The sequence below is a fragment of the Aedes albopictus genome, chromosome 1, assembly GCF_035046485.1.
Source record: "Aedes albopictus strain Foshan chromosome 1, AalbF5, whole genome shotgun sequence".
Taxonomy (NCBI): Eukaryota; Metazoa; Arthropoda; class Insecta; order Diptera; family Culicidae; genus Aedes; species Aedes albopictus.
This window is the reverse complement of record NC_085136.1, coordinates 166,601,254-166,725,831: the sequence shown is the minus strand read 5'-3', so window position 1 is coordinate 166,725,831 and position 124,578 is coordinate 166,601,254. Positions and strand designations below refer to the sequence as shown.

General features: G+C 40.8%; 2 protein-coding genes across 2 annotated transcripts; both read left to right on the top strand.

The window, feature by feature from the left end:
• Positions 1-16,878: 16,878 nt before the first annotated feature.
• On the top strand, positions 16,879-93,403 carry LOC115262604 (uncharacterized). The gene is made up of 3 exons (XM_062856229.1): positions 16,879-17,397; positions 17,457-19,986; positions 93,389-93,403. The coding sequence occupies exons 2-3, from the start codon at positions 18,916-18,918 to the stop codon at positions 93,401-93,403; spliced, it is 1,086 nt and encodes a 361-aa protein (XP_062712213.1). The 5' UTR covers positions 16,879-17,397; positions 17,457-18,915.
• A 751-nt stretch (positions 93,404-94,154) lies between these two features.
• LOC134289768 (uncharacterized) lies at positions 94,155-100,403 on the top strand. The gene has a single exon (XM_062856224.1). The coding sequence runs from the start codon at positions 94,155-94,157 to the stop codon at positions 100,401-100,403; it is 6,249 nt and encodes a 2,082-aa protein (XP_062712208.1).
• The last annotated feature ends 24,175 nt before the right edge of the window (positions 100,404-124,578 follow it).

Sequence of the window (124,578 nt, the reverse complement as noted above, 5' to 3'; positions counted from 1 at the left end):
GGCTTTCTTGAAGGCCGGGCACCTTGGACCACCCATCGGATGTCTGTTGTTCGTGGATTTCCCGGTACAGATCATGCAGATGGGCGGACTCCTGCAGCTTTAGGCCTTATGACCTTCAGCGCCGCATCGCCTGCACAGTTTGCGCCTGTCGGGGCCTTTGCAGTCCCACGACTTGTGTCCTGGTTCCAGACACCTGAAGCAAACCTCTGGTGGCTCGTGGAATGTCAGGTGACATAGTCGAACCCTTAGGGTACACCGTCAGTCGTGGGCCACTGCGACCAATCCGATCCCCTTCGGCGCAGTTCCCAGGAGTCAACAGTAGCAGATTCTCTTGGCTCCCGCCTCGCTTTTCAACGAAATCCGTGAAGCGCTCTGTGGTTCAGAACTCACCATGCGCTCGCCGTTCCCGAAGGAATCCGAGGCCGAAGGAACCTAAGGAACCACGTGATTCCACCGAACACCATAAGTGTTACAGCCCTCCGTCGTCTTAGCTACCGATAGCGGTCTCGAGCAGCTCTCCGTGATTTCCGCAGTTCACCGCTAACCATGCCGCAGTTTCCTGCCAGTAATCCAGCGATCCCCATCCACGCCGGCCGGTTTTCACACACCCACACACGCTCATAGCTGTGTGTACTTAATTTGCACTAAATATACCGTTAAAGAGGACCCCACGACTTTTGCATTCCCGATCAGAATCCGTGCCGGCCATGTAAGAGTATCTCGATGGTCGCAGCTAAGTTAGAGCTCATTGTTAGTTTAGTTAGAGCTCCAGAAATACAATTGAAATGCTCTGGAACGCCCCTGATACTTCCATAGTCCCATTAAAACGCCCTTGAAATCTCCGTAATCTATTTCAATAAAGGAAATAATTACTGATCATTAAACTGACCAGTGACGTATGAAAAACTTGTGCGGCTACAACAGTTCTACAAAAAAGTCACGGAAAACCCGATCTTTTTCGAATATTTAAAATAAATGTCAAGGTCTACCTTCGGAAAATGCCAATGATATTCAAAAAAGATCGATTTTTCCGTGATTTTCTGGAAGAACTGGTCTAGCCGTACAAGTTTTTCATATACCATATACCATATTCAGTGGATGCAGTCGAAATGAAATTTTCAGCACTGGTTAGGAGTGAGTATGTTTTTGAAATAGAATGAACTTGATGGCATAGGCTGAAGAAAAGTGCTTATGTCCTAAACGGTCAAAATTTCATTGCATTCGCTTCATTGAATCCAAAGATAAAACAGCTCAAAGTTGGCTATAGGATAATTATACCTTTTTCTAGAATCTTTTTAACTTCGTTCTTCGGACCATTCTACGCCCATTCTTTTCCAAATTTGGACCACTGATACACAACTAGTTGATCAACTCACAGTGAAAATTTAAAAAAAAAATTTGATGCACTTTTCGAAATGTTACAGTTAGTTGAACATTTTTTGAAAGTGAAAATTTGGCGATGGCACAAATGTCCCAAATATCCGATTTTGATGACAATTCGAAAGAACAACCAGAAATTATTACCATTTCATAAAATGCACCAGTTGGTCGAGTTGGATGACCGGTTCCGGATTTATACGGCAGGGTGGCCACCGAACCGGGAAAAACGGGAAAACCGGGAAAAAGACGGGAATTCGGAACGACCGGGAAAAAAACGGGAAAAAGCCGGGAATACGGAATGATTTACCGGGAAAATTGTTGTTAAGAGTAACGTGATGTGTATATTTGAATGTTTACACCTCATCGAAAATCTGCAAAATCAAAGCCAAACCAAAATACTCCAGGGATACTTCTACGAAATCCCAAGGAATTCGCCTGTGCAATCACTTGGAATTTCCTTAAAACAGAACTTGGGATTCTTCAAGAAGTTCCTTTTAGAATTCCTCTAGGTTTTTGTATCGCTTGATTATCTCTTGGAATTCGATGAGATTTTTTCGAGGAAAGAGTTTCTTACATCTGAGATTTTTTCAAAAGTTTCTTTTTGGATTAACCCGTGTCCATTCTTAAATTTATTCTAGTTTTTTTCAGGGAATCTCTCCGAAATTTATCAGGAATCATAATAGATAAGAAAATTGTAACCACTAAACTGGGTTTGAATCAAGACAACCTATTGCAATTTATTCAAGAGTTTTCAAGAGTTTTTTTTTAAGATTCATCAAGATTTTCCTTCCGAAATTGTAACAGGAATTGCTCCAATCTTCAAAATTTCCTACGGGGATTCTTCCCAGATTTCTTTTTTGAAATCCCTCGAGAAAATTTTTGCTTTTCTTCCTGGCGCTTCCTCAGGGGTTTCCCTAGAATTTTCTTATGGAATTCCTCCGAAAGCTTTTTTAGAAATCAATCGGGAGTTCTTTCTGGTATTCTTTCCAGAGTTTCTTCTGGTATTTCTCCAGGATATCATTCTGTTACTCATCCACAGACAAACAGACGTAACACCTTGAACGATTTTCATGGTAATCCATCGCCCAGTTCACACTACCATCACCTGGTGGAAAAGTTTCACGAATCACTATGTTGTGCCATATCGTCAATAGAAGGCGCTAATGTGAAAAGTCAAACGCATAGTAAAATGATGCGCACGCCTCTGGTTGTGAAAGCCACAACTATGAAAATTTAAAATAATCGTTAAAAGCGTGGTCGATAGAAATTTCGCAAGTGTTACGTCTGTTTGTCTGTGACTCATCCATCTGCACGAGTTCTTTGCACGATTTCTGCAGGAGTGCCTTCTGAAACTTTGAATTGAAAAACTTCCAAGAGATTTTGCTGAATTTTATCATTATTTAATATTTGCTTTTTGAATTTCTCCAGTGTTTCTTACTGCGTTTCCTTCAACAGTTCTCTTTGTGCACCCTCCAGGAGTTCGTTCAAAGAAACCTCCAGGCAGGCTTGATAATCCTCCTCGAAATCAAAAGAGTTTTGCAATTTGCACTAGAGCGGTGTTTTGCTTTTGCCTCGTTGCGAGGGAGCGAACGAACCCCAAACAGAGAGGCAATAAAAACTGAGCGAGGAAGAGGGGAACCAAAAAAGAGCCGATGATTATTTCGGGTTTTTGAGTGCGATTTTCGCCTCGAGAGTCTGTCTTTGTATGGGAGTGGAACTCGCGAGAGCTTTTTGAGTGTGAGTGGACGTGAGAAACACAACAAGAAATTATGAGTGTTGGACGAACTCCTCGCTGCGCAGCAAGCTCGCGCTCGCTGCTGTTGAGGATTTGCGTTGTGATTTCTGAGTTTTATTTTCACTCCTCAGAAAATCGCCGAAATCGCTTCCTCATTTTCTCGCGAGGGAGTTTCTGTCAAGCCTGCCTCCAGGAGTTGCTTATGAAAGTTGGTTTTGGAGTTGCTCCAGGAGTTGCTTTTGGGCATCCTTCAGAAGCTCCCTCTGCAAATCACCCAGGAGTTCCTTCTGGATGATCTCCCAAAATTTCTTGCGGGAGTTTTGTAATCGAGAACTCTTCCAAGAGTTCCTTGGGAAACCTCTAGACATGTGGGAGATTCTTTTGAAAATCCTTCAGGAGTACCAGGAGAAATCCCTAGATCGAATTCATGATCCCAGACTAAAAGTTCTATTCCCTAATTGCCAACAGACTGACTTAAATCCTAATTTCCCTAAAGGAACCTTTTCCAGAATAAATCCATTAACCCTCGAGCGATCGTGCTGTTGTGTTTTGTACAACACGTTGAAAAAATCTCGCTTTTTGTGTTCATTATTAGCGTGGTGCTGGCGGTGGTGGTCAACCGCGCTAGTTATGGACGGTTAAGGAATCTAGAGGAATCCACAAAAAGATATACAAGGTGAATCGCTAACAGAAGTTACTGAAGAAATCCAAGGTAGTATTTTTGGAGTAATCGAAAGATGAAATCTTGGACAAAACTTTGTAAGAATCTCCAGATGTAAGTTTTTGGGGGAATACTCAGTTGGATATTCTGGAAACAACACCAATGAAGTTGCGTTAGGGCACCTACGCTAAAGAATAAAATTTAAAAAAATGGTTCGTAGTACAAAGTATTCACAGGATTGCAAGTGCATTTTTACATGGTACATATTATCCATATGATACGAAAATTGGGCGTTACCTACTATAAAAAAGTGCATTTTAAAAACCGGGAAAATTTCAGAAATCGTACCGGGAAAACCGAGAATAAGACGGGAATTTCAAAACTGATGTTTAGTGGCCACCCTGTATACGGAAACCCAGTAGGGTACGTGGGGTACTGGGTTTCCGGAACCGGACATCCATCTTGACCAACCGGTGCATTCTATGAAACGATAGTAGTTTCCGGTTCTCTGTTAAATTTTCATCAAAACCGGATAAAAATTGAAGAAAAAAAAAGACCTAAATGAACATCAAAATTGGAGCACGCTAAATAAAGGTTAAATAAAATAAAACTACTGCCCAGAAAGCACAACAAATAAAATTATTGTGCAGTCATTTAATTCTATATGAGTTATGCAGATAAATTGATTGATACCTCATTGCGGCCTTATCGTTTGTTAATTAAAAACTACTCTAATTATAGCTCACTAGTGTATGTCCTAGTGCACGAATCATTAGAGACGCTTTTTAATCCAATCGGAATTTGTGACGACGCATTCAATCAAAGTAGATAGGATAAATGGATGCATCCCGACTAACGAAGTTCATCTTTGCTGATGAAATATGCACAGCAGCATAGAGGTGCTCGTCGACAGCACATACCTAGAGGAAAAAATCACTCCTCCAGCTTGCGACGGATTGGACGAGTGCAGGCAGGAATAGAATTACCAGCGAAAAAATGCCTATCTATTAGTGAAGCCCTCTGCGACAAGTTAGAGCGAATGCATTTTCTCGATACATCACCGGAAATTGTTGGTGGTTTGCGTTCACAGACTGAGGTGTTTGAAGCATGTGTGAATTTTCAATGTTGGTGAGTTCTCAAAATTTCGTAGACGATCTATGGAATTCCACAAATCAGTTGCTAGAACGTGATGGGAAACATACGCTGGGCAGGGTTTGTTGCGAGAATGCCGGCTAACAAACCTACACAAAATAACACAATGAAGCATTTTGTTGATGCATGGTTTGGATGAAAGAAAAAAGTGAGGAAAAAGTATTTTTTTATGTGATATTTATAAAAAAATACTTATTTTATGAATCCTATCATCATTTCAATACTTATTTGTTATTAGGAAAAAGTAATCACAGGTAGTTTATAGGAGCTGCATAGTCGGATCCATTTTTTTTTCTCGAAAAGCGGAGCCTACCATAAAATATGCGGAGATTCCGCAATGCGTTTTTTTCTCTTATCAATGATTCCTTCGCTTATGGATGCAATGATTTTTTTTCTGGAACTGGCGACTTTTGCATGTACACGGTAGGTACGTGCATGCACATTCGGATGTGTACGCTCTGTTCACCAAATCACTTTTCGGTCATCTCTGAGAACGGAGCAAGATAGTTAGTGCTTATGGTTCATTTTGTAGAAAAGTGATGAAATCAGTTACAAACCTCTGAAAACAAAATAGCCCGATTTTGGTCCTCCTCTCTCCTCATCTTGGCGTAATGTCCTCACGGGGACAAAGCCTGTTTTTCAGCGTGTTCTAAGAAGACTTCTACAGTTATTAACTGAGAGCTTCCTCTATCAATCACCATTTGGCATGAGTGTATCTCGTGGCAGGCACACTCTTTGCCTAATAAAGTCATGGATACTTCCATTAGGGAAAGTTTCTGGCCGACCGGGAATCGAACCTGTCACCCTCTGTACGGTCTTGCTGCAATCGTGGACAGACAAACACTAGATGCTCCGGTGTCTCCTCATTGTCTGTGCAAAAAGGAGAGTCTCCGTAACCGTACTCCCTGTAACACGTGTACTCCCTGTAACACGTGTGTCCTGACAGAAAGGTTTCATGGATGATTGATTTTGGTGGGACTTCTAATGGTTTCGGCTTGCAGTCACAGGAATGAGCATTGGTTCTTTTATTTCATCGCCGACGTTTCGATCCTCGGATTTGGATCTTCTTCATCAGGGCTCGAAGATCCAGATCCGAAGATCGAAACGTCGGCGATGAAATAAAAGAGCCAATGCTTATTTCTGTGACTGCAAGCCGAAACCATTAGAAGTCCTGACAGGAAGTTCACACATCAGGGATATGCCGATGGGTCCGCTCTGATTATCTTCCTCAAGTTTGCAGCACCTCTTCTCGTGTAACTTTCCATATCATTTGCTATAGGGTGAGGTGCATTGGAACCACTCCGGCGATAGATAATGTAGGCTGCTTCCGATGATATCGTCCTGTACGCGCTCGCCACACAAATAGCCATGAACCGGGAGTTGCTCATTAGCTTCTTTCGATTTCTTCCCCAGAAGACGCATTTTGCTACTACTCCTCGTACCTTCGGTGTATGGCATAATTCTCGATAAAGCGTTAGCAAATTTTGCTGCCTTCTCGCAGTTGAAATTGGCGTTACTGTTGAAATTCAGCCGATCGTCTACCATCACGACTAGGTGTTTTAGCGAATGTTTTGACCGTTACGGTATCGATCGTCTCCGCCGGCAAGATCTATACTTCTCCCAGGGTCTCACCGGTTATCCTAAGGACAACGTTATCTGCGAGATCGACGATCACGACTAATGATGGTAGGTAATTGAGTCTTAACATTCCATTGTACCGTGAAGGCACCATTCACCGTGGATTTAAGAGGATTCGGGGCAAATAAGGGCTGTCATTTGACACCAGTCTTATAAACATTGTTGGTGCCGCTTTTAATTGCCTTCATTATAGGTTAAAATTGAAGCAATATCCACAGAAGTAAAAAATTTTTCACAAAATTTGGTGATATAGTATAATTAGTAAAGGGTAGTAGGGTCGCCTAATTCCGTGGTAGGTCACCATTCACCGTGGTAGTAGGGACCCATTCACCGTGTATGAGAAATTTTATTCTACTTTGTTTAAAAATGATCAAAACAACCCAGCCAAGGGAATTTTCTTCGTTTAAATTCATTTCAAGTAATAACCTGCAAGATTTTATTAGAAAAACAAATTTTCAAATTTTCGATTTTTTCTAGATATATGGGACAATATGGGGCACGGTGAATGGAGACCATTGATTTTTAGGGTACCCATTTACCGTGCCTTTTTGGTTTCAATCAAAAAGTACGAGTAATCGTACTTTCTTGTTAAACTTATTTCGGTAATGCAAAATACATACCTGATATGAGAATTTAATTGCTTCTTGGTGGAATAAAAACGTTACTACATTTAGTTTATCGCTTAAATCACCTTAGCGCAGTTTTCGTTTTTTCACCATGAATGCAGTGAACGAACAGAAACCCGCTTCATGTAAACACACTTTAGTGTCAAGATTATACTTTTGAATGTTTTTAATGAGCGTTTTGACATGGTAACAATACATTAGTGTTGTATTGGTGAAATTGAAGGGAAATTGTCATATCATTCAATCATAATATGAAAATAATGAAAAAATATTTGAAGGCACACGGTGAATGGCGCCTTGACGGTACATCATTTTCCCAAGCGTTTGATCGAGTATGGAGCCCTGGGGTACGCCCGCAATAACTCTAACTGACCTCTGACCTTGGTTGGTCCCGTAGAATAGGACTCGCCTCTACAAGTTGCTTTTCAGAGTTTTGCACAGACAATCATTGTGCAAATGTGCACTTAAACATAGACGATGTTCTGGCGATCCGCCTCGCGTTACTTATGCCACATCGCTCGAAGCACTCATCGTCCTTTACCACTACAAGCACATCCACCCTAAGGCACATCAACCTGTGGGTACGCGAGTCGCTTCACGTTTCGATTGACCACTAGCGACTGTTCGACCATTTTGCCGTGTTATATTGTAGTATGGAGACCGCTACTGCCGCGAGCAGCTTACGCTTACTCGAGACTATTGCCGGGCTATTTGACATTATCTTTGACAATGCCATTATCGCCATGCTTACCCTTTTTGCAGGCCTCCTCCAGTCCTCTACTATATCAATTGCGTGCGTCGCTGTCAGTTCCATTCCCACTATCGACTCACCGTATACCACGAAGGTGATATTATCGGTAAAGCCGACCAGCTTCACGCTTGGTGGAAGCTTGAGCCTCAAAACGCCATCATACGCCGTGTTCCATAGTACTGAGCCTAGGATGGAGCCCTGAGGTACCCCCGCGGTGATGTTGTAGCTCCTCTCGCCTTCCTCGGTGTCATAGATTAGCACACTATTCTGGAAGTAGCTCTCCAGTATCCAGTCTAGGCTAATCGGATCTCCTAGGTGATGTATGGCGCACTCGATGGCAGCCCAACTGACGCTGTTGAACGCATCCTTTACGTCCAGCGTGACGACCGCACAATGGCGGATTTCTGTTCGCTTCTTTTGGAGTGCTATCTCGGCCGTTTTGGTTACAGCCCTAATAGCGTCCACCGTTGATCGACCTTTCCGAACTGTTTATCCCAGAGGCCAGAGTCATAGGTTTCTCGGTATAGACCATGAGCCTCGACAGAATGATCCGTTTCAACAGTTTTCCGGCGGTGTCCAGAAGGCAGATAAGTCTGTATGCCGACGGGTCACCAGGTGGCTTTCCGGGTTTGACCATGTAACCGTTGGTCCCATATTTGTTCCTTGTTGGCTTCTCCACAAGTTTCCCACCATTAAACCCACCTGCCAGTGAGCCCCTAACGCCTAGATCCGACCCTGGAAAAATATCTAACTGACAGCCTCACTGGTGGCTGCATCCTTAGTTGTCAATGTTGAAGTCCACAGTTTATTGGATTATCACTCGTTCCAGTGCTCGCACTCACACTCATTAACAGAGGTGTGAGTAAAGATCCCAACCAGGCTGAGAGAGTTGACCTAACTCTCTCTTTGAGGGGAAGTGTGGCCATCTCTTTTAGCCGAACGGTTGAATAATTCGTTAAACTTCGGTTTTTAAAAATAATCTACCTATGCTTAACAAAACCAATCCGAACCGATGGAAATTTTTTCACTCCGTCGAAGACTACCAAGATAGTGAGTGCGCGTCGAATAAAATTAAAATTAAGGTTATGTTTCGAAGCTAAAAGTATATAATGTGTTCTTGTGTTTTTTTTAGATAAAAGTTAAATAAAGTAAAGGACGTTACAAACGATATTAGTACGCATAGATTAAGCAAAAATTGTGTTAATGTGCTAATCGAGAGAATTTTTGTATCAGTTCGAACAATAGGGAAGACAAAAGCCTGCCATCTACTATAGAAGAAGAACTAAAACAAAGAAAAGGTAATATAATCCACCCAGGGTTCTTAAGTGGTGTACTTGTGGGGGTGTAAGTGGGGAACTGACCGTTTTAGTGCTGTGCTAATCATTCCGGATTAGGTCCATAACTGGACCTTTTCTTTTTTCTTTTTCTGTGCCCGGAACCGCCTTCCGAAGCCTTTTCGGATTCTCGGCAGAACGACTCGAAACCACCACGTGTCGGGGCTCGGTGTCGTTTAGGACAGCGATTGACGCCATTTTGAAGCCTATCGTCCGATCTTCGAGGGCCCACTCGACGACGCCATCTTGAAAAGTGGCCACGGCCACCACGTGATTGGCAATCCCGGCCATTACCCTCGCGTCGATCGCAGAAACCACCGACATCCAGCCATACCACCCCACCGTTGCTTTAAGCTGGCCAATCCGTCGGAATAGCACCACATCGGCCAGCCGCCGGAGTCGAAGCCGCCACGTCCGAGTCCGTCCTAGGCCACGGCCGGCCGCAGGGCTCGATACAGCTCACTATCCAAGCCATCAACCTCCCACCAATCCGGACAACCCTTTTTTCCGCCGGCCAACCGCCGGGTCTCGAGGTCCTGGTTGGAATCCGCCGTCGAACCGACCGGCCGTCGGTACAGAAGCACCCAATCCGTTGGCCACGGGTGCACCGTTCCCTTCACCGGCAGTCCGCCTGGTCCCGAGGTCTCAGCTACCATCATCTTCCGCCAAGCCGATCGATCTTCGGTACAGAAGACCCTCATCCGCGAGCCACGAGGGCTCCGACGTTTCACCGGCCAACCGCCTGGTCCAGAGCCTCGCTGAGTACATCACCTGCTACACCTGCTGTTGGAGGGCCCTCCAATGCTAGCACCCCAGGAAAAACCGCAAGTACACCCATAAAAGCATGTTAAATCCACTAAAAATTCCCATGCCCCTGTGTGGGCCAATAAAAATTATAAATATGTAAGATGAAATTTTGGTAGTTGGCTTTTCTTTAAGAACGCAAGCCCTACATTATATACGTTTTGATTACCGGGATTTTACCGTGCCCCGATAAGGGTTCTCACCCTCGATCTTATTAGTCCGCTGTAAACAAATTTCCACCTTGGTTCGGATTGCTTTGTCGTTTGAACTTCAGGATCCGACTCCCGCCTAGGTGAGTGGCGAAGGAGTGTTGTAAGTACTTGTGACGGTGCTAATCATAATAAGCGACCTGTGCTCAACATAATTTCCCACCCACAATTATCCCTCTGAGCAGCCGAGGGGCTTACAACCAGTAGAACCAACTTTTGCCTTTTACACTTCTCCGGAAATTCGCCTCTGTCTAGGCACACTTGCATAGCCATTCTAGCCTTGCGATGAGTTCTTCATTCGTCTCTGGGGCAACCTCGCTATGGCCGGTTTGGCCATAGCCATTACGTGACTTAATCTCTTTACTCAATGCCAGTTTAACCGCCCCGTTGACCTCACTTTGTTCCATTTTACCCTCATCGGTGCGAGCTCTTTGCATCGTCCATCTAGCTCTTAGACAGGATGCGCGGAGTTCTGTGATTGCTAGACACCACCAGTATACCAAAAAAGAAAATCGTGTTTAGTACTGTTCCTTTGAATTTCACTAAGAATTTGCATCCTTTGACAGATACGTATTTCGACCTCAACTGTAAGGTCGTCTTCAGTGTCTCGACTTGACAAGACACTGTAGACGACCTTACAGTTGAGGTCGAAATACGTATCTGCCAAAGGATGCAAATTCTTAGTGGAATTCAAAGGAACAGTACTTAACACGATTTTCTTTTTTATTTACAGATATTCCCCAAACAAGCCCAGGTTCATAATCACCAGTATACCGGTTTGCGTCCATTTCTGGTTGAGGATCGCCTTGGCTTTTCTGCGTCACATGCACGGCTTAGGGTTTTGACTAGATCATTGCTGGATAGATCGTCGGTATCACCCTCCATATGCAATCACTCCACAAATGCCGGCTTATAAAAGCGCAAGGTCAGCTATCCCCGATGATGGTCGACGACCTTCGGCTGTAGCCGTCTTCCTCCGTGTTACACCCTGCATCGAATCGCCAGGTGGTCACTGTGCGTGTATCCATCGTCGACCCTCCAGTCCGAGCTAGGGTTTAGACCCGGGCTTAAGAAGGTCACATCAATGATGGACTCTGCATCGTTCCTACTGTAGGTTTATTTTTGTCGCTTACGTTCGCGACATCCACGTTCAGTCTAGCTACAGCTTCGAGTACAGCCAGCCTCTCGCATTAGTCAAGCGGCTACCCCATTCAATCGCCCAGGCGTTGAAGTCTCCACCGATCCCACTACTGCGCTTGATATCGAATCCAGTATAGACGAGAACTGGTCTATTGGCTATCTAGGAGGAATATAACAACTGCAGTAGTACATCCAGTTAATCTTCGATACTGCACTGCGACGCGATATTGTGACGTGGAAATTATTTCCTGGACCGGAAAACGAACGGTTGTACAGATCGCCGCTAGCTTGGCCTTATCCGCTACCCAGCTCCCGTTATCGAGAGGGATGTGGTATAGGTCCGATAGTAGAGACAGACATCGATCTGTATTTGACTCCGAAATTGACTGGCACAGCAACTGTTGTGCGGTTTCACAGTGGGTCAGGTTTTGCTGTGCAACCTGCATTATCGTCGGTTGTTTGGACCTCCTTGCGTGCCTGGACATTTAGGCCCACCCGTCGTGTGACCCTTGTTTGCCGTGCAAATCAGACATTTTGGTGCCACACTTCCTTGGCGATGTGGCCTTCCTCTCCGCACTTCCTGCAGAGTTTGCTGCTGTCGGGGCCTTTACACGCCCACGACTTATGTCCTTACTCGAAGCACTTGAAACGCGTACATGCTGAGCGGGTACACTGACCAGCCTACTTTGATCTTGCCGACTGCAGTCGCCTTCTTCACCTCTCTTACAGGGAACTTGATCGTGGCGATCTGCGTGCCTGCCGGACCCTTTCGTAGGTGGATCGATGCCCTTGGTGCATCTACCCCGCACTGCTGTTGTGCGGATGCGAGCTCCTCTGCGTCGGTGATCTCGTCCAGGTTTTTACATTGGAGTCACCTCCGCCGTTAAGTGGCTTTTCGTCCAGTACCTTCTGAGCTAGTGCCTTGTAGGAGGTGCCTTTCTTGGCCGCCTTCTTCTTAATCACTAGCATCGTTACGTTGCCAGCAAAGAGGAAGCTGTCCGGTTGGGTAGACCTCTCCTCCCTGCTCGCATCAGCCGCACTCCACTCATCAACCAGAAGATAATACTCCTTCTTGGCCAGAGCCAGTGATTTGCGGAGCTTCAGCAGGCCCTGTTTCAGGTCCTTGCTGATAGTAGTCCACCCGCTCGTGTAGCCGATCAGCTCGTCCAGCTGTTCGGCAACTACCAACCCAAGTAACTTTTTTAGTCCAATGGACTTAAAGCCTCAATAAAAGTAAAATAAAAGGTATAAGGTTTTATCACGGTTTTCAAAACCTCTTCAAGACTAATTTGTCCTCAGAATGTTACTTGGGAATATCTTTGGTATACCGCTCCTGTTGCGGTTCAGCGCCCACATAAGATCCGCGCCTGTCATTTACGCTTCCTTGGCCGGTGCTGCGCCGCCTCGTGCTCCTTTCGTTGAACCTACTGTTGTTGCTCGCTGGTGGGTACACCAGCTCCTCATAGTGGCGATCTCGCCAGTCCTCGCGCGAACGGGTGTAACTCCGTTCCCTCTGCCTCTCCACTCTCGATGTTGTACATGCATTCAGAAGTCGTCATGGATTCAGTAGTTTGTCATTTCCCCCTTAGAGCCGCTATCCCTCACTGCAAATGAAGTCGTCGCCAATGATCCTGGTGGTTATCTATGCAAGCTGGGAGGCCATCCGAGGGTTAGCCCAGGCCCTTATGGGGACTGAGCTCTGAACCGGATCAGCATCAATCAGGAGTGTTCGTCTGAACCTACTTCACTCAGTTAGTTGCCTAAGCGTGGCACAGGTCAGGAACGTACTTTAAGGTCATGCCACGGTTTTATGGAACGGAAGACGGTGCCGACATTAGCCCATCCGTCGTTTCAAGTCAGTGTCACCATACCTTACAAAGAGGATAGAATGCCGTCGCTACCAGCTCACTTGCGCGTTGTTACCTAAGTGTGTGTTGCCCCACTTACCAATTGCAAAGCAAGACCAATATGCCGTAATCAGGAACTTACTGGCGTCGTTTCTGATGTGTTCGAGCTCTCCTAGCGGGCTGTGACACTTTGGAAGCGGTGTCGTATCGCTTGTACAGAGTTGCTTAAAGATGTGTAGAATTTCTTAAGTGGCCCAGGGAGCCCGGAAGCTTTCTTCATTTTGAGTCCTTGGGCTATTTTAAGAAATTAGACACCCGTTTTTTTCCTTTCATCTACTTCTACTCCATCGACGTAAATATTGTGTGCAGGTGGCCATGGAATGGAGTGTATTGCGGAAATAGACCATCCACAGCGTAACCAAATCCAATCCAAATATAGATCCAATCCTAACCCAGATTTCATAAATTTTCAGTACTTAAATGTTGATCGCGTGAAACCCTTTTACATGAATCAATCTAGTTTTTTCTCCATTCCTGTTCGACCTATTAGACGAAGGAGTCCAATTTTGAAAATTAAACATTTTTATGCACACGTCCACACTGTCGATGCATGACTTCTGGCCTGAGCTCGTTATTTAGTTAACATTCCAGGTACTGTCGTTCCAGAGTTGCAGCAGCGCGCGTGTAGGCCAGGCAAGGGCACATGGCGCTATGCATCATGCATACGTTTGGTTGGTAGATACGTTCCGTACACACCACGGAGATGATGGACAAACATCTCCGGATGCTGCGTTGATGTTGATTATTTTTTGTGAGCCCCGCCAATGCCATCGTGGCCAGGCCATCCAATATGCCGCAGATGCATAAGCCATCCAGGTTCCGGGTCCATCCGTAGGTACATCGCGCGGCGTGTGCTGTGGACTTAGTTCGGTCGGAACCCGTGGTAAAAGTAACTGCCACAGATAATAGAGATGGATTTCGAAGGATCCGTTGGAACTCATTTTTCACGGGTGCTTTTTTGTGTCGCTGAGTCATAACAAAAAGGAGATTTATTAGCGAAAAGTTGTTCCGGAGAGCGAGGCAGAACTGCTTGTTTGAGGGTGATGGGAAAGATAAAAAATGTACTACAGATCTATCATGCAATATCATTGCGCGAATGTGTGATGTTGTTCGGTATTCAGATGGACATTGTGAGTCTTTTCATTTATGATACGATCATGTGACAGACGGTACTGCTTTCTATCACATAAAATTTTACGATATCATGATGTAGTAAAGGCTACCTGTGCCATCATTCTTTTATCAGCAAAAAATAATTCAATTAATATTATATAGGACCGATATAAACTTCTTTTTTTCTTTTATGTTCTAAACTTTTAAGCAAAACAATCATCGGTTGAATACCTTACAGACTTTTTAACAAATTAGAAAACAAAATCGAAAATTACATTAACAATCATATATTTGCCGCTGATAACACCGTTCAACACCAAATTTTTTTTTGGGATGAGAAAAAAAACAGGGGTTTAGGACCCTAGAAGTGTCATAGTGGAAGAAGTTTTGAAAAATATTGAACCGGGCATTCACAGTTTATGATCGAAGTTTGTATGGAGAACTTGGGGTGTTCAATTGATATGTGCATTAGACCGCGCTGTGCATATATTTAGGCGCTAGACAATAAGGGGCTGTCCATTAATTACGTAAGGGAATTTTAGCGATTTTCTGACACCCCCTCCCCCCCTTGTAAGATTTTTTGTATGAAATCCCAAAATTTTTTGTATGGCGCGTAAGATTTCTCAAACCCCCCCTCCCCCCATAAACCCTTACGTAATTAAGTGACAGCCCCTAACGAAACAAACCTAAATACCGAAAACGCCTAAATATATGCTCGGCACGTTCGAATGCGCATATCAATTGAACACCCCAAGTTCTCCATACAAACTTCGCACATTGGAGTAAATCATATCAAAACCTGATCATAAGTGGAAAAACTCAAAATGCAGTAATTGGGTTTTCCGTTGTGTTTTTGCCAAGTGTAGTTATCGTGTAATCGTTTGACAGCTAAGCAGTGTCCAAATGTTTTGTTTACGCTTATCAGAAGAGGTTTAGTGAAGCTGAATGTTAGCCGTTTTCTTTGATATAACTCACAGCGCGTGCAAGTTTTGACCGTACAAAGTGAATAAAAATGTTAGTCAATCGTTGAATTGATGCAGTTTGTTAAAGAAGGTTAATGTTGTTATTCTGATAATTTGAACCCCAAATAAATTGACGTTAAGTTTACATACAATATATGAAAATATTAAGAAAAAATATTTGATGAAATCTTTTACCGTACATTCAAAATAAATTAAGTTGATTTTCCGGTTGTTTCCGGGAAATCTGCTTTAAGGACAAGGTATTTGAAGTACATTGCTCAAAAATTCCAGAGCACCGTTTTTTAGAACCGTTGAACGGATTTGGATTAAAATGCATCACGCTATTGACAACCACTGAACAATGAGCGTGATGTATTTTCATCCAAATCCGTTCAACGGTTCTAAAAAACGGTGCTCTAGAAATTTCTAGCTATGTACTCCAAATACCTTGTCCTTAAGTGTATGATAAAACTATTGTTCCTCTTTCAAATGCAGTAAGAAAACCTTCCGGATGTTTCCGATTTGAAAAGTTGCAACACTTTGAAAAAATCGTGATAATTATATTATTATATGATATTATTTGCCTAAAAACACTATTTCGCCCTCTGAACGTATTTTTGCTGAAAACTAGGGCAGCCTATTTAATGCACGCATAGATAAACGAAAATGCCCCATAGAAAAATCAAAATGCACCATAAACAATTAAGCAATGTACCGTTAAAATGCACAGCATTCTCCATAAATAAATAGAAATGTTCCATAATAAATTAAAAATGTAGCGGTAAACCAAAAAAATTTCTTGTTAAAAATGAAACATTGTATCAATAAAAAAATAAATAAAACACCATAAACAAATAAGTTTGCTCCATAAAAAATAGTAAAAATATCCATAAATAATGAATATTTGCTCCATAGTTATAGCATATTTGCTCCATAAAAAACTTAAATTGCACCATAAATATCATCAATTTGCACCATAAACAAATTGTAAATTTTACCACAAAGAATGTAAAAGCTACATAAATTTAATCTAATTGTACCATTGATGCAGTGTCTAACGACATATCGTACTTTAGGATGTGGATTGGAATATGTTAATATGAAAAGTAAAAAGAGAATATACAGAAATCATATACCGAAGCACACATCTATGATAGAACGACTTAAAAGATGGAAAAACTATGGATGCAATTTACCCTATAATCGCTTGCTGTTCGAACTCGCTAACGCTTGTCGGACTTAAAAAAGGGATAACATCACTGTTTGCATTATACCGGGCAAATTCTTGGATCTGTGGATTTCCTGGAACCGAATCGACACAGTTACGACGCATCCACAGGCTACGCCGCATGGATTAAAAGAACCCGCATTTTGAAAAAGGGTTAACCATATTCTTGTAGTTTACATACATTTATTGATGATTCCAATTTGATCGGAAAAAATATCAAAAAGGGTCAACTCTTTGTAACAGTTGTTTGGCAATAACCTGTGCGCCTAGCGAAGCGAAAATGAAAAACGCTTAATAATCGCGATCGGCTATAAGCGTTACACCTAGTAACGCTCCCATAGTAGGTGCTATCCAGCGTGGACAGAAACCAAACTGCCATTTGCCCGGCTTATCAAAACAATCATGTCATCACTTAGATGCCATGAAATGAAGTGATGAGCCTCATCAGTAAATTTTATATCATTTCCACCGTTCCATGAAATTACTTTATGACTAAAATCAAGAGATCAGACCTCTTTAATTCTGGTGATCGCCGAAGAAGGTCGTTTAAGAAGTTTCGCGAGTTAAAACTGTTAATAGATCCGAATATTAAACAAAGTGAAGTGACGAGAATTAGTTACAAATCGTAAGATTTCACAAAAATAAGAGGTGAATACCAATGCTAATTTAGAAATTGTAATTCAGAATTAGGTCGTCAGAGTGAGGTGCAGAAAACTGCGTATGTGAGCGATTGATTCGCAAACCTAATCGACTACAGGTAAACATTATAATACGAATAGTGTGGCTCATTATCTAAGTGTGGCATATCGTTTGAAGGTGAAACCTTCAAACGAAGGTTTTTTTGTTGGCTCTACAGGTCCGGTTTTAAGTGGTGGCCTGCAGTGTCGGATAGTTGTAGGCATCCGCATCCACGGTGCGTGGTGGCGCTGCCCATATTAACAGCAGGTAGTCAAGGCATGACGGAACCCAACCGGCGGCCGCACAACCACTAACCGACCGGAGAATCCTTCTTCCGTTCGAGCCCAACGCCAACGGCCCAGGGTCAGGGGACGAACCCGTCGTAACCAAGCAATCGCATTCATTGACGCACGCCACGACGATCCAGCGAATACCGCACGTGGCGGTGGGAGCCACTGTCCGTAGCATACGATAGCGAGGAAACTGAAGTTCATCTCCTCGGCCACGAACCGGAAGCAAGCGCTTTGCGCCGCTGGTAGATCTGCGTCCAGTGCCCAGCGACCGGCCTCGATCACCCGGACATACCATTCCGTCAAGCCGCTAGTACCATCTGACGGTGGGCAACATCGTGGAAGGTGTGGGCCCTTCCGCTGGCGCAGCGAGTAGAACCATTCCCAGCGCCCAACCGGTGCCGGCCTATTCGTCCGGACCAGCCACTTCACCAAGCAGCCAGCGTCGCTTGGCAGGGTGAGCCACTCCGCTTGCCAAAACGCCACCGGGACCAACGACACGCCAGGACCGAGCCAAGTAGCAAAGCTACAATCAGGTTAGAATAGAATAAGTAGAGTTGTAGAAAACGTTTGCGCAAACCTAGGGATTTTATGATAATACAGTAATGTCGAATCAACCCGATGTATATAGTAGTTAACCCAATTTTTGTTACTGCGTTACTGAAAGCGAAATCCATAAGCTTGGAGGTTTGATCCTTAGATCGTTTATTTTGGTTAGTTTTTCGAATTGTGCTTTGAAGTGTTGGTGGACTTTCGGTTTTGATTACCCGCCTTGAGATTTCCGGCCGGGCAGGCATACATACGCAGTTCCACATCACTCCGCTTTTGGGGTGTTGGCGCTAAAGTGGAACTTGTTTAAGTATTTACAAGGCTTAATTAGGACTTGTCGCAACGGATAGCGGTTACGTTTTGGATCCGATTCCGTTTTTCGTTCGGGTGGAGCAAAAGCGTGCTATAAAAGTTGTCCGACCCTGTGACACGAACCCTTAGTCGCAGCACATAAGGTTTGTATCGTATCGTTCGGCTTTGCTAGGGGTTCGCCTGTTACAAATTGGCGCCCAACGTTTCAAAGTGGCAAATAGTTTCGTTTAAGTTATTTTGGATTTAGTTGAAATTTGTACAAGTAAAGTTAATTCGATTTTGTAGAATAAGTTTTTCTTTGATTCCTTTTTTTTAGAATAATTTTTGGTTTAAGTTCAAAGTGAATTTACACTTTCTCTAGATTACTTTCTTTTCCTTTTAAAACATACTTTTAGCATTATACTCTGAATTCTCGATTGCATATAATATCCAATTTGAATTGAAAAATGGCACTGAACTTATACGACTATCGCGCCGATGAGTTAGATGAAGATGAAGTTAACTACGAACTTCAGATTCGCGGTTACCCGTACGACAACGCGTTTGACAGAAAACGTCGCGATTTACGCACTTTGTTAAATGAAGATCGGAAAAATCCCAGGCTCTACACGGTTACGATTCCTTTGGAACAAGATTTGTTGTTGTTTACATCAAAAATTACCAACATACATCAAGAACTTCAACAACGCGTAACATCACGTTCTAGGTCGAGACTAATAAGTCTTCGAAATCGAATTTTAAGAGCACCATCGGCAAATGCTAATTTAAAACAAAAGCTTATTACTGACATTGACTCTCTACTAAATAACTATTTCGACATGGAAAATAACCAAGCTACCATGCCTTCGCATCAGCGATTGGCCCAAAATACTTCGGTGGAAAGGGAGACAGCTCAAAGGGAATTGAATCCTCAAGCAACTTCCTATTTTCCACCAACTTCTGTGACAGCAAGTATTCAGAGAACAAGCTTGACTCCAAACGCGTCATTTTCAGTTCCAATTGTAACTTCTTCGCCAAGTTTTCAAGGCCTAAGGCCGCTAGGCGACATCAATCTTCAAGATCAAGCTGCAGCTTTGCCGAATCCGACAAATGCAACACCGCAAAATAGTCTTCCAACAAACGCTCCTCCACCACAGAGACAGGGACAATCCGTTAACCCCTTTACTGAAGAGCTCAAACAGTTCATTAAGGACTCGATCAAAGAAGCGGTAAGAGTTTATGTAGATGAATGGGCACAATTCTCAACCCCATTGGGACATAATAATGTCGATAATCCCGCTACGCACAGTATCGGAATTAACACTTCCAGGCAGAATACAGCTACGCCACTTCAAGACAACCAACCTGACTTCGCGAATTTAAATAATTCACAGAATCAGAGCGCGTGTCCTAACCCAAACCCAGGATATTACAATCACTTAAGAACAAAGATTGAAAAATGGCAAATTTATTTTAGCGGCGAACCAGGACCAAAATCACTATCGGTTTCCGAGTTTATTCGCCAAGTAACCATTCTGGCGAGGGCCACTTTTACTTTACATCTGCATCGATTAATAATAAATCCATGTTTTAAAATAAATATAAAATAAACTAAGTATCCTGATAACAACTGACGTTATTTCTATTAGATTCTTTTTAGATTATCATGGCAGAAGGAGCAGAATATTGCCTTTTAACTTCCACATATTAACATATATTTATATATTTACATTGAAACTAGTCATTGCAATACTACTAATGGTGCAGAATTTGATTAATTTTTGTAGATTTTGCATTGTTTGAGGTAAAATTTACAATTTGTTTATGGTGCAATTTGATGATATTTATGGTGCAATTTCAATTTTTTATGGAGCAAATATGGTATAACTATGGAGCAAATGTTCATTATTTATGGATGTTTTTATTATTTTTTATGGAGCAATCTTGTTTGTTTATGGTGTTTTATTTATTTTTTTATTGATACAATGTTTCATTTTTAACTAGAAAATTTTTTGGTTTACCGCTACATTTTTAATTTTTTATGGAACATTTCTATTTATTTATGGAGAAAGCTATGCATTTTATCGGTACATTGCTTAATTATTTATGGTGCATTTTTATTTTCCTATGGTGCATTTTATAATTATTATGGCCGCAATAACCTTTTACCGAAAACTAGAATTCAACAGCTTTCAAGCAAAAAAAAGAAGTTTAAAATCGGTCAACTGGTTCAAAACCTGTGATTTTTTAAAAAAATATTAGTTTCGAACAATCTTGATTTTTACAATCAAAAAATTGGTCACCCTGATGATGAAATAAAATAAATACGGTTCTAATTATTTTCGATAAACTACAAAACCACCAAGTATCACGATGTTCGGAGACAGACTATATCAATTTTCTTTGGAATGGTGGTATTATTATTAAAAAAAATCTTGTTGAAGTCGGCTAGATTGGTTGTTTCTTACTGCTCACTTAGGCTGGAACAAATCTCATTTTCTTCTTTTGTCACAATACTCGTTGGCTCGCTAAGGGGGAGGACAATAAATAATAAATGTATTTGACGAAGAAATACCCAAACAATTTGGCAAAATCTATAAACTCATCGGATTTGTTAAGAAATTTTCTGTGCAACTCTAATTTCACCTTGAAATTTTAAAATTTCTTGAATAATTTATTGTTGTCCCCCCTCAAAATGTTGAATTTTGACCAAAATTTTCCGAGGGGGCGGGGACATAAGAGAAAATCGAAATTTGTGTCAGCCTTATTGTTATAAAATTCATTGAAAACTATGAAATACGCCCGGTCCAATATTTTTCGAAAATTCTTTCACTATGACACTTCTAGGGTCCCAAACTCCCGTTCTTTTTTTTTTCTCATCCCATAACACCAAATTTTGTAAAATTTTGTCGAGTAGTGTAATTGACGGCGCATTATTTTTTTTCCAAAAAAATGGTTACAAACATTTATCAGCAATTTTTGTTTACCCAAAATTCCTATCCATACCTTCTACTGAAACCCGGAATTGGTGTACGAGCAGCCTTAAGGAAGATCGAATAACCAACCCTGGTGGGAATCTTGGGCGTTCGATAATAGGGATTAAGGGTGATATTGCTCCTTTAACCCTTAAAGGAACTTGACACCTTTTTTGCACATTATCACTGATATTTTTTGAATCAGCTGGTACATATTTAATAATAGACGATAGAACGTTTTGGAGATAACAGTAAATGTACTGAGCACCTCTTGGACCTGGGATTGAATTCCACTCCCAACATACTCATTACTTTCAAAATCACTTTATTGAATTCGAGGATATATTTTGAAACGTCAAATATTTGTACCCATGACCTGCTCATGTTCTAGACAACATAAAACGCTCTGGAATTCTGATTGTAAGGCCTATGTCTGTAACAGGATACTAAACTAATGTATGCATGTCAGAACTGATTTTATTAGATCCATTTTTACTTAAGTTTGACCTTCTGAACATGAATAACGCGTCAAAAATCTTTCAACTTGTGAATTCGGGTGTTAAAAAGCTAAATTAACTTTCGAAATTAACACTTATACGCCTGAAGGTAGGCAATTTGTTATTAAACAAGCAAGTTCAGTCACATAACATTAAATGTTGGTGTCGATTTGTTCCCGAAGGGAAACCGCAATTTTTGAAGCAGCCGATTGGTTTTCAGCAACGCTTAAAACTGAAATTTATTGAACGAATTATTACACAATTTCTAATCTAACTTAAATAATTACTCACAAGAAGTGGTTTCCTTTCCCACTACTTCTTCTCCAATTTCTCTCGAGACGATATTTGGCACCTTCACCCTAACCTGACAAAGGGAGGAAGATGTTCACATGAAATATTCAGGTAAATATCTTTTTGATATTCTCTATCTGCGTCTACTCACAGTGTACCACTGTTGATCTTTCTCCCCTATTCTTCACAGGCTGCTGGTATGTACACAGATCGAAAAAAGAGTGTAAAATTCTGTGACATATGATGCACATGATTGGAGCGTGGGATATCAAAGAAGTTTACATGACATATCATGTAAAAGTCATAAAATATCATGTAAACTTCCATTATATGTCATGTAATTCAGCACGACTCTGAGTATTTACATGACATATAACACAAATTTACATGATATATCATGTAAACCGTCATAACACTAAGTTTACATGACTAAAATTAAGTTTACATCACGTGTGAATATCATTATTTTTATCTGTGTACCCGAGCAGAAGGGAATAACAACAGCATAAGGAGCTGCGTTTTTCGGGCAAAATAACTGAATAATTAAATCGATTATTTTCAAGTTATTACCATAACATATTGTGTTATAAACTTGTCTGTCATAAGCGGCAAAATAAAAAATTCCATAACAAAAAAATGTTCCTGGAAAACCAATTCAATAACTTGTTTTGTTAGTTTCAATAACAACTTAATAACAATGAATTCGGAAAATACTTCAATAACAAATTTTGATATTAATATGTTATTGATAATAATCGGAGAGCAGAGTTTGCTATGATATCAAACTAGTTACTAAATAAGTTATAATACTTATTATATAAAATTATTCGCATTGTCTCACAAACCCGCCAATAACATGAGGTTCATCACTCTGACGTTAGAAATATTTTCAAATGATCGAAAAATACTATATTCAACATTTTAAGACATTTTATATTCAATATTCAACATTTTAAGAGATTTGAAGTTGCAAGATAATCGAACTTTAGTAATTTCTATAGTATCAAATACCACGAGTTTCGATTTCCACCTGTATTTTATAAACTGTTATACTTTTTCGGAGCACTGTGACCTTTGTTTTTTTTTTCAGCATGGAAACTGAAGAATTTTTAGAATATTCAACAGTTTTGCAGAAAATTTTTGGGATATTGGAAATATTGTACAGATTATTACAATTTTCCTGGAAAGATTGTTTTAATTCCTCCGATTTTTCCCTGGATTCAAGAATTATGTTGAATATTTTTCCTGGATTCTACAAGAATTCCTCCAAAATTTTTGTTATAACTTCTCCTGAACTTCCTCTGATGATTCCTACAGGACTTTTACCAGCATTTTTTTTCAAAAATTCCTCTATTTATTTATCTAAGGATTCCGTCAAAAACTCCTTTTATGTTTATCAAATATTCTTCCAAAAATTTGTCGACAGATTTGGTCATAAACTTTTCCATAAATGACTCCAAAAATCTTCAGAAATTTCTCCGAGAGCTCTTTGACGGAATCTTTCATGGATTTTCAAAGACTCCTCTAGAAATTCCACCAGAATCCTGCACAGAATCCCTTCAAGGTTTTTTTTCAGAATTTCCTGTGATAATTAGTCCTAAAGTTCATCTTAAGATTTCTCTGAAAATTTCTTTAAGGATTTCACCATGAGTTTTTCCGATGGGTTCTCCAGAAGTTTTTCGAAATATTCTGCCAAGAATCCTAATAATTGCTCAGAAGAATTAACTTAGGAATTTCTAAGAAAATTGCGTCAGTAGTTCTCTGGAAGACTTCTCCAGGGATTTATCGAAAGGTTTCCAAGTGCTTATCCGAAAATTACTTAAGGAATTCTTAAAAGGAATTCCTCAGGAATTTCCTTTTTAACTGATTTTAAAAGTGGAACAACACAAAGGGGCAGGTCATAAACAACAATACCTAAACTTATACTTCAACAAAACATATTATTTAAATGTAATTTCTGGAGCTCGATTTGAATAGGTCATATGTGCTTTTGTCGATTAAAAATTCGATCAGTTGGATTCGCTTATTATAGCGAAAACCGTTGACATTAAGCAAAGTTGATACATACACCAGAATCCTCACAAAACAGGCTTTCTGTCACATCATTAAAAGTTTGCAAAATATCTGCCATATTGCTACAATGACTAAAATAAACTGATCGAATTTTGTATCGACAAAAGCACATACGACCTATTCAAATCGAGCTCCAGTTAATGTATATCAATAGCTTGATTAAAACAAAATGAGATTGTCCAACAAAATTTGTAATGGAAATGCTATGCTTTGATAATTTAATAATAACAAAACAATATATAAAAACAGGTTATGTGATTTCGTAGTTATTAACTTGCTATTCTCCTCTGCTCGGGTATCGGTAGCAAATTTACTGCGGCTGGCAAAGTGTTTTGGGAAACATTACTTTTCTTCGCTACCTTTCACTCAACTTTAAATGCTTACCCAACACACTATTGCACCTGCTAGTTCACTATGACTCCCGACTATTAATGTAAATAAACCGGCGCAACTATGTCACACTATTTATTGTCGCGCTTATCTTTTATTAGAGTCCTGCGGCGGTCGTACGCTCTCAAGGCATACCGCCGCATGACAGTCGCAAGGCAAAACAAAAGAAAAAGTGATCCCGCCAAAAACAAAAGCACGTGGGTTTCGCGAAGTGACAGATGTTTTTGAATGTATTTGTGACGAACGGCAAAAGTAGCTCAGTGGAATGAGTGTTCTTGCTGTCAAACCCCATGTAGTGGAATTATATACTTTTAAATCTGGTGACGCTCTTATGATTAGTGACTGTCGCGCTAATATCAGAAGCCAGGGGCAGATAATCGCCATATTCTGATTTTTCTTGAGAGGCATAATAACTGATTTTCAGTTAAATTTATCGCGAAGACGCTACTCTTTACTCACTCTCAATCCTGATCATCTGATTTCTGTTTACTTTTTATTATTGTTCTACTCTACGTCTACAACTACTACTGTGTGCAAGCTGTCATGCTGCTTATGCAGCGAGTAGCGATGATTATTACTAGGCCTGTTCAATGTCGTTCTCAAACTTATCACGCGTCGCAACAACTTTCCTTTTTTAACAAAATCTAACAGTTTAATAACTGATTCTTGTCTGAAATAGTTACATTACAACATAATAAAAGTTCCATAAAAATATTACCTCAGAAACTTCACAGGTAATACTAATGACAAACGATTGTTTAGTACCAACGGTTTCATCTAAGTAAGAAACATATTGAAAAACCTTAAAAAAAAGTAACGTAAGACTAACTTACTATAAATCCTGAAAAGTCCTCATTCATCTCTAGGCATCCATAAGCTGAATGAGGTAAGAAATTTATGATCATAACGACTTCTAGAAGTTGCTAGAATGGGATTATAACCTAGTCCCTAATTGGTCAATTTCACCCCGCTGATCAATTTGACCCCGTTTTACGGTACGTAGAGAAAATTGCTCAGGAATTCCTGGGGAGAGTTCCTGAAATAATCCTTGAAGAAGTTGCCAATGGAGGCATACCTAAAGTAAACTTCGGAGAAATTCCAGGAAGAAAACATGGGAAATTACTAGATAGAATCCTTGGTGGAGTTTCTAAAGTTTCCTTAGAGCAGTACCCAAAGAAATCGGTTGCAATAATTTCTAAGAAAATTGGCATACCGTTCCAGCTTGGTGTTTCATTTTCAATTCTTCAGTTATTAATCACGAGCTTTCTCTTCCAATGACCATTTTGTATTTGTTTATCGTCAGACACAAAGATGTACAAGAAAGCCATTTTTCTTAAAAAAAGTATTAATGTAATAGTTGAAAATTTACAAGAAATAATCCTTGCAGGAATTCCTTAGGAATTTGTAAAGAGTTCCATAAAGAAATCCTTTTTGAAACCTGTGTATATATAAGAAATAATTTTTCAACAAATCCTTGGGAATTGGATTTCATTTGTTAAGGCATGTCAACAATTGTGTATTGTTAGGAAAAAACACAATGGCGCCATGCAGCGATTAACTTACGCGCCAAACCCAAAAATATTATTAGTTATACAAAAATATGATTGGTTATACACTACCTTTCTACGCATAATTGTCCCATGTTATATGGGATTCCCATATAACATGGGACAATTGGGCATAGAATGGCAGTTCATAGCCTTTGGAAACTATAAACAAAGGGTGGTACGGTCAAATTTTGGTCATACATTTTTTTATAACTTTAGACTGCGTACACCAAAATAGCTCATTTTTGGAGTACAAATTTTCATCAAAATCGGTTAAGTATTTGCGGAGATATTGTTGAATCCTGAGATCTGCAATTTTAAAGTTTTGTACAAAGAGGATTCAAAAATAAGAACACATTTTTACTGTTTTATTTGCATAACCTGAAAAAGTTGACCTTTTTCTAAGAAAAATTTTCTGTTTGTGAAGTATGCATGTTGTGTAAAAATTTCGTTCAATTTTATCTAGCCGTTACAAAGTTATATTTTCTTGTGACATCCGGTCATTTTTTTCATATTCAAACTGATACAACTTTGAAGGTATTTATACAAAATGGCTTAAAATTTAACTATGAACAGATTTTTATAATAGTACTATACTGTAGTAAAATTTTCATAAGAATCGGAGTAGTATTGGTAGTTCTGTAATCAAAATTGTCCTTAAATTGCCGAAAATTTACTATGGAACGCTTTGTACAAAATTTTAAAAAGGCAGATCGTTGGTTTTACAGTCGAACCTCCATGAGTCGATGTCCCTTGACTCGATATCGACTCATGGAGGTAAATTTTTCCATACTGAAAAAAATATTTCTGGGTTACTATGATGGTCCCTCCAAAATGCCTCCCAAAGGATTTTTGTTCCACTACTCGATATTTCCATGAGTCGATGGTCCCTTCAATATCGACTCATGGAGGTTTTACTGTATCTATATATCAACCAAAACTTAATGGAATTTGATGAAAATTTTACGGTATAAGCTACATATAAAGTACCATCACTGGTCCAAAAATAAACTGTTTTTGTGTACGCAGTCTAAAGTGAAAAGAATGGTGTGACCAAATTTTGACCGTACCACCCTTTAAGTTTGTTATAATGTTGGTATAAAGATGATCAAATCACATTTTAATTTGTTGTAACTGACTTTGTTATAACTATGATATAATACTAACATGTTTTCAGACCGATTCCAACAAATACATCTAAATATAACAAAAAATGTTATAAATATCAACCGTTGGTATAATTATGTTATGGTTTTGTTATGCTTTCTGATCGGGATTGCTTCGTTTAATACCAATAAGTACAACGATTTATTTTTTTAAATATAATTTTCAAAAGTAATGAACCGATTTTCTTTTAATATTCTCAAGTCTATTAGTTCCTCGTTCTCAATACCAATGCTCAATGCTCAATGTTCAATACCAATCCATTTTCAGTCAAAACAGATTAGTTTGTTTTGGCGCCAGCTGAGCTAATCCCATCTACGGAGAAACCGATTCAAATTTAACAGTTTCGCACAATGCTTGGACGCGCCAAGTGGATCCAATCGGAGCTGTTGCCGGCATAGGAGAGTACCTCAAAGAAGAGCTAGAACAAAACGATTGCGAATATCGGTGCAAGGTGCAACAAACACAGCCGAATCCTTTTTTCGTAGGTATATCCACCATGCCGAATGCGAATGAGTTCGCCAATGCGAAAGGTCATAATTCCGAATAATTATAATTTTAATCCTGTTAAACGCATTGTTCGGTGCGTGGGATTAGGGATTTCACGAAGATCGGGTGAAAAGGAGCAAATTGGCGGAATCAGCTCAATACACACTGGTGGATCTGAAACTTCAGCAACATTTTTGATAATTATGTACGAAAAGTTTGACTGAGAGATGTTAATTTAGATAAAAGATTTAAGTTTCATGGATGGTTAGAAATGATCCATTTGCATGCTATCGGGAAAATGAATCATTGTGAATGTCTCTATTCTGACTCATAAACTAGTGTAGAAAGCATATAATTTCAGTTTTTCCTGAACGACATCGCTGATAATAGTGGAGAAGTTCTACGGGACGATCCGGATACCAACAAAACACTAATCAAGTTTCTCCATGATTGTAACTTGTACGAATTCATTTAACAGCTCTCTCCTTCGTCTTCAATTGTTAATTAGTAAAGTGTGTTGAACTAACGTTAAAAGTTAAAAAAAAACACACAATAATAAAGAATAAAAAAATCTGTTTTTTGTTCAGCTCAACATCTTTATAAAGAGAAATAATAAGTCAAAATCGTTACGTCAAAATACACAGTTCTCGGTAGCTTTCTCACAATCTCGGCATTGCCATACACTCGTAATATTGCATCCACATCATCGTGTATCATCCGGATTTATTGCGAATACACTGAAGTTTTTTTACGCGGTTTTTTTTACGCGGTCCGTCCTAAAAAAAACCGCGTTATTTCAAGACCCGTCGTAAAAAAAACCGCGTTTTTTCAAAAACCGGCGTAAAAAAATCCGCGTTTTTTTTTTCAAAAATACGCGTAAAATAGTCAGCACCACATCTAACGTGACTTGACTTTTTTTACGACGTTTTTTGAAATAACGCGGTTTTATTTACGACGGGTCTTGAAATAACGCGGTTTTTTTTACGACGGGTCTTGAAATAACGCGTTTTTTTTACGCGGTTTTTTTTTACGCGGGACCATTACCGTCGTAAAAAAAACTTCAGTGTACAGTCTTCACATGGTTGATATCAGGAAGCTGGATGCTAAGTCGAGAAATCCCATTTCTTCCTCGGCTAACTTGTCAAATGAGGTAATGGATGGGGCGTGGTTGATGAGGGCCATCAACAACAATAGAGATAGGCTCTCTGCGATGGAGGTGCGTCTTCGAAGTTCAACATTAGAAAGGACCTCAAGCAGGCCCTGTTGATACTTCGAAAGTCAATGTCGACAGCCAAGCAAGTTCATGAGAAACTCATAGAAACTGCGGCAGCGGCAGAGCCCGTGAAATCGAAGGTTCCGAAGTCTACCCAGCCAGAGGCGCTTACGACAAGCAATTGCAGAAGCATGTAAGGCAGTTGTTTCATTGATAATAAATGTCCCATGTAGATAAATAATAAAAATCCCAATTATAAAAATTGAGAAGTGTAGCACTTAGGCCCTGTTAATCTTGTATGGGAAGATTCAAAAATTACGTCCATCGTTTTTCGGGATTTCTAGACCCCCCCTCCCCCCTCTGTCACGCAATTTCCCTATACCCAATACACGTACTGTCACACTTTTCTCGACACCCACCCCCTCCCCCAAATGTTGGACGTAATTTTTGAACGTTCCCTATGTATAAAAATGCAGTGGCATACGTGGGACCTCGCATAACTTGCGAACGGAAGGTACGATTTGGGTCGTCTTGTTCTGTTAGTTTTCACCCAAGGAAGGTGTATGAGGCAAAAACATAGACAAAATTAGAGTTATTAAAATTCGATTATTCATACATTTTAACTACAGACTCAACGGGGACCTAAACTTGGGACGTCAAAAAACGCAGTAGGCAAAACAAAGTTTGCCGGGGACAGTTAGTATTGTTTAAAAAACCATGTGTTCCGGAGAGCCGCAAACGCTAACCCCGACAAACGAAGTTTTTCCCCAAACCGCAAAAATCATAATAATCGGGTGGCGCCTTCCGGCCGAGGATCGACGATGAGGCCACCGAGAGAGTCAATAGAGCGGAGAACGGCGAGAAAAGGCCTTTTCTGTGTGAGTCGTCAAGCCGTGCGATCAGTCGCAAAACCATAGAAACAGGTCGATATAAACGGTGGATCCGCTCCGCGTATGAATAGCCCAAGTGTTCCTAGGTGTCCAGTAGGGAACCTGACCAACATTAGGTGCCCAGTGTGCGGCGTGAATAAGGCCGAAGTGACCTCGAGAACAAAAATCGGGAACTCGTGTGACTGACGAGAAGAAATTCCACTCTAGACCGGTTCGAGGAGGTGTCCCAGTCAGTGTCGCGCATGGGATTATAAAATCTTGTGGTCTAAGTGTCCTGGCGGAATAGAACGGCCAGCTCTGAGAAAAGCTGAACCGAAAACCTCTGGTGAAGAGTCTCGATTGGTGAAGATTCCGGGGCAAGTGTTACCAAGGGATATAGGCCGAAGAAGGGATGGCCAGTTAAGTGCGCGACGTGTGTGACCGCCACGTGTCAATCACTTCTAGGCCAGCGGGGCGAACTTACTCCACAATACGGCGCCGCCCATTTTGTGAAATTGTGAAATCACACGGAACCCCCTTTTTCCACCCTCTGCGCCGAAGAACATTCGCGAGCGTGACGAGGTTAATAGGGGAAAGTGAGCGTGAGTGGCACGGTGTGAACATCCAGCGGCGGTCTGGAGAGACCCCTCTCCCACCCTAATTACATCTCTCGGCTAGGGAAGCTAGGCGCCCCTGAGTTGAGTCCAAGGTAAGTCGTATGCTCGTTTGCTATCAGCCCTGTGCTTAAGTGAATGTTGTTTTTTATCGCTCGTATTTTGGTCTTTTTGCACTGTTTTTCCCCGCTTTAAAAATATAGGGTCTGGGACCATTTGGGCAGGAGCACCTATTTTGGGCACTTGCTGCTATAACTCAGTCAATTTTGAACCGATTGACTTAATTTTTGAGACACGATCAGATAGGCACAGTATCTAGTCGTGTTCAAAAATTCAAATCAATTGATTTGAAATTGACTGAGTTATAGCAGCAAGTGCCCAAAATAGGTGCTCCTGCCCAAATGGTCCCAGACCCTACGTTTGTTTTTTTTTGGTTTTTATTTTTGTGTATTTTAACTAGTTGCTAATTCTACACTCAATATACGTTTGTGTTGGACTACGTTGCTAAAGTGTTGTACTGTGTCATCAGCATAAATACTCAATCACAGAAATAGTGTTCATCGTGAAAATCATTAATTTTGTGTCTTCAGCTGCTCGGTGATAAAGATCAAATAAATCACCATCTTCATCAGTGCTATACTGCGGTTCACTGCGAATTCCATCTCTCACCCGTGCTATAATGCGTTTTATTTGAGCTTCATCTTTCATATCCGATATACTGCATTTCACTGTGAATTGCATTCTGCGAGATTAGAGTATCCCTACCGGTGTTCTATACATGCGCGTAACTACAGCGCTTTTGGCTCCTCAGCTCAAATGTCAAGCACGCTGGCAGTAGTGCATAATAAGCGAGCACGACATTGGAGCTGAGGGGCCAAATGCGCTGCAGTTACGTGGATGGTTCTATAGTTATACTAAGTTCGGTTGGATTGCGCAATCATGGCGAAACAACTTTGTGGCGAATGCAATCTGGAGATAAATGATATCGAGCCTATTCGTTGCGGTTTCGGTGAAGCATTGTTCCACATCAACCAACAGTGCTGTGGATTAAACTCTCGCACCTTCAAAAAAGCGTTTTCATCAGGGAAGGTGATTTTTATTTGTCCTCCTTGTAGAAATGAACTAAACGGTCGTTCAATACAAGCTTATCTTGCCGACAATCGCAACAGTCAACAATATGGGACGCCTAATTGCCAATTTGCTGATGTACCAAAACAAGTGCAGGAACTGCACGGTTGTTGAAAAACTGAGCCAGAAAATAGACAATTTTACTGGTCAGCCAGCTCAGCCGTTTCAATCTGTCGCTGTTTCCTCGCCGTCTGCATGGCCAAGACTTGGTGTTAAACGGCGTCGAGAAGACCGTAGACCGGATGTGTCCGTTCCGGCTGTAAATGGTACGAAGACGGTCGATCTTAGCGAGATCCAACTCTCTATGCCATCTATCAGGCAAGCCACAGCACCCGACAAGTTTTGGCTGTACATGGCTGGATTGAATCCGCTAATACAGAGGTTCCCAAACTTTTTGCTAGCGCGGCGCCCTTTGTAATTTCCAAAAATTTCGCGGTGCACCAAAAATTTTTAAAAGTTTTTTTTTTTCAATTATAAACAGCTTTCACTTTAAAATGTCAAAGGCAATAATCGTGGAACACTTCTTATAGCATGTTTTCTTAGAACTCAGAGCAAAAATTTGGGTTTTTTTAAACAAATTTCTCAAAGATAATTTTAATATGTTTGTAGGATTTCAAAAATCATGTTGATTTCATCATGGAAGGTTTTAAAAAAAAAAAAAAAAACTCAGATGTACAGGTAAAACAAACTGTTGATTTTTAATAATTCAGCCAAAGATTCTAAAGCGTTTGCAATAATTAAAGAATTCCAATTGAAATAAGATAACTTCACAGAACTTGACCAAAGTTTCATTTTTTTCGGAAATTGCAAAGCAACACTTTTATTTATTTTGGAAAATTTCGGCACACAAAGAAATTGTAGAGAACCTGTCAGGTGGGCTTTGATTAAACTTTTTTATTTTCATAAATTTTGACTTAAAGGGCCTCAAAGGGCCACATATAACCTCAGTGATGAAACCGAGCATGGCAAACTTATTCAAAGTTCAGTTAGGTTCAGAAAGGTTAAAGAGCGGTTCAAAAAGGTTAAAACTAGCTCTTCACAATGTCACAACGGCAAACCTGCACGCTGCTAGCTGTCCCGAAGGCCTTGTAATTATTCTGAAAAGAACGCAAATAAGATTCTTGAAATAAAAACTATGGACAAGTTATACTTAAATCAAAAGCTAAGCTAAAGCTTATAAGATCCAAAAACAATTTTATTAACTTAAAATTTAAACATTTAAAAATTGTGTGTCAATTGATATGTTTAAGAAGCATACCAGAAATCCAATGGAACAATCAAAGACTCAGAGGAAGATTAAAAAAAAATATGAAGCTTCACTAGTTTTACTAAACAAAACGAAGTTAAAGATGTTCCGCAATACAAATTAAGAGTTTGTTTTTGTTTGTTTTGTCATAACTCAAAAGCCTGCGGCGCACCTGGGAAAGGTTCGCGGCGCACCAGGGCGCCGCGGTGCACAGTTTGGGAAGCACTGCGCTAATAAGCGACAACGATTTGCAAAAAGTAGTTTCACGGTGTTCAAATTTACCTGATGCTCCACAGGTTGTGCGCCTTGTTCCGAAAGGGAAAGATGTAACCACTTTGACATTTGTCTCTTACAAAATCGGATTAGATCCTGATCTCAAGGAAACGGCTCTGGAGCCATCATCCTGGCCTGTCGGAATTCGTTGATTTCCCAAAAAACTAATCATGACTTCAACCACTACTCAACGTTCCGTTCACGGAGAACAAAGCCGCTTCAATACTCGACCACTGGGAAGCATTCCTTCGACATCGGCACTTGATTCACCAGGACGCACGAGCCACGGCATTATGGAAGTCCCCGACCCGTCTAACTCAGTCGAGCCCTGCCGCCAGCGTCAACTCAGCCATCCTGGTCCTGTAGTTGAGACTGAGGAACGAGGCCTACCCAAGTAACCACAAGCATTATATCATTGCACGAATTAGACTGAATATCAACCTTTGCAATGCGAAATGCAGTAATTCCACAGTTGTCATGCAATAATCCTTTAGATTGGCATTATCAATGTAATGATGCATTACATTTTTCTTTACATTAGGGTGTATTAAATGCTGATATACGTTAATTCAATAATTCAACACTGCAAACACTGAATAAATGCAATGTACAAACTAGCAAAGGTTGCTCTAACAATACAATTATAAAAGCTTGACTCTAATGGTAAACAAATGTAATCAAGAAGAGTGAACAACTTTACTCTAGCGGTCATCAACACGTCTGGTTCGACTCCCGACCCACTTAATCACCGTTTGAACCACCGATCGACGACTTTTTTCAGAAAAACCTTTTAAGAGATTACCTTTTCTCTTTTCTGTTGGCTGCTATCACATGCCAATAATGATGGAAACCACAATTAGCATGTGAGCAGTATGCGAAGGGTGTTTTAATTTTCTTATATTGATTAAATATATTCTAAAATGCATCATGTATTTATCAGTGATTATCAGAATATGATTACAGGGACTCTATTACATATGACATAGTCGTTTTGCCCTCTACTGCAATGATTGAGACAGAAGAACAGTCTCCTTTTAGTTCATGAAATATCTGTTGTTATCACTGCAGCAGAAACGGTCCAAGGAGCCAGCGCGTATGGAGCTCATCTAGCGGTCTTCAACAATTCTGGTTCGACTCCCGACCCGGCGACAAAAAAATAATGGTTAAAACATTCATGTATGGGGGCATTAGTACCGCCGATAATGAAGCGGTGCTAAAAATAGATTTTTGTTTTGGTTTTTCGTGTTGCACGTATTTAGCATGTGTAAATGCAAATGTACAGCACATGCATTTATGTTACTTTAGCAATGGCTGTCAACGCGCTGCAATATGTTGCATTAATTTGATTTTAGTGGGGCCCTTTTCGACTTTAATATTGCTTCAATGAGGCGATTAAAGTAATGCAGCATTATATGCACAATTTTAAATATAAATATATAGCAAAATTGATGCACTTATATACAGCTTCGTGGTTACTTGGGTACACCGTGCCTTGCTTGGCAAGTACCCTTACAATAACATCTCTTCACGATTTGAATCGTGCCGCTGCAAAACACGTAATGCACTGGAACGCACTCTTTCGACATCAGCCTGTGACTCACCAGGACGCACGAGCCACGGCATTATGGAAGCCCCCGATCCGTCTAACTCAGTCGAGCCCTGCTGCCAGCGTCAACTCAACCGTCCTGGTCCTGTAGTTGAGACTGAGGAACGGGGCTTCCACCGTGCCTCGCTAGGCAAGTATCCTTACACTAGCATTTCTTCGCGATTTGGTACGTCCACCGCTCCTAGTACCACTGAATCCTTGCTTCCGGCCTCGAGATAGGCCTGTCGCGAGCCCGCGGTAGCGCCATGCCGCTGCAAAATACGAAACGCATTGGAACGCAGCCACGAACGCAACCCTTCGACGTCAGCCTGCGACTCGCCTGGACGCACGAGCCACGGCATTATGGAATCCCCCGACCCGTCTAGCTCAGTCGAGCGCTGCTGCCAGCGTCAAGACAGCCGTCCTGGTCCAGTAGTTGAGAACGTTTAGCCAAGTTCCATGCAACAGGTAATGCCGGGTTCTTCTCCTCCAAAATCGGTCTACTCTCGTCGAACCATTCGTTGCGTCCACTTCTTTCCACGTACGCGATGGTTCTCTCGACTGCGTCGCTGATGGCTGCTCTTATTGTATTTAGCAGTTCTCTATCGGGTGCACATCCGGCAACACTGCCTCGAGATTCTGTACATCTGCTGAGAGGACAACCGGCTCCATCAGAAGCTCTAGGTCGTATGTATCGAGGCAGCCGTCAGTACCGTATATTGTTGATGGGATGCTGTTTGGAGGAAAGCGCTATGAACACACTCAGCTTCTGATGTTTAGGATCAGTATTTTTTCACTGAGTTCAATATTTTTCCATCTTTTTGCTGGAGTTGTAAATAGAAGATAAATCTATACACTCATTATTCAATATCTAACCTTTTACCGTACCAATTTAGGCCGTTACGAATATTTATTACACTTTTTGTCACCCCACTTTTTGGCTGGTCGAGGCAAGGATAAAAATAATAAAGCATTTAATCAGTAAGATATTAAAAACTCATCGGATTTGCTAATGAAATTTTAACAAGACCCGGTATTTTGAAAAATACTTTCTATCTGTCCCCACAAAATGCAGAATCCAAACAAAAATGTTTGAAGGAGGAAATCAAAATCTGTGTAACCACCTTGCGCATTGTACATTGATTTGAGTTGCTATTCCTATCAATTTGTTATGACATTTACATGACTCTATAGTGAAATTTTATGTTTTGTGATGATTGTCAACAGTTATACTTCGCTTTAATATTGTTTTAGTTACATGATAAAATGCTACTTAAGATGCATCAACCAAATAACCGTTCATTTGGTTTAGTTTTCGTTTATTTCGTTCCGTACAAGTTTGGAGAAGTTTTGTTACCCATCAATAGAACAGATTTATATTCACAAAGAGAAATACATACACCCCACCCAAATAACAACAGAGAAACATTCGAGCCTTTCCGTTAATTGTGTGCCGAACAATTGAACAGCGAAACGCCGCATTGCGAAAAAGGCTCAGCATCAAAAGCCATGAAAATATTTCTCTTTCGGTACATTCATTGGCGCTAAGCGTGACTGCAAAGCATTCATCTGCTGGAAAGAAAGGAGCCGACCCTTCTCAAAATGAAAGTTATCATCGTCGTCGGTTTGTTTCTTGCGGATCTCTGGAGGAGGTCCATTGGTTGAAGCTGGAGGTAGAAGGATTTTAATTATATTCGTAAAGTTTCAGCGTAAAAGGAAGATTTCCCAGTTAGATCATACCCAAAATAAAATGGCACTTTTCCATATCTATGATTAGAATCGTTTTGATATGCTGAAGCACGACTTACCGTACCATTGGTACCAACCCATCTTTTCATTAGGCAAGCCACACACACACATACTCTCCAGTCAAGGCGGTTCGCCAAGATAAAACGTAAAATTGAAGAAAGTTTTCTTTTTACGATTTCCATAAAATCTTAATTTGTATACTTAAGAAGCAAAGGTTCGTGTATCCTTTAAGGGTGCCCCTTGGCTACCTGTGCTAAATTAGTCAGAAAATGAATGTTTGCTTTCATCTCTTCATTACAGTACTCTGACTGGTAACGACTTGCTCGGCAGAAAGTTGCAAGAAGACTCCAAAGTTATAAGCACGTAGCACAAATTGGGATGTGACAGAAAGTGTGACGTGTAGCTTCGAGAGGTAATTAGATATAACCTTTGTCAGTTTGTTGCCACAAAATAAACTGGTAGTCTTTGGAAAATAGTTTGGCAAAATGCAATTTCGTTACTACAAAACTTATTTATTATAATTTGGAGGAGGTATACGACTGGGAGAAAATATTGAACTGTTGTGGTTTTCTCAGTCTATTATTCACCCACCATTATTTCTCTGTTTCTTTCGACTATACTTACCTTAACATTCAGACTAAGGCATGAGGGTCCTCTGCTGCACATTGGAATCGTTTCCATTCTACTCGGTCCATGGCTGTGTGTCTCCAGTACCACATTCTGCGTAGGGTCCGCAGATCGTCCTCCACTTGGTCGACCCACCTAGCTCGCTGCGCTCCACGTCTTCCTGTACCGGTCGGATGACTCTCGAGAACCATTTTAGTTGGGTTGCTATCCGACATCCTGATGACGTGACCCGCCCACCGTAGCCTCCCGAATTTCGCGGTATGGACGATGTATGGTTCTCTCAGCAGCTGATGCAGCTCTGGTTCATTCGCCTTTTCAAGTCCCGTCTTCCATCTGCACTGCGCCGTAGATGGTACGCAACACCTTCCGTTCACCTCTGCACGTAGGGTCCATGTTTCGTGCCCATATAAGAGGACGACCGGTCTAATCAGCGTTTTGTGGATAGTTAACTTCGTGTTATGGCGAACTTTATTCGATCGTAGAGTTCTGCGGAGTCCAAAGTAAGCACGATGTCCTGCCACAATGTGCCTCTGAGTTTCTCTGCTGGTGTCGTTGTCGGCGGTCACCAGTGAGCCCACGAATTCTTCAACTGCCTCGATTTCATCACCGTCGATAGAAATTCAGGGTGGCGGGCGTGGTGATTTCTCCCTGGAGCCTTTTGCCATCATGCACTTTGTCTTCGACACATTAATGACTAATCCGATTCGCCTGGCTTCACTCTTTAGTCGGATGTACGTTCCCGCCATCGTCTCAAATTTACGAGCAATAATATCAATATCCCATATAGCCGAGGCGGTAAACGCACGGGTATTCAGCATGACCATGCTGAGGGTGACGGGTTCGATTCCCGGTCGGTCCAGGATCTTTTCGTAAAGGAAATTTCCTTGACTTCCTTGGGCATAGAGTATCTTCGTGCCTGCCACACGATATACACATGCAAAATGGTCATTGGCAGAGGAAGCTCTCAGTTAAAAACTGTGGAAGTGCTCATTGAACACTAAGCTGAGAAGCAGGCTTTGTCCCAGTGAGGACGTTACGCCAAGAAGAAGAAGAAGAAGAAGATATCAATATCATCAGCGAAACCAAGCAGCTGACCGGACTTCGTGAAAATCGTTCCACTCGTGTTTATCCCTGCTCTCCTTATTAGACCCTCTAACGCAATTGCGTTAACATTTATGTTGAACAGCAAGCACGGAAGACCATCACCTTGCCGTAACCCTCTGCGAGATTCGAAGGGACTCGAGAGTGTCCCTGATACTTGAACTACGCACATCATTCGATCCATCGTCGTCTTGATCAATCGTATCAGTTTATCCGGGAATCCGTATTCGTGCATAATCTGCCATAGCTGTTCTCGATCGATTGTATCATACGCCGATTTGAAATCGATGAACAAGTGATGTGTAGGTACCTACCGTAAAATGGGATAACTTTGATAGTTTTTCAGCGAATTTTCTTAATATTTTTACATGTAACAGTATTTCCCCGAGTTTTATATTTTTAAAACAAGTACTGGGGTATCAGTTATCAATTGCAATTAAAAGATTAGATAATCTGAAAAATTTGGATAACTTTTAGTTTTTCATATAACCGAAAATCAGATTTTCATTTTGGGGTAACTTTGATAATGCCCTAAAAACATATCAAATCTCAAAAAATAATCACAGATTGAAATCTTAGGAGTATGAACATGATGAGAGAAGGCTTGTGGAATATATTAGATAGAATTTTTATATCAAAACATTGATTTTTTACTAAATTCTACATATAAAAATGAGTTTTTGGAGTATTGAGTGCAAAACACAATAAATTTGACTATCAAAACTCATTATCTTTGTAATAATAAATGCTTAACGGTACATCAACATATGATTACATGCTATTCATGGTTAGTTTTCTTTTTATGAGTAGTTTTTTAATGTTTTATTAACAATTTTTGAACAACACATATTTATCTACATGAAATTACAAGGGTATTGCATACTTTTAGGCGTTTATCAATGTATGGAGATTAATGTAGGTTCCACTTCCGGAAGCAACTCTCGCAACGGCAAACTCCAGCTCTCCAGTCCAGAAGCTTTCTCCGGTCGTTCGGATTCACCAGACTTCCCACAGGTTCGCTTCGCTGTCCGTCGTCCGCCGACGCTCCACTTTATCGCAACTGTCACTCTACACGCTCATTCGTAAATGCTCAATTTGCACCATCTACACGCTCAATGTAAACATAGAGAGTGCATGCCAGTACAAACCCTACACCCCCATCTTTCTTTAAAAAAATGATATGAACCTGACATCTAAAAAATCTCTTTATGTGTAACACTAAAACTACAGACTCCCTTGAATACAGCAAATTTAACCCATGCTCTGAAATGCAATACCAGCCTTATTATCACTCAGCATCCATCATTTACGCTATACAACTCAATACTTGAAAACAACAATCCACAATGCCTCCGCTGGACTTTGGTCTGCCCAGTCGCAATATTCCATAAGCTATCTAACATCAAGGACCTTTCCCACCTGCTATTGGACGAACTTGCACATCGTGGAAAACTCATTGATATATCACATCCAGGAAGTCTCGAATACCTTACGATCGAGACAGGAATCCAACTCAGCTTCTCTGAGTTAGAAATTGCAAGCTCTATCTATTAGACCAGTGTTGCTCAAACTGCGGCCCACGGCTTAGACGCTAAATCTCAATTTAGCCCGAGGTATGCTTCAGCTCAAGCACCACTGCATTGGACTAACTGGAGATCCAACATCTGTAAAACACGAAAATACATCCAAACAATTATCCATAACCTTCCCCTCCTTAATTATCAAACCCCGTCACACAAATTATCAGAACAATCCACAAAACAAGACTCTGTGTTCAGCAGCTACCATTAACCTCCTTGCATCTTTGCATGCCGGCCCACATGCTCCCCAAAATCAACGTGATGTGACGTGGCTCAACTATTTTCGAATTACATCCCCTTGGCTTTTCAAACCTTTTCCAATTCTAATTCCAACCTTTTATCAATGAACAACTGTTAATAGAATTCTAAGCCGCACTGCACCAATGCGCCAAGCAAGTGAATGAATGAATATACATAATGTATATGAGAGAAACTAGACAAAGTAAGACAAAATGCCTAAATTCATAGGGCAATGCCTGTTTTAACACTCAAAATGTTTTAACTCTTCAAACAGCTGACTTTTTCCATTGGTGCAGAGGTTTCTGGGTCGATGTGAGTTCCCACACTTATTGCTTTTTTTGCACCGTATTCGACCCCCTGCAGAAATTTTTTTTTGTCACACCACAATATGTTCCCACCAGTTTCAGCATACATTGGTTCGTTTCGCTGCTAGACATTTTAAGCGTCGGATACACTTTTTGGGTGGTGCATGGAATAATCGGTTTGTTTACTTGCTACTTTCTTTGGTGTTTGACGTGTGAACAAATATTTTAGACGATTGAACATTTGCACGATAATCTATACAGCAAAGCAAGATGCAATAACAAATCCAAACAAAAACATACCTTAAGGCAGGGGTTTTCAGCCCTTTTGACTCGCGGTGCACTTTTGGGAAATGCATTGCCTCGCGGTGCACCTGCTCATTATAGTCAAAAAATCCGATTTGAGGGTTTCGCTGTCATATTTTCCAAAGTGTCTTCCCGGTGCAACGATATATGTTGAAATACTTTTTCCATTACGGGATAAATGACCCATAAAAGGTTAAAATCCCTGCTAATAAACAAACAAACAACTTTTTCCATTGATATAATAATCGTCAACCCCCGTTGAACGACTCCTCATGCAAACCAACCAGTTTTTAATTTGAACTTCTAGTAATCCTAAGGGCGGTATGCTGTTTTGTTTTAATCCTGCGTTCTGTTTCACTCCATTTTATATTCTGCTCATGAAATTTGAATCATTTTCAGCTTGAACGATGTGCAGTTTAGCGCGGGTCAAATTAAAAAGTGTTCAGATTAGATGCGGTCAAACTAACGGGGATAGACGGTATAACATAGCGCACTGCATTGTTTTGATTTTGCATGAACATTTGACTTTTCTTGGTCTTGTGGTTTACGAAATTTCTGTAAGAGCGAAAGAGAGGGTGAGAACTTCGTTGAATACCCTATTGGTTAGCTTTTTTGTAACTTGTCGAAGGTTACTACGAGTTAAACTGTTGATGAACCTATAAGACATTTTTTTTTCTGTTGTTGACGGTATTCTTGAAAATTTTCGGAAAACAATAATCTCCGGTGGATTCCTAACAAATTAACAAGAACCTCGACGAATTCCTGCGTTTACCCTTGAATCACTTTAAGAATTTTCAACTATAACTAGATTCTCGGAAGATTCCTGGCAAATTTGCAATAATTGACACAATTTTCGGTAAATTACATTCTTGTTTTCTGGCCGGTTCATTAGGAAACCTAAGGGAAACAAAAACAATTGAAATTCAAAAATATCAAATACGAAAAGCAATGGAAAATTGAGAGAAATTCTTGAAAGCTGCTTGCGAGAATCTTTCGAGGTTACACGAGAATTTGTAGCAATACAGGTTGAATTTCTTTTGAGATTTTCAGCCAAGTTATTGAAGTTGCACTACAGATTTCTTGTAAAATAATTGATGGCCAGATTTATTAAAAAATCATTCTTACATTTCTCACAAGATTTTTGGTAAATCAAGGGTAATCAAAGCTCTTCCTCAGCAAGAACTTTGGAAATTTATATAGCGATCGCTCAGAACTTCGTTTTGCATTGGACCACAAGGTATTTTCGATTGTTCGGTAAAGTGATGGCAGGACTTCTGATATGTCTTGCGGTGCACTTGTCGAGACTTTGCGGTGCACCAAGTGCACCGCGGTGCACGATCTGAAAACCGCTGCCTTAAGGATTTCTTTACCTCTCAAAAATTTCAGTTTTCATGGCACACGCACAACACATTTTGGCCATCCACAATGAACCCAAACGATGAAGTCACAGTTTTCTCTTCTTAGTCACGTTTTCTGTCTGTGCATTATACTCATTTGGTTTGATACGAGCCACGTGTGTCACTCTCCGAACTTATGCTTCATTCGAACTACACACTGCTTTTCATAATATTGCTGACCTCTTCGGTGAACGGTGTAAGATTTATTAATCATAGACGTCAATTTCTTTCAACACTAGATACTTTATTTTTCAGCCAACTCCTCAAGTGCGCAATTCAATGACGCACAAAGTCCAGCTAAGTTTTCTTATTTCAATCCCAACAATCCGCGTACAGATAGCTAGCCAATCTTCAACAACCAAGTTTCAGCAACCCTTGGTATAATCAACAATCCATTCTTGAATCTATCATCCGGGTCAGTAAACAAAACATGTCTCGCTTTCCCTTCTACTTCATGCACAAACCATCAAACATCACACGTTCGCTTGGTGTAATTGTGACAACTGTTGCATCAAATCCATAGTACTAGGAAAACCCTGTTCTCCTCTTCCAAGCCAGAATCAATGGATCAATGAAGCAAACTTTTCTAGTGTTCACCGCATGTAAACAAAGGCGCCAGCGTATATGGGCATTAGCATTGTGACAGTTACGTCAAACACACAAGGCTACAGTGGCGCTTTCTGTTCGCTTCATAGCGGCCGTTTTAGTTATTTTAGTGATCCATTATATACATGTACTAGAATGATTTATTAACGCATTCCGAAGCTACAGAATTTTAAATTTTCTTGTTGAAAAACTGAAATTCAGACCATTTTTTTCATACAAAATCGATCAGTGATTTTTTTGAAAATAAAATCGTTTTTGTTCATCAAATCACATGTGCTTTATATTCCAACTACCTGTACCAGGCAAACTTTGTCTTGCCTACTGCGTTTTTGACGTTTCTAGTTTCTATCCAAAACCAAGTCCCCGGTCACAAAATGTATGGGATATCGTTTTTCAAAAACTCTCAATTTTCCCGTGTCTTTTGCCTCATAAACCTTCCTTGGATGAAAACCAACAGAGAAAAGCAAAGACGACCCAAATCCGACGTTCCGTTCGTGAGTTATGCGCAGTCCCACGTATGCCACTGCATTTTTATATAAATAGATTACCCATTACAAGTACTTTCAAACCATGGAATACAATGATTCACGCCCGCACGTCTCTCGCAAGAACTATCAGGCGATAATACGATTTACTTCTAGTGCTCTCAAAGTCTCAAGTGCAACTTGGAATCTCTAAGTCAGACCAATCTTCCTAGAGGCATTATCAAACCATGGAAACACTACACTGCCTTCAAACACAACATGCAAGGCATCGCCTCTCCATCTTCCAGCCAATCATCACACTGTTCCCAATCAATGGATCCACTAATATACCCTGGTTTTCTTCAAGATCTAATGGAACCACTTCCCAATTCCCAAGCACCCTACCTGAAGGAAGGAGCTTCTAAAGCAAATTACTTTATTTCCATGTGCCCCCAGCTATGGAAATGTTACCATGTTGTGGTTACAGGAACTGCCAAAACCACTACCAACTACTATTGTGTATTCAACGCACCCTTAAGTCATGACAATACAACACCTCGATGTCACCTGATTGCAGGAATTTATGAATCCTTTTCCAGGCGCCCCCAAGCCATGGAATCACTACCTTGCTCCCAAGCACCCTTGCAGGGACTTTCAAGCTTAATCATTCTCTTTGATCGGCAACCCGCAACGATCAAATGTTTCTTTCGACCGGCAACCCGCCACGGCCTCGATTATAACCGGCACCCGCAACGGTTAAATTCCTTTTGACCGGCACCCGCCACGGTCTCAATTGTCCTTTCAACCGGCACCCGCAACGGTTGAATCTCCTTCGACCGGCACCCGCCACGGTCTTTTTGTTCGTTTTAACTGGCACCCGCAACAGTTAAATTTGCTTCGACCGGCACCCGCAACGGTCTTATGTGTTCTTTTAACCGGCACCCGCCACGGTTAAAATTTTCTTCAACCGGCAACCCGCCACGGTTGAAAAAAAAAATGTTCAGATAAATACAGATTGTACCACGCGCATTCACACTTCTCCACTGAAACATCATACAAGCACGCTCTCTCAATGAGCTGTCCAAAATTATCCATCAACACCTGCATTTACAAAACACTGCACTGTGTCATCAATCCGTGCAAATAATTACATTTCTTCTTTTAACTTCAGCTGCCGAATTGTTGCACCGTTTCTCCCATCATCACAACACCAACCAACCTGCCAGCAATCCATCTGAAAACAAACACGTTCAAGGGGCCAGAAAACATTCACCGTATACGAGGCCTTCCATCCCATCCTCGTCGCCAATTGTAGGTTCCACTTCCGGAAGCAACTCTCGCAACGGCAAACTCCAGCTCTCCAGTCCAGAAGCTTTCTCCGGTCGTTCGGATTCACCAGACTTCCCACAGGTTCGCTTCGCTGTCCGTCGTCCGCCGACGCTCCACTTTATCGCAACTGTCACTCTACACGCTCATTCGTAAATGCTCAATTTGCACCATCTACACGCTCAATGTAAACATAGAGAGTGCATGCCAGTACAAACCCTACAATTAATATCCCAATTTACAAAATTGCTTCCATTTCATAAAAATACACTTCGTTAAGAGATTCAAGCCCAGATTTGGAATCTACTATGATGAATCTATCGAGACTAAGAATCCATTCATTGAAAAAATAGCTTTAACGAAGTCGTATAGCAGATTGTTTGAAGGGGTTGATAAATGACAAAATATCAACAATTTTTATTTTTTGTCCAAAAAGTTGTATATAAACTAGATTTTAATGAAAATTCGTCTAAGATGAACTTTTTTTTTTTTTTGATGACCCACCACTCACCCTCACACCAAAAAGCTCTACATTGAGCCCCCTGGTAGTGAACTCATCTTATTCTTTAACATTAATAATTAAGCGAAATTATTGGTGTGTGAACGGAAGTGATGACAATCAACAAGCTACAAAAAGGGGATCCCAGTGGAACTTTGTTCCTTTGAAGGGACTTTCATATGTATAGAATTGATTTACGTTTACCTTTTTCTTAACTGGTTGAAGGAATCATAGTTATAAGATAAATTACACAATGCCTGCCGCACTATCAAAGTTACCCGCATTATCAAAGATACCCCGTTTTACGGTACGTTGTATTCGCGGCATTTCTGCAACACCTGGCGGATGGCGAACATCTGGTCCGTTGTAGCGCGTTCACCCATAAATCCAGCCTGATATTGCCCCACGAATTCTCTTGCAATCGGTGATAGACGGCGGCATAAAATTTGAGAGAGTATCTTGTAGGCAGCGCTCAGTAGTGTGATCGCGCGATAGTTCCCGCAATCCAACTTGTCGCCCTTTTTGTAGATTGGACACACGATACCTTCCATCCATTCCTCCGGTAATACTTCCTCCTCCCAAATCTTGGTAATGACCCAGTGTGGTGCTCTCACCAGTGCTTCTCCACCGTATTTTAGAAGCTCGCTTGGCAGTTGATCGGCTCCAGCGGCTTTGTTGTTTTTCAACCGGCCAACCTCCTCCTCAATCTCTTGGAAGTTTTTCGTCCTGTGCACATACTCCTAAATCTGTTACCAAGCCACCTTCGATACCTGCAACGTCGCCATTGAGGTGCTCATCGTAATGCTGCCGCCACCTGTCGACCACCTCACGCTCGCTCGTGAGAATATTCCCGTAATTATCTCGGCACATGTCGGCTTGTGGCACGAAGCCTCTGCACGAGCGGTTCAGCTTCTCGTATTTAGAACTTTCGTGTGTCCTTAGCGCGGTAGAGTTCTTCCATCGCTTCGTGATCTCGTTCTTCCTGCTGGCGCTACTTCATCCGGAAGACTGAGTTCTGCCTGTTCCGCGCCTGTCTGTAACGTGACTCGTTCGTTCTCGTACGGTGTTGCAGCATTCTCGCCCATGCTGCGTTCTTCTCGTTTTTCAACTGTTCACATTCGCCGTCGAACCAGTCGTTTCTGTGATTCGGAGTCGCGAAGCCTAGTGCTGTAGCCGAGGTACTACCTATAGCAGATCGGATGTCCCTCCAGCCATCTTCAAGTGTAACTGCGCCAAGCTGCTCTTCCGTTGGTAGGGCCACTGCTAACTGCTGCGCGTAGTCTTGAGCCACTTCCACGTTACGCAGCTGCTCGATGTTGAGCCGCGGCGTTCGACTTCGACGCGTGTTGATAACTGTCGAAAGTTTTGAGCGCATGCATACAGCAACTAAGTAGTGATCCGAATCTATATTCGCACTGTGGTATGTGCGGACATTGGTTATATCCGAGAAGAATTTACCGTTAATTAGAACGTGGTCGATTTGGTTTTCGGTTTGATGGTCGGATGATCTCCAGGTGGCTTTGTGGATATCTTTGTGGGGGAAGCAGGTGCTTCGGACGGGAGCAGGCCGTTAGGCCGAATGCCGTTAGGACGAAGACCATTAGACCGAATGCCGTTAGGCCGAAAGGGTACCTATTCGGCCTAACGACCCTTTCGGCCTAACGACCCTTGTCATTATATGTGTCTACTGATTTTATCGTTTTATATTGCACAAAACGAAATAAACATGAGAAAAGTCGACGTCATAGAGGAAATCAATTTAGGAGGCGAAGTAGAAAAGATTTATAATACAGCATCCTGAAAAAGCTTATTTTTAGTCAGAAACAAAGAGTTATGATGAACGGGCACAGCCAAAGCTATCGACAGGATAAAGATATTCAATAGAGTAACATTGTCAATATAATTATACTACTTGCAGATGAATGTAATACAAGTCAAAAGGCTATTATACCTAACCTAAAAGCATCAACATCATCGTGCTTATCATTCTACCATGAGAATACATTTATTCGCTGTACAAAGTGTAAGTTCAGTTGCCAATTGGAATCGCTTACGTAGTGCCCTAGTGGACAAAAAAGCTGTAAGTAGAAGTGGTTCAGAATAAATATAGCATTTCATGTATTAAATTTACCATCGGGGATTGGTCCTTCTATTTAATATAGGCTGCTCTTTGTAGTTTTAATGTTCTACTCACTATGAGAATTACAGCAATTAAATTTTTCATCGGAGATTTTTCCTTCTTTTGAAAATAGGCCGTCCTTTCTAGTTAAACTTTTTTACTCATTATAAGTATTGCAGCTATAAACTTTTTCATAAGAGTATTTCCTTCTTCTGTACATAGACTTTTCTTCTAGTCTAACGGTTGCACTCACTATAAGCATTACAGCTTTTAAATCTTTCATCGGAGATTTTATTTTCTTCTAAACATGGGCTGTTCTCTCAAGTTTTAATGTTCTACTCACTATGAGCATTACAGCAATTAGTTTTTGCACAAGAGTTTTCCTTCTTCTGTACATAGGCTTTTCTTCTAGCCTAACAGTTATACTCACTATGAACATAACAGCTATTAAATTTTTCATCGGAAAGTTTTCCTTCTTTTGAAAATAGGCTGTTCTTTTTTCATTATAAAGATTACAGCCATTATCCTTTCATCAGAGTTCCTTCTTCTTCTGTACATAGGCTGTTTTACTCATATACGTATTATAGCTATTAACTTTTTCATCTGAAATTTTACTTCTTCTAAACTCTTTCTAGTTTAACTGTTCTGTTTCAAGGCGGTAGTCTACTCCTGCTCTTTCTTGTTTTAATGTTTTACTAATTATGAGGATAACAGCCCTCAACAGAGTTTTCCCTTCTTCTGAACATAGGGTGTAATATTACTTTTATACTCACTATGAGCTTTTTTTCATCGAAGATGTTTACTTCTTTTAAACATAGGCTGTTCTTTCTAAGTTTTAGAGAACTCGATTCAGTTGCACTTAATCTTGTTAATCATGTTCGTACTGTAACATAGAAATTTGTTCTCGGTGTAACTATAATTTAGATTTTAAAACGCGAAAAACTATTAGTGTGTTTCTATTCAATTAACCATTCAAGACCAACCAAAATTTCAAGGTCAAAGACCGTTTCCCTCAAACATTAAACTGTTTCTTACCATCCAGTTGCCTAAGCAAACCGTTTAACCTTACAACCCATTTGGCCTAGTGAACAGTTCGGCCTAACGACCCTTTCGGCCTAACGGCAATAGGCCTAACGACATTCGGCCTAACGGGGTAGAACCGTTCGAAGCGGAAAGTAAAGAAAATTTTATGCACATTCGGTAGCCAACGGTCTATTGTCTTCGGTGCAGATAATTATTGATGGAGTCAAAGCGGGGGTGAGATCATTCTGATTTTTTTCTTCTATAGAAGGAGTCGAGGTAATTTTGCCATCTGTTTCATGAAACTCCTTTAAAACCTCTTAAAGTGCAGTAATATCTACAAATTTATCCTGCAAATCTGATATTGACTTTATATTGATGCAATAAAAATGTTAGAAGAAAGTTATTCAAGCTCACAATAATACAGAATAGGCCAAATTACCTCAACACCTGATCACAATCACCACACTAGACTACTTTCGTTCGAACACATAATACGTAAAGAACTCACTACGACGCATGTCAAGTTTAAGTTTTGCTTCAAGTTGTATGAATGTCTGATTTTAAATAGGGTGCTCATTTCTCCCCAATACTTTAAAATCGACGTAAAAAACATATGTTTTTTTTCTCAAAAAACATTTTTCGTAGTATAAACGCTATTTAACTACAGTAATCGTAAGTATGGCTCGGTAGTGAACGTGATTTACGTGAAAAAACAAGTTACAAGTATGTAGGGTTAGTTTCGAAAGCTTATTTTGTCACAACCGCGTTGTTCTGCGCGGGTAAACTGAGTCGTTTGCACGGATGGTTTTAAAGAATTCTTTGTCACGTCGCAGGTGCATTGCTATGGGAGTGAGTGAAAATAAATCGTGTTAGTTGTGATTATCGCGACGCGTATTTCCAGAGGTGTGAATCATATTACCTACCATAGGTGACTCCCAGATTCATACCCTACTAACAAATACTCCTTTCCGGGACAACTGTGGGGATGTTGTGGATACCACGGTTTGTAGTAACAAAGGTTGTCGAACTATTATTCCTTACCTCTCCCGTAAGGACCGTAAGGACGTGGGCGGTGCTGTTATTGACTTTTGAAAAATATTGAACTCTCGAATTGTGCACATTGAGAGTCAGTCGCTAGTTCCAAGCAGCGTTCAATGGTTCTCTGTGCAACTGCGCTGATCAGACACGGAGTAGCAACTACGATGTGTACGGTTTGCTTTGCTATTCTCAACTTTCTTTTGGAGAATCACGTGTATTTCTTATGGGACTAGCCAAATTTGAAGCACCCAAGCCAAAATAGACAAATAGGAGCTGATTTTTTTCAAGGAAAGTTTTTTTTCTTGCCTTTTTAAATCAAATTCTACAGTTTTCACAGCTTTAAGTATCATACAGGGTGTTAGGTTCGTGAGTGCAAACTTTTTAAAGGGCGCTAGAGGGCCATAAATGGTGAAAAAAATTGTTCAACGCATATGGTCAAATCTCAACCGTTACGTTGTTATTGAACTTTCCATGTTTTTGATTATTATTGCCTCAACTGGCTGTAAATTTAAAACTGTCAAACTTATCGCAGTTATTTTTACACTTATTCGAAAGATTATTGAATATTGTATCAAATGATATCTATGAATCGATTGGTTTAGTTAAGGACAGACTTGTTAGAATCCTAAAATGGCCGCCACAATGGCCGACTTTGACACCTACTCACGATTTCGAGTGCACAAATCACTTCGTTAACAAAACCAGCGCACCTGATCTTTTTATTTTAAGCTTATTACAAGTGAGCAAGAACAGAATAATCAAATGCACTGTTGTTTGAAGCTTGCTTGATGAGGTTTGTGCGTTTGAAGTTCTGATGCACTTTTAAAGCGGGATTTCAAGACGTTTGTCCTTAAATAACTAAGTTTTCTAGAGCAAATAGCTCAAAAGTAGTGTATTTTAATTTGTTCTTGTCAGTTATCTTTGAAAAATGCAAATAAATTAAAAAAAAAATCTTAGGCCAAGTTGTGTCTCCTGTTGCATAATACAATTCGTTCTTTGACACCAAATTTCTAGCTCTTATCGTTTTCTTGCAATTTCGATTTAAATGTGCGGCACAGTGCGCAAAACAATGCTAACCTTAACAGTTGCAAATTTATGATCTAAAATGCGATGTTTAAATCAAAATTGCAAGAAAACGATAAGAGATAGAAGTTTGGTGTCAAAGAACGAATTGTAGAGTAAAACAGGGGCCACAACTTTGCCTAAGAAATAATTTTAATTTATTACGCATTTTTCAAAGATAATTGACAAAAATTAATTAAAACACACTTCTTTTGAGCTATTTACTATAGAAAACATAGTTATTTAACTAAACCAATCGATTCAAAGATGCCATTTGATAGAAAATTCAATTATTTTTCGAATAAGGGTAACAAAACTGCGAAAAGTTTGACAGTTTTAAAGTTATAGCCAGTTAAGGCAATAATATTAAAAAACATGTAAAGTTCAATAACTGCGCAACGGTAGAGATTTGACCATATACGTAAAACAATTTTTTTCACAATTTGTGGTCCTTTATCACCCTTTAAAAAGTTTGCACTCAGGAACCTAACACCCTGTATAATATCTAGTAGTAAAAAATATTTTTTTTGCTAATAGATTGTAACAGACTGAATAACGCACTATGGCCAAAACTGATGTTTCTACCCTATGTAATTTGGATACGTGATTCGCTTTAGGTGCCGGCCAGAGTGGACGCGTCACGCGGCGCGACGCGGTGCAATGCGGCATTTGACAGGTCGCGCGTCGACGCGCGGCAGAACTCCGTTCATTGGAATACAGGGAAAACAATCATAACATGCCAGAGCGCGCGCGGAACGATGCGAAGCGGAAAGCGTTTAGCCGCGCGACGCACGACAAAACAGTGCATGCACTGTTTTTGATGCGGAAGTCACGCGGTTCGCGCGGAGAATTTTGTATTTTTGTGTGCACTGAAAATAATCGACCCGCCTCATCCATGTTCTTTTACACGTTAATGTATCGTTCAAGACAGCACGCTATATTAACGTGTAATTCCTTTGAATCAGATGTTGAATAGTTGAGGTTTTAAACCACTGTCTTTTACACATGATTTTACCGTGTTTGAAAGTATGTTTATGTATCGATAATGGAAATGGTTCGCCTATAACGTAATGTACATCACCGAGCTCGCCCGCGTTAAGTATGTCTTAGCATACTTCATTTTTTGGTGAACAGGGACCCGCAGCTGGGTGCCTGGTACTGATATTCTAAGAAATTTGACATTTATGAAGCCAAACTAACGTGTTTTACACATGATTTCGAAAAGTAGATTTATGACTGGTTTGACACGTTAAATTCAGATGTTTCCCAAGTGGTGAAAATTCATGTTTGAAACATGTGGCTCGAACGTGTAGAATATTTTCAGTGTGGGTTTCGTCCGTTTTTACCAAATCATGGCGGTTATTTTACGAAATTGTTTTTCAAATGCATTTTAATGTGAATGTAAAAAATATTAACATGAATAATACCACATGTTTATTATCCGGTGGCGTCTCGTAACCTCACTTATCACCTATTCTGTGAATCAAAATCAGTAATTCCTTTGAATTTATGACTAAAGACTTAACGGAAATAATCGAAATCTCTGTCATTCTACACCCATTACAAGCAGAGCTTTCACATTAGCCCTACCATGTTTCATGCACAAAAAGGCGTTTGCACCCTCTCGTTTATTTTACTATCTCAAAGTATTCTACTAGGGCTGTAAGCTTAAAAAATAGTTTCAAAATAAAAATATACTATTTTGAGTTAACAAACTTGTTCCATTGCCTTGCTGTTTAAAAATAAACGAAGGGCGCCATTTTTTAACGTATACAACCCTGTGGTAGCTCTTGTTGTATACGTTAAATCTTGTTGTTCATAAAATTTCAAAATTTGTACCTAAAGGACGGGTAGATTTGAGGTCAGGGAACCATCATTGTCCCAAATGTACACCTCTTTTGAATCATCAGAAGTAAATAGCATTTGAAGGTAAATTCAGATAAATGGTTCATTTTTAATTTTAGGTTGAGCACAATAATCACATATTTCTTGGAAATTTTTCATCAAAAACCTCTAGAAAACTGTTGAAATGTTATGACTCTTAAACCGATAGAGAGGAGACAGCTCACTTTGATTGTGTGCTACTGGTTGTCAAGGCAAACCTGTCACAATCTGTCTCTGCAACCCGAGTTGGAAATTATACATTGATGGTGTGAAGTGATCCAATATCCAAAAAATCTTATCAAAACTTCTCACCGTTTGTTGTATTTTGAAAGATGACATAATTATGGTCAGTTTAATAAAATCTATATAAATAAAAATGGAATGGTGTTTGTATGTCACGAATAGGCTCGGAAACGGGCCAACGAATCTGCACCATTCTTTCAGTGTTTTATTCGTGCAGGGCTCCGACGTGTTCGTGCGAAAAAAGAATTAGAAAAATCGACCGGGAAAGCACCGAAAACGAGAAAGTTTGAAATTTCATTGTGCGGGGCATAACTATTTTATTTATTAACTACTAGCTGTCCCGGCAAACGTCGTACTGCCTGCCTACTGCGTTTTTTGTCATGCAGCTCCGTAGAAAAATGCCCCGCACAATGAAATTTCAAACTTTCTCGTTTTCGGTGCTTTCCCGGTCGATTTTTCTAATTCTTTTTTCGCACGAACACGTCGGAGCCCTGCACGAATAAAACACTGAAAGAATGGTGCAGATTCGTTGGCCCGTTTCCGAGCCTATTCGTGACATACAAACACCATTCCATTTTTATTTATATAGATTTTATTAAACTGACCATAATTATGTCATCTTTCAAAATACAACAAACGGTGAGAAGTTTTGATAAGATTTTTTGGATATTGGATCACTTCACACCATCAATGTATAATTTCCAACTCGGGTTGCAGAGACAGATTGTGACAGGTTTGCCTTGACAACCAGTAGCACACAATCAAAGTGAGCTGTCTCCTCTCTATCGGTTTAAGAGTCATAACATTTCAACAGTTTTCTAGAGGTTTTTGAAGAAAAATTTCCAAGAAATATGTGATTATTGTGCTCAACCTAAAATTAAAAATGAACCATTTATCTAAATTTACCTTCAAATGCTATTTACTTCTGATGATTCAAAAGAGGTGTACATTTGGGACAATGATGGTTCCCTGACCTCAAATCTACCCGTCCTTTAGGTACAAATTTTGAAATTTTATGAACAACAAGATTTAACGTATACAACAAGAGCTACCACAGGGTTGTATACGTTAAAAAATGGCGCCCTTCGTTTATTTTTAAACAGCAAGGCAATGGAACAAGTTTGTTAACTCAAAATAGTATATTTTTATTTTGAAACTATTTTTTAAGCTTACAGCCCTAGTAGAATACTTTGAGATAGTAAAATAAACGAGAGGGTGCAAACGCCTTTTTGTGCATGAAACATGGTAGGGCTAATGTGAAAGCTCTGCTTGTAATGGGTGTAGAATGACAGAGATTTCGATTATTTCCGTTAAGTCTTTAGTCATAAATTCAAAGGAATTACTGATTTTGATTCACAGAATAGGTGATAAGTGAGGTTACGAGACGCCGCCGGATAATAAACATGTGGTATTATTCATGTTAATATTTTTTACATTCACATTAAAATGCATTTGAAAAACAATTTCGTAAAATAACCGCCATGATTTGGTAAAAACGGACGAAACCCACACTGAAAATATTCTACACGTTCGAGCCACATGTTTCAAACATGAATTTTCACCACTTGGGAAACATCTGAATTTAACGTGTCAAACCAGTCATAAATCTACTTTTCGAAATCATGTGTAAAACACGTTAGTTTGGCTTCATAAATGTCAAATTTCTTAGAATATCAGTACCAGGCACCCAGCTGCGGGTCCCTGTTCACCAAAAAATGAAGTATGCTAAGACATACTTAACGCGGGCGAGCTCGGTGATGTACATTACGTTATAGGCGAACCATTTCCATTATCGATACATAAACATACTTTCAAACACGGTAAAATCATGTGTAAAAGACAGTGGTTTAAAACCTCAACTATTCAACATCTGATTCAAAGGAATTACACGTTAATATAGCGTGCTGTCTTGAACGATACATTAACGTGTAAAAGAACATGGATGAGGCGGGTCGATTATTTTCAGTGCACACAAAAATACAAAATTCTCCGCGCGAACCGCGTGACTTCCGCATCAAAAACAGTGCATGCACTGTTTTGTCGTGCGTCGCGCGGCTAAACGCTTTCCGCTTCGCATCGTTCCGCGCGCACTCTGGCATGTTATGATTGTTTTCCCTGTATTCCAATGAACGGAGTTCTGCCGCGCGTCGACGCGCGACCTGTCAAATGCCGCATTGCACCGCGTCGCGCCGCGTGACGCGTCCACTCTGGCCGGCACCTTATTGTTCAACTAATGTATTGCTGAATCCCGAAGTGCGCCAAGCTAAAAATCAAGTCAACAAAATCTATTAGTCTCTGGCGCCCTCCAGGTAGAGAACGGTCTTCGCCGCAACTTTTTATTTTTCCAATTCCGTTTAATGGAAGTCGATTTGTTTTTAAACTCTATAAAGATTTATAAAAATTGGTTCACCGAGGCTGCCCTGGTATCCTTACTACATAGGTACATACTTGTGCGATCAAGCGATACGGCAGGAGGGTTGCAGATAAGTTGAGGTTAAAATTGGTCCGAAGCGATTCGATATCTATACAAGCATACTTTTCGATAGAGGGGAAAGTGGTAAACAATGAGACAACGAGTGCGATCTGAGGGCTGAAAACTTGTATAATATAGAAATGGCAAAAACCATCTCCTGGTTTATTTATTTTGGTCAATTTTCTGAATATGCATTAATTATAACAATCCACAAGACATGGTACAATTGAAAAGTCTCAAAGAGATCTAGATTGAGTTTAAATAAGGGCGAAAGTAACATGGGAGAGTTCTCTTCATCGACTCTCTCTTCTTCAAATTAAAGTGACAAGATGCAAGTGTTGTTGAACTTTTTGGTCATAAATCGCTAGGTTGCGATGCAATCTAGCGTCTAAGTGTAAAAAAGTTTGATTGAATTTGCATCTTGTCACTTTAATTTGCAGAAGAGAGAGTCGATGAAGAGAACTCTCTCATGTTACTTTCGCCCTTATTTATACTCAATCTAGAGATGCATTATTGATGCCAAAAATTTGTTCCGACGACTCCACAAACGATATTAATAGGGTAAGATTATGCCGAGCGCCAAATCCGTCATTTCCTCTATAGTTTAGGGTTTCGTATCTACCGAAACAAGTAGAACCAGTAGAAAATAAAAACAGGAGATGGAATCATTGTTAACTGCTTTCTCCTTCCCTTTCCAGAGGTATTCCACGCCAAACCGGACCGTTGTAACGCGTTAGTGGGTGGTGGTTTGTCCTGACTTCGAGGGAGCCAAAAGTTGGGCCGGATGAAAGAAACTTGGGTTTTCCCGGTACACCAATAGCAGCACAAGGATCCTGCGAGTGGTGGACTGAAGCACCGAAGGTAGGAGGGCTAATACAGGAGGATTGCCACTTTTATATACTTTTCATCGAGATGAAACCCGTACGACGGCAGCACTTTAGGGGTGTGGTGGGCAGCATGCGGTTATTTTACGCTAACTAGGTGATCCAGAAGCAATTTAGGCATAACAAGGTTGGAAATGAGTAGAAAGAAATCCAGTGGGAGTGTTTCATGTTTTTTTGAAGAGAATTTGGATTCAAACAGATTTGTATTGCCTGCAGTTTACTAAATTTGAAATATGATTGGCTTTTATTGCGTTTCATGCTGAATTTTCTTCTTTTAACAAATATTTGTTTTGGATTCATTCAATTTCTACTAAAGTTTAGCTCAAACTATTTTGGCTACATTTTTACATTTGTCTATCTTATTCTCTGTTCGGGACATAAACCACTGCGACCAGTATTAGATCTATTGTGGTACACACAATAAAACGTATTTTTATGCAGGTTAGTTTTATGCACTTTTCATTTTTGCCCTGCAGAAGAAGAAAGAAGAAGAACGATTCAGAACCAATATTGTTCATAAGCAAATGTAATAACGGTAACTTTTGCAACGGTGGACACAGAGTGTTTTTAAGGAAGAGCAAAGGGAGGTTGTAGGGGCGTTTTAGGGGGTACTAGGAGATCTCAGGGGCGTTTCAAGATGGTCTCAATGGAGTTTCAGGGGATTCCAGAAAGCTGGGATAGGTCCCATGAGTACTTCAGATAGCCTCAGGGGTGTTTTAAGGGGTGTCAGAGGGTTCAAAAGAACAGCTCTCATGGAGTTCCAGGGAAGTTCCAACGGGTTTCCGGGGAGTTCCAAATGACGGAACACAAAAAACCCTCAAAAAATTGAAACTTAGCAAGGGCCGTGTTACTCCCAGTAAGGAAGAAACCCCCGTCTTTGTTACCCACTAGCTCACCGAGGCTAGGGAAAGGAGACAATTATAGGGTCGTTTACCTTAGTTACTCAACACCCACACTTTCACGGTGGTACTCACCTACAACAGGAGCCACACACGCACGTGTATTGCGTGACACGTGCCCTTTTGTACAACAAAGCGGAACAACCGACAAACAGTGTCGTATCTAGGGGGGGGGGGGGGCTCAAAAGCTAATCGAACTAGTTAATCAACCTTAACCACATTGGGCGAGGCTTGGCAACTCCTTTACAAGTCTGAAACGAGAGGAAAAACAAAAGCGGCGGAAAAGACTAATCAGGGCTCAGTGCTTCAATAATTTAGCTCTTAACACCTTAATTTTCAACTTAGCATGCTAATTTATTAGCCAAATCGGTTGAAATGTGACGTAATAACATTGGGATAGGGTATACTTGCGGTTTTTTGGTACGTTAGAGCGGTGGTGGTTGGCGATGCGGCGGTATGGTGGACATCTGGGGGCCGGCGGTGGTACCGGGCGATGCTTCGGGGCTAGCAGGCTGGCCAGACGAACTCGGAGTTGCTACGCCGCGAACGGTTCAGTTCCACGGGACATAGGGACCCTGTCACACCGTGAACCGAGCTGGTTGATTCTCCCAGCGCTTGGAGAGGATGCTGGGTATTCTTCTGTACCGGAGGGTCTCCGGAATTGACTTGAAATTGGCGTCTGGATGTTGTTCGGCGTATAGGGGTCCTGGAGAGAACCGGAAGTACACGCTTGGCTTTCGATCGTGCTGGAAAATCTCTGGAAATAGCTAGGCTAACCTCGGAGCGTACCGCTCGCTGTCCTAGCGGGAGCGATGTTGTTCGGCGTATGTGGGTCCTGGAGAGAAAAGACAATGGCCGACACTGCCGACTGGAAACAATAGCCCACGCCCGAAATAGGAGCGTTCCGTTTCCAAAATGGCCGGTTTCGTGCACCGGATAGTGGCTGTCGTTTGTGCAGGGCCTTTCCCACAATCTGTCCGTCCTCGGGGAATTTAACGTTCCGACAATCCGTGCGCTTGAACGGGAAAAGGGCCAGCTCTCTCTCTCTCTCTCTTCTTGGCGTAACGTCCTCATTGGGACACAATGGTTATTCACAATAACAAACGCTATTGAATGAATTGAAATTTAAATGTTTACATCAGGTGAACACAAGGAAAAAAGTGAAAGGTCAAAAAATACAATGAAATTTTAGCAATACCAACTATCAGCTCTTAATACTTATGAAAATCATGAAATATGAATTGTACTGAAAAGTAAGTTTTTATTATATAGCTTCAAGTGGCTACAGGTTGAAGAGTTGAAGGTTGAGGAACAGTTTCAAAGAATTGTAGATGTGTGTAGATGAGTATTTTGAGCTGTGTAGTGGTGCAGTAACAGTAACAATTGATCAATGGTTTAATCTCGCGAGATTTGTTTTTTATTAGTGCATTTGGGATACTCCTAATAAAAATGTATCATACACCGACGATAGTATTTATAATCATACCATTCTGTGTATCATCATGGTGATAGCTCGAAAGAAAATGGCAATTTTTGATTGAATGTCTGTCTTGATTCCAACCGGATAGACAATATTAAATAACAATGATTGGATTGGTTGATAAGTAGCATATTGGGCTCATTGAATAATTAATAATATACCATTTGAGCAGTATTAGAATTCTGATGAATAAAGAATGAATGCATTCAGTCGAAGCAATATGGCATACATTTTTAACACTAAATTGATTAATTTCCCTTCCTCATATGACCAATACATGTGAAATACTAAACTCGAGTGCATATATTCACAATTAATATAAGTCGCATACAGATCTAGTAGATGGGAGACTTAGCCTTTAGATCCGGTTAAATATTGAATCTTTCATATCTAGCTAGCCCATTCTGGTCCCTAAGCTTATTATTCAATTTTTTATTCTTAACTTACGACAAGGCACTCTGTTGGGAGATTTGACTCAAACCAACGGACCCGAACGCATGCTCTGTGAGATAACTATTATTCTGTACGTCAAGTGATAATTTTAGTGCAATTAATTTAGTGAACTTTCGTGCAAGATTTATTAAGAAGTTCTGTGGAATCATTTTGTATACAAGAAGATTATTCATACTATTGTTCGTTCTGAATAGCTGAACATTTATTGAAATTGATTGTAATTGCACAAACGTGCGGCTTTATTTCTATTATATTCTACTACCGCTGCATTGTTCGAGTTGATCTTTCAATATATTTGTGCAAACAAATATTAAACGCAAAAACGAAGATATTCGTGCATAGGAACTGACAATGTCGAATGGAGTTTTTATCTGATTGTGTGTTGAATCAGTACAATCAGTAATTTTTTTTATTATTTGTATCTTTGCTAACAAATTGGTTGCGCATTGAAAACATTCAACCTTCCGTAACTCGCGCGGTTGACTACTTCCATCAGCACCACGCTCATGCTATATACAAAAAGCGAGATTTTTTCAACGTGTTGTACAAAATACAACAGCGCGATCACTCGAGAGTTAAAAATGTTCTTAATCTGACCATATTTTTTACGTTGCATTTAAGTATTGAATTGGACCTTTGATTCGAACAGTACAACATTCGAAATTCTTGTGTTGAAATTTTAGTGACTTGTTCAAGTCTGTGGGTATCTCGAGCTATAGATTGAACAACGGATTCATAAAGAAAAACCTCTGAGTTGGTTGATTTGTAGAATTCTAGCCTCAATAAAGGATGTGTCGAAAACCTCTGAGCTGGTTGCACTAAGTATTTTGGTCACAACTTGAACGCAATAACGGATTCATAGAATAACCTCTGAGTTGGTTAGTATGTCAGTTTTTGAACTCAACCTCTGTGTTGGTTGATAAGTTCGATTCTGACTTCTATGAAATGCGAAAACCTCTGAGTGGGTTAGCAAGTCGCATCTTGGACTCAATAACGGATTCATAGCACAACCTTTGGGTTGGTTGATTGTTAGAATCCTGGCCTCAATAAAGGATGCACCGAAAACCTCTGAGTTGGTTAGTAAGCCGCATCTTGGACTCAATAACGGATTCATAAAATGACCTCTGAGTTGGTTGATTAGAAATCCTGGCCTCAATGAAGGATGCATTGAAAACCTCTGAGTTGGTTAGCAAGTTGCATCTTGGACTCAAAAAATATAAAAAAAAACGGATTCATAGCGCAACCTCTGAGTTGGATGATTTGTAGAACCCTGGCGTCAATGAAGGATGCATTGGAACCTTTGACCTGGTTAGTAAGTTGCATCTTGGACTCAATAATCCTGTAGGTTGAACTGGCAAACCAAAAAGTGGAGCATAGGTAATCGCCTGATGAACGGGAACGAAGACTAAACAGGAAAACAGGTTTAATAATAACGGACAAAGTAGCAACCTACGGAAAGTTAAGGTACGAACAATGGCACGTTATTGAATTTGGAAGCTCAACACCATCGCAGGAACTGGATATATCAAAATTAGCTTCAAGAATGCTGTATACCGAAGACTTTTTCAGCATATGTTAATGGCGTTCAGTATAAGTATATAAATACGACTTGTATGAACAACAGTTTTTTTTTCCTTTATTTTGTACTTCAAATTGTTCTAACATGGTTTTTTTTTTTCTAGTGCAGAAACCGATGACTGGACACATCATAATGAATGTATCATAGAAAAGGTTCTAAGAAGTTTCTCAAAAAAACATACATATGAGCTGACGTCATAAGTAAAAGGTTTTTATTGCTTGCTTCTGGGCGAATTCAAAACATGACAGAAAATTAGGATTTTTTGCTTATATTTGAAATGTATTGTAACTATTTAGGCTAAGAGTAGACAAGAGAAACAATGTAGAGATTGAGAATAATAGTAATGAATGCTAGAAAATTCAATGAAGGAAAGCAACTATTAAGGTGAAACAAAGTGTGCAGTTTTCCTTAGGGTAGTTAATTAATAATTATTGATTAGTAGAATCCTGTACTCAATGAAGGATGCATTTGAACCTCTGGTTGGTAAGTCGCATCTTGGACTTCATAATTCTTTAGGTTGGCGTATGGCAAACCAAAAAGCGGCGGACAAGTAATCGTCAGATGAACAGAAACGGAGGCCGAACTGGACGTACATTGAATTTTGAAGCATAAAATCATCGCAGGAACTATCAAACTTGCTTCAAGAATGCTGTTTTCAATCATGTGGTTATTGCGATAAGTATATGAATATATGTATAACATCATTTCAAAGATTTTACTGTTATATTTTTTGCATTCCAAATTGTTTTAACATGTTTTTTTTTTCAGTGCAAAAAACGATGACTAATTGATTGAAATTATGGAATCTAATCCACTGTATACCAAAGTAATTATTCAAACTTGTTTAACCTAATTTGAGAATTTTTGAGCCTCAATACAAATGAGTCTTCATTTAAAAGAAGCTCAAGGAAATCGAAAATGCTTGACTGATGTTCTTGAAGCTGATATTTTATTAGATTCGAATGTTTTTGAGTATACATGTAGTTTATATCAAAAATATGTTGACAAATAGGAACCTGAATTGCAGGACAAAGTAGACATGCTATCAAGTACTTATTGTAATGCAATAATCATTTCAATGTACAATTGAGTATCTTTAGATTATAATGAAGCAAGCAAAATAAAAAGAAGCTAAAGATTTTTTTTAAAAAGCAAAGAGGATGCGAGAAACACACTTACAAGAGTTAGATCGCTGATGAATGAAGCATACGATGTCAACAATCTAGAAGTTTTCAAAACATGATTTGTTTTGAATCCAATGAGTATTATTATAATAGAATCATCCTTTGTTTTGAATTTATGAAATTGATTATGAGATTAATGAGTTTAATTTTCTTGCAGTGTTGAAACTGGTGCTTCGAAATTTTACCCACTGAACATGGACAAGACGTTGGTATTTCTCCAAAGAAAGCTCAGAATCAAAATTAATATTTTCATTATATGTATGTTTGGCTAAGAGTGGAGAAGGAGGGCAATGTAGAGAATGAGATAGGCTGCAATAATATTGATTCATTTAAAAATTTTAGTAGGCGATGATTTTCAGTAGGAAAAAATATTAGTTTTGTGACGGAACTTGTAGAAGACAGACGAAAAACGCACTGATTAAAAAATTAATTATGTGAAAAAACGTCTTACTTTCTTATACTGAAAAACTCCTGAACTTCCAGTCAACATTACCACATTGGGTCACGACACCTGCTTCTCAGCTTAGTGTTCTATGAGCACTTCCACAGTTATTAACTGAGAGCTTCCTCTGCCAATGACCATTTTGCATGTGTATATCGTGTGGCAGGCACGAAGATACTCTATGCCCAAGGAAGTCAAGGAAATTTCCTTTACGAAAAGATCCTGGACCGACCGGGAATCGAACCCGTCACCCTCAGCATGATCATGCTGAATACCCGTGCGTTCTTCAGTTTTTAATCAAAATGTATAGTTTTAACAGCTGCAATCATATTATTATATTAGAATCTACTAGTAAAAAAAAATTATGTCAATTTAGATCGTTATAGGCTGAATACCGCACTATGGCCAAAACTCCGGGCTGGCCAAAACTGAAGCTTCTACCCTAACACTAAAACAATTGATGGTTACAAACACTTGGGTGTTTTTACCCTACAATAGATCTGTTAACTAAGAAACAACCAAAGCTATTCTTTAACTCTACTAATAAAGCACCACTACACAGTTAGAAAAAATCACCGACTTCAGTAATGTTTTACCGAAATCTCAACCGTTAAGTTTGTTTTACAGGAAAAAATCGGTAAAGGTAGCAACTTTTACCGAAGTTCGTTGGAGTTTGACAGATAAACAATAACATTTTACCGAAATTTGTTATTTTTTTACAGAATTTCGTTAAAAATCCATTACCAAACGCTCAGCGGTTGAGATTTCGGTAAAAACTACCGAACGCGATTAGCTGTGTATCACTAACCGTACTTTAACTGTTATAACACGCTTTCCTCTACTACCATCTACTAATACGTTTGCCTTCTTGTTCCTTTTTCCACCTATCGATGGAATTAAGCACTAATTAGACTTTTTTTCACCACTTATTAAAAAAAACTCACAAAGTAAATTAACTAATTATTTCCGACGCGCACTACTACTCCCGATGCGGTTACAGATGGACTAACCAGTTCGGGTTGTTAGCTGATATATTTAATTAAAATACGACAGAACACGAAATTAGCCGAAATCAGTTGGTTCTAGCTGGTTTGCAACTCTTCCACAATGCGACATCTGTGGGCCAGTGAGAGACGTAAGGCGAGTTTTATGTTTTGCTTGCGCTCAAACCGTTGTAAATGAGTTCCATGTATGCTACATGTTGGTGTTGAGATCTTCCTGGTACTCACACTCCATACACACAAAAGTGTCACTCTTGCCTGTATGGCTGCGTACCATGAGCCGGCAAGTAACTATTGGAACCACCGGCTACATCTTCAAGACTCAGGGTCGGCAAGACGCTCGTTACACTCCGCGAAAAGAAAACACTTTTAGATCGGCTAAGGAAACTCCCTCTATATTCGTGGTCTGACTACACTTCTATTCCACTTCCGCTCCTTTCGCCTGTCCACTGGCTTCGCTTCTCCTTCTGGGCCAGGAGGCGAGCGACTCTCCTCCTTCGTCTTTTCCCAGTCAACCAATCATCGTATAAAATGTTGTATAAGATGTTAAAGTGGAGGCGATATGCGTACATTTTACATGCGCCTAAATGGAGGCGTGCACGCATATGGCTTCCTCTTTATCATTTTATGCAACATCTTATACGATTACTGGTTGTCTGGGTTCCTCCTTTAGCTGCAGACCTCGCGGACCTTCTTCCTGTCCCGTGCGCTTCTCAAGTATGTTGACGGACTCGAGGCTTAAGCGATCCGTGGAGTCACTGGAAAAGCCTGGGTTCATCGGTGCGCTTGGTGATGGTATCGGGTACAGGGCTGATGTGGACTCACTACAAATCGGCCAGTAGGGTCTACGCTACGGTATAGAGCACGGGTTCCCAACCGGTGGTCCGCGGACCCCTAGGGGGCCGTGAAGCCAGTCCAGGGGGGCCGCGATGTTACCAAAACAATTGTTAAATTTTTATTCTATTTTGTGCTAATTATACCAATTTTTACTTTGTATACCGTCAGCTCCAAAAGCCAATATTTGACGAACAAATTTTCAGTATAAAACGCCTTCAGAAGAAAAAAATTTCGGCTGCGCCGCTATTTTTCAGCTACGACTCAAATTGAATGTACATGACATTATTGTTTACGACATGTGAGAGTCGAGTAATAAAGCGTATTATTGATGGTCGAAAATCTCTCTCACAGTAAATTTCTGGGTAGGTTACTGTACCCAAAAAAATAGGTTTCGTTCATTTAATTCATATTTTTTTTTCTAAAAATTTTCATTGGGCCCCAGATGTTCTGACAATTCTTAAAGGGGGCCGCCACCTCAAAAAGGTTGGGAACCCCTGGTATAGAGGTCTTGAAACGGCGAAGCTTGGGTTTTAAAATAAAAACCACGAAGTCCTGGAAATCCGGTTTTCCTTCACATTCCTTTTTTTCTCTGTATCCTTTTCTGCTCCTTAACTTTGGATAACTACCTTCAACTTTTACTTTACTCCAAATGACTTTTTCCTTCTATTTACTTTTGAAAACTTCGACTGTTCGCTCTGAAGATCACCAGGCTAATCCAGTGTTGTAATGGAGCTCGTTGACCCCGAACCTTTGGCCATTGACCCGTCGTGCATCCTCCTCATGATGGCCACCCAGTTCACGTCCCATGGCCGCCCATTTTGCCACCCTCATGGCCGCCCATTCGTGCAGTCCTGTACAACCTGGTGGTGGCTAGCGGAACTACCGTCATCCTTACATGGGACAGTGTAGTGATGGCTGTGTTCGTGGGATTTTTGAGACGTTACACTTAACTAAACTACAACTCGAGCTCGTATCGTATGTTGCGGTTGTTATTTTTTTCTGCTGGCCTCCGTCTGTCTCTTTAAGTATAGTATCCTGAACGCAATAATAGTGTAGTGCCATCGACTTGGATAGTTGAACGGATTAGTACCAGGTGTTGCAAAGAAAGTTACAAATCGTAACGTAGATTCCATATAATCAACAATTTCGTGATATTTGCTATCGACACAAACCTACTGTAAAGGCAAAATAAACCGTTCGACGGGCTAAAACAACGCTTCTATTGTCTCTTCTTGCTGTCTGTTCACTCGTGTGTGAGTCATCTGAAACCGAGGAGAAGATTATTAGGGTTCTCAATACCTTAATTACAGCAACATGAATTTGGGGCACTGTCACGAATGCAATTTTCAAATCAGCAGCAGGGATCCAGTCGTCACGTGCAGTGGTAGCTGTACCAAGGCCATCTGTGTCCCAGCCGGGCCCTTCCGTACTCAAACGGCTGCGGTAGCTACCTACACTCGTCCGTTTTGATGACAAGCGCAGCACCCTTCTCACGATTGGAATATGCCTACCTTTCCTTGGCTTGATGTCTCTGGGCTTCTGCGGTCCTGCTTGGCCGTTATCGTTGTCTTACAAAGCCTACTTGAGGTACTTGCTGATGTTCAACTTCCAGGATGCAAAGTCAAAGATGGAGTCAGCCATCTCCATGGCAGAAAGCCCATCTCTGTTCTCGTTTATGTCCCTCATAAACTATGTTTCATTCAAGATCTCTTTCGACTTGATAACAGGTGAGGAGATCGGATTCCCTACGCTGGTACTGGGATGAAGGTAGTGTTCCCAAAGGGAAACCAAAATTTCTATAGCGGCTCAGGATTTTTGAAGCAACGCTTAAAACTGCAATTTATTTAATCATTCAATTAACTGTCTTAATCTATTCTAGTACAAATACTCACAAGAATGAGTGTGATTTTGGAGGCAAAGTGAAAAAGCCGCTTTTTTTTATTCGGACCGGCTGCGTCGTCGTCGTCGTCGTCAATTTGAATGTCCACATCGTCGTACCCGTGTGTAGTTGTAGCGGTTCAGTGTGATTTCGGAGAAGAGGCCAGTTAGTGGAAGATGCTGTAGCACATACGCATTGGACACTTCGAAGGATGTTTATTGGTGAGCTCTTTCCATTTTATCATAATAATTAATGCTAAAGGATTTATACAATATCTGAGATGGCCCAAAATGAGTCTACGTAGTTTATGGACAGCGCCAAAGAGGCCTTGCGAGCCCACCCGGAAGCTGGACTTTGGCTACACCTGTAGCTTGGGATCGGATTTCGGAAGTTGCTAGAATTATCAGAGCATGTCCTCATTTATAAAGGGGACGAATATCTGATTCCGTGATGGTTGCAAGAAAAATGAACTAAATGTTAAAATGGTACATATTTAGACGAATGGTTTCCAACGATTGTCTCTTATCATACATTTTTCCAAACATTTCAATCGCCACAAATGGAGAAAACGATAGATGCTATCAAAACTGTATTTTCTATCCCGAATTTCTCCAGTCGGTAAATGTTTGATCATTTGTTACAAAAATAAGCCTGAAAAAGAAACGTCCCGTATATCATATCACATACAGGTGATTATCTTACCGCTCTCAGCGTGTTCATTTGTTTTTCTCAGCTCTAGCACCTTCTGTTTTGCCGCCTGCAAAATTTAAACAAACATAAGCAGCTTCAAGGCGCATCAAAACAGCACAAAGCACAATCGGATGATGCGCGTATTACAGTTTTGGCACTCGTATGTAAGCATCTTAATGAGCTGAATTTTGTCCTCATCACATATGCAAACATGGGACCGAAAAGTACACAATAAACTTTTTATGCTTTCTTTTTTTTGTTCAAGTAGCCGAAAGGCAAATCCTCAAGAAGCGCCTTCTGAACTGCACGGTGGTTTCCCATTCGTACATAAAAATAGTAGGTTTCCATACTTTGAGAGGCGATTTCACGCTCTTACCATGAATAATCATCTCAAGGTGGGCAGAAGAAACTTCTATTCATCAGCGCAATCACTGTTGCAGAACTGGATCATTGGAGGGAAATCGAGGTGAAATGCACTAATGATAGGCTAGAATCGATACAACAATGTGTTGAAAAAAAAGTATAAAAGTAATTATATGTGGTAATCTTTCCTCAATGGAGCATTTAACCTCAATTCTCCACATATCCTACAGAAATTCCGTCGTCGTAGTAGAATCGGCCGTGCGTCCGTCGGCCGGTCCACTTTCTTTGATAGGCACGATATGTCTACGAAAGATGTCTACGCCCAACATTCTCCGGCAACTATCCCGAATGAAGAGATAAGCAGATAATCTCGGAAGAATGGAGTGTCATTTATCTTTGGCACATACATATCCTCCTCGAGCCCATTGTGTCCATTTGTTGTGTCAACAATTAGGGAAAAACAGGAGGACATATCTCAACACAATCTGTGAAGAGCCGACATGCAAATCTTTCCGGATGCCGGGACATGAGTGTTTGATTTAATGGATGATGTTTCTGCTTGTTAGCGATGTCTTTGCCATGTGTAATCATTTGAGGTCGTATTAAGAATTAGGTAAATATTAATGATTGGATTGAATGGGGGTTTGGTTATGAGTATTAATAGTATCGATAAAATAAATTCACCTGGGTTCTCGTCTCTCGTCTTGAAATATGATAGACCTTCTTATTTCTCTTCTTAACTTAACTAACTTAACTAACTGAGACTGAGTTCGCTTTCCATCTTAGTGTTACATCAGCATTTCCGTAACTATCAACTGAAAGCTTTTTCTGCCGCTCCGCCTGGTCTACCCATCAATCGTGCTCTCTGCGCTCTATGCCTTGTTGTGCCAACCGAACAAGTGTCCAGTGTTCTCGCAACATGCCTGTATCCTTCTGGCTTTGGCCACCCGCTTAAAACTGGGTTCTCCGTTGACTGCAGCAAGCTCGTGGTTCATTCTATGCCGCCACACATCGTTCTCCTGCACACAACCGGGATCTCTCATGCGTCGCTCGAAAACTACGAGTGCTTGCAGGTACTCCTCGAGCATGGTTTATGTCTCATGTCCATAGACGATCACCGGCGTTATTAGCGTCTTGTGCATGGTACATTTAGTGCGAGGATGGATCTTTTTTGACTGCAGTATCCATCTAAATTGATTACCTGTCACTACTGAAAAAAAAAATACTCTGATTACTCATTGATTACTGTGATTACTATGATTACTTATTGATTACCTAGATAACTATTGATTACTCAAGATTACTACTGATTACTCAGATTATCTATGATTATCATATTTATTTATTTATTTATTTATTTATTTATTGTCTATAATCGTATAACATAAGGCTAAAAGCCTTTTTTATCGTCATACCAGGTATTTTGAAGATATCAAACCATGTTCTTAAATATCTAAATATTTTAAATGATTCCTACCATTTATCCAACCTACTCTGTCAAATGCTGCTTTAGGTCCCTTTTGAAGTCATATATAGAATTATTGGTTTTTATACTAAGTGGTAACTGGTTCCATGTGTAGACTAGACTAGACTAGACTAGACTAAGTGGTAACTGGTTCCAATATACAACGCCTCGTGCAAATAGCGATTGGCTGTAGTAAACCGATTGATGTTGCGGAATAAGATAATTGCGATTTCTGTCGCTTCGCATTGGATTTAGCTTCCTAAACAACTAATCAGGCTTTTTGGTTAACATTATTTTAAATAGAGTGACACATACTTTGAACATATAAAAATTCGAAAAGTTACAGCCAATCAGATCCTTGTGCCGATGAGAAACTCTAGAAAACCTATTTATATTATAACGTACCTAACACAAGCATTAAGAGCTAGTCTTAACTTATCAACCGATGAAACCAAGGCATTTGAGAATATAAAATCGCCATATATGAAATGTGGAAGAATTAATGTTTTAAACAGTTTTAATTTGGCTTGATTACTAAAATGTCTTGTTGTTAAATTTAATCTTTTCAAAGAGCCGTAAATTTTACCGCATTGAGCATTGATATGGACGTCCCAATTTAAGTTTGATGTAAAAATTATCCCTAAGTTGTTGGCTTGATTAAAAATTCAATTTCTTCTCCGTCCATGTACACTCCCGTTCAAAAGTTTGGGGTCACCCCCTCAAAAACATGGCATTATTTTAGGCCCATATCTCCGCCAATTTGCGTCCGATTTCTAAACCCTAGGTTTCATTCAACAGATAATAAGTCAAAGAAACTTTAAACATGATTTAAAAGAAACTTTTTCAAAAAAATTTGTATGTAAACTCAACCCAAAGTTGCCAAATTTTCTAAAAAATGATTATAAATTTACGGCAGTGTCGCTGGAAGTTGGGTCGACCAAATTTTAAGATGAGAGCGGTAATATGACCAATTTTCTATTAGCTTTCAACTGCTTTTAACAGAACTTAGCTAAAAAATCTAGAAAAAAAGTTATTAAGTAAATTAATCCTTGATGTAATCGACCAAAAGTTTGGGGTCACCCCTCAAAATGCTGTATCGGCCAAAAGTTTGGGGTCACTATCGTGAAACATGGAAAAGTGATTTGTTGATATCTTTGTCATCTTTCATTCAATTTTAATTCTTCTTGGTTTATTTGAAACAAAATGAATGATACTTACTGCATAGGCATTGAACCACACATATTTGTTGAAATTTACATACTAAAACTTAACGTAAAGTTGCCTCATTTTTTGAAGCGTGGTAAAATGTGCTAACTTGACATAACATTTTTATATACAAAAATCATTAAATACGTTAAGTTGAAGACATCAAACGTAAATTTAGTTAATTATCTTTGAAATGAGCCAAAAATAATTAAAATCGAACTATAGATGACGAAGATATCACCAAATCACTTTTCAATGTTTTACGAAAGTGACCCCAAACTTTTGGCCGATACATCATATTGAGGGATGACCCCAAACTTTTGGTCGATGACATCAAGGATTAATTTACTTAATAACTTTTTTTCTAGATTTTTTGCTAAGTTCTGTAAAAAGCAGTTGAAAGCTAATAGAAAATGGGTCATATTACCGCTCTCATCTTAAAATTTGGTCGACCCAACTTCCAGCGACACTGCCGTAAGTTTATATTCATTTTTTAGAAAATTTGGCAACTTTGGGTTAAGTTTACATACAAAATTTTTTGAAATAGTTTCTTTTAAATCATGTTTAAAGTTTCTTTGACTTATTATCTTTTGAATGAAACCTAGGGTTTTGAAATCGGACGCAAATTGGTGGAGATATGGGCCTAAAAAAATGACATGTTTTTGAGGGGGTGACCCCAAACTTTTGAACGGGAGTGTATATATCAGGATAAGATATTGGGTTTCTATTTCTGCATATCAATAAGGCCTTCGTTTTAGTTGGATTAATTGGCAACAAATTAGCATGTGACCACAAAAGAATACTATGGAGATCACGATTGATTTTATCGGCCATACCGTGAAAATCATGTGCTTCACACAAGTAAATTTGAACGTCGTCAGCGAACAGGTGTATGGAGCAATATCTTAAAGATAATGGCAGTTCATTTATGAATAATGAAAATAATAATGGACCTTACACTGATCCCTGAGGAACACCAGACTCAATGCTTTTGAAACTCGATAGTTTACCGTTACAATAAACTGCTTGTGAACGATTTGTTAAATAAGAATGTATCAATTGATTAGCACTAGAAGAAAATTGATAAAAATCATTCAATTTCATTAATAGCTTCTTATGTGACACACGATCGAAGGCTTTCGCAAAATCAATCAGCAGTAGAATAGCAACTCCTTTTCTTGTCAATAACACCAGCAATATCATCGTGCACTTTCAAAAGAGCTGTGTTTGTTCCATGGTGTTTGCGAAAACCAGATTGAAAAGGATGCAAGAAATTCATATCAGAAACGAAATCTGAAATTTGGGTTTTTAGAAGCTTCTCTAAAACTTTAGAGAGCGCACATAAAATGCTTATAGGACGAAGATTACTAATTTCATCTTTACCTAACTTTTTCTGAATTGGTATTATTTTAACTACCTTCCATGCTTGCGGGAACTTGGAGTTAGAAATAATAATATTAAAAAAATGTTTGACGTACGGTAAAATAAGTGGCAACATAATTTTAATGATTACAATTGAAACATCATCCAAACCCATGGCGTTGGATTTGATTTCGTGAACTGCATTTACTATTTCATAATCTTCAATCAAACGAAAGTTAAAGCCATTAGTTCTTCCCAAAGTAGGAGAACTAGAAGTGTTATCGACGGTGAAATTATCAGCAAAATAGCTGTTTATTTCATCAACGCTAAAGTTAGAACTACAGTCTGAGGTCCGAGATTTAGTAACTCCTAACTTTTTAATGTTACTCCACAATTTTTTACTAGGCAAATTCACGTTAAATCTTTCACAATCATAATGTTGCTTGGCATCTCCAATTAACAAATTTACCCTATTTCTAAGACGTTTAAAATGAGCGGAATTCACTTCGGCTACGCTTAAAATTCGAATATGCTATATCACGGTCAATAGTCGCTGCTTCAATTTCATGGTTGTAACAAGGATTATCTTTGGGCTTACTATTTCGAATTGGTATAAATGTATCATGTAAGAACTTCAAACGACTGTTAAAAATTCCGAGGAACATGTCAGGATCAGATATACACAACATGCCATTCCAGTCCATATTTAGAATGCCTCCTTCAAACGATTTGCATCAAAATTTTTGTAATCTCTATACGCAACTGCTTTAGGTTTACCTTTCATAATGTTTAAAGACGCAAAGATCAAATCGTGCATTGAGGCAAAGGGCATAGAAACTTGATTTAAATTAAAAATCAAATCAGGTGAGTCAGTTTTTAGAAGATCCAGCAATGAACAGCCATTCGTGTGAAAGTAGGTTGGCTCATTATTAACACAAGAATAAGACATCGCAGATAATGTATCCTTAAACCTCGTTGACTTCGAAGTAGTTTTCAAGAGGTCCTTATTAAAGTCACCGATAAAAAAGGTGTGGTTGTATTTAATAGTGAACTCCTCGAGATGATCTTTGAAAATATCAAAGCAATCAGTCTCAGGGGGATTGTAATAGACGGCTAATAGAAACGGTTCCCCATCACCTCTGACTTCCACAAGTAAAAACTCTGTTGTGCATAATTGGTTAAGCGCTGTTGACATCTTCAATATTTTACAAGTTAAATTCGATTTGAAATATACATATGCCACCCCCATGCCTCTTACGATCATTACGAAGCAAGCTAAAAGCATCCATAGCAATCATTGAATCAGCTACAACATCATTAAGCCATGTTTCAGTCATGCAGATGATATCCATTTTGGTGATAATAAAGTTGTTTTTTAACTCAATAAACTTCGCGAATCTACGCGCGCAGAGACTTTGAACATTTACATGACACACATTTACTTTATCATCAGTTAAAACTGCGTTGAAAACAGCTTTAGGTATTAACATGGATGCAGAGGCGTTGTTTTGAACATCATCATCCATGATCATAATACAAAATGGTTGCAAAACCCAAAAGAGACCCACAAAGCAGAACTGGCAAGAGCAAATCAGTTTCAATGGTAAGGAAACTTAACTTAAAACTAACATGACTACAACTGATTACTCATGATTACTTTGTATTGTTATACCGTTGATTACCTAGTTGATTACATTTGATTACCATTGATTACCTCGGGTTATTAATGATTACTTCTGATTACCATGATTACTTGTGATTACCTTGATTGCTTATATTTTTTCTGTTCGGGTGAGCCACTGCGACCAGTATTTAGATCTTTTGTGGCATTACTCTTTAACTTAGGGGTTCGCATGCAACTTACCTTGCCTCAGGGGCTGCCTACTCTGCCGTTGAAGAGTGTAAGTTATGATGGGCCCGCGCCGCTCCGCTCTCAGCGATCACACCGCCGCCGATGTAAGTATGGACATCGGAGGTACCGACACGAGGAATCGGCGTCTGAGCACATGGGGAAGAGCACGCGCGTCGCGACGGAATTGGCGGGAATCTGCGTCCCTATTATATCGGTCACTCGCGGCTTCTAAAGGGTATCTCATCGCAAGAAACTGTTCGGACTCCGTTTAGGCTTTCACGCACGTGTTAGGGAAATCGAGGGAAAAACGTGGGTCACTATAGTTTTCCCAGAGTATGTTCGCTGCTCGGTGCACTTGCAGCATATCTGGCTTCAAACCACCGGATGGCACATACAATCACAGTTCCAATTCGATTTTTTTTCTAGGGTTTCGACTCACTACCCTATTGTAGGCTACACTACACTGAAATCTGGCTATGGGTCTCCAGGCACCAAATTCTTAATATGGCCCACGATGGACCTCACTTGATCGATTCGCTATTTTACAACCGCACGCTTCGCTAGCTCAAAACTGACTCCCCTCAGCGGCATTGGTAGCGGACGGCGTGCCAATGGGCGGTTTAAATTCAAAAAACCATTTAATTATAATGCAAAATTTCTAGCTCCTCACATGCAAACAAATTACAATACATTTAATTTTTATTTTATTTTAATGGGAATGTAACAACCCGTATTCTTAGTATTTAGAAAATGTCGTACAACTCCATTGTCATTGAGAGGCAATGAAGCATCGATTTCTGTACAGTTCCTGTTTTGTTATCACAGAGCGCGAGAAATGATTGCGAAAAGGTCCCGTTATCATAGAGATTTAAATCCCAGAGTGCCCCTAATCAAACCCAATCTATTTGAATTCTGAGAAAAACAAAACGGTGGTACTGATATTTATAAATGCATCGGAACTCTAGCCCCATCCATGTCTTGCTTCTAGTTTAGTCCCAGGACAACATAGAAAAACTCGGGACTTTAGGCTAGTTGCAAAACTCTGTCAAATCAGAGAATGTGTTAAGCAATAAGAATGCACGTGAGTCCTTCAATTACCAGAACTTAACAGTCCTTGATAAGTTAGTACGCAAATAGATACGTAAATCATGTTTGTTTTCCTAACATCAAGTGTAGTCTCGGGTGGGCAAAGTCTGATTCTTTAACTATCAGCAAGGCAGAATAAATGCAATTTTAGAAACTGTCACCAGTAACAAGGACTTTGTACCATGAATCTTTATTATCAAAACACATTACCCCAACTTGACAAACCGGAAGTCACTAGGGTTCGGTTTGGTAGATCTTTAACCGTAACGCAACACAAAAAGGCGATCTGACTACGTTACGGGCTCCGTTAAAGATCGAGCATATTTTAAACCCCCTCAACCATTCATCCATCAGCACGGGTCGCCTGACACCTTGGATTGGGGTTCCCTGTTTAGTGGACTCTTACCACCGGAACAGGTGGTCCGTAGTGTTATTCTTAGCCAATGGACTACCCGCTTGGCACACAACCACAGTTGATCAGCAGGAGTTAATCCATTTTATTTTGTATGGTGAAAAGCATCTAAACTTGAATTATTTGAAATAGGAAGCTTTCACTGAAAAAAATATTTGGTAGGCTTAATAGTTGTCACCATCGTGCACAGCCACGCCCAAATATTTTTTTCGAATAATGTATTCCACTTCGATAAATTTGCCTTTAGATGCTATTCGCCATACAATATTTCTGCTATTTACTTTTAGCGATTTTTCGCGCATAGAAGCTAGCGCCACATTGGTCGATGCGGAGAGTAGGAAAACAGCCGATGTAGTTAATTCATTGAGACAACCGCTACCGACACTACACAGCTATCTAGGCTGATCGGGAAAAGAAGTTAACATTGAAGGTTAACTTCTAAACGAGCCCGTTCAGCCGACTAATTATAGTTACTTATTGATTACCAAGATTACTATTGGATACTATTGATTACTCATGATTACTACTGATTACTCTTACTCAGATAACCTATGATTATCATATGATTACAATTAATTACTCATGATTACTTTGTTTGGTTATATCATTGATTACCTAGTTGATTACATTTGATTACCATTGATTACATCTGATTATCATAGATTACCACGGATTACCATTGATTACTTCGGATTACTAATGATTTGTGGAGCCTCGTAGCCGTGCGGTTAGGGTCACCAAGCTTCTAATCGCACCATGCTGTGAGGTGAGGGTTCGATTCCCGCTCCGGGCGATGAAACTTTCCGTGAGAAGAGTTTGTTCTCCTTATCCACTGGATTGCGCGGTCGTCACGTTGGACGTAAAGAATGCGTCCCAAAGCATCATCTGGGCAGTCATGGAGGGCGCCATATACCACTTAGGAGTCCCGCTTAGTTTATGTCCGATATTGGAGAGCTACTTCCAGAATAGGGTGGTCATCTATGACACCGAGGAAGGCGAGAGCAGCTACAACATCACCGCGGGGATACCTTAGGGCTCCATTCTAGGCCCGGTATGTACTACAGAACGCGGCGAATGATGGCATATTGGGGCTCAATCTTCCACCGGGCGTGAAGCTGGTCATGGCATACGTCGAGTCGATAGAGGAAGTGGAACTAACAGCAACGGACTGGATGAGGTTGAGACAGTTGACCGCGTCACCACAGGTGGTCAACTCTAAGCGCTCACTGAAGCAATTGGGGGTTATGATCGACGCTGAAATTCGGAAGCCTGGGCTGTGTACGTGGATTATGCTGAAGTTGAAATATCGACCGTTTATTCCCTTACCCCCTCCTGTGGGTGGACTTTTGTCCATACACAAATTTTAAAATTTGTCTGTAGCAGAGACTTTGGCTAGACCTCTCCCTCCGTCCAAAAGTACACGTGGTTTATGAACGGGTCCAAAGTTGTTCCCATCTTGCGTGTGTTGCCGCAATTCTAGTAGATGGTATGATTATCTCTAAACGATCGCAATATTGGATCGTCTCCAACACATCCCCAACATCCCTAGCCAGCAGTGCTACGAAGCGTAACCCGCGGCCCCTCAGTAGATAGGCGAGTATGCGGTTGCTCAGAAGTTGAGAGATCAGTTTAACGCACCGAGTTTCCGCTGGGGTCGCTGCCGTTGGTCTCAGTTCCTTTTATTCTGTTCTGTTCTGTTTTCCGTTGCATTATTTTTTTACGGTTGCCTCGCAGAGCAGGACAGCCGAATCCTACAGTAATCGCCAATAAGTTCACCCAACAGTCAACTCATCGATTTGTAGCCAACCGCATTTCAAAAACTGTTCGCTAAACACAAGATGCTGGTTGATTGAATCGACTAGGGTAACCAATATAATTTGGACCCCCATATATTTTGGACCCCCTGTGTCCTTTTATCACAGCTTACACAGGTTTAGTGATGAGATGACGAAAAATTTTAGAATCATTCGCTAAATAAGATCGCTCTGCACGGGCAGCAATCATTTCCTCACTAGAAATATCCTTATTTGCCTTGAAAATATTTTTTGCCAATCTCGTCATCCGTGCGAGTGGCGCATCATGTTTACAAAAAGAGATGGCGGTGCTGAGGAAACTTGCAGATGTAAACAAAAACGTTTATCATTCTAGCGCATTAAATTCGCAAAGTACGTCTAATCAGCCTTTGTCAATCAAGTAATTAGGATGTGATCCAGCATATTCAAGCGGCAAATTCTTCCAAAATAGTTTCAAACGAGTTTAAACACCGGGTGTCCAAAATATATACTGAAGAGGGTCTAAAATATATTGGGGTGTCCAAAACAGTGAAAACTGATGCTTCAAAAATCAGTTATTTTCATCAAATTTTCAGCCAGAAATGTCCTTGTGGGTATTTTTAACGGACAGTGAAGGCTTTTACGAACATACTAACATCATCATTATGTGTAAATACCCTCTGAATCTGTTTGTTTTTGAATTAAATTCAAAACGATGTCCTCTAGGGGTCCAAAATTCGACCGTTACCCTATTAATTCCAATCCAATCTGTAAATGGTTTCTTTTCTTAGTACTGAATCTTAATGTTTGATATGCAAACTTTAACTCACTTCACCATGATATTTATTTAACCCGAGAGAAAGAATGACGGCAGGCATAATGATCGTCGTGTCTAAAATTAATATGTATTACAACCTGAGTATAATGTTCCTTCCACAATGCCTTCAATGGGTGCAAAGTTTTCCACCTGTAATAAAAAGGAAAAGCGACGTGCATATAAACACAGAACCCCAGAGCACACACACGAACACTGAAGCACAGACTCAGTCCTGTACCTTTTTCTGCGTAATAAAAACAGATGAATAATATAAACTTTTTAATAAGATTTTCTCCGCTCTCCACCATGACCGCTTTCCACCCTCCCCAGATGCTCAGTTTCGTCGTGTCGTTATCTTCTCCCACCCGTATCATTACCATTTATATGAGCTTTCGTGTTCGCATCTCATGAATGTTAAATACGTTAACGCGGTGAGAGCTCCGTCCGTCGTTGGTCGTGTATGGGAAAAAGGAAAAAATCTTTCCCGGTAACATGACGGTGACGACGATGGCATCACCCTAGTATATCCGCCCTAGAGACACCCCCACAGCCGCGATGCCATCCACCACCAAACCATGGCATCGTGATGATCGGATTCTTTTTCTCTCGTTGTCGCTGGGCAAGGTAGACCGATCTCCTCTATTATCGGCTGCAAAGGGGGCGTGTTGGGGAAATCGCAAGAATAGCTAACGACGATTGACACTTACAAATAAGCAGTCGGATGGAAATTGAGCATTTGACAGAGTTTGATAGATCCGGGATTATTCACTAGATTTTTGTCAATCATGAATCGAAAAATATTAGTGCTCGACAAATTCATTTTTGACTAATTTATTTGAGCTGCAAAATGATAAGTCATCAAGGAGAGTTCAACACAGTTCTGATCCTCACGAGTTCCTACCTCAAGCTTCCATACGGTCAATATTTGACAAAGACCGCCAACTAAGAGTTGTGTGCTTAGCCGGTATGCAGCCTGGGCACTGTTGTCCTTCTGGCTTCAGCTACATTAAGGAGGTTCATCCCGAGCGTCTGTTCACTAAGGAGGTGCGGCTCAAACAGCGTCTATAGTGGTATCCACGGTGGATAGGAGACCACACCCAGCTAGATCGAAGGTGGTAGCCCCATGAGCGTGGTCGACCCAGTGTTGGTTGGGACGCTAAACAGAACTGGCACGATGGCCCTCCGGCGAGACAGGAGTGTTGGCGTGGGCCCAATAAGCCAGTCGTAAAAATCCCCATTACGAATAACATAGGAGAAAATACGACTCGATACAATAGAACACGGAACATTGAAACATGGAATTGCAAGTCATTTGGTTTCGCAGGATGTGACAGGATAATCTATGGCGAATTATATCCCAGCAACTTCGACAACTTGGCAGAAAGTGTAGAGAAGCGGGCCTCAAGCGGCTACGTTCTACCAAAGCCGTGGCACCGCCAATGAAGTGAAAACAGGATTTATAGTGTTGGGCAAGATGCGACAACGTGTGATCGGGTGGCAGCCGGTCAACGCAAGAATGTGCATGTTGAGAGTTAAGGGCCGTTTTTTCTACTAGAGCATCACCAACGTTCACTGCCCGCACAAAGGGAGACCTGTTCACGAGAAAGAAGCGTTCTATGCGCAGTTAGAGCAAACATACGGTGGTTGCTCGTCACGGTACGTGAAAATCGTTGTCGGTGACATGAACGCGCAGGTAGGAAAAGAGGAAATGTACAGACCAGTAATCGGGCAAAACAGCCTGCACGCCGTATCGAATGATAACGGCCAACGATGCGTAAACTTTGCAGCCTCCCGTGATATGGAAGTCCGAAGCACGTTCCCCCGCAAAGTCCGAAGCAGTTCCCCCGCAAAGATATCTACAAAGCCACCGATCTCCAAATAGAAAACCAAATCGACCACGTTCTAATCTACGGTAAATTCTTCTCGGATATAACCAATGTCCGCACATACCGCAGTGCGAATATATCGTCGGTTTCCTGCAATAGGGCACAACTCAAAATTTGCCATTTTTGAGGTTTTGATGGCAAATGATGAAAAACCATGCAAACTTTCGTCTGACAAAGACCCGTTCCGAAATTCGATGAGAAACGCGAGATTTTTGCATTTTCACAAATTTTCCGCAGTAAAGGCACAACTCAAAATCAGTCAACTTTTTCAATAGTCGATGAAAAATAGTAATCTAAAATTTATGAAAGAGATAGTCCTTCAGTCCCTTTCCATGATACAACAATCAAAATTCGTATACTTTTGTCTAATAATGAGAGAAATAAGTGAACTTGTAGAATGTGCTTCAAGATTGCCAATTTTCAAACGCTCATTCTGAAAATTCACATTTTTTGAGTTGTGCCCCTATTGCAGGAAACCGACGATATATTCGGATCACTACCTAGTCGCTGTATGCATGTGCTCAAAACTTTCGACAGTACCCTCGAAGATGGCTAGAGGAACATCCGATCCCTCCGATACATCGGCTGTCGCACTAGACTCCGAATTACAGAAACGACGGGTATGACGGCGAATGTGAACTGTCGAAAAACGAGAATAATGCGGCACGTTATAGACAGGCGCGGGACAGACAGAACTCAGTCTTCCGAAGGAAGAAGCGCCAGAAGCAAAAACGAGATCGGGAAGCGATGGAAGAGCTGTCCCGAGCTAAGGACACACGGAAGTTCTTCGAGAAGCTGAACCGCTCGTGCAGAGGCTTTGTGCCACAAGCCGACATGTGCCGAGCCAATCACGGGAGTCTTCTCACGAGCGAGCGTGAGGTGGTCAACAGGTAGCGGCAGCATTACGATGAGCACTACAATGGCGACGTTGTATGCACCGAATGTGGCGAAATAATAGATCTACGAGTATGCGCACAGGACAAAACATTTCCAGCCCCTATCCTTCAAGATATTGAGGAGGAAGTTAGCCGGCCGGATGAAAAACAACAAAGCCGATGGAGCAGATCTACCAATCGAGCTTCTAAAATACGGTAGAGAAGCACTGGTGAGACCACGACACTACGTCATTACCAAGATTTGGGAGCAGTAATTATTACCAGAGGAATGGATGGAAAGTATAAAAAAGGATGACAATTTGGATTGCGGGAACTATCAGGCGTATCACCGATTGCAAGAGAGTTCGTGGGGCAATATCAGGCTGTATTCATGGGTGAACGCGCTACAACGGACCAGATGTTCATCATCCACCAGGTGTTGCAAAAAGGTGCGAATACAACGTGCCCAGTCCACGCATCATTTGTTTCTCGATTAATCGGCGTATGATATAATCGATAAACAGCTATGGCAGATTATGCACGAATATGGATTCCCGGATAAAATGATACGATTGATCAAGGCAACGATGGATCGAGTTATTTGCGTAGTTTGAGTATCAGGGACACTCTCGAGCCCCTTTGAATCTCGCAGAGGGTTATGGAAAGGTGATGCTTCTTCATGCTTTATGTAGTTTAACATTGCTTTAGAGAGTGTAATAAGGGGATAAACACGTGTGGAACGTGGAAAGTCCGTTCAGCTACTTGGTTTTGCTGACGTGCATCCGGCAGGAGAATGAAACCAGGCGAATCGAATTGGTCATCAATGTGACGAAGTACATGATGGTAAAGGGCTCCAGGGAGGAATCACCGCGCCCACCACCCCGAAATTCTATCAACGGTGATGAAATCGTGACGGTTGAAGAATTCGTGTAGGTATTGCTTCAGAGAGGGGCTAGTGCATATCGCACCCTCAAGGTTAGCTGCCATAGCCTAGCAGCAACAAACATCGATGACTCGCTCTGGAGAGTCCATCACGGTAGCATGCTGGCGCTTAGCCAGTTTCCCGAGTGGTCCTCGCCACTCCCTTTGTCCTCGGAAGGCGGGAAGGGTCAACCCCGCCCGCATCCAACTGCTTAGCAGACATCAAGAACTGATGCCCACGTGCAACCCGATCTGACCTGCCCGCAAAGGAAGGGTATCACTACCCTTCAGGCCCTGCACCCGAAGGTTGCAGACAGCAGGGTCTCACCTACCCCGACCCTTGCCGGGGACCCCTTTCCAACCGCGGGCTCGGATCCAACCCAGTAATCCGACGCCACGACAGCACCGCTACCGGGACTTCCTCTCCGCGGTCACTTAATCGCAGTAACGGTCGATCTCGACCGCAGGGCACCGGTATGACCTACGAAGCCGACTTCGAACCCTAGACCACCTCTTGTACTGCATCTGGACTAGCCATTCTCCGAGTTCACGCGCCACTTGCTCTGTAGCTCCCAGACGATATGGGTGATAGCCGTTGAAACGGCATTCCAGCTAACCTCATCCCTACACATCCTCTGGACCAAGTTGTCCGGAGTTGTGTCCGCCCCGCATGTGGCAAGCATGCGGTCACGCATTGTGCGAAAACGCGGGCACACGAACAAAACGTGTTCCGCCGTTTCCTCTAAACCATTGCACACTGGGCATTCGGGAGAATCCGCATGCCCGAAACGGTGTAGATACTGTCGGAAGCAACCATGACCTGTAGGGACCTGTGTCAGGTGGAATGTAACTTCCCCATGGTGCCTATTAATCCAACTATCTACCCTCGGTATCAACCTATGGGTCCACCTTCCTTTGGTGGAACTGTCCCACGTGCGCTGCCATTTGACCATAGAGGCCATCCTGACAGTCCTGTGTATGCCTCTTGTGCCGCGCATTTCGAAGCACTCCATGTCCTCACTGATAAGAATGCTGATGAGCACCATACCAGTAATGATGCAGAGAGCGTCGTGTGACACGGTACGGTACGCGCTCGCAACCCGCAGGCACATAAGCCTGTAAGTACTTTCCAGCTTCCGTCGGTAGCATTCAGTACTTAGCGCGGTAACCCACGCCGGGCCGTCATACCTAAGTATGGACGTAACAACACTAGCCAGAAGCTTGCGCTTACTGGCGTACACCGCTGAGTTATTGGACATCATCCGGGACAGTGCCGCAATAGCTGTGGAGGCTCTTTTACAGGCATAATCGACGTGGCTACCGAAGATAAGCTTATCGTCGATCATCACGCCCAACCCGACTAGAGGATCATAACAAGAATATATCATAATTATATTTCATTGTGATATGACTAACAAATTATGTTATAATTTTGTTATGACATGAGCTGTTTATTACTTTTTAGAACTAAATTATAACAAAATATATTATAATCTTTTGTAACTAATTTTGTTATAAATAATTCAAAACGAATTTTGTTAACACTTTGTTATTTTTACAACTGAATAAAATGATTCGTTGGAAAAATAACACAATTATATCAGAATAAGAAATAATTTTAATTTTTAAATACACTACAAAAAATAAAAATAAAAATATTATGTATTCGTTTTTTTGTTTGTTTTTTTTTTTTTACTGCGCAGAATACCGGAAGCGTATCCGAGTACTCTCAAAACTAAAAGGTACACTTATTTTTTCCAACTTTGAACCGATTAAAGTGAACTTCGACTCGTTAAAATAAGAAACTATTTTTATTATTGATTATGCGAATAGAACGGTTGGGTCATGCGGTATTACCAAAAGTAAAAATTTTCTGGAACATGTCCTTATACTATTGAGCGGCCCAGATGCAAAGGGGTGTAAGTGGCCATTTTGAGCCGAGCATATAAAAAAAACTTCAGATTTCAAGCTCTCATCAACTTTTTTAAGATAATTTTTATGATGATTTGAAAAATTACAATATATCAGAGAAAATTCGGTTTATTTTTGAAACTCCATACATTTAGTATGGGATGAAAAATTGATGAAAAATTCATTTGCTCAAAAGGGGTGTTTTGTCACTTACATCCCTTTGTTTCTAACCCCCTCTATTCTAATATCGGAGCTGGAGTTAGCGTATTGAAAAGACATGGTCTCTCGGGAAACATGTTCCGTAATGATTACTTTAAAATCAATGAACACGTACTGTATAGCACCAAAGGTTTATTGGCTGGGACTCTTATTCGATTTGCACATCTTCCGGCAAATCTTCCGGAGTTAGATTTAAGTGCAATAAAAGCAACCCAAATAATTTCACAGTATTTGTGTAGTAGCTATATATCCCGCTTCAAGTTAGATTTAACAATAATGTTTACATCCGACAAGCCGTGTTATTTTAGTACAGCTTCTAGCTGTAATGATATCGCATAACGGCCTTCAAAGCGCTGCTGGTTTGTGGATTTGTTAGTATTACGAATTGTACTATATAGTAGCAGCTATTTCGTTAATGGGAACTCCTATTGAGTTTGTTCAAGTTTTCACATTTTTTGGTGTTCCCGTATTTGATATTTGCATTTCGAATGCCCACAGCAATAACTATTACTTAATGTATCTTCTTAAGTTTATTGACTGCTGCATCATATTATTGAGTAAAAAATAAAGGCATTGCACCTTCTACAAATTTTATCAGACTCTTTCGTATTTTTTATTTTACTCAATGCTTCAAATTCATTTTTTGGGTGAATATAGTATCATAGCTGCTGATATGTTTAATCTAAGTCAGGGGTTCTCAAACTTTTTTAACTTGCGACCCACTTTCGATTTTTATAGAGTTTGGCGACCCACCAGCATGTATTTTCATAAAATACGTCATTTTTTGCAACTGACCTTTTGTTTTAAACACTTTTATCACTTTCATCTATTTCTTTTAAACATCCTTGAAATGAAAAAAAAAAACATACAAATTTTACAAAGTCTTTGAAGAAAAGTAAAAAATTTATGCTTCTGCTAAATTTTAAAATTTACTGATAAATGGATGATTTTGTTGAAAATGCTATAAATATTTAAAGTGAGTACAGTTTAAAAGTGCTAGTCAAGTAAGAATTAAAGTGCTGTTGGATAGTCAGATTTGTTTTTTGTGTTGCTGAATAAGCTGAACTTTTGTAGCATGAACTGTCAGATGAATCTTCTTGAATTTTTTAGTCATATTCTTCATACAAATTTATTTTATTTTTCTATTTTTTATTGAAATCACTTTGCAGTTGTTCTGTGTTCTGTTAAAGTTCAGATGGTCGACATTCAGAGAAAAAAAAAGTTTACTTCAGTAAAGTTCGATAAAGGTAAAGATTATTGTCGAAGCTTGGTAATTTTCTGCTGATTTTTGGTATTTCAATTTTGTTTTAAATATTTTAACTGCTAAACCTGGTGTGTAAATCTAACTGAAAATGCAAACTGTAAGCATGGATCAATTGGATTAATTAAGACATTTACTACAATGTTGCCGAAGCCTTCGCGACCCACCAAAAATCATCCCGCGACCCACCAGTGGGTCGCGACCCATAGTTTGAGAAACGCTGATCTAAGTATTTCCTTCATTTAATATCCTAGTCCCGTTACGGTGCAAATTCCTAACACTTTTCCACGATTCCCAATTTTAAAACGAATGCACTCTTAGTGTAAAATGACATAAAAAAAGAAAACGATTCCCAATACTTTTAGACTAACTTTTAAGCTTTTAGATTAACTCGAATTTGTAGCTTCAAAGCGTGAAACATCTACACGAAAAAAAAAAGAAACCTAAACATGAGTTTTTTGAATCTCAAAATTGAGTAAAGATAGTTGTATTTGTATGTCATATCAACAGTACTGCTATTCTAACTTCTAATTATAACGTGAAAAAGTATCGAACAGATTATGTATTAAGAAGTAATGGATGTTATTGAGCGTGGAGATAGCAAATGCGGTACTAAATAATCCTAAACAATACAAATGTGAATGATAATTCTGCTCAATTGATCACTGATCATTTCTCTATTCAATTTTTTTTATTACGACCTATTATCATTCGACCATATTTGCTTTGACATTATGTCAACTTTTTCATTTCTAAAAATAATCTTTATCTTAGAATAAAACTAAATAGCATCTACAAAAGTTATCATATCAGCCTATGATATAATTGTGATCAATTAAAACAAAGCCACATTTTACCTTCGCTCACGTAGGGTAAACAGGTATAATATGCCCCCCCCCCTAAGCAGAAATGGCAATATATCTAAAATTGGCGCCTTATTCCATCTATTGTCCACTGCAAATCGTTGTTTCTAAAGTCATTGAAGTGTTGCATGAGAACTTTACCTCTGGAGGGGCGGCTATGGAAGCTTTGAAACGTTTTCCGAAAACGTTCCAAAATTTACCTTATCAAAACAAACGGGGCAATACGCCCCATCAAAAGAAAAACGTCCAGCCCCGTGATAAAACTGTACCATGGGATAATTCTACCACATGCTTATCCTAGGAGGGCCTTTTAACAACTGTTTTACTGCATAAAAGTTGCAAAATAACATAAGCGAACGGAACTAGCTTCGTTTACAATGAAGCCAGCTTGCAAGAGGTAAAATATTACGCCAAAAGCCTCGATTTCAGTCTTTTTGAAATTTTTATTGCTTTTCTGTACCAATCAACTAACGGACCAGCTTGATGGCAATTAATCATTAATATTTAAGATTTCCAATCGATCACGCATGCAAAAAGCGCTTGAATCGCTAGAAAATGAAAGGGGGCGTTTTGCCCCGGTGGGGCGTATTATACACTTTTACCCTAGGTACGTGTATGATCATCGGTCTCACAGCGCGAAGAAAAAAAAAAACCAAATTAAATCATCTCCGTCCGTAAAGAATCACGACTACAGTAACTTTGACGCCGCCAGAAGGCACCCCATGACGAAGCTCAATCATAAATAGTCGACTGGCTATTTTTTCGTCGTTCTCTTTGTTCAACAAACGACGACGGGGCATGCGCACGCCACCACTGTTATTAGTGTTTCATTGCGCATGTCTGCGCACCGCGATAGCGCTGTTGGTAAGAGAGAGAGGTTCATTGTTTGATCTTGCATTCAAATCTCTGTCTATTTTTGTTCTGCGACTGACAAACAAAGATGGGGGAATTGGGAAAGTGGCAAAACGTAGAACCAGTAAAGCTTCTTTCGGCACTCACTTCAGGTGCTGTGATAGCCTCATTGGTAAAGGCGACTGAATATCAACGATGGCAGGATTATTGGTTCAAATCCCGTCCATGTTTGTAAGTTTTATAATGAACTCGAAAGTTTTTTTATGTGACCTATTATTTTCTAAAAATAGAATAACACAAAATAATTACCCAAAAATGAGTATAAAAATTTAGTTTTTACCCTATTCGATTTTTACCCTAATTGAAAATATCAAACTGTATTATAATTTTGATATATTCTATCAAAAACTTAGAACAGGGCTTGATATATTTTTGATGTATTTGTAACAAACTCTGATACACTTTTGTTAGAACCCTTATGATTTTCAGTTAGAATTTTTGTTATTTTAACAACATCCTGCATCTAAATTATAACTGCCTATGTTAGAAAAAATCTGTGTAACATAATAACATATTATGATATAATTTTGTTATGATCGCCTAGTCGGGAAGTGTTTGACAGAGCGCTTTGACAGGATAGTGCACTCTCCTACACTGATCTCCGTCTGCTGCGCCGACTGCATGTCTGTCTGCCTTAGTCTGACCGGTAAGGTAAGGTCTGTTCACCAAGGAGGAGTGGCTCAAACAGCGTCTGTTCTGTCATCCAGCGACTGAGTGACGGCATTCATTTATTTAGTATTACATTGTCATTACAATAACACTGAATCAACAATTCACTCGGTTCGTGGCTGCAGTCGTCCATCCTCGGCCGCTCACTGCATTTGTCACATCGTTCTGTACATGCTCCGCCCATCATGCACGCTACCCTCCAGGTCTTGTACCATCCGGATCTCTTGCGAACGCCAGCTTTGCAGGGTTATTTTCTCACAACATGCCCTGCCCATCGTATCCTTCCAGCTTTTGCGACCTTCCAGATGCTAGGTTCGCCATAGAGTGCAGTGAGCTCTTGGTTTAATATTCGCAGGCATACATTCGACAATGTCATTCGAGACTACATTAGCATAAAAGTGTCTCCATATTAAACCTTTAAATTGTACAAATATCTACTTATAAATAGCTTAAAAAGCGTCTCTAAAAATTCGATTGATTATAATAATATATAATAATATATAATAATAATATATAATAAATATATAATAATTATTCACACAACAACATTCGTGTATAAAAGTTCATTTTCCGTCAGCTTTTGGTAAGAAAAGCTACCTATAAGCAGATGTTTGCATACATACTCTCAGAACTCTACAAATAGGAGCATAGGATTGTTCTGTACCGGAGAAGGGACAAGTTTTCCGACCATGTCTAGGCATGTGTGTATACCTTGGAATCCGTCTATTCACTCCCAGATCATTATTATGCTATTACACACATACACGGCACACTACCTTCACGTAGCTAGCTGGGGCCGGGATCGTTTGGCAAGTCAATTTTCTCCGGAGTGCGGTGCCTGTCACATGAGCAACTTTCTCGTTTAGATATACACACATTTTAGGAGGAAAAGTCAAGATTACTTCAGTGAAATCCACCTCATCCCCGCCACCCTGGTAATGCCATATGTGCCCAACGGGAAAACGAGTAGCTTCACCTTTTATATAGGTTTTATTTGAATACGTAAAATAAATTGATACAATTATAAAACTTTGTAATGCCCTCGTGCCGTCACGTATGGTTACTTACGAGAGCAGGGCATGGCTTGGCATACACATAACGGATGGGACGGAGAACGTGAAAATGGATCAAGTTTCGTCGTTATTCGTTGCAAATTAAGCTTTCTTACGACAACGCACAACCGTAGGGGTTGTTGTTGTTGTTGCTAGTATCATTAATGAGGACGTCGTCACCAGTTTGGAAAATGATTCAATTTCCTCGAGGTCATTTGCGAAGACGTTGATGATGAGTTAAACATTCCGGCAGATATTTATAAAATGTACATGCACATGTTATTGAGAAAATGTGTAGCGTTCCTTTTCGTTTTATACTTGAGGTAACTACCCTACTGGGTCAAAGTCTACTTCTCAGCAGAGCGTTCTATGTGCACTTTCACGGTTATTTACTGAGAGCTTTTTCTATCAATGATCATTTTGCATTTGTATATAGTAAGCCAGATACGAAAATAAATTCTATGCTCAAGAAAGTTAAGGAAAGAATCCCTGCACCTAACGGGAACCTAACTCACTAGCCTAAGCATGCTGAATACCCGTGCTGAATACACAACTTCCTTTGTCTCAAAAGCGAACTTTTGTCTTACTGGTCGATCTTGGGAAGACTGTGCCTTATTTTGTAAAAAAAAATGAGAATAATAAAACTTCTACATTGGAAAATATCCGTTTGATTCATTAGCCTCTGCTCAGGAACTCCTATCCCAACCTCCGCATGGCATCGGCAGGGCTGCGAGCGTCGTAGGCTGACAGAGAAGAGGGGTATGCTTGAATGCATACCTGAGCGTCTCTTCTCCAGGCGGAAAGGCTGATCCCCATGTTAGGAACAGCTAATTGACGTTCGTGTCTAAGGGAAGAACTCTAAGCTCAACGGTACACTATTGTCTTCCGGAAAGTAGGGGGTTGATCCGGCCCTGCGAGCAAGCCGTAAGAAACCTTTTTTGCGATTTTTCCGCAGTGAATGGGTCAAGGCATCGTAGCACTGCAGGAGGTGTGTTGGTGTGAATATTTAGAGGTAATCATACCATCTACTAAAGCTGCGGTAACACACGCAGGCTGCGAACAGTTTGCATCGTAATAGGCGATATGCAGAGGCATTTGGCTGATCGACGAAAGGATGGGCAGGTTGAGGGTCACTGATGATAACATTCTACGCGCAGTTCGAACGCGAGTATGACCGCTGCCCCAACCACGACGTCAAGATCATCACAGGGCCAGGGTCATAGCCAGGAGGAGGAATTCAGACCGGCGATTGGAATGTTCAGCGCCCATCAGCTGACGAACGAAAACGGTCTACGAATCATCAATTTCGCCGCCTCCAAAAACATGGCCACACGTAGCCATACTTTTTCCAATACAGCCTCCCTTATGGCCATACCTGGAGATCAACAAACGAAAGCGCAAAACGATAACGTCCGATTGACGGACTACCTAGTGATGGTCAAACTGCGCCCAAAACATTCCTTTGTCAATAATATCCAGTAGTGGCGACTACCACGGTACAACCTTGAGCGACTGAAGCAGTTGGATGTCGCCTCAGCATACGCGCAGAATCTCGAGGCAGCGTTGCTAGACAAGGATGAGCTCGTTGTGGCCCCTCTAGAGCTCTACTGGACTACTGGAGTATAGTCAAAGCAGCCATCAACGACGCAGCTAAGAGCACAATCAGGTACGTGTAACAGCTCGATGAAACAAATGGTACACAGTTAGAAAAAATCACCGACTTCGGTAATATTTTACCGAAATCTCAACCGTTAAGTTTTTTACCGAAAAAATTCGGTGAAGTTTACCGAACTTCGTTAAGTTCGGAGTTGATCACCAATATTAACTTCTTTTCCCGATCAGCCTAGATAGCTGTGTAGTGTCGGTAGCGGTTAGTTCAACTGGCTAAGAATAGCACTACGGACCGCCTGTTCCAGTGGTAGGAATCCACTAATCAGATGACCCCTAATTCATGGTGTTATGCGGCTTTACACTTACCGTACCTAGGAATGAATGGTTAGGGGGGTCTTATAAAAACCTAATCGCAAACGGAGCCTGTGGAGTACCAGGGCACCCTCCATAGTATTTGCCCTTACTGTGCTAACCATTGGCGTAAATAGGGGGTGGCCAGGGGGGCCTGGCCCCCTCCAGAATAAACCATTTCGGAAAAAAATCACGCAATTCAGGCGAAAAGTATCTTTTCAGTATAAAAAATCTATATCGACATGGCCTTGGCCCCCCCTAGAGCTATGACCTAGTTACGCCAATGGTGCTAACCGGAGCAATAGCGCGGTAGACCTTGTGCTTCTCCGAGACAATCAGCTGCCCTTCTTCAATCTCATACTTGAGGCTGAATAAGGGCGGGATTATGAAGATGCCATTGATTAGTTTAAACTTTCACCTATATGGTTTCGCATTATGCGTTTTACACAGTGTATTCTGTGCATCCTCGCCTTTGGCGCACTCAAATCGATACCGATCTGGCTTTATTGTTGCTGTTCTTTTTTGTGCTGTGATTGTTAAGAGTTTAATCTTGCCTAGTTTGGGTAGTGGCTACGGTTAGGATAGCTCAGATCAATCTTCTGCACAAAAGAACAGCAACGATCAATCTTTGTAGACTTATGCAAAATGGTACAGCCCAAGTGGCGTTAGTCCAAGAACCTTACTTTCGTAAGGGGAATTTCTATTTAGGAAACCTTGTGAATCCGGTGTTTGCTACTTTCAGTAAAAATGAAATGGCAAACTCACGTGTCATGCCTCGAGCATGTGTGCTTGTCAACAACGCAATCGTTGCTACACTTATCTCTGAACTAACTACCAGAGATGTACGTGCTATCACAATAGATGTATCTGTTGGAAACCTCAACTGGAAAAACGTTTATTGTTCGGTTTATTTACCGCTTGATGGAGCATCCCCTACGGATGCTTTCAAGCAAGTCATTGCATACTGCACTTCAAAAGGCCTTCCGCTAATTGTTGGTAGTGATGCTAATGCTCACCATATAATCTGGGGCAGCTCAGACATCAATTTGAGTGGCTCCAGTTTGATGGAATACTCAAGTAGTACAGATCTTGGATTACTTAACATAGGCAACCGCCCAACCTTCATGGTGTCTGGTAGAGAGGAAGTGTTAGACATAACGCTTTGCTCTAGCAGAATTAGTCATGAGCTGACCAATTGGCATGTGTCAGATGAAGAATCTTTATCTGACCATCGCTACATCTTGTTTGAACATGTGAATGTTACTTCGCAAACTTTGCGTTTCAGGAATCCCCGGTCAACCAACTGGGATCTCTTTACCGATTTGGTTGCAGCCAAATTTCATGGATACTCACCATCAATTAACACTCCAAGTGATTTAGATGATGCCGTTGATACTACAACGGCCTTCATCATGGAAGCTTTTGAAGAAGCCTGCCCTCTGCGGTCTGTGAAGACCACAAGAGGAACCCCTTGGTGGAACTCCGATATGGCGAAGCTCAGGAAACAATGTAGAAAGAGTTGGAACAGACGACGTTCGGCTGGATCGGAGGCTTTCAGGTCGGCTCGCAAGGCCTACCAGAAAGCTCTTCGGTCTGCTGAACGATCCGGCTGGAAAAACCTTTGTACAAATGTTTCCAGTCTTAGTGAAGCGCCAGTCGATTGAACAAAATCCTTGCAAAATCTAAGGATTTTCAAGTGAACGAACTTCGTTTGCCAAATGGTGATTTCACTTCCTCTGATGAGGAAGTTTTAGAATGTTTATTCAGTACACACTTCCCCGGATGTGTGGATATTACATCTTCGGATGAACCTGATGTCTTTTCTTGTAGTTATGATTCTTTAGCTTCGGCTTGGAGTATCATAACTTTAGAATCGATTGAATGGGCACTTAATTGCTTTGCTCCTTTCAAATCTCCTGGGGCAGATGGGATTTATCCTATTTTGCTTCAGAAGGGATTTGATCATTTCAAACATGTTTTGAAACAACTACTTGTTTGCAGTTTTTCTACAGGGTATATTCCCAAATCCTGGCGGGATATTACTGTGAAGTTTATTCCGAAAGTGGGTCGCGCGTCGTATGAAGAAGCAAAGAGTTTCAGACCTATCAGTTTGACCTCTTTTCTTCTGAAATGCTTAGAACGCATAGTCGATCATCACATCCGTGATGTTCATCTGGCCAATGTGCCTCTTCATGTGAACCAACATGCTTACCAATCTGGAAAGTCCACTGTGACTCTTTTACACAAAGTTGTTTACGATATCGAGAAAGCATTTGCTCAAAAGCAATCCTGCTTGGGTGTTTTCTTAGATATCGAGGGTGCCTTTGACAACGTGCCTTTCGATGCCATATTGGAAGCCGCACGGGGTCATGGTATATCTCCAATGATTTCCAATTGGATTCACCAAATGCTCAAAAACCGACATCTCCTCTCGACATTGCGTCAAGCGGCGATTAGGAAATTGAGTGCTTGTGGATGCCCCCAAGGGGGAGTCTTATCACCGCTTTTGTGGAATCTCGTAGCAGATACGCTATTGAGGCAACTCAATAATAGCGATTTCCTACTTATGGTTTTGCCGACGACTACCTAACATTGTTAGTTGGTATGTGCATCAGCACCCTTTTCGACCTGATGCAAAGCGCCCTTCAGATAGTTGAGGGTTGGTGTCGCCAATATGGCCTTTCGGTAAATCCGAGTAAAACATCTATTGTTCTTTTCACGGAAAAGCGAAACCGTAATGGTGTTCGAACTTTACGTCTCTTTGATTCTGAAATCAATGTGACTGAACAGGTGAAGTACGTTGGAGTCATTCTTGATTCCAAGCTTTCCTGGACACCTCATGTTGATTTCAGAATCAAGAAAGCTTGTATGGCCTTCGGGCAATGCCGGCGAACCTTTGGTACAACTTGGGGTCTTAAACCCAAGTATATCAAATGGATCTACACAACTGTTGTTCGGCCAATATTGGCCTATGGATGTCTTGTGTGGTGGCAAAAGGGCGAAGTGAGAACGGCCATCTCCCACGGCAGCGCTCGAAGTTCTCTTTGACGTTGCCCCACTACACATTCATCTCAAACAAGAAGCACTTTCTTGCACTTACCGCCTATGGCTACTCGGTTTATTAGAGGAAACTCCTGTGAACCGCAGTTCAACACACACCTCGTTGTTTCCACTTTTGGTGAATTGGGACAAAGTTGTCCTTGCTCCAAGTGATCTTAAAATTGCTTGTTATTTTCCATATAGGACATTTTCCACGAAATTCCCTTCCCGGGAAGAGTGGACATCTGGATATCTGGAAAGAAGTATTTCAGATGGCATCGTATGTTACACTGATGGCTCCCTTCTCGAAGGTCGAGCAGGTGCTGGTGTTTATTCTCGTGAGCTAAGGCTGTATCAGTCTTATTCACTTGGCAGACACTGCACCGTTTTTCAGGCCGAAATCTTTGCTCTTATGTGCGGAGTGCAATCAGCACTTCAGCAGCACGTAATGGGCAAAGTAATATACTTCTGTTCAGATAGCCAGGCTGCTATTAAAGCACTTGCTTCGGCCAACTCCAGGTCGAAGATAGTTATCGCTTGTCGAACTCAAATCGAGGAGCTGAATTCAGCAAACGCTGTTCACCTTGTATGGGTACCTGGCCATTCTTCCATCGCTGGAAATGAATTGGCTGATGAGTTAGCTCGCACTGGAGCATCACATGACTTCATTGACCCTGAGCAAGCTATTCCAGTATCCAAGGGTTGGGTGAAGCTTTAGATTGACACCTGGGCTGCCACTCAGCACAAACAATACTGGAATAGTTTGGAGTCATGTCGTCAAACAAAATTGTATTGAACTGAGCCATCTCTAGGGGTGGCAAAGTATCTAACAAACCTGTCAAAGCAGAATTGCAGCATGCTGGTCAAAGCATTGACTGGCCACTGCCGACTCAGTTATCACATGGCGAATATTCAGCAAGCTGATTCATTTGCATGTGATAGCTGTGAAACCGATTATGGAACTTCATATCATTTAATATGTAACTGTCCAGTTTTTGCGCAATTGCGTTTCCGAGTACTCGGGAAACACTTATTAAGTGAAACTGACTTCAGAAACCTGAATCTTCAGGACGTTCTGTTGTTCTTGACCCGCTGTGGTAAAGAGCTATAGGCTCTCTTTACGCTTTATGCATTATCACAGTGCCCTTCTCAGGGTGCTGTTCGAACCCATTGTGGCACGCTTATGCGTTATTACAGTGTCCTTTTCAGGACGCTATGTGAACCCATTGTGGTACGCTTTTGCGAATATGACGATCCTATTCCCTTACCTGTCCTTTCCCATGTCCTATCCTTTTTCCTTCCCTTCTCCGTCAGGTAAATGATGAATAGGCTTGTGTTCATGGCTGTTGCCACGACCGCAGCACCGGCAACCCGGCCTTCGACATCTGGAGATTCCCTCCATCAACGCTAGGCGCGCCACTGAACAGACATATGGATTGGAGGAAACTTTTGATCAATTCGTATGTCAAGCGGCATTGTTTTGATCTCCAGCTAACGTGTTCATGAATGTGCTATATTGGAATCTTAAATTTACTTAAACTGTTGATGAATTGTAGGATTCGTTTAATTGAATTGATTTATTTAGTGCCTAAATGTTCTCTCCTAAAATACAGATAAAGATCTCATCTTAAATTTACCTAAAACTAACTTAATTTGTTAAATAATCTGTTTTGGGACGTGGAAGGTTAGAACAACAATAGATTTTAGCATTGAATTATATAACTAATAATTGAGATCTTCTACAGGTTGAATTAGATACCTTTCATAATCACATTATTAAAATTTGAATTGACTACCTATTATTACTCTATGGTAAGCTGTTTAAGATGCTAAAATTGTGCTAAAGATGTATTATAATCCTATAATAATCCCAGCAGATAGATTTATGACGAGAATTGGATTGACCGTGCTTTAGTTTGGCATAATAATGCACTATTAAATGTAAGTTGAATTAATATGGTTTAAGAATGTGATTGAACTTATGAAATCTTTTCAGCTTGAAGCATACCAGAAATAAAGTTGCTATCAAGAATAGTGCCAAGTTTGTTTGACGCAACAAACTTCAAGATTTAATATCGATATGGATGCCCAGCACCAAACAGCCACCCCGCCACCACGACCTGGATACAGTTGCGTTGCCTGTAAGCGCCCGGATTCGGCCGATAATATCGTAGCCTGCGATACATGCAGTCTTTGGTGGCATTACACATGCGCCGGTGTCACCGATTCGGTAAGAGACCAGGAGTGGACATGTAGGAGATGCCTTCCAGCTCCCACGGTACCACAGTCGGTACGATCCACTACGTCGAGTCGCAGAGCCATCCTCCAAATGAAACGGCTGGCTGAGCAGCAAGAACTAGAGAGAAAGCAGCTGGAATTGGAGAGGAAACAGTTGGAACTTCAGAAGAAGCACTCGCAGGAGAAATTCGATCTGGAAGAGACGTTAGCGGAAGAGGAAGACAATCGTAGTGTCAGATGCCGCGTGATCGAGATTGAGTCTCGAGAGAAGCAGGTATCCACATGGATTGATCAGCATACCCCCGCAACCAACCAACCGGTCGTCCCAGCTTCGCATGTAGCAGCGCTTACTGAGCTTCCACAGCCGATGCAGCCGCTGATCAACAATCTACCGGATGAGGAACAAGGAGCTGTAGGAGGATATGATTGTTTGAGACAGCCAGACCCCCAGAAAGCTACCACGCCCACCGATGAAGTGACGATCGAGCGAGCTGTGCAATCAGGTTTTCAACGACTGCAGCAGCAGCTGGCACAGTGCCAACAACAGCCAGAACCGACACTTGCACAGATTCAAGATCTGGAGGCACAATTGCAGAGATTTCGGATTCAACTACAGCAGCGAAACCAGTCAACTCCTCTCAAGCTACCTGTGCCAAACACGAGTAAAGGTGCTATTCCCAAAGCGCAATGTATAACGAAGACGAACAGGGCGCGAGAACCAGTTGAGAAGCAGACAGATCCTCTTGTAGATCAGCACGGCAGAGACACTGTTCCTCTAGCTAAATCGGTTCCGATGGCAGCTCCATTAGAGCAATCGCGACAGGTAATATTCTCGAATCGGTCTGCCAGCAATCTGATTTCAAACGAGCAACCGCGTTCCCATCAAGCGCGATCGGATCTTCTTCCACATGAAACAGATTCATACGAGCAGCCGCGTACGCTTCACGCGCCCTTGAACATTCTTCCTCCAGGATCGGATCCATTCAGACAGCAGCACTCGGCGCAGTTCAACTACTACGATGCTCCAGGCAATTCGAGCTCACTTGCGCAGCCGCAGGTCTATTCTGCACCGTCGAGTTTCCCAGCTGTATTACCGACCGCCGTTCTACGTCGACCATCCCAAGAACAACTCGCTGCAAGACAGGTGATGCCACGCGATCTGCCCGAGTTCTCAGGTGACCCAGAAGAATGGCCGATATTCTTTAGCAGTTTCACTAACTCCACGGCCGCTTGTGGGTTCAGTAATGTGGAGAATCTCGCCCGCCTGCAACGCTGCCTGAAAGGTAGCGCCTTGAAGTCAGTGCGATACTATCTCCTATCACCTGACTCCGTTCCGGATGTGATGGACACACTACGAACGTTGTATGGACGCCCGGAGGTTATTATCAACAGGCTTATTCGAACCGTGCGCGAGACGCCAAATCCCAAGTCCGAGAGATTGGACTCCCTAATTGACTTCGGAATGTCCGTCAGAAACCTGACCCAACATCTGGTTGCAGCCGGCCAGCAAGCGCACCTGGCGAACCCGGCGCTGCTTCAAGAATTAGTTGAAAAACTACCAGCCAACGTGAAACTGCAGTGGGCGCAGCATTTGTCATTTCGCCCTGATGCAAGTTTGCGGAATTTTAGCGATTTTATGTCAACAATAGTTGAGTCGGTTAGCAAAGTGGTTATTTTTTCCGGCGGACAGCAGGACAAGTCGCGGAGCAAAGACAAAAGTTTCGTCCATGCACACGCTGAGCAACCAACATCGGGTAACGCAGTGAAAGACAAAACGGAGCAGGATAAAGTTTGTCTATTCTGCGGAAAAGCTGGTCATCGGATGAAAGACTGCACTAAGTTCCAAAAACTCGCAGTGGACGATCGATGGAAAAATGTGCAGATGCTGAAGATTTGCAGAACTTGTCTTAATCTACACGGGCGACGCACGTGCCGCATATCAAGTCGATGTGGGATAGACGGCTGCCAATTCCGTCACCATCAACTGCTACACCAGAAGAGCGAAGAAATCACCAAGAAGACGCCGGAAGTCAGGAGGACAGAAGATCATGCACACCACCATCATGAGCAGTCCATTCTGTTCCGCATCATTCCCATAAAAATCCATGGGGCTACAAAATCCGTCAATGCGTTTGCCTTTTTGGACGAAGGCTCTTCCGCAACGCTCGTCGAGCGCAGCTTAGTTGAAGAACTTGGGATTGAAGGTCCAAACGTCCCGCTCTGTCTCAAGTGGACGGCAAATATGACAAGAAACGAAGAAGAATCGCAGGTAGTATCATTGGAGGTATCTGGAGTTGATCAGAAGAATCGGCTCCACCTAGTGAACGTCCGCACCGTAGAAAGTTTGAACCTACCAACTCAAACGCTCCGCTTCGATGAACTTCAAAAGGACCACCCTCATCTGAAAGGCCTTCCAATCCATAACTACGAGAACGCTACTCCTAAGCTCCTTGTAGGCCTTCGAAATTTGCAGTTTGCAGTACCGCTGAAAGTCAAACAAGGACGAAGCGGTGTCATAGCGACCAAAACGCGTTTGGGATGGTGCGTATACGGCAGTCTGGACGAGGTGCAAAACAACGCGGAGTTCAGCTACCACGTGTGTGAATGTGAAGCCGAAGAGAAGCTGGAACAACTAGTTAAAGAATACTTCAATGCTGAAGACTGTGGAGTACGCCATCAGGATATCCTGGAGTCCGATGCCGAAACGCGAGCACGGAAGATCATGGAAGCGACGACACGCAGGATAGGAAACCGTTTTGAAACCGGGCTTGTGTGGAAGACAGACATCGTGGAGTTTCCTGACAGCTTTCCGATGGCGTTACGCCGTCTGCAGTGCCTCGAGAGGCGCATGGATAAAGACCCACTTCTAAAAGAGAACATCCACCGTCAAGTGCAGGAATACCAACAAAAGGGCTTTGCACACCTAGCAACAGAAGACGAGCTTGCCGAGGCAGATCCCAGGCGGATCTGGTATCTTCCGTTAGGAGCAGTCTACAACCCCAAAAAACCGGGGAAGGTGCGATTAATCTGGGACGCAGCGGCAAAAGTAGACGGGATCTCGTTGAACTCCCTTTTGCTACCCGGCCCGGACCTTCTCGTATCGTTGGTATCGGTGCAGTTTCTTTTCCGTCAATATCCAGTCGCCGTCAGTGGAGACATCAAAGAGATGTTCCACCAGACGAGAGTTATCGAACGTGACCGACCTTCTCAAAGCTTCCTGTTCCGCAGCAACCCGTTACAAAAGGCAGACGTCTATATAATGGACGTGTTAACCTTCGGAGCAGCCAGCTCTCCAACGTCAGCTCAATTCGTTAAGAACCGAAATGCACAGGAGTTTGCCGACGAGTTCCCGAGAGCTGCTGATGCCATAATCAAACGGCATTACGTCGACGATTATCTCGACAGTTTTGAGACAATCGACGAGGCGAAGACGGTTTCTGGCGAGGTGAAATGGATCCATGCACAAGGAGGCTTCGAGATCCGAAATTGGTCGTCTAACCAAAAGGCAGTACTGGATCACTTGGGAGAAGCTCCGAAACAGGAAACGATAGATTTGTCCCTGCAGTCGAAAACGGAGCGTGTGCTGGGAATGCTGTGGTGCACAAGAGAGGACGTACTATGCTTCTCTAAAGTCTTCAAGGACGAAATGGCGACACTGATTGAAACAGGAACGAAACCGACTAAACGCCAGGTACTCAAATGTATCATGAGTCTGTTTGACCCGTTAAGCCTACTGGCGTGCGTCCTGGTACACGGGAAGGTAATAATGCAGAGCATATGGCGTAGCGGCATCAAATGGGATGAGTGCATCGACGAAAACGTCTACCAAGAATGGACAAAATGGATTGGCTTGTTGGACGACGTTAGCACTGTAAAAATACCTAGGTGCTACTTCCACAATGCGAGTTTGGATCTGTACCGTTCGTTGGAAGCACACGTTTTTGTCGACGCAAGTGAAGCTGCATACGCAGCTGTAGTTTACTTCCGTATTGTCAACCAAAACGGAACTGGAATATGCGCTTTAGTGTCTGCGAAAACAAAGGTGGCCCCACTAAGGTACGTCTCCATACCAAGGTTGGAGCTGATGGCGGCTGTCCTAGGGGTTAGATTGTTCTCATTCGTGCGCGACAACCATTCCGTGAAAATCAATCGAGCAATCTACTGGTCTGACTCTGAAGTTACACTAGCTTGGATCCGCTCGGAACATCGGAAGTACCGCCCGTTTGTAGCTTGTCGCGTTGGTGAAATACTGTCGTCGACCAACGTGAAGGATTGGAGACATGTTCCCAGCAAGATGAACGTTTCAGACGAGGCAACTAAGTGGACTGACGGGCTGTCTCTTGGAGCGTCAAGCCGCTGGTTCAATGGCCCAGCATATCTGCAACTGCCGGAAAATGAGTGGCCCAAATCGAAACGATCTATTGCGACTACTGATGAAGAGTTGAGAGCGTGTCATCTACATCAAGAATCCGACGTTCTGTGCTCTCCCATAGACTACAGCCGATTTTCCAACTGGAATCGGCTGCTACGTACAACGGCGTATATGATCCGTTTCGGAACGCCTCGTAGTCGGAACACCTCGGGAAAAAGAATTGATCACTTGTTAACACACGAAGAATTGAAGGTAGCCGAAATTCTGCTGTGGAAATTAATACAATCAGAAGCATATCCGGATGAGATTGCGATTCTCTCGAAAAACCGGACTCTACCGATGGACAAACAACTAGTTCTGGATAAATCAAGTCCACTTTGGAGTCTGACACCTATGCTTGACGAAAATGGGATTCTTCGCATCGATAGCCGCATTACAGCAGCCCAAGGAGTAGCAGAAGACCTAAAGTTTCCAATTATATTACCTAGGAAGCATTCGGTTACCATCCTCATCGTCAACGATTATCATCGGAAGTTCCTGCACGGGAATTCTGAAACGGTGGCCAACGAAATACGGCAACGATTTTATGTTGCTCATCTGCGCACCGTAGTTAAAGGACTGGAGAAGAGATGTCAATGGTGCAGAGTATATAAGGCCAAGCCTTCGACGCCAAGAATGAGCCCTCTTCCGGAAGCACGTTTAACGCCTGGTGTACGCCCGTTCACCAACATTGGAATCGATTATTTCGGGCCAATCCTGGTGAAAGTGAATCGATCCGTAGCTAAACGCTGGGTGTGCTTGATCACGTGCCTCACAATCCGCGCTGTGCATGTAGAGGTTGCATATGACCTTTCGACGAAGTCTTGTATTGCCTGTCTACGCCGCTTTGTCTGTCGCAGGGGAGCACCGAAGGAAATTTATTCCGACAATGGACGGAACTTCACCGGAGCAAATCGCGTGCTGAGGGATCAAATCCACCAAATCGAACGAGAAACAGCTACGACCTTTATCAGCACGGAGACGAAGTGGTTCTTCATTCCGCCATCGTGTCCTCATATGGGTGGGTCATGGGAGCGAATGGTTCGTTCCATCAAAACAGCTATGACCAGCCTTCCACAGGATGAGAAACTCAACGACGAGGGATTGTTGACGGTATTAGCGGAGGCCGAAGCAATCGTTAACTCCCGACCACTTACCTACCTACCGTTACACTCGGCTGAACAAGAAGCACTCACACCCAACCATTTCTTTATGGGAAGTTCAGGCGGAGTTACGCAACCGATCATGACAAAAAAGGACTACGTGAGTGACATCTACGCATCTTGGGACCTGATTCAACGACGGACTAATCATTTCTGGAAACGGTGGGTCCTGGAATACCTGCCTACACTTACTAAGCGTACAAAATGGTTTGGAGAAGTGAAGCCGCTCAAAATTGGAGACCTTGTTGTAGTAATCGATGAAACCAGAAGGAACGGCTGGATACGCGGACGTGTTGTTGAGGTAGCTACTGGCAGAGATGGCAGAATTAGGCAGGCGATGATTCAGACACCTAGTGGATTTTTCCGGCGGCCTGTTTCCAAATTGGCTGTGCTGGACGTGGCAGGACGCAGTGAGGCTGCTGGACCCATACATCCTCACGGGGAGGGGGATGTTGCCACGACCGCAGCACCGGCAACCCGGCCTTCGACATCTGGAGATTCCCTCCATCAACGCTAGGCGCGCCACTGAACAGACATATGGATTGGAGGAAACTTTTGATCAATTCGTATGTCAAGCGGCAATGTTTTGATCTCCAGCTAACGTGTTCATGAATGTGCTATATTGGAATCTTAAATTTACTTAAACTGTTGATGAATTGTAGGATTCGTTTAATTGAATTGATTTATTTAGTGCCTAAATGTTCTCTCCTAAATTACAGATAAAGATCTCATCTTAAATTTACCTAAAACTACCTTAATTTGTTAAATAATCTGTTTTGGGACGTGGAAGGTTAGAACAACAATAGATTTTAGTATTGAATTATATAACTAATAATTGAGATCTTCTACAGGTTGAATTAGATACCTTTCATAATCACATTATTAAAATTTGAATTGACTACCTATTATTACTCTATGGTAAGCTGTTTAAGATGCTAAAATTGTGCTAAAGATGTATTATAATCCTATAATAATCCCAGCAGATAGATTTATGACGAGAATTGGATTGACCGTGCTTTAGTTTGGCATAATAATGCACTATTAAATGTAAGTTGAATTAATATGGTTTAAGAATGTGATTGAACTTATGAAATCTTTTCAGCTTGAAGCATACCAGAAATAAAGTTGCTATCAAGAATAGTGCCAAGTTTGTTTGACGCAACAATGGCGATGGCACAAATTTCCCGAATGGAGGAGAACGAGCCTCTAGAGCCGACCTACTGATACCTGATACCTAGAGGCATTTGGCTGATCGACGAAAGAATGGGCAGGTTGAGGGTCACTGATGATAACATTCTACGCGCAGTTCGAACGCGAGTATGACCGCTGCCCCAACCACGACGTCAAGATCAACGAATCATCAATTTCGCCGCCTCCAAAAACATGGCCACACGTAGCCATACTTTTTCCAATACAGCCTCCCTTATGGCCATACCTAGAGATCAACAAACGAAAGCGCAAAACGATCACGTCCGATTGACGGACGGCACTTCTCCGACATCAGTGTAGGATTAGCATCTAAGTTAAAATACACATAAATAAAAACTAAAAAAAAAACTTCTCCGACATTATCGACGTACGGACCTAACATCGACTCTGTCCACTACCTAGTGATGGTCAAACTGCGCCCAAAACATTCCTTTGTCAATAATATCCAGTAGTGGCGACTACCACGGTACAACCTTGAGCGACTGAAGCAGTTGGATGTCGCCTCAGCATACGCGCAGAATCTCGAGGCAGCGTTGCTAGATATGGATGAGCTCGTTGTGGTCCCTCTAGAGGTCTACTGGACTACTGGAGTATAGTCAAAGCAGCCATCAACGACGCAGCTAAGAGCACAATCAGGTATGTGTATCAGCTCGATGAAACAAATGGTACACAGTTAGAAAAAATCACCGACTTCGGTAATATTTTACCGAAATCTCAACCGTTAAGTTTTTTACCGGAAAAATTCGGTGAAGTTTACCGAACTTCGTTAAAATTTGACAGATAAACGATAACATTTTACCGAAATTTGGTAATTTTTACAGAATTTCGGTAAAAAACCCACCGAACGCTCAGCAGTTGAGATTTCGGTAAAAAATACTGAACGCGACTAGCTGTGTAGAGCGATTTTGTAAAAATGCAGCGCGTGCGGTAAAGCTGCAGCATAGAAACCGATAGAACGTGAAACGATACAAACATAAGCGAAAACAGCAGACCCGTCTATTTTGGTAGAAAAAGTGCCACCTGGAAGAAGCGCAGTGCGAGGAAATGGAACTACACTTGACGGACGTATGAGAGATGATCAAAAGGTGACAGCAGCATCTGAGCATCTGAATGATGTGGAGAGTGCTGACATGGGGACAAAGACTGCGGGAGAATGAACATGAAATGAAAAGTGAAGCAGCAAAGGTCAAATGGTGAATGCGTCAAAAACGAAGTAGTGAAGGACTTCGTCTACCTTGGATCCGTATTAATCGCAGATAACAACGAAAACCGTGAAACACGAAGGCTTCTACGAATCATCAGTAGCAGTCGGCCTACCATGGATGTCACAAGAAATTGCGGTCGACTGGTGTTTCTCTACGGACACGTGACCTGGACTATGATCGAGGAGGACATGCAAATACTCGAAGAGTTCGAGCATCGGGTGCTTAGGACCATATTGGCGGTGTGCAGTAGAACGGCGTGTGACGACGAAGAATGAACCATGAGCTCGCTGTACTCTGAGGTGAATCCAGCATCCAGAAGATGGCCAGAGCCGGAAGGATACAATAGGCAGCGTTCAAGTGTAGAATTAGCTTGATAAACAATTAATAAATACAAAAAAATAGGCAGTGCATGTTGCGAGTATGCCGGTCAACAACCCTGTAAAGCTGGTGTTTGCAAGAGATCCTAATGGCACAAGAGACTTGCAGGGTAGCGCGCAAGCTAGGCTGATCAGGTGCATATTCTGGTAAATTTGGGATGCGGCCGAGGATGGGGGACTCAGGGAACCTCAGCATCGATGCCATGCATTGCTCAAATATCGTTAAAAAACTATCAATTTTTGTTGTAGGGTATTGGTATCCTAATTAAGCATGTGGCTCTCATTTTAATCCTACGAAAAATAAGGGATTGAAGCGCTATTTGTTTTGTTTCTTATTTTTGTATTTTTTTGTTAGAAGTGAGCATCCATGTAAACACAAAGAACAGAATCGATCACGATCGGTGCTGTAATCGCTTGTTTTCAAATAGGATGAATATGGGAGCGTGAGATTACTGATGACACACACACCACAGACAAACAGACGTATCACTTGGATCGATGAGCGATTTACGAACTACAGAATATTTGCATAGTCCGTTAAAAGGGAAACGTTGGGAAGTGGGTAGAGACGGCTGTTTATATGTGCACACACCCTACCTACCATCGGAACTGTCTTCACCAATGGAAGAAACGGGAAATTATACCAATGCGTTGCGAATGAAGTTGCTTCGAAGAAGGTTATACACATAGTGTTTGACCTGATTACTGAGCACTCAGCGGTGCCAATTTCGGAAATTCGTTTGATTAACTAACGATACGATACAGTTCGATCTGCCAAAATAAATGGTCGATTTACAAAAAAATGTTTGCGCCTATCTTGATCCGAACAAAAAATAAATAAATACAATCGGATTCGTCGGAATGGCTTCCTCAACTTGCAAGAACGAACAATGTTTGTTCTGCTCGATGTCGAAGTCGATGTAATTGGACGTTGACTGAGTTCAATAGTTGCCATATGCCATATGGACATGTGAACACTACTGGGCTCATTTCCTTGCGCTGGTTTCAATACTGCCCTCGGACGCATCAATGCAATGTAACATGTTATAATAGAAAAACACGAGAAATACGCATTGACAAATATAAAAAAAACTATCAAAATATGACATAAAAACCTCAAAAATGTCGAAATGTAAAATGGAACATTTATGCATCCGACGACAGAATAGTGATAGCCGGTGCCAACATTGTGTCCCAAGTAGTGCTCATCAGCTGACGGAAACCATGGAAAGCAAGAAGACGAGCGTAAAGTCCGGCCTAGAGCGATGTTCTTCCGATTAGGGCGATGGCTCTGACGTCGATCCAATTGAGAAGTAGCTGGAAGAGAAGCAACTCGCCAACGAGAAGGCCTTTGCGAAGCAGATGGCTGCGTGGAAGAAGCTACTCGCTCGGCAGAAGGCGTGGAAGGAAGAGCAGCTGAAGCAAGAACAGGATATGCATGAGCTGGAATTCCAGGTTCAGCGCGAATAGAAGGAGCAAGTAGTTGCAGCATGAACAGAAGCTGCTAGATGCTCAACTGGCTGCAGAGCAAGAATGATGAAGAAAGTGTCAGCGATCGCTGAATCGGAATCCGAGACAAGTGAAGATAGCGAAAGCGACGAGTCGTTTGAGGATGTTCGTGCGGAAAGCAGTCGGCGTATCAGCTTGCAGAGTAACAGAGTTGCTGACGGGCTGGGGCCAAGCGTTGGTCGAATATATCGAGAGCAGTTGGCAGCTCGAAAAGCGTGTTCGCAACTTCAAAAGAAGTTTCGCGGAGAAGCAAAAGTCTGGCCACTGTTCATAAGTAGTTTCGAATGCAGGACGGCGGTGTGCGGATTATCGAATCTGGAGAATCTGAAGCGGTTACAGGACTGCTAGCAAGCAGGGATGGGAAAACCCACTTGCAGAGTTACACTCACTTGCAGTTTTCTCAGCTCAGAAGCGTGCAAACAAGAAACGATATATGGACGACTTTTACCTTGAGGTTTTGTCTAAAACTTTACCAAATGGAGTTGGGGTCGCATTAACCGATTTGAGAACGAGTCTCGTTGTGTAGAGATTCCCAAGTAACCGTTGAAGCCTTATTGCATGCTGATATAGGGTGTATTTAGAGCAATCATAACTTTACATGCAAACTTAAGGTTGATTTAAAGTGGAAATGGGCAATTATAGAATCGATTACGATTATACTGGTATAATCTTTGATCTGTCGCATAATTGCCATTTCCACTTTAAATCAACCTTAAGTGTTCATGCAAAGTTATGATTGCTCTAAATACATGGTATATCTGCATAGAATAAGGCTTCAGCACCGTGGTTACTTGGGTTGTCATGTCGGCGAATGGCTTGAAGGAGAAGTATCCGCTGTTCAATACGCGAACCGTATCTGAGTTGCAGCTGCCCTGACAAAATGTCTGTTGTGCAGAGGTGATGAAACGATACTCACATCGCGTTGGTTTGCTGGCAAAAGACTTCCCGTCCAGTGTGCCAACGGACAACCTGCATTTTTGCGCCGCTGGAGTCACGTGTTTGAAAAGCCGAATGCGTTGATCGCCGTGAGGTCAAAGATGAGTTGGACGATTTACGGCTCCGAAAAGCGAAAACCCATAGTGCAGACGTACCTTAATCTGCACTCCATCACACTGATCAGGAACTCCATGACCTGATGCGGGAGCAGTACGTGCTGGAAGAACCACCGATTACATCGTTCGAGATTTTTGAGTCATCGACGAAGCGCAATAAACTGCAATGTTTCATTATCCCCAACGACTGGGAGTAAGATGCTTTCATTTTCTGAGTCCAGAATGAAGTCAGCATGGCGTTGATTAAAGTCTCCATAGATGTGAACTTTAACCTCAGGAGGAAGCTGTGATAAAATTTGTTCAGCACATTGGAAAAAACTTTCGTATGTGTTTTTATGAGCATGGTCTGGAGGAAAATACACTGAGGCAAACACGTGCGTTTCACCTGCTATGTGTGATTTCACCCAGATATGCTCAAACGTTTTGAATTTTGAAGTGCTTATTAATTCAGAATTATAATTTGCCGAAATAGCAATTAAAACTCCACCGCCAGACTTTTTCTGAGACTCCAGAAAATTACGATCGTCTCTAAATACATTATAGCTGCTTCCGAAAACTTCTTCGCTTTTTACACTTTCATCCCAGCTCGTTTCAGTTCCCAGAATAGCCGAGAAGGATGAGCTTAGTATGTTTTTATAAATTTCCTTCATTTTGGCTGGGCTTTTCATGCGATTGAAATTTTGACAATATATCAAAACTTCGGTCACATTCTGTTTAAAATGCGAACAAGTTTCCGGAAGTTCGTCGGTTGATGATATGCTACTTATTTCTTCGGTAGAAGAAAGCGTCGTTACTTGCGAAAAGGCGAAGGAGAGCTGAACTTGTTTGCACTCTCGCGCAGTTGCTGCAGTCGATGGGTACGCTCGCTTGATAGGTATTGCCGGTATGACTGCAGATCCGCCATGGCTGCCGTAGGGTCCAATCCATACTCCTGGTGCACATCACTAAAGATGCGAAGAAGATGTTCAGGATCCGTCGGTAGACCTTCAGATGCCAGCAACATTCGAATGCTAGTCGGGGTCAATCCTTCCACACAGACTGTCGCAGGCTGATCCTTCATATAAGCTAGGAACAGCCGAACGATGCCCATTATTTTAGGGTCGCGTAAACGTGCTTTCAAGAATCGACCGTCACCCTCCGTAGATTGCTCAGTGAGTCGCACGATGGGAGGTCGCATTGGGTCCAAATCGAATCGGGGTTCACTGCTGCATAAGGCTTGGTTTTGAGGCTGTTGCTGTTGTTGTTGGTTTTGCTGATTCGGTCCTTGAAGTGATAATGAAGGTGTAGCATTTCCCGTTGGTAGTGATGCGATGTTGTTGGTAGGATGCCTCTGCTTCTCTGCTCGGTATGGGTTTATGACTTCACCCTTTCTGAAGCTGATGGGTTTTGGCACCGAGAGTCCTGCAATCGGGTGATCGATTGAAGAAGGTGGAACGGAAAATTGAGTTTTTGCGGTGGCCAGTAGTTCCTTGTCCGTTCCCATGTGTGGCTTATTGTTGTTGGTTTTTTTCGCGAGCTGTTGACTGTTTATGCGGGCGCGTTGTTGTTTTCTGCGTTTCCTACTATGTCTAGCCTTATCAGCAGTTTTTTCTTGCAATTGTCGAGCGCTGCGCTTGATATCATACCCACACCAGTCTTGCTTCCAGCACCGTTTATTTCCTATTATTCGCCAACCAGAAGAAGAATGTTCATTTTTCGGTGGAGCTACAGCGCTTTGCTTGGACATTTTGGCTCGACGTTCAGCAAACAGCTCAGCAATGGCGTTACTGCTAGGTTTATTACTAGCCGGGAGTGGTTCTGGCTGTTGTTGTTCAATTGTTTGTTGCGGCGGCGTCTGTTGCTGATGCCGTGGTATATTTTCTGCCAATTCTTCCTCCAGGGTCATCGATGCTTCGTTAATTTGAGTAATTTCCGCTAGTTCCTCCTTTAAAGTTTTGTTGGGTAGCAGGTCATTTGTATTACTCAATTTTAGTCCAGATAAATTCGCCGATACGAATTTCACTTCCTCAAGAATTTCTCTAAGTTGTGAATCATGCGTGGATTGATGGCTGGCTTGATTAATTGATGTAGTTAATGACTCGGTATTTCTTGTTAAAAGAGCCATGTCATTCCGTAGGCACGTGAGTCGGTCTTCAAATAGGTTATTTATTTTCTGCGACAATGTGCAATTTGACAAATTTATGTCGGTTACTACGGTAGCCACACGTGAGTCACACGATTCCATGTGCTGGCTGATGGCGCTGCGAATGCTTTCGTTATTTTTGTTGACCATTGCCAACGTTTCATTTACTTCATTGAGCAAGCGCTCAATGCTTTCGAACAGCGCTGACACTAAACTAAACTTGCGTAGGTCAGCTGCAATTCGCAGATTTGTATCGTTTTGTGAATGCATTGCCTTTAGAAGCTTATCTTGTTGGTAAAGTAGCTTTCGCACATCAGCTTCCTTCTTCGGAATGTCTTGACAATCTGCGCACATAGGAACCATGAAAGCGGTGATGATATGCTCGCGATGCCGTTGCACTCCAATGCAAGCGGCATGGTATTTCTTGTCGCAATATGTGCACCTCCATAGAAGGTGGTCGTCGTTGACGGTGCATGTTTTCACACCACACGGCATGGTTAAGGCTCAATTGAAAATGGCAAATATTCCAGAACTAAAAAAGCACTTTTCCCAAAATGATCTATAAATCGAAGAAAACAAGAATGTCCGATTGTTCATTTAGTCACTTATGACAATCGGACACGACGGTTTTGTTCCCTTTTTTGTCATTCTGGAGAAAAGTGCTTTTTCAGATTTGGATAACATGCAATTCTCATTTGAGCCTTAAAGTTGAAAATTAAACACACACGGCGGCGACGTCGACGGGTAAAACGATTCACGTTGGGGCGAAAAGTAGAGAAAAAAAAAATACTAACGCAGGTTCGCGCGCGAACGGACCCGGGGTCAAAAATAAAATAAAAAGTTATGTTTTAAAAATATTTACAAGCGCGTTGCTACGCGCGTCCGAACTCAAAGGTGGTTCGACTAAGACTTCGAAACGGGTTTGCTGTGGAGGAGCGATGAGAGGTGATTGCCGGACAGTTACCTTATGGCCATCCGAAGGTTGAAGGCACTTGATCGGAAGTTGGAGCGAAGTCTAGCGCTGAAGCAGAACATGTGTCGGCTGATAGAGGAATACCAGTCGAAGGGAAACTGATGTGGAGCTGGCAGAGACACCACAGGCAACTGCGTGGTAACTGCTGCTGAATGTCGTGGTGAATTTATAGATACCGGGCCAAGTGCGCTTGGTTTGGGACGCAGCTGCGTCGGTGAACGGGATATGCTTGATAAAGAATCAGCGAATACTGGTTCCACTCTCTCGAGATATCTGCTACTTTTGAGAGCGTCCAGTGGCTTCAGGTATCAGGTATCAGAAGGCCGGCTCCAGAGGCACGTTATCCTCCATTTGGGACATTTGTGCCATTGCCAAAATAACAGCCTATTTCATCATCTACCTGAGGGAAAAGGAAGGAAAAAGGATTTGGATGGGGATAGGGACAGGTAGGGAAATAGGAAAAAATACCCTGGAAGAGGGTACTAACGCACAAGCGTACCACAATGGGTTCAAACAGCGCACAGTGGAACGAATTCAAAAAAAGTGGGGCATAGCGTTTTGCGGCAAAACTATTGGTTATAGCCATTTGGTGTGTTCGGAGGAGTTTCATAGTTTTTAAAGTACTTTTTGGAGGTGTAACATTTTTCAGGTTAAGGGGGTAATACACTAAGATAGAAAAAAATATGTTTTTAATTAGCGGTTAAAATCGAATAACCTCTATGAAAACATTGTAGATTAAGCTATTTTGTGAAACTTTGTCGAAGACGGGAACATTCTATCTCCAAAACTTACATAGTTATGAGCACCAATATAAGCATATAGTGTAACACTAGCTTAAAAAGTGTTTTTTCGACATAACTTTTTTGTTTCAATTTTCTCGGGTTTAAAATGTTCAGCAAAGTTGCAGATACTGTAAAAATGCATATCTTTTCTGAAGACTGCAAAGTTCTATCTCACCATTCAAAGCTACCTTTGAACCGGTCATTTTTTAACTTTTTTGTACAAATTTCATAATCTTGCAACTTTAAGAGTAGCAGATATTAGCAGCTAAATTTTTGCACTGCGCAAACACTTACTCATACACTATCGAAGCACATAAGAAACATGACGGGATCGCGTGGTATTCTTAATATTTTTTCAAATTGGAAAAAAAAACAATTTAAATCGAGTTTTTCAGTGTAACTTTCTTGATATATATTTTTTAATGAGTTTGATGTTCTACAAAGTTGTAGAGACTTCAAAACTACATATTTTTGTGGAAGACAGTATTGCGCTCTCTTTAAAATTTAACATAGAATCTAATTTATTGTGTATTTTCTATAATATAAATCTAAATTGATCACAAAGGCTCTAAATAAAAAAATAAGTCATTTTCAATTTTCCTCAAAAACATATATTTATGAAGCCTTTACAACTTTGCAGAACATCAAATATATAAAAAAAGAAAAAAGAAAAATAAAGTTACACTGAAAACCCCGTTTTAAAGTGGTTGTTTTCAATTTGAATTTTTTCAAGAATACCGCGCGATCCCGCGGTAGGTACATAAGAAACAAAACGGGATCGCTTTAAAACGGGGTTTTCAGTGTAACTTTTTTTTTCTTTTTTTTCATATATTTGATGTTCTGCAAAGTTGTAAAGGCTTCATAAAGATATGTTTTTGAAGAAAATTGTAAACGACTTATTCTGTAATTTAGAGCCTTTGCGATCAAATCAGATTTATATTATAGAAAATACACAATAAATTATATTCTATGTTAAATTTTAAAGAGAGCGTAATACTGTCTTTCACAAAAATATGTAGTTTTGAAGTCTCTACATTTTTGTAGAACATCAAACATATTAAAAAAATATATCAAGAAAGTTACACTGAAAAACCCGATTTAAAGAGGTTTTTTTCAATTTGAAAAAATATTAAGAATACCACGCGATCCCGTCATGTTTCTTATGTGCTTCGATAGTGTATGAGTAAGTGTTTGCGCGGTGCAAAAATTTAGCTGCTAATATCTGCTACTCTTAAAATTGCAAGATTATGAAATTTGTACTAAAAAAGTAAAAAAATGACCGTACTACATTTTGTAACGGTACAATTTGGACACCCCTGGTTAGATTTGCCGAACGATCATTGTATGATTAGGATGGGCAGTGTAGGTCTGAACCGTGATCTCTCCGGTCGCCTTTAGTGTAAACGCACTCATTATACAATAAAACCTTTATTTGTAAAATTATTGAAAAATAAATAAACCGCAAGTAAAACAGTTCTTTACAACGTGGGGGCTCAACCGGGATTGATTCGTTCAATTCCCATAATGGAATTCCAAGAATTCGAACGTCGGCTGTCGGCGATAGAAGATAGTATTCGACGCTTAGAGCACATTTTTGCTGTGATTTTCAACAACAAGCTGCTGAATGAAAACGAAGACTTCAAAAGAGTACGGAACGCAGATACTACAACTCATGCACACGACGAGATTAACAGACAATTGGATGATGAAGCATGCAACGATAGCACCCAATCGATGGAGATGGTAAATTCTCCACCTGCCACGCAGTCTGTAGTTGTCGAGACGAAAGCGATAGTTATACGAACAAATAACATCACAAAACCACGATTCGACGGTCGTTGTGAGTATTTCACTGCTGCTGAATTTTTGGATCGGTTCGATGAATACTTGCGCGTAGATAAGCGAAAGCTGGAAGATGATGATCGGTTGGCAGCTGTATATGAATGTTTACAGGGGGACCCAAAGCTCTGGTACCGAGCGTTCAAGTATCGCTTCAACAGTTGGGAGACATTTCGACGCCTGTTTTTAATGCGATTTTGGGGATATCTGCAGCAACGAAAATTCATGTCAGAGATGGTGCATGGAAATTATGTTCAGCAAGGAAGGAAATCACGCATGGCTGCATATTTCAACCGCTTTATGACTAACGCACAATACTTGGAAGTACCACCGGAAGAAGCCAAATTTATACACATGATGGCGAATCACTTTCCACCACATGTTCAGGAGCTACTAAAACACTGTTTGGAAATCGCTGCTGCTTACAACACACTGGTAATAATGGACCAACCAAACAACAAAACCTCGGCCTCTACGCATAATGATCGTTCTAGAGGGGGGAAGCTGTAACGGTACAATTTGGACACCCCTGGTTAGATTTGCCGAACGATCATTGTATGATTAGGATGGGCAGTGTAGGTCTGAACCGTGATCTCTCCGGTCGCCTTTAGTGTAAACGCACTCATTATACAATAAAACCTTTATTTGTAAAATTATTGAAAAATAAATAAACCGCAAGTAAAACAGTTCTTTACAATTTGAATGGTGAGATAGAACTTTGCAGTCTTCAAAAAAGATATGCATTTTTACAGTATCTGCAACTTTGCTGAACATTGTAAACCCGAGAAAATTGAAACAAAAAAGTTATGTCGAAAAAACACTTTTTAAGCTAGTGTTACACTATATGCTTATATTGGTGCTCATAACTTTGTAAGTTTTGGAGATAGAATGTTCCCGTCTTCGACAAAGTTTCTCAAAATGGCCTAATCTACAATGTTTTCATAGAGGTCATTCGATTTTGACCGCTAGTTAAAAACATATTTTTTTCTATCTTGGTGTATTACCCCCTTAACCTAAAAATTGTTACACCTCTAAAAAGTACTCAAAAAACTATGAAACTCCTCCGAAGACACCAAATGGCTATAACCAGTAGTTTTTCCGCAAAACCCAATGTCTCACTTTTTTTGAATTCGTGCACTGTGCAGCGCCCTGGAAAGGGCACTGTAATAACGCATAAAGCTCTTTACCACAGCAGGTTAGGAATAACAGAATATCCTGAAGATTCAGGTTTCTGAAGTCAGTTTCACTTAATAAGTGTTTACCGAATACTCGGAAACGCAGTTGCGCAAAAACTGGACAGTTACATATCAAATGATACGAAGTTACATAATCGGGTTCACAGCTGTCACATGCAAATGAATCAGCTTGCTGAATATTCGCCATGTGATAGCTGAGTCGGCACACGGTGTCAAAATTTTGACTATTATCGTACTTTCATGTACCTCGGATTTTTCTTCATAGAATGTTAGAATTTCGGCTATAATGGATATATGCAAAATTTGAAAATATTCTATCGGGGAAAATTTTAATTAGCTGAGATTTTGGCTATTTTCCATACTAAAAATCAATAATTACTATTTTAGCCCAAAAAACGTCCCATACAAAATGTATGGAAAAATTTTCGCCGATGAAATATTTTCTAGTTTTCCGATTATGAATATATAGCCCAAACACTAATCATTTTCGAAGAAAAATCCGAGGTACATGAATGTTCGATAATAATCGAAATTTTGACACCGTGCGGCAGTGGTCAGTCAATGCTTTGACCAGAAAGCTGCAATTCTGCTTTGACAGATTTGTAAGATATTTCGCCACCCTTGGAGATGGCTCAGTACAATACAATTTGGTTTGACGACATGAATCCAAACTATTCCAGTATTGTCTGTGTTGAGTGGCAACCCCGGTGTGAATCTGAAGCTTAATCCAACACTTCGATATCGGAATAGTTGGCTCAGGGCCAATGAAGTCATGTGATGCTCCAGTGCGAGCTAACTCATCAGCCTATTCATTTCCAGCGATGGAAGAATGGCCAGGTACCCATACAAGGTGAACAGCGTTTGCTGAATTCAGCTCCTCGATTTGAGTTCGACAAGCGATAACTAGCTTCGACCTAGAGTTGGCCGAAGCAAGTGCTTTAATAGCAGCCTGGCTAACTGAACAGAAGTATATTACTTTGCCCATTACGTGCTGCTGAAGTGCTGATCGCACTCCGTACATAAGAGCAAAGATTTCGGCCTGAAAAACGGTGCAGTGTCTACCAAGTGAGTAAGACTGATACAGCCTTAGCTCACGAGAATAAACACCAGCACCTGCTCGACCTTCGAGAAGAGAGCCATCAGTGTAACATACGATGCCGTCTGAAATACTTCTCTCCAGATAACCAGATGTCCACTCTTCCCGGGAAGGGAATTTCGTGGAAAATGTCCTATATGGAAAATTACAAGCAATTGTAAGATCACTTGGAGCAAGAACAATTTTGTCCCAATTCACCAAAAGTGGAAACAACGAGGTGTGTGTTGATGTGCGGTTCACAGGAGTTTCCTCTAGTAGACCGAGTACCCGTAACCGGTAAGTGCAACAAAGTGCTTCTTGTTTGAGATGAATGTGTAGTGGGGCAACGTCAAAGAGAACTTCGAGCGCTGCCGTGGGAGTTGAAGAGAACGCTTGTAACCGTCGGTTCCAAAACAGGCTTGTAGCTCCACCACAAGTTAACAAATTTTCAAGAATTCCAATTCCCATCCCAAATTCCCGGTTTCCAATTAATACGCCCTTATAAAATATACGTTTTCCCACTAACATTATGATGGATCATTGGCTGCTCTCAATGGCTTGGTGAGAGTAAGAGCGATGTTCCACTTTCACTGCACCTCTTCTTTGACGGTCAGGCCCACAGCGAAACAGTGTGAAGAGACTAGGTAAAGTATCACTTGGTCCTTTTATTTGACATGTAGATGGAACCTGTGAAAATCGGGTATATGACCAACATATGAGCAAAGATGATTAGCAAGCAACAAAATTGCTTGTATGATTTAGCTCCATTTCACCAATGGCCACTTGTTATAAGAAGGCGAAATGCAAATTTCGAGTCCTTTCCAGTCGTTATCATAGAATAGATCGGAAGTGCGCGCGTGCATAGATTTTCTAATTTAAAAGGTTTTTGATTTCTATAGTATGGTGAATTTGTTTAATCTAAGGTTGTTATTTTTCTTATTAGGTTTATAAAAACAATTGTTAGTACAGTAAAAAAAAACGATTGTGACGAATGGTGTTAACAAGTTATCTTATTACGAAAATTAGTATGGTTAGTCGTTAGAAATATCAAAAGTGAACTTAATGCTAATGAACTATTTTCTATAGTTATCAGTCTTGAAACAAAATGACGATCGACAAATAAGCTAAAACACGAGAAACAAGAAGAAAAAGGTAATTGTGTAGTACGTTTTGTGATATTGTGGCAGATTGTAAGAGGCTTTAATAAGTGATGTCATGGAGTACTAATGTGCGTGGTTAGGCCAATCAGGCCTTTTTCTTCCGATTTGTATTCTACTCTCCAGCAGTGTTACCCAAGCCTGGATGAGCGCGCAAATCAGCGATTGGAAATGGGCAGATCACACTGCCACCGACACCCCCCCCCCCCTTTTGTGGAATTAAAGTTGCAACAAATCATTCGCAACGGCCATTGCGATTCCTCGACCGTCGGACCGACGCCATTGGACCGCGTCTGTCTGCGACAAGTTACCACAAACTACCTCCGATAATCTTCCGGCCGGAAGTGAAGAACTCTAGAGTCCAAATCACCGTTGCTATGGCCTCCGATAACCGATTACCGCTAAACTGCAGCCAGCGGAACCACCAACATCTTTCGAATCCGGATATAACGAATTAGCATGCAAGTACCCTAGAAGAGATGTGACGTCAGTAGTAATAAATCATGATCATTGTAAATCGCCTCAGTGTTAGCCACTCCATAGAAAAGCGCAGCCCTGATTTAGCTATTTCACCATCTCTTTGTTTTCCGCGTCGATCCGGACTCAAATTGGAGTCACTAGTCCTCGCTATTCTCATGATCCTTAGAAATGGAACCTTATATAACTCTTGAGCCTATGTAAATGTTATTCTGGTCATGGCCTGTTCGTTCTAGATGGTCTCCTATTGTGTGGCAAATATTCAGTGTTTTGTGAAGCGACTGCCTTAAAATTAGTGTGTGTATGAAAGTTCAAGCCATCTTTGTTAAAGCGACCCTGAAGATCCTTTCCCCAAAGCTAGCAGGCTACACGCTCCAGACATCGCCATTAAGCACATACTTTGGAGATGGCCTAATTTTGATTGGACCGTTCTCACTTCGCCCTTTTGCCACCACACAAGACATCCATAAGCCAATATTGGCTGAACCACAGTTGTGTAAATCCATTTTATATACTTGGGTTTTAGACCCCAAGTTGTACCAAAAGTACGCCGGCATTGCCCGAAGGCCATGCAAGCTTTCTTGATTCTGAACTCAATGTGAGGTGTCCAGGAAAGCTTGGAATCAAGAATGACTATAACGTACTTTACCTGTTCAGTCACATCGATTTCAGAATCAAAGAGCCGCAAAGGTCGAACGCCATTACGGTTTCGCCTTTGCGTGAAAAGAACAATAGATGTTTTACTCGGATTAACCCAAAGGCCATATTGGCGACACCAAACCTCAACTACCTGAAGGGCGCTTTGCATCAGGTCGAAAAGGGTGCTGATCCACATACCAACTAACAATGTTAGGTAGTCGTCGGCAAAACCATAAGTAGGAAAACCGCTATTATTGAGTTGCCTCAATAGCGTATCTGCTTCGAGATTCCACAAAAGCGGTGATAAGACTCCCCCTCGGGGGCATCCACAAACACTCAATTTCCTAATCCCTGCTAGACGCAATGTCGAGAGGAGATATCGGCTTTTTAACATTTGGTGAATCCAATTGGAAATCATTGGAGTTATACCATAACTCCGTGCGGCTTCCAATATGGCATCGAAAGGCACGTTGTCAAAGGCACCCTCGATATCTAAGAAAACACCCAGACAAGACTGCTTTTGAGCGAATGCTTTCTCGATATCGTAAACAACCTTGTGTAAAAGAGTCACAGTGGACTTACCAGATTGATAGGCATGTTGGTTCACATGAAGAGGCACGATGGCCAGATGAACATCACGGATGTGATGATCCACAATGCGTTCTAAGCATTTCAGAAGAAAAGAGGTCAAACTGATAGGTCTGAAACTCTTTGCTTCTTCATACGACGCACGAACCACTTTTGGAATAAACTTGACAGTAATATCGCGCCAGGATTTGGGAATATACCCTGTAGCAAAACTGCAAACAAGTAGTTTTTTCAAAACATGTTTGAAATAATCATATCCCTTCAGAAGCAAAATAGGATAAATCCCATCTGCCCCAGGAGATTTGAAAGGAGCAAAGCTATTAAGAGCCCACTCAATCGATTCTATAGTTACAATACTCCGAGCCAAAGCTAAAGAATCATAACTACAAGAAAAGACATCAGGTTCATCCGAAGATGTAATATCCACACATCCAGGGAAGTGTGTGCTGAATAAGCATTCCAGAACTACCTCATCAGAGGAAGTCAGATCGCCATTTGGCAAACGAAGATTTCGCAAGGATTTTATTTAACCGACTGACTTCACTCAAACTGGAAACATTTGTACAAAGGTTTTTCCTTCCGGATCGTTCAGCAGACCGGAGAGCTTTCCTGTAGGCCTTGCGAGCCGACCTGAAAGCCTCCGAACCAGCCGAACGTCGTCTGTTCCAACTCTTTCTACGTTGTTTCCTGAGTATCGCCAGATCAGAGTTCCACCAAGGGGTTCCTCTTGTGATCTTCACAGACCGTAGAGGGCATGCTTCTTCAAAATTATTATTATTATTTCTTTATTATAGAGATTTTCAGCCTTAAATATGCTTCTTCAAAAGCTTCCATGATGAAGGTCGTTGTAGTATCAACGGTATCATCCAAATCACTTGGAGTGTCAATGGATGGTGAGTATCCATGAAGTTTGGCCGCAACCAAATCAGTAAAAAGATCCCAGTTTGTTGACCGAGGATTCCTGAAACGCAATGTTTGCGAAGTAACATTTAAATGTTCAAAAAAGATATAGAGTAAAGTGGGGCAAAAGTTCGAGTGGGGCAAAAGTTTCTTTTGAAGTTTTTGAGCTTAATTCAAATTATATCTTTCGGGTGTCAAGGTTGTTCGACCCCTTTTGAAAACATTATGAAAATTGATCAATATTTTGAAAAGTTATGAAAAAATGTTGGTTTTTGATCAAAAATTTGTAATATGCGATGGTCCTTTCGACGCATGGAATGGAATTGTAATGAAATCGAATTCGATATTTTATTTTGGGGCGTAGCTAGGTATATTTTGAAGATGCTTTAGCATGTAAAACTTTTTGCAAAAAACATTTGGAAATCATATTTTACACATAGCGGGGCAAAAGTTCGAATTGTGGGGCAAGAGTTCGAGTCATGTGGCAACTTCAAACCCCTAAAATTCTTCAAAATGTACATATTATCTCTAAAAATGATGGAATTAGTGAGAAAATCCGATCAAAGTTGAAAAAAAAATGTTGTTTTATCTGAATTTGGCGGAAAACTACTAATTTTTGGTGAAGTAAGTTTAACCCTAATTTGGGAAAAATCCAAATCGAACTTTAAAGTGTATTCCAGTTCCAACATCGAATATTAATTGGTTTTATGTATTCCAATTACCAAAGTGTCGAAATAGTGTGCTACGGTTAGCGAAATATCACAAACACTAGATTCGAACTTTTGCCCCACTGGTGGGGCAAGAGTTCGAATCAGACACACACATACAAAAAGTGTTGTAACTCAAAATTGAAAAGACATTTGGCGCAACTTTGTTCAGCAAAATTTTAGCTCATTGATGGTAGAATCACCACACGGTATTCATTTATTTATATCTGCTTCGATTTCTTGAAAATTTTTTTTTTTTTTTTTTTTTTTATCTGTATTAACGAGATTTTTAGCCCTAGGCTAGTTCATCTCGTTGAAAAAAATTGAATTTTCAACAAGGGTCGAACTTTTGCCCCACCTTACTCTAACGATGCACAGTGGCTGATTTCGTCATTTTAGCGCGCTTAATTAATAACTTTTTAATTATGACGTTTACCCGAGCAGAAAAGAATTACAAAACATTTGCAAGTTTTACCATTCAAAAAGAATTACTGAATGGTAAAATTTGTCATTGGTTTGTTTGAAATAAGTGACAAAAGGGCAAAAATAATAACTGACATTGTTCGATAAAATAACTAAAGAATGTCAAATTTTGACATTACAATGGCAAACCAAGAACAAAAAAATTAAGATAGAGAATTGCAAAATATACCATTACTGAGTTATTGAAAATAGAACAATAACAAAATTAGTTATTCCCTTGTCATCCAAAAGAAGGGTATATTAAGTTGTTTATTCTAATAACAAAATGAAAACTTATAAGTTTTTTGGATGGAAAGTAATTGCAAACAAATATCAAAATTTACCATTAGAATAACCAAAATTTAAATTTTATCATTATGTTGTTCTTGATAAGTGCCAAAACTGCGAGTTCATCAAACTCGCAAAAGGTCAACAATATCTCACCAATTGCAAAATTTGTTATGATAGCAAAATAAGACATTCAGTAGTTATTCTTCCAAATTTTAAAATGACAAGCGAATGGAATATTTTGATATGATATCATATTATGCTATTCACATGTTGTTTTAAGCTCTTCATGAAGAACTCATGAATGACAAAATAAGTTATGACAATAAAATTTGTAATTCTTTTGTTTTTGGTTTGCCATTCACCTCTACTCGGGTAGCGTCATGCTATCTTCGGGAAAGTTTTTCGCTATAATAAGGAGCTTCTTTTGAACTATTGTAAAAAATGATCAATCCCCCTAAAAGTGAGATAGAAAATTTATTTTTTGCATTTTTTCAAGATACAAGGTTGGTGTCTTTACAAAACTTGTAGAAAATGTTATTTGGAGCAACTTTGCCGAAGACGCCAAGTTTGTAACTCCGTTACTTTTCAAGATACGTTACGTTTTTTATCATCAGCCCCTTGAAAAGGGTTTTTGCGCAATAACTTTCGAAGAATTGATTCTACATTTTTCTGATGTTCTACAAAGTTATAGATAATGGTAACACATAATTTTGCCGAACACGACATCCCACTACCCAAGAAACAATGTTTGCTTTAAGAAATGTTTCTCAAAGCAACGTTATTAAGCTGCTAGTCGTATTATATTTGAATAGCTTTGAAATAAAACTGTGCTTCAACTCTTGTTCGCCCAAAAATGGGAATCTATTCAACATCAACCGTTCTATAAGCACGATGAAAAGAATGTTTATCCAATGACCGTACATCAGTTGTGAAACACTTGTTCAACGTTAGAACCATCAGCTATTTACACAACCATCATAAACTTTTCTTCAACGTTTAATAAACAATGTTATATGACGCTATTTGTTTGATCGTTTGAAAATGGTTTTAGAAACCATTATTCTGCATTAGCAGCATTTTGCGTAATAACAAGCTTTTTTCGACATTTATTCCACCATAATATAATCAAAACATGCTGGGGCCGTGGTACACCTCACGAAATTTATTTCTATTAATAGATATGGTTTTACAATTGCTACGAAAACGTTTCTTAAATGTTTCTCAAATATCATTTTAACAATAAAATTGCAAAACTGATTTAACTTTCTACATTTCTGCATTTGTATTTAATCTGGAATATCTCTCTCTTCTGATCATATAGCCACAACCTCTCTATTTTATTACATTTTTATGAAACAAATCACATCAATTGAAAGACTCGAACTCCGGACCTTTGGATTCACATTCGTTTGCATCTGCTCTGCTTCAATCCGAATTACATCAATCGGCAGATTTAAAGCAGTATATAAATATTCAATCCCTGAGTCGAATACATTATCGTACATATGCTGCTTAAACAACTTAACAAGTTGTCTTCATAAACATTGAAGCTGATCAATGTTTGAATAATTGTAACCGCAACGTTTAATCATAAGGCATGCATGTTGATTGTTTTGCTAGTCCGTCAGTGTTGTTGTGTCAGTCGGTGTTGTGTTGTAAGATTGGTGACACTTCGAACTTTTCTTTTATTTAAACGCCCAAACAAGTGAAATTATCTGGTTATTTTCACCGCTCCTGTTTGGTTCGAGAGGAAAATGGGTAACGATTGTGTGTATCTCCAAGCAGCTGAAAATATGAACATAAGGAAGCTGAGCCCGGTTTGAACGGTGCCTCCATAGTGGGTTATCTAATTCGTCAATGTCAAATAGAGGAGCCGCCCAGGATCCACTTCAGTTGTATTTCCTGGTGTTTTTGTTGCTGATGCTGCTGTCGTTGGAGCGTGTAGCGCAAAAGGTGAGTCAGAATGTTTTTAAAGTGTGATATTTTGAGCTGCTGCAAGATGTTTGTTTGGTCTTCAAGCTTGTAGCCGGGGATGCTTTTCTTAGACCCCTAATCAGCAATCGTGTTTACAAATAGGAGCAGGGCGAACAACGATTATTGAGTGATGCAGTACCACTTCTAATCAACATTGCTTGAATAAAAGCGTAACATTTGTATTAAAGAAACCTGATTACATCTAGTTGTTAAACTATATCAGTGTAGTTGAATAAAATGATCAAGCAATAGTTATTAAACTTGAGATAAACTACTTGTTCCATTGTAGATCATATGTGGAATAACGGCATCCAATACGTCGGAAGCAGCTTGTATTCTATCATTAGTAGAGCACTATTAGACAGATGATGTGAATACCTAGCCAACTGTCTTTAAACTTCTGTACGATTGTTTATTCAATCAGCAGAAATATATTTAATAAACGTACAATTTCCTTTGCATGAAACTTTTATTCGCTATTTTGTTCAAAACATACTCTTGTTCAACTGTCGACGCCTTTGTGGAACATTTAATCAACTGGCATGCTTATTAATGATTTTGAATTGTTACTTGGGTAATTTCTAAAATAAAATAGTTATAACGGTTTTTACAGTTTTTTGGGCCATATTTCAAGCATATATAACCTAGCTATAGGCAGTTATATGCAAATTTCCATTTAAGCATGTGAATATACAAGTAATTGCCTCTCTTAGAAAGCCAAAATCATCAAACTGTAAGAGACTGTAAGATGGTTTTTGTACAGAAACTTTCAACCATCTATGTTACTTTTATATGAGATTTATTCTTATCTTCAACATATTTATTTGACAGTTCATGGCAGCTTGCATTTTTATTTTTATTGTACGTGTGTGTGAATATATAGAATGGATTGTGGTGCATTCTGGAGCATTCATGAAGTACGTTACACGAAAACTTACCATGTTATTATATTTTCTTACTAACTCACAAGTGCCATTTTTTCTCAAATTCTAAACTTGCGCGTGACATATTTTGTGAACGCTCCCTCATGTCTACGATAGTTATAACTAATTATAAATCTCATTGTAATTTACAGTAAGGTGCTGATTAATTGTGATTTGACAAAAAAAGTAACACTTTATGCGTTCTTTTCGTGGACTACGTGCAGCACTGTCAGTTAGTCAGAAAATAGAAGTAGATGGTAAGTTTACATTTAACGTACTTCATGAATGTTGCAGAATGCACCACAATCCTTTCTATATATTCACACATTTACAATAATAATAAAAATGCAAGCTGTCCTGAACTCTCAAAAAAATATGTTGAAGATATGAATAAATTCCATATAAAAGTAACATAGATGGTTGAAAGTTTCTGTACAAAAAAACATCTTACAGTTTCTTACAGTTTGATGGTTTTGGTTTTCTAAGAGAGGCAATTACTTGTATATTCACATGCGTAAAAGGAAATTTGCATATAATTGCCTATACCTAGGTTATATATGCTTGAAATATGTCCCAAAACACTACAAAAACCGTTATAACTATTTTATTTTAGAAATTAGTGGGATGTCGTGTTCGACAAAGTTATGTGTTTTACCATTATCTATAACTTTGTAGAACATCAGAAAAATGTAGAATCAATTCTTCGAAAGTTATTGCGCAAAAACCCTTTTCAAGGGGCTGATGATAAAAAACGTAACGTATCTTGAAAAGTAACGGAGTTACAAACTTGGCGTCTTCGGCAAAGTTGCTCCAAATAACATTTTCTACAACTTTTTGTAAAGACACCAACCTTGTATCTTGAAAAAATGCAAAAAAATAAATTTTCTATCTCACTTTTAGGGGGATTGATCATTTTTTACAATAGTTCAAAAGAAGCTCCTTATTACAACGAAAAACTTTCCCGAAGACAGCATGACGCTAAACGTCATGGTTAAAAAGTTATTAATTAAGCGCGCTAAAATGACGAAATCAGCCACTGTGCGATGGTCAGATAAAGATTCTTCATCTGACACATGCCAATTGGTCAGCTCGTGACTAATTCTGCTAGAGCAAAGCGTTATATCTAACACTTTCTCTCTAGCAGATACCATGAAGGTTGGGCGGTTGCCTATGTTAAGTAATGCAAGATCTGTACTACTTAAGTACTCCATCAAACTGGAGCCTCTCAAGTTAATGTCTGAGCTGCCCCAGATGATATGGTGAGCATTAGCATCACTGCCAACAATTAGTGGAAGGCCTTTTGAAGTACAGTATGCGATGACTTGTTCGAAAGCATTTGTAGGGGATGGTTCATCATGCCCGTTATCGGGAGGGATGCGGTATGAGTCCTTGACTTGACTCCGAGGCTGACTGCCACAGCAACCGTTGTGCGGCTCACAGTCAGTGGTTCAGGTTTAGCTGTGTAACCTGCATTATCGTTAGTTTGTTCGACCTCCTTGCGTGCCTGGACGAACCGAGTATTGTGGCGATAGTTTGTTTGGTTCAGTTTCATTATAATTGTAATGTAACGATATATAAATTAAATGAATGAAGTGAACAAAGAAATAAATGCCAGATTGTATTCAACATTTTGACGAGATTAGAACAACGTTCTGAGACTAGAGTCTCAACGAACAGCTTCCTCGATAGGTTCCATCAATCTACTTCCCTCTACAGTAGCGAAAGGAACGCAATTCACATCAATTGTTATTTATTGCTACAGCTTCCAGCCACGATTGGTCCACACCGAATATCTCCACGATGCCGCAGAAACAAAGCAAAAGAATATGCGATTGGATTACAAAACTCCCGCCGTGAGGAAAGAGAAACACCGAAACGATTTTAGCGATGCGTTTCGGTTTATAGACCCTTATCCAAAGTACCTACTACACTTGGAAAAGCGGCGGCATTCGCAGAAACAGAAAGAAACAAAAAGTTACGTCAATAATAAGTACATCGGTGGCGGCACACGCATGGCAGAGAACGGTACAATGGACGGTTTTTAAGAAGATGGCTAAACTGTCAGTGGTTCAAAGAATGCCGGCTCGGTTTGAAATGGGAGGAGGATGCCGAAGTGTGTTTCTTTGGCTATCCAAGCGGTAGCAATCAATAATTCACTCGATAAAATATTAATTTCCTCACAGGATGGGTGGTCTCCTTGATGGATGGCGAATCAGTTGGAAAACCTCTTTTAGATGCTGACCGAAAATTTCCTATCGAATGTTATTGGCAGCGTGGTACCTTGCTGGGATTTTATTATGCAACTGATATTAGTGATAACTTTTCTGAAAATAAAAAAAAAAACAAACGCAGCGATTTAATTTTATCCAGAAGGAAGATCCAAATGAAACGAATTTGTTATCCAATTTATTCTTCTTGTTGCGCAATGCTCCACCATTTTCCTTCCGACATGCCAACTTGTTTGCTGGATTTTCATTGGCCTCTCAGTACTGGGGCCAGGAGGGTGGTGCAACAGCAACTATACTAGCAGCCAAGTATCCATCCAACCAGAAAAAGCAGTTCAAAACATTTATCGTTGTTGGTCGGGTATTCGCCTCCGGTGGTGGAGCCAGTTTGCAAACTGTCGAAATTTTCCCCCGGAGGCCATCAAGTAGGGGGGGTTGTTGGTATCACTACTACTGGAAGCATTCAGTTTCAATTTCCGTTACTATTTTTGCAGTGCGCCATTTCCAGGGAACTCAATCCCATAGTCAGAAAGCGCCGCAAAGAGATGAGATCGCACAAGTCGGCATCGCATCGTTAGGAGGAGGAAGCACATAATTGGAATACACATTTACTCACACTTTTCCAATTTTCTTGTCATTTGCTATGCCGTAACGCCGGCAAGCAATAAAGCTAGATGGGGAGCATTTTATACGGAAAAGGTGTCAAAATGATATTACACTGCCGAATCTCGTTCCCGCTTTCCGACGACGACGACGGCCTGGGGCACAAAATGGTTTCCGGGCGGGTGTGGGAAATTCAAATTACGTTTCCGTCAAGCGTTTGAACGAATGGATAGACACCTCCAGTCTACTAAGGAGTGGTTTTTCCACAGAAGTGAAAATATGTCACAGTGCGTGAAGATGGAAATGAGAATGAAACGCATAGCAAAAACAGAAGAAATGACTTAAGTGAATGGGAAAATTAAAAAAAAAAACAGAACAGATTAAACTACTTCTTTAAAATCATAAAG

What these genes read in the sequence shown, in the direction of transcription:
- LOC115262604 (XM_062856229.1), top strand. Translation starts at nt 18,916, where the DNA reads ATGGCACTGAACTTATACGACTATCGCGCCGATGAGTTAGATGAAGAT.
- LOC134289768 (XM_062856224.1), top strand. Translation starts at nt 94,155, where the DNA reads ATGGATGCCCAGCACCAAACAGCCACCCCGCCACCACGACCTGGATAC.